This window comes from Buteo buteo, chromosome 16, assembly GCF_964188355.1.
Source record: "Buteo buteo chromosome 16, bButBut1.hap1.1, whole genome shotgun sequence".
In the NCBI taxonomy this organism is placed as follows: domain Eukaryota; kingdom Metazoa; phylum Chordata; class Aves; order Accipitriformes; family Accipitridae; genus Buteo; species Buteo buteo.
In genome coordinates this window covers 17,180,454-17,308,579 of record NC_134186.1, presented here as the reverse complement: position 1 = coordinate 17,308,579, position 128,126 = coordinate 17,180,454, and the positions used below count along the sequence as shown (strand labels likewise).

The following is a 128,126-nucleotide window of genomic DNA, read 5'->3' as shown; positions in this document are numbered from 1 at the left end:
GGAAAACCTCCACTGTGGAGTTCGAAACCCCTTGACTTTGCTTGCCAAAACTCAACGTTAGCCGTTCTACTGGGGCTGAAACAGCGGTGGCGTTTTTGGAACGGCGGAAGATTTTTGGAACGGCGCTGACGTCAGGGGGGACTCACGTGCTGTCGCCGGCCTTCCCTCGGTGCTCTGGAGAACTCCCTCGGTGTTCCTCAGAGCCACGGGATGTGAGGGGAGCGGGGGGACGAGTGCGCCTTAGGTTAGGTGAAAACCTTAGCTACGGACAGGCGTACGTATGGATAAATTCAACCACACTGACTCTTTAAAAGTTGGTTAAACCCCCCCACTGCCAGTCTCACAAAAGCTACCTCTGGAACAGCTGTGAGAACTCCTTCACCGCGTCGACGCTTTGTGCATAGATGCACACAGACACTCGGAAACGTACTGTTAGGTTAGTACTGGTCATCAACGTTAGGTTTGTCCCGGTTCCCCCCTCACTCAGTTTGTTCTGCTCCGAGGCAAACCCTGTTGCTGTGGAGAAAAGGGCATCTCTGCGGAGCGGACGTGTGGCGCCCATCTCGTGTAGGTGTCGAGCGTGCAAACGGGACCTCCTGCCCCAGGAGGCCACGGAGTCCCATCCTGCCTGGCCTAAAACCGCGAGAAGAAGGCTTTAAAGCTGCATTTCGGCCGTTGCCCTTTTCTCACAAGCCTGCGGTTTATGAAGTGGTGTGCTTCCCAAAGCTGCAGTTAAGTTTTCATACAGTGTCCAGGCTAACAAAGCTTATGAGCTTAAGCACTTCAGGGTGAAAACACAAATGAAGGCAGTTTGGTAGGAGTAAAACAACAGCCACTGTTAATCAGATGTAGCAGACTGGAAATCCTCTTACATTTCTCTGTTGGAAAAAAAGGGTACAGGAAGTCTCTGAAATCATATAAAGCTAAATGAGAAGCACTATTACAAATTATATTAGAAAAAATATTACTGTGTCTTCCTTAATTACAGCTAAGATGCGATTAGATTTCTAAATGGGTCTTTTTGCTCTCAAAGATAAAAAACTACAAGTGCTTAACAAAAATTAATTGCTTACTGGAGCTTTTATTTTGGACAATGTAAAATATTTTTATATAGTTGTAACTGAAAAGTGAGTTAAAAATTACTATGAGAACTCCTCTGTAGGATCGCATGACTCAAGCATTAAGACAAGAGAATCACTTAATACTGTATTCATATGTTTTATTTTTTTTAAACAAGTATCCAGCTGCTGAAGTCACAGTCATTAAAGTCAAACTAGTATTCTATCACCTTCTGATTACTGCAGGACCAATGACACATTTCTTCTACCACTGGAGAATTTTCTCTTTTTCCCTGGAGAGGGCTACAGTGTTGTTGGGGGGGCTAAACAGACTGATCTAAATTATCTAACTTGTTTTGTTATTTTCAAGCTTTCTGATTAATGAAAACTCATTTGATCTGAAGTAACTTCCTTTCTTCAACATTGTTTGTTGTGCAGTGAAACAGGATATATAAACATTTTATTAAGTGAGCTGAACAGCTTTCAAGTTTCACTGAACTTTCAGTAAATATTCCCGTAGTCTCTGTTATAATGTCCTTCTGTAATAACTTCCTACAGCAATAAGGGAATCCCTGAAGATCTGTTTACTCCACCTACACTAACAGAACAATAGACAGATATTTCCTCTCTTTTGGCAAAAGCGTGTTAGTTTTGATAGAATGCTAAGCTATGCCAAGACTCTCTATTGTTCTGTATACATGGAGCAAGTAATGTTAGGAACCACGATATTAGTGATAAAAAGGCAGGATCTGTAAAACTTCACATAGAAAATTGATAAAAGCTCTATAACTGAAAAGCTTTTGGAAGCTATATGAACTATTGTATAGGTCTATTAAATAACAACTTAAGTATTTTCCTGAGTAATCTTTTTTCCTTCATTACATGGATAGAAAAATATATTCAAACCCAAACTAACCAGATGTCCAGCTATTAAAAATTTATTCTAAAACAAACTGATTCACGTCATGTGAGAGCAGGAAAGGTGGCATGGAATGGAGTTCCAGCTGCTCTCCAGTGCTCCAGGCAGCACAACTGTTACCGTATTCCCAAGGCAGCAGCACAAGAGGATGTCAGAGGCAGGAATAATCTCTAGAAAGGGGAAACGCTTACCGTGGAAGGAAGTCATTCACTTCCCTGTGGATGCTCCTTTTGCCCTTCAGGCTCAGTATGAGCCCTCTATAGGCAGGGCTTAAAGCCAGTGGGTTTGTAATCTATTTCTGATTACATCTCAGTGTGTTGGTGTTAAAAAGCACCCAACCTATTCCCCATTGACATATTTGAACCGAGAGTGTAATACTTAGATACAAAATGAGAGAAAGGAATGAACGAGGCAAAATCAAATAGCTCTTTTTCAGATAACAAAGGCATCAATCAGAAAGGAAACATTTTACATAATATTTTGCCCAAATATGGTAGTTACTGAAATTAGTGAGGTTAGTGGTTTGTCAGTCATCCAAAGTTGCTCCAAAATTTGAATGAAGGCCTTAAAAAAGAGTTTCGCTAAAATATAAGTGATGCATAAGCATTATGTTGACCTCTGCACCTGAAAAAATGTCACCCTCACTATATTTAATGGTGGTACAGTGGCCTGCATGAAGTGATCTGACAGTTTTAGACAGCTTCATAGGAGATAAAAATCCACATGACAAAAGGCTACGGTAACACAGACGTAGTTGATAGACACAGCAGAAAAAACAGTGCTGAGTGACCAAGATGGTTAAACTGCTGTTTTCTCCAAGCCATGTTATAAGACACATTGATGAGGCAACATGGGACACAACTTCACATTGATTTTGCCACTGCTGTATCTGATCCATTATTAAATATCTCCAAAACTATCCCAATTATCCGTATCACAGGTGTTAATTTTATAATACTAAAAGCTACAGGAAAGTGCATCAAACATTTTCTTTGGTAGCAGTCCTAACACCAGTATTAAGATATGCTTGCATGGGTCTATAGAAGGTTTGAATTAATAGAAAAAAAGGATTAAAGACATACAAATTTAATTGTAGAGAAAAAAGTGAATGACAAGCAGCAATCACCATATTACATCAAGAAATCACAATATAAAAGACTACAGGACTGAAAAGTAAAACTGAACCTATCCTCACATTTAAATAATCTACTTATAAAACATCTACGTTAGGAGAAAATAGTATTTTCTTACTTTTAGTTTCACTGTTGGCAACCTGATAATCAAGATCACTTCAGAGAAACGAATACACAATTGATAGCGCTATGAAAACATGTCCAATGCCCAGTAACGGCCAAATTAAATGTTAGGAATTATTAGGAAGGAGAACAAAACATGAAGCATTACTATGCCACTGTATAAATCCATACTGCATCTGACACCATTACTGGCTGTGATTCCTGTTTCCCACCTTAAAATGATGTGGCAGTACTGAAGGCACTGGGAAAAGTGGAAAGAATGATTCAAATTATGGAATAGCTTCCTATAAAGAATGACAGTAAAAAGTAGAAGTCTCCAGTCTAAATAACAGATAAACAAGGAAAGGTGATGAATGCTCGTCATATCACAACTGGCACAGAGATGCTGAATAGATATGATGCTTCTCTCCATCCTCCAACACTGGTATTGGGTGTCATTAAAAGCAGCAGGTTCAAGCAAAGACAAGGCGGTACTTCCTGAGACATGTCATACCTGTGCTGTGGAAACCTTTGCACCTGAACACAGAGTGGTCTTTTGGTCATGTGTTGAGAGAGCAACTGGACAAATTCACGGACAAAACAACTTTTCAAGCCACCTTACAATACTGCCAATACAATGTTTGAACTAAGTGCAGCAGTGAAAAAATAGCTAACCTAAAACATGCATATACAGTCTCAGGAGAAATTAATGATACTATTTTGTTTTATGTTATGTTTCCAGCATAGTTATAAGCAGCATCTGACATCTGAGCAATGACAGGCATTGCTCTGCAGAGATTGATACACAAGAACTAAAAGGTAAGGCCATTATGCCTCCTCTTCTGCTGATTCACTAGAGGAAGCAACATTCCACCAAGTCCCCTTTTGGGACACCACTCACCGTCAATCCACATTAACCACTGTGATGCTGTGTACTACACTCCTGTAGTTGTATGGAGTTTTTCTGGTAAAAGATTGGCTCCACTGGGGTCAGTGGTAACACTCCAGGGACTGCATGTTTTGTGCTACCTAGGCACAGCAGATTGCAAAAGAAGAAGAAAGAAAACTCTGGTGTGCCAGAGTAAGAGATGGACTGAATGAAGGCAGTGTCTCCATCTCCTTGGAGAAGGGGAAGGACAGGTCCCAGGGAGATCTCGGAGCCACTCCTGTCAGATGGACAAGTGGTTACTTGCAAATAGCAGCGCTGTTACTGTTGAGCAAGTAGGAATGGGTATATTACTGTAACATTCAAATACCTTTCATTTCTTTGGCTTGTATTTCATGACTCATGCAGTATAGCTTCCTGCAATAAGTAGCTGTTTATGTGTAAGAATAAAAGTATTATCAATCAATCTCCATCTTCCTCAAATAAAAAAAAAAAATCCATTGCTTAGTATCTAGCAATTGTTGGGAGTTTGACTGTTACTATTGGGAGAAAGAAGTGCTCAATATTAGCCTCAGGAGACTTGAAGGTACTATTTGTGCTAAAGAGGAAGGATGAAGGAAAGCTCACCAGCTAAGGAAAAGTCAGACTGCTCCTAGAATAGGTGGCATAGGCGAGAACATGTGGTAACAAAAAGTGAGCTGCATTAGGTAAGTAACTGTAGCGTTCGCTACATATCAAGGTGCCACGCTTAGATCACTGGTCGCCCCGGACCAGGGAAAGAGACAGATAACACACACAGCGTGAGCGCCAACTTCTGCCTTTTATTGCGCAGTTAATTCCTTTTATACTAACAAGGGGAGGTGGGGTTACAGGTACATCACAAGGCTGCGACTAACCCTCTAACTTTCCGTGCCATCGTGAGATCTTCCAAACGCCGACCCCTACAAGTAACCCTGAAAGGTTTTATAACAATGCTATCCCTATTGAAATGAAATGGGGGACACTGTAAGAAACTAAGGACAGCAAAAGCCTGAGGCAGAAAGAATTTAAATTGTACAGTTAGCTCCCCTTTTTTTATTGTATGGTGAATATCCATTTGATGATCAATCATCTAGGCCAACATGAGAGGGGGTAGGTACCTTCTTCTGGAACAGAGTACAAGACTCTCTTAAAAATTATAATCAGGAAAATGAACTACAAAAGAGAAACCTTAGAACAGTGGTGTTCTTCCTTCCCCTCTTAAAACAAACAAACAAAACCCCCAAACACCACAAAATTGTTTTCTTGTCCACTGTAGTCCACGAATACTGGAGGGCAGAAATGGCAATCAATCACATTTGTTTCAGAAGACCCTTCAATTTGATATGCTTTATTTACTTGGACTACATTTACACCTAATTTAGTCTCAAGTCACCATGGCTGATAATCACTTCACATTAAGTGCCTCTTACACTTCTCAAGCCACTGATTTGTGTCTTTTGATTTTAATGCCACAAACCTGGATCTTAATCTCTAAAATAAAACTGGGTTTAATTAATGGCCCAAACACCCTTATTCCACACTGACATACACACAAACATTTCAGCTTTGTGTACATGGGTTGGTTTCATCAAAGTAAGATTACTTACGATTAATTAAATTGGATATTGTCATAATACCTTCAGGACTGAACATTTTGACTAAGATTTTTTGATAATGTGAACAATCTATATTTGGCTTTAATGCAGGTAATAAATTTACTTCGTTAATGGATATTTTATAAGGTGAAAAGATTACTGAATTGTACACATTTGTGTACAACACTGGTCGCATTTGATAACATTTTCATCAACTAGGTTAAGACTGAGGGCAAAAATTTGACGGCTGCTATAAACATACGTACTTGGCTGTAGAATCATTTAAAGATGATCTCAGAAGTGCTCACAAGAAAAAAAAAATCTATTGTTTTGTATTTAGTACTCTAAATAGGAAAAAATAACTTGTCTATAAATGACGCCAAATTCCTTTCCTATTCTTTTCCAAGTTCTCAGTAGAGGCGCAGACATTTCTTTCTCTATGACAGCCCTGCTTTCATGTTGCCAAAGGCATTTTTTAACATTTTTTAAACTACTGACCAATTTAAAACACTGGAATATTTTTTCATGAAAAATGTTAACTACAAAAATTTTTAAAATCTATTCCTAATTTTTTTAAATCCATAGCTTTTGTGAACTGACATAATTTGTCCTTTTCGGGACAGGCCTTTGGGGCAACGAACCTTGTTTGATCATCAAAGCTGGCTGGGAAAGACCAGGGCACGCTGAAAGCAAGCTAAAATAATCCCTGTGGACAGAGCACTGCAGAAAAGAGTCTGCCTCTTTCTGTCCTGTCTTGGAGCAAACAAGGGGCACAAGGTTCAACACAGTAGAGCTGTTGTAGCATATCCTGGTCATGGAAATAGTTTATATTTCTAAGAAAACAAAAATACGTTTAGAGAGAAATTCACATGGACATGATTGCTAGTTATTTCTCGCACCTGAAATTTATTTCTTTGTTCTGAGTGATGAAGAGTTTCTGTATAATATACATTAATTGTACAAGAAAAATATATTTTGAGTTGTAAATCGCTTGCTAGCCTAGAAGTTATGATTTAAACAGTGTACATAGTATTGTCTGAGTCATCAACAGATAACTGAAGAACTATAATCATAATTTATGGGAGTATTATGAAATATATTATTGGAGTTTTATGAAAATCTGTTAAGCTTTTTATTTCAGTGAAAAAGAGTGGCAGTTATTATTTTAAGGTTCTGAGGAAAAGATCAATTTCAGTCTGCATATAGCTGCATAAACTCTTTCAAATACATTAATTACTACTGTTGATTCATATTGTTGGAATTATTTTTGACTGAGTATACCTGAATCAAAACCAAAGCGTCATCAAACATTCAGCAGTGGATATATAACATTTTGAGACAGACATCTATGAATGATGCACAAGTTCATGAATGAATACTGTATCGGTTATATTAGTGATAAAATTTTTCAAAATTTCTACCTATGAAAGAATTAAGTATAATTGTCAGCACAGATTGGAAATAAGAGATAGAGTGATACAGAAATAAAACCTTTGTAATCCATGAGACCACTAATGGATCTCATTTCCTTACAACAGACATTATTGTCATATTAAATTAATGGCTAGACAAAGTATTACCTTCTTAGTTATGCATTTATATTCCATAAATATTTTATAATGAGTACTTATATGTAGATCACACAATAAAATGTTCAATGTTTTTGCCACATCTATTATTGCCAAAAATTTCTGCTTGAAAAATGGAAATACATTCACATACAGAAATATATTTGTCAGGGGCTATTAAACAAAGTACTTAAAAAAAAAAACCAAACCCACCAAAAAAAAAAACAACCCAGAAAGAGAGAAGACCCTAGGAATGGCTTACTATGCCTGGCAAGACATTGAGGATTTCTGTAACACCTCTCTTTACAGGCATTTTCAAGTGCTATGGGAGTGTTAAACTTATTGTAATAGTCAGTTACTATTTAGGCAACAATTCCAGTATTTGGGACCACACTTTTCTAAAAGTCACTCAGTCCATTCTTAGCATAGATTCAGTTTTTGATTAAAAGACTACAATACAGAATTAATATGCAGGAAAAAATAGATGTTCAAGTAAGCTTTAGTCTTAAAAAGTCTTGCTGTCATCAGCCAGGTTTTTTTTACTGCTTGCCAAGCTCCTAATTTTGCTAAATGGATTTTAACAGCTTTGCTGTCATGCATATCCCTGTTTTCATGGTACAAATTTTATTTGACACTGCTGTATTTATTGCATATATTCCTAAACTAACAACGCAAGCAGAAATCTAAGACTGTCCTGACAAATGTAAGAGAGCTTCTGGCGGCGTAATGTCCATTGTCTGCAATCGTTCTGACAGATCACTGAGCTCAGTGTATCATACATGCTTAAATTATGAACAAACTCCAATGGTGTAAGGATAATTCTAAATCCAGAGTATTTGGCACAACCCTTGGCTTCTAAGCCTGGTCCATGGAAGGATTCAGTGATGGGCCTGAAGGGCTCTAAATTAATTCCAGACCACCTCGATATAACCCTGCCTTGAAACTAGCTAGTCAGTATCTAAAAATCTCTGCAGTAGTTATTAGCATATCACTATAGTCAACACATCTGCACATCTGTTTTTTATTTTAAGAAGTATATATCAAATAAATTTGTGACTACAGATGTCTCATTCACAACTGATTCTGTGGCACCAAAATATCTTTAAGCTGTGTTTATCACATCATTAAATGAACAGGAATAATAATTCTTCAGACCAAAGGTATTACCAAATGGAAGATTTCATACTTGGAATGGGGCAGGGCAGGGGGAAGACCAGAGACAGCATGAAATCAGAAGACTATCTTGTATTTGTATAGACCCTTTCAACTGTGCTATAATAATTAATAAAAACAGGAAGATATTTTCCAGGTTGGAAATTGAAGATGTACCTCAGGATTTTGAAAAGTGACCAGTGATAGAAGCTGTCAATTTTTTGTTATGCAACTTGAAATGCATTAAGGCAATACAATTACCAGAAAGCCCTGGGTACCTCCTTGTTTCATAGCGAGCAGCAAATATGAATGGATTTGTATTTCTTTTTAAGATTGTGCAAAATCATGTAGGTGAAAGTTACAAAATAAGCTACTCTCAAACTGAATGCTCCTTTTATTAAATTCTCACTATTAACTTTACACAATACTCAGCACACATTATTTAGATGAGTTTCAGACAAAAATAGTCTTCTTGCCACTAAAGCAAAACATGAAGTTAATTTGTTCAGGATCTTACGCAAAACCCACTTACACAATGTAATTTGACATATGCCCTGATACTGCTTCCTTATCAATAATTACCAATCTTCACCCAGGTATATGGCTTGCCCTTTTATAATGTAGCTTTCTACTGAAGTGATATCAATATGTATTTCTAATGCAAATCAGACTCATTAAACTTTTCTTCAGAATACATTCAACCTGAGTTTTAAAATCGAGTTTCTGTGTTACAATCTTCACATCATCATCAATGATTTTTTCACTGACTTCAGTATAGCCACAGTTTTACTTAGATCTTGAACATGTAGTTGGTACTGTCAAATTTAAATCAAATTAAGAAAGTATATAAAACATAGTTTATTTCTGCTTTTATTGAAAACCGGTGGGTATGTGTGTATATCTCCAAAGTTCATATCGTACCATTTGCCTTGCAAATTTAAAGGACTAATCTAGATACTGCGTGTCAGCCTGCACCAACATACTTGTGAATGGTCTTCTGGGTTTTGGCCCAAATCTGATTAGCCACAGGGAAGGAAAGAAATTATAAAATGTAACAGGAAATGACAGAGCAACAACTTTATTATGCACATTTGTATTTTTACAAAATGTTTTAATAATACAGCATTGTGCAACTGTAGCATACAAGTAAAATGACAGCACTACTTCATTGCTTATGAGTGGTTTACCTCTCCTTCAAGAGACTTTTGAGCATTGGTATCAAATTGGCCAACTCACTCTGGTTTCCAGCCAGGGCTGAACTCATTATACAATCACTTCTACAAAGTGAAGTGAGCGTGAATTTCACAGAATGTTTCTCAGCTCAGGAAATGTCATTTCTTAAGTTGCACTGCTGCGCATATGCATATCACCATTTTAAGGTCTTTTTTTTTAAATAGCTGGTAACAGTTTTAATATGTATCTATCTTTGCATGTGATCTTCTTCCACACTTTTTCTTTCTTAATGCATACCTCTTTCCAAGATTAGTGTAAGTTATGAAGGACCTGTGATGAACATTCACAAGCACTTCAAAGCTCAAGTACCATTTCTGACCACTCAAAAAGTGTTCATAAACAGAGGAAACAACTATGATATTCAGATCCTACTTGAAAACTAGTACATAAAAGAGAAGAAAATATTAACAAACCCTTCAAGATACAATTACTATAGTATCAACAAAAACAAAGAAGCCACCAGCCTGGTAGTGCAGTGCTGAAACAGCTGTCAAATAGATTGAGCTGAGAGAGGAACCCAGCGCCATCCAGGAAATAGAGCAGAATTCCAGACAACGAGTCCAAGGAAAGGAAAATTGGCTTTTCTGTGTATCACATAGCAAATTAAGTCTACTTGGCCAAATAAATTAATTATTTATCTATTAATAAGCGTATTTTTCTGAAAGGAAAAAAATTCTCTAGGCATTTAAAAAAAAAGGACTTCAGGAATGAAGTTGAACAGAGAAGTTCAACAGAAAAGTTGAAATGATGTCAGATCTGCCATCTGTTCATCTTTAGCTATCAGAATGATCATCATTATCCTATTTATCTTTCAAAACAACTCTGAAGGTTAGAAAACACATGCATAGTTGACATGCATGCATCTGTCTCCTTTAACAGTTGATTACAAAAGGGTCTGGAAGACACTGGAGTAAAAAGGATGGCATTTCCTATTCAGGTCCATGGGAAGAATAGGTCTTTGTTAACCACATTCTTGTAGAAAAGTCTCCAAAACATTGTCATGGACCTTCTGCTTGTGATATGGATGCTTGAAATGACCTAATCTGTTTTCCAGCTCATTCAAGAACCTAGGCAGATTGCTAGCAGAAACATCTGATACCTGATATACTATACTTCTGGGGACGACAGCATACCTCCTTCTGATCTCAAGTCACCCAAGGACAACTTCTAGCCAAGAAAGCAAGCATCTGTTACAAAGACCTGGAAGAGTGGGTAATTACAAGAACATTCTAATAGTAAAGTTGCTCAGACTCAGCAACAAAAAGTCTATACTTTAAAAAAAGGGGCAAACTTCACTAAACAACCAGTACAGGAGTAATCTATTTCCTACCACTTCTGCTTGCTTCTGGTATGATGTTCCAGCTCACACCCCTTGTGGTCTGTAATGCTCCTTTGGAATGGATGCTAAAGAATCTCTTTCTTTATAATTGTTTTATTCTCCCAGGAAACACAGAAGCCAAGAAAATTGCCTAAGAAATAAGGAGGAGGTGAAAGCACAGACTGCTGTCCCTGCTGTGTCAAGTGAGGCTTGCAGGATTGTTCTAGATGACATATGACCCTCAATAATTGGAGTGTCAAACTTCTGGCAAAAATCTTCGGGCAGTAATCTGATAAAGGTCACCAGATGGCCAAAGATCTTGTGGCTATAGTTTGAGAAGCACACAAGGTAGTTCCAAATATGGAATTGAAGCGAGGCTGAAGAGTCCACTCTTCTATGGACCACAAGTAACTCAGGAGTTCTTTGAAAAGTAGCCTTGGAAAGTACTTCTGAAGCACTGAGTGGAAGTCAAGATCTAGACCACAGTGAGATCTTTTCCTTAAGACCATGAGAATATGACAATAGCCTGTGTTAGGCCTCTCTGGAAAACAGGTAAGGTGATGCTGCAAGTCTGACAAGCTTCTCCAATTGCCACAATGGTCATGGAGCTGACCCAGTACTAAGGTCTTGCTTGGGAATCAGAGGGTCCCATGTATGGGGTTTTGTCTTTGGAGTACAGCTCTTTCCCATCCTGACTGAAACACGGTGTTCCAAAGCAATTCTCGAGTTGTGTTGAAGGGATAATAAGCTATTTTGATGCTACTTGGTTCTGAAGAACCCACAAACCTAATTAACAAATGCTCCCAAAGCTAGTGCTAATGATCTTAGTGGGCAAAAAGACAAAGTTGCCCAGGAATATGGGCTATCAAAGCAATGGGAATGATTACCTGAGATTAAGAAACAATTACCAAGATCAATGCACCTCTCAAAACCCCAAAGCAGAACCTAAACAAAGTAGAATAAAAATACCAGCAGCAGCTAAAACTCTCTTAGCTGTAAAAATACTGAAAAAGTTTCAAAGTTGGGAGTCAGCTTTCCACACACCACAGGTACTGTATCAAATGAGGAATCATTTTGATTCAGTAGACATTTAAGAGCAACTGAGTAGAAAGAGGGTTGTGCTTATCATCACACTGACATTATGCAGGGGGTTGATACTTGTGCATGCTCCTCCTGCTATCAGTAAGATTATCTGACCTATAGCACTAGGTACATATATTTTCTCAGTGTGAACGTAAACACAGGTCAGCTGATAAAGAGAATATTGAATCCTTGCCTAATTCAAACAAAGTATGTTTAGCTTACTATTAATCATCAAGGAAGCTATTTAAGAAAGCTAGCCCTTAGAGAGTCCCGTAGCCTGTCTATATGGAAAAAAGGACGGGGAAAATGGTGGAAAAGGAAAAAGAAGGGGAGAAAAGGGGAAAAAAAATGTGGAGAAGGAGGAAAAACAGATGACAGATCTCTTATCAGAATAAACAGCTTTCAACTCTTGGAACATACTGTTTGCATTCCGTGTCTAAAAAATTTACATTTGCATTTGTGAACTATGTTCAGTGATTAAGTAATTAACAATACATGGAAAGTACCTGATTCTATTGGTTAAGGCTCATGCAAGTTAAATTTCTGCAAGTCATTTTGTCATTTAAGACTAACTTTCCAAGTAACTGGGAAAGCACAGCCTGACTTCACAAACATCTTATAAAATGTCATGTCCATTTATCAAAATAGTTTAAATATGTTTCAGATTAACACAAACAGAAAAGAATTATGCTTGTGCATACTGCTCTGGCAACTGGAATCTTATTACCTTACATATAGGAAAATAAACTATTATATACTCATTTTGTTTATGTCCCAAGTCAATATATTTCTATATCTGCTATAAAAACAAAGGCTTTTAGCTAGACCTCTCAGAAGCATGATCCTGTTTATAGATCATTATTGCCTAAAGCCTCAGTATAAAAAAACATATACTAAAGCAGCATTCCTGCTATCCTCTCAAAGGCTTTTTTATTTTGCTGGGCAGTGTACAGGATTGTGCCTCTCAACTCAAAACCTGACAATTCCTTAGTTATTTTAATTTAATGCCAGATAAATATATTTTACAGCATTCCATTGTTTTTCTATTCAGAAATATGTTAATTGCACCATAAGATTTGGTACAGACCTATTTGTTTAGGAGACCTGGCTGGGGAGGTAACTAAATAGGACACATCCCAGGATTTCAGTTAACACCACAACTGCCCCATGTACATTTTAACAATTCCTAAACTACAAAGTATATAAATTGGGTCTGGAAAATGGTTATCTTTTTTCTGTAATATATCAGAAAGCATTGAAAGTTTAACTAAACATTTCCTTAAAACTGGAATGCTGTTTTCCTTCTTCCCTCCACCCCTTTCAGAACTTTCATGAAAAATATATCAATTGTGGGAAGGGGACGTGTCAATAAATAAAAGCAAAACTAAATTTATCTGTAAAGGATAGATTCCTCACTTTCAGCACTAAAGAAAGCAAACATGCCAAGTACGTAATATTTTAACAAATAGGGCTATTTAAGAAACTTCACAGTAAGTAATCAAGGCCAAAACTGAAGAACATAAAATCTTGTTTAAATCCAACCTTTAATAATACTACCTAACATCTGATGTTCACTTTTTAATATAAAAGTGCCTCAGAATTAACAGCAGCAATTTGAATACATGATATAAGCAACTTCAGTTAAAGTATGTCACTCAGCTTCTTTGGTATTTGGCTAAAGCCCTGGTACATAGCTTTTCTGTAATTTTTATATATCAGATAATGAAAGCAGTGTGTAGTGTTTTAAATCCCAAAGGTTGCATGCATCCAGGAGACCTACATTTAGGAAACTACTACATTGCAATAAGCCTTATAATAATCATGTATTAAAAAAAAAAGTGGCCAGGAATCACAAACTTTCAAACCATTATCAAGCACACATTGGTACTAAGCAGTAATTATTATGAATTTTAGAGTCTTTGTAATTAGCAGCAGTCACAGCGAAACAGATTATAAATCAGCAAATTTTACAAATCAGCAAGTATATAAACAATAATAAAGGGTAATATAGGTACATGTTCACTTCTTTTACTAATTGTACTGTTTGTTCACTATGCTTTTTTCTCTAGCAATATATTGGCATAATATTCACATCTAATAAACATTCTAATTCTAGTAAAGAAGACATTTTGAATATAGCAATACAAGTAATCAAGTAAACAGCACTGCAGTTTGTTGTAGATCAGTGCTAGTAAATACTGTATTAGTGAATTTTATTATGTGATATCTACTCTTGAAAAAAAAAATTTGAATGCTAAGTAAATAAAAAACTCTGTAACTCAGTTCATGGTCAAAGTTACGCTAATAGTTATAACAAAGTAAGATACATGTGTTTCATGTAACTTGCAATTGATACAACATTTTTTCCAAATGTAATTAAAATTCCATCAAGGTTGAACTAGACAGATTTTTAGCTCTCAAAAAACCCTCAAGATTTTTTTCCATGCTTCCATGAACTCTTACATAATTTAAACAATCACAACAGGAGCCATTATGGAATGGTATAGATGATATTGCAAGTACATGATCAATAAGAGATCAGTTAATGATGTAAACTTAGATGTAGTTCTTCACTGATACAGTATTTGAGTTTGTTATATTAAGCATCAGTCATTGCTACCCAGTTATTACTAATTGAGCATAAAGGCAAAGATATCATAATATAAACTTCTGGGTTTCATTAATCAGCTCTGGTAAAACCTATTTCTGTGTCCAGTTCACTCTCTTTTAAGGTCCTTTCCTCTCAGGTTGTTGTTAATTCAAACACAAAAACTCTAAAGCAACGGAAGAACCCTTCTAAATGTGTTGCTTTTGTTATTGCGGGTCAATTACTATTCTTTCATTGCAAGAAAGATCCAACAGGTGCAACTGGCTGATTCTTTCTACATCATTAGTTTGTACCCCAGTGTGCTGGATACATTTTAGCTCTAAATAAGCACATAAAATTTAATCAACTTAAGTTAACACACTTGCATTATCTAGATTCAGAATTTGTAAAATTTCCATAGCATTTTTGCTTATGGAGTCAATTCAGATATGCTGTTAACAATAGGGGAGAAAGGCTTTTTATGATGGACTAGTTTTTCCTGCTTGGGTAAACCCCACAGAGATTAGCAGTATTTTCTAAAAGATCCTATTTATTCTTACTCATAAAGAATATCACCTGACAAAAAAGAACATCTTGGAAATATTTAAATACATTTTCATATCCAACTGTTCTTCCTCCTCTTAGTTTAACATTATGCCTAAAGGTAGTAAGCGCTAGTTTTGAGCACAAAAATAGCTGAGTTAAATGATCAAGCCACTTACCTGTTACTCGATTTTGTGAAACTGCTGTCTGCTTTACCTACATTTGTTTGCCTTTGATAACTAAATACAATCCCTCTATGTTTGTAAATAATCACGATATATCATTATACCATACAGAGGAGACAAAACCAGCAACCCATTAGAGTTACAAAAACATTTCAAGTCTTTAGTTAGTGTGCAGTTTCTGATGTGGTAAATTCAGACTTTGAGTTGTCTTAAGCCCAAAGCATGCAATGGGTACCGCTTGCAATACACTGTGAATGGTGAAAGGGAGCGGGACCTTCAACTAAGATGCTAAGAGTAGGCTGGAAAACTACTGCAATTGTATGCAGTATTGATTATGAATGCTAAACAGTCCTATTGCATTATATGAGGAAGAAAAGCAACTTTTGGCTAAATAAGTAGACTTAAATAGGAAAGATTACCGAGACAAGTTGTTTGAAATTGGAACACTTTCACTGCATGTCATGACTTCCTGGACAACACAGAAGGCTCCCGTTATGTATGATGAACAACTTGGTCTTAACAATTAATAAAAATAAAATTAACTTAAGAAATGCTGGTGCCTCGCTTAGGTTTCAGAGGACAGACATAAACCACATAAATTTATCATTTTAAAACTAGACAATTTCTGTCTCCTACCACAATTTATTCCTGTCTGCTTTTTTACTCAGATGAATTCCTTCTGTGGTTAGAATGACAAAATACTTCCACATTAATGAACTAATTAGCTTAATTGCATAATTTTGCTATTTTTTTAATCTCCTGTTGACTCTCCAGAAGAAATAGTTACTAAGTCACAATTACAGAATTCTGTTACATTTCTCCTTTTGTAGTGGGGTGGGGAGTGGAGGGAAAGTTACATTTACATGTTTTGTTTTGGAGATTTGCTAACATAGACTGTCTTATTAGACCATCATTACTCTGAATGCTAAAACCAAGTTAATCTCCAAACATTTTAGAAGTCAAGATAATGATATATATTAGTTTATAATAATCTTTGAATGCTTAATATTCCAGATAATTTCTTTTTATTCAAGAGGTAAGATATTGTACATATTTCCACATATTTTCTGTCAAAGCACTATTATTCAGACATCTGCAGCCTGATACTTCAAGTCAAAGGTTTCAGTTTTCTTTAATTATTAACAAAACAAATAGTGAGTATGTTAATACTATTTTCTTCTAGGTCCAAGCTTTTACAATACTTACCATAAGAAAGCATTAAGTGTGATGAACTTCTGAATACATTAAGGCCTATAAGGGTTTCATAGACATAACTGAATGAAATAATACAACCAGAGGTCGAGATTATACTCAGGTTGAGGTTATACTCAAATTGAGATTTACTCAAGCATGTGACTTGAGACTATACTCAAGCATGTGCTGAAACACAGGCCAGACCCTGAAGAGGTATAACTCAGCACAATTTCTTTACTGGGTTGTTTTATGCCTGCTGACAATATAATGTAATTTTAGCAATTTAACAGAATTTAAATGAATGTTAATTAACAAGGACCTGTCTTAATGATTTAGGGTCAGTAAAATGGGTATCTGAAAGACATGGAAATGAGAGAAACTGACCGAATGATTCAGCTCACTTTTTTCTTCCTTCCCCCTTTCCCTCCCAATAAATCACTTGACTTGGACTGATTTTCATCTTTTTCAGAATATATTTATGCATCTGATACTCGTATGTTAAGTCAGACTTCTCTGAAAAACCAAACCAGCTCCCTAGTTAGATTTAATCTTTAGCACCATTAATAAGCAGAGTCCATAAAATGCCTCTATTTCAATTCAAGACAGAAATTTCAATTAGCAAGTTAAGGACTGAATTGCCATCGAAATATTAGCATGTATTCTTAAGTTTAATGCTATTTCACTGAAGGTGTAGATTTTATAATAAAACATGATTCAGCATAAAGCAAACTTTTTAGAGAGATGCTACATATGAAGAAAGTCACCTATTTTCTGTTTTATTATTAATCTTCAGTTTTGCGTACACCACAGGATAACAAATTGTACTTGAATAATCAGCTTTGAAAAAGTGAAATCTGGAAAAATTTCACATTTGACAAATTCCTGCATTTTTATTGTCAAAAAATTAAACTATCCCACTATTCTCCAAATAAGCTCATGTAAAAAAATCAGTACCATATATAATTACACAGTTCTCTAATAACTTAAAGCCAGAATTCTGACAGCTATTTGTTGAACTCGATAGCCTATTATCTTTATTTTTATTAGAAATAAGCATCCAAATTCATGGTACCTTGGGGAAAAAATTCATCCAAAGACATCCTCGTTCATTTAAATGGGTAATTTCTGAATGACTTCTCAAATACTTTTTTTTAAATTTATACATTATATATTGCATAAAAATGATATTTTTAAAAGTTATGCAATTCTATTAAAACTTTCCATAAAGCTAATATGAAGTGTTAGGCTATTAATGTTATTTGAAGGAATATGCAGAGTATACGTGGCCTGGCTATTGAAATCACATCAGCATCAATAGATTCTGCTTGTAAAACATGAAAAATCATTGTCTATTGACAATTTCACCTTTAAAGTGAGAGTTAGGGTACGATCAAAATACATTTCAGCTTTAGAGGTGCACATCATTACATGCTTATCTGGAGATGCACATGTTGGTCCATTCCAGAAGAGTCCAAGTTTGTTCAGATGAGGCCAATTGCTTAGATTCAAAAAACAGAGTAGTAGAAGCATCTGGATACAGTACCAGAAGCCAGTATACTGCTGCTTTTTTTCATAAAAACAAAAATATGGGCACCAGAAAAAACTTGAGAGACCAGATAAAGATCTGTGTCCTTCCAGTTTCGAAAGAGTTAGTGTTTAATTAGGTTGATACAATATTTCTGCTACTGATTGTTTGTCAAAGTTTGTTGTTGCTGAGCTACAGCTTGCATCATTGCACCAATACTTTCCTTCGCCAGAAATGGGAAAGCTCATCTAACAATGGCATATCATAGCAGCTCCATCTTTATAGTGCTATTGCCTATACTTTTTAAACTGACAAGTGCTATATCCACTAGAGACATCTTACCATTCAAGGAACAACTTTTTCCCACTACTCCATTCCAGTTTTCTTTGCCATGTGCCTGTTTTTGACAAATTAAACTAAAAGATGTAACTTGTAGTAACTTGATTTTTGCTGCCACATGATGAAGACCAAAATGTTGTGACTTACCTTTGAAACGGACTGTTTTGCTTAATGTGGAATGCAACTGGATCTCTCTTTCCCACCCTTAGACATGACAAATACATTAACACCACCTTATTGCAAGTATACTGACATCATGCATAGTGAACAGGCTTGCACAAGAAGCCTCTTTTACCAGTATTTTTTAATTCCCTTAGTAACTACATCTCGGTATCCTTCAGTTGCTTGTTTCCATTATGTCTGGTTGCCTGTGAACCACCACAGATGTCTCTAGGCTTTTAGCGCTGAACACATACAAACATCTTAGCAGTTGATATCATAGCCTGCTTTTAAAGGATAGCACATTACACACAGATAAATATGAGATCATCCAAGCAGCTCTAGTTGCTAGCTGCAGCACATTTTTCTACAGTTTAGCAAACAGAGCAGCCACAGTGTTTGCTACAATATAAACTTAGAAAGATAACATATAATGCTGGTGTTTCTCGAAACATTCATTTAAGTTTGGTTAAGACTTTTGATTTCCCTAAGTGAACCACACTTGTATGGGTTTTCTGGAGATGTAATATTTCCTTTGTTTTTTTAGATTGTTTTGGGGTTTTTTTGCTAACTGATTATAGCTGTAATAATGCCATTTCTTTATTCAAGCATCTGATGTAAAACTCATAACAAAGTTGAGGTACACACAGACAGTTACTGCCTGCATCATCTTAACTGTCTGTATATTAATTTGCAAATTAATTTCTCAAACTGTAATATTCAAAGAAAAAATAATCCAAAACATGGTATTCAGACATCAACTTCCTCATAGATATGAATGAAAGAAAAGCAGCAAATGCAAGAACTTACTAACTCAGAGCTCCAACACATGATAAGTCCTCTATTTCCACCTTTTTTTTTTTTTTCCCACATACGCTCTGCACTACACCAGTATTCAGGTAGCAGAATATTGTACCCTGGACAAGGCATCAATTTACCCATTCTTCAATCATACACAAGAATTTCTATGCAAATGATCCCAGATTATGATTAGAAAGCCAAGCTATTTAAAACTACGTACCTGGTTTAATTTTATTTTGTTTTCAATTTCAAAGCATACTTTGTTTAAAGAACTTGATTAAATCTAAGTCCATTATTAAAAAGGAATCTCAAATAGAACAAATGCATTTTGGCCAAGATAAAGTTCAGTCCTCATGAAAGCCATCAACCATATCCAAGGCAATTTTGTCATAGAAATATACAAAAAGGAGAATCTAGAAAGCACTGATGTGTCTCATAATTCCCTGAAATATTGCCCTGTGAAAGTTTCAAAGTTAGGCACCATATTGTTAATCTCTTTCCCCATGTAAAAAGGGCAAGGATTACAGTCAGAGCACAATTACATACAATAATAAATAGATCTAATTATTATTACTTTGATGAATGTAGAATGGAAGGCTTGAAGAGAAACCTTAAAGAGGACTTCCTAGAATTTGATTAACCTTTCTGTGCTGATACATGAGAAAGCACAAAATGGTTTTCTGAAGCGGAGAGCTGGCCAACTGTGTCCAAAGTTATTAAACAGATGCAAAAGTTGTCCACATGGTGAGAAACTGATCAGAATCGCAGGACTAAATTAGGAAGGAATAATCAAATGTTTGTATTTGACGTGTCTGAAGAACAGGAGACAACAAAGGTACTTTGAGGTGAAAACCACGGCAATTTTGAAGAGAGCTGATCCCTGTGCATACCAAGATTACAGGGCACACAACAGCCAGGGAACTGACAATAAATAAATAAATAAATAAATTGGGCAGTGCAAACAGAAGGGAATGATTAAAACTTAGAAATATTCAAGTGGATGTGGTAAGATCTAGACATGTTCTGGATGTGTGGGTCAAAGGAGGGAAACAGGCTAAAGAAGATGCCAAGATTACAGCCTTGAGTGAAGAAAGTCATGGTTATATTCTCTGCTCTGTCTAGTTATTCTGTTTTGGAACAGAGGACAGACAATGAAAACAGTAACTCAGCACTTTGAAATATTATAGCCCAATTTACCAAATAGCAACTGAAGACATCTGTTTGTACGTTGAGACTATAGTATCAATAGCCACAGTTACATAGGTGCAGGTATTCTATCATATGGTACCTTAAGAACCAATCAAAATCACTAAACTACCTATCTTGTTAGTGAAACTGAAAGATGACAACAAAAATACATTACCCTGAAATTAACTTATTCATTCCAATTTAAATGAAGCACTTTATAGTTTTCTGTATTTGTTTAAGGAATAGTAAATTAAAAGATATTTCTTCGTTTAAAAATTATTCTATCACAAGAAGAAATTTAGTTAACGCTCTTCTAATTTATGATAGATGCTAAACTACTCAAACCAAGTTTTTCTTATTCTGAAATTGTTCATGATTAGATTGTAATCTCCTCAGGACAGGGGCCTGGAACATGCCAGGAAGAGTACTGTTAGGCAACAGAGATGCTACTAGAGAACAACTATATTCCCATTACATTTTGGAATGAATTGTGTATACATTTCTTCAGGGTGTTTTTGCACAGACATCCCACTGAAATAATAGCTAATTAATTCATTATAAATAATCTGAAAACAAAAAAATAGTAAGGTGGTGAAGTATGCTGCTGATACTGAGTTACTGATGGTAGTAAAATAGAGCTGGCTGAGGGAATCTGCAAACAGCCTCACAACACTGATTGCATAGGCAGGTGAAATTTAATGTAGATAACCATAATGTAAACACAGAAAATAAATCCTATCCTTACCTATAAAAGTATTTAATGGATGTAGATGTTAACAGTCAGAAAATAGACCCTGGGATCTATATAGTTAATGCTATGAAAACAATGGTCAATGTTTGTTCAGTGGCAAAGAGAACAACATTCAATAATGCTCAGTTTATCGGCTTTCTCACTTCCCTAACAAAGCAAAACAAATAAATGACAGGAATTATAAGGAAAGAACTAGATAATGACATGAAAACCATTATTTTGACTGCTCTTGTGACCTGAATACTGTGTGTAACTCCTGGTCTCCTCATCTCCAAAAGCATATAGTAGTGCTCAAAAAATAAAATAAAAAAAAAAAAGAGAGATTAATAGTAACATGTGAAAAAATCAAATAGACTAAAACTCTTCAGCTTGGAAAATACAGGACTGAGGAAAGATACAAAATCATGAGTTGAAGACAGAAGGTGACTAGAGAGCAACTGTTCATTGTTTCTACCAAAATGAGAAGAGTGTCAACTAGGACAGATAGGAAACTTTAAATAAACAAACCCACATTTCACACAATGCATAGTCAAGTTGCACTGAGCAAGGATCTCTTCCGGTTGTACACTGCAGATGCCAAAAGCCTATGTGGACTTAAAAAAAAAAAAATGATTGGGCAAATTTGTGGAATAGAAACCTACTGAAAACTGTTAAAAATAAGACACCACTTCTGATTCAGAAAGTGCTAAAGCCACAGATGGTTGCATTCGGGGTATTAAGGTATCATATGATGTCCTATCTCTGCACTCTTCCTTAGGCACTTTCTAGTGTCTGCCACTACAGACATATATACTCAAATATGATGTTTTAATGAAGACTACACTATTTATTTCTGGAATGTGTTTATTTCCTAGCTAAATTCAAGGGAATCGAAAAATAAAGGATATGCATAATAGCGAAATACATCTCAGCCTTGAAAACATTTACATATACACTTGATTGTGGTCCAATCAGTATCATTAACATACAAACAGAAGTAAATGTAAGAATACAATCCCCAAAAGAACTTCACATTTTCTCATTTGAAAACCTTTGAACACGGATTCTGTACCATCATATTGGTACTAAGTGTACCAAGTCAGGACAGAATTTTTTTCATTTTGGGGAAAGAGTGTAGGAGTATTTCTAACAGAGGAAGGTGTACTAGAGTATTAAAGTTCCATCAATTTGATCTGCCTTTTGAAAAATCATTACTTATTTCCATTTTCTTACGTACAGAAGTCACTCTGTTTGTCACTGCATATTGTATTTTCTGTCAGGAATCATGCTGGATGATTTCTGCATATTGTCAACTTCTAGGCCCGTATCCTGCAACAGCACTTCCTGCTACACCACAGCTTCCCCAAAGCAACTGCTTCTCGACTGCTATTCAAATGTAGCAAATCACAAGCAACGGCACCAAGTCATCTCAAGAATTCCTTCTTTCAATAAGCAAGCAAAAAGCGCAATCATCGACTTACCTGATTTGATTTCTAAACCGATTTAAACAAGCAGTACAGTATTACATAGAAACACGGATCAAAGGACATTTACTTTTAAGTAACGAGGTAACGATGCACAGTTATAATTTCAAAAGTGCTAAGCAGTTACCCTTCCAGAAACAAACAAACGGGATGAATGAGCAAAGGGATTACTCAAAATCCCATCAGCTGCCTATTTTCACTTGCAGCACTCTAAACACTTTTTAACAGTCTGGTCCAAAATGATTATTTTGATCCATTCCAAAGGGATTAGCCGTGCAAATAATCAAACCCGGTCGAGCAATGTGGTCTAATCTTTAACTTAGTTAAGAAAGACTGGGGAAAAAAAAGTGTAGAAAATTACTCTAATCCATACTTACTTTTCAGGTGTTAAAAAAAAAAAGAGGGATAGTCCTTAAAGGGAGAATACTTCGATACTCTGTGTGTGCTTTAAAGCCCGTCCTAGCAACTCCTCCGTGGTATCTCAAAACAAAAAGACAAGATAAAACAGAAAGTTAAACCAGCTCAGCTGCTTCTGTCCCTCGACCGCTTGACCAGACGTCCGGTCCCGAGGGCGGTGCGCGGCCGCCTGGGCTGGCAGGGCCCCGGCCCGCTCCCCACACGCTCCCCCGTGGGGGCGGCCGGCCGCCGCGCGGGGGATACACGGAATTTTTTTTTTTTTTTAAAAGATCTGTCTAACACACGCGGAGAGCGCGGTTCCCTGGGGCCCGGGCGCCGCGGGATTCCTCGGCCGGCTGCGGCGGGACCCGCGCCGGGGGCGACCGGGGCGCCGGGGGCGACCGGGCCGCCGGAGCCGCCGCGGCGGCCGCAGCCCCAGCGCCGCCTGTCACCTCTGGGCCGGCGGCCGCCGGGCACGGGGCGGCGGGAAGGAGCCGGCGGCTCGCGCCGGGCGTGGAGCGCGAGCAGCGCCTCCCCCGCCCCCCGCCCCCGCTACCGTGCGGCCGTTAGCGCGTGGCAGTTAGCGCGCAACCGCTCCCGGGGCGCGTGCCGCCGCAGGGGCTTCCGCGCGCGCCGTGTGCAGCGGCGTGAGGGAAGCCGGGCGGGCGGGGGCTGTTCCTCGCCTCGCTCCCACCCCCGCCGGGGCTTCGCCGGCGGCCGCCGCTGCTGCCGGCGAGCGCTGGGAGGCGACGGCGAGTCCCCGCCGCCGGATCCGTTCGGGGAAAGCGAGCGAGCGAGCTGAGCGAGACTTTTACCTTTTCTCTCTTTTCCCGTCTTCACCCACCATGCTGCGGACTCCGCTGCCCGCGCAGGAGAAGCGGCGGCTCAGCCCGGCGCCCTTCTCCTGAGGAGATGAGGGAGACGCGGCCGGGCCGGAGCTAGCGCGACCCGCGCCTCTCCCCCGTCCTCCCCTCTCCCGCGTCCCCGACCACCATGAGGGAAGAGAGAGAAGCCGCCGCGGCCGCCTCCCACCACGGACCCAGCAAAGCCCCGCAGCACTGCCAGCAGCCGGACGACGGCGGGGCGGCTGCCCCCCTGGCGCTCGCCGGCGGCGGCGGCAGCAACCCGGAGAGCCTGCGGAACGGCTACGTGAAGAGCTGCGCGACCCCCCTGAGGCAGGACCCCCCGAAGAGCTTCCTCTCTCTGCTGCTGTTCCCTGCCGCCGCCGCCGCCTCCTCCCGGGCTCTGCTCAGCCTGGGCGCCCTGGCCGCCCTTGTCCTCTCGCTTCTGGCCTTTCACGGCCGGGGCAGCGCCGGGGGCCAGCAGGACGGGAGCAGCTGGCGCAGCCCCCGGCCGTTGCACGCCTTGCTGTGCCTGTCCCGCTGCCTCAGCCCCCTCTTCAGCATCGCCTGTGCCTTCTTCTTCCTCACCTGCTACTTGGCCCGCGGCAGGCGCGGAGAGCACGGCGGCGGCACGACCCGCTGGTGGCTGCTGGCGCTTCCCGTGTGCTGCTACTCGGGGGACTTCGTGGCGCTGCAGTGGCTGCTGCCCGTGGAGGGGCACGGAGAGGAGCCCCAGCCCCCCGCCGAGCCGCAGATGGTCCTGGGCAGGCTCCTGACGGTGCTGGGCTCGGTGGCAGCGCTGACCCTGCTGCAGAGCTCCCTGAAGTTGCGCCGGAGCCTCCTCGTCTTGGTCTTCTCCAGCCTGGTGTGGCTGGTGTCGCTCACCAGCCTTCACTCGGTTCCCCCAGCCCTCAGACCGCTGCTGGCCGGCTCGGTCGGGGTGGCAGGCTGCCTGCTGGCACTCTGTGGCGGGGAGCACGGCATCTTTTCGGCTCAGAGCCGAGGAGCGCACCACCAGCATCATCACCACCCACGGCTCCCCAGCGTGGAGGAAAAAGTGCCTGTGATCAGACCCAGGAGGAGATCTAGCTGCGTATCCTTAGGGGAGACTTCGGCCAGCTACTATGGCAGCTGCAAAATGTTTAGGAGACCCTCGTTGCCTTGCATTTCCAGAGAGCAGGTAGGTTTCTCCGAAACTGGAGGGAGAAACTTTGAGGAATGAGCGCCACTCACTTTTCCTAACTGCTGTGTATGTCTGTGCGGGATGCCTGCTAACTGTCAAACTCCTGTTAGAGGAATGGAGGAAAATGTTGGTCCCTTAGTGGGTTTCTCAACTCGGTTCTGCAGAATCGATATAATCCTTTATGTCTGTATAGAAGCTGTTATAGGGCAGAAGGCTCGCTCGCTCTTTGTAGGATCTTAAATATTAATAAGTAGTTCTTATTGGTTAAAACAGAACCCCAAACCAAACATCTTCAGCTATCAGCTACCTTGTTATTTTGACTGTTTCTTTTCCAAAGACCAACAACTCCTCCGCTTCTGGCAGACTTTACGAGAGAAAGCAACCACAGCTTTCTAGCTCCTCGGCACTTCTGGTTCTTCCCGCTTTCTATCGACAAAATGATTGCCAAGTGCTAAAGAAATATCGGGGTTTGAGGGGTATTATTTATCAAATGTTGGCGTTGTTTGAGTGGCAGCTGTCCTTCTACCTTGCAGATTACTATCTCTTGTTTCTCTCTCTCCCACTCATCCTCTCTTCCTCGCTCCACGTAGGTTAACGTTAGCTTTGGGTTGATGTGATTTAAGAAACTCCTTTTTACTGAAGAGAGAGCTGTACAGGAGAGTCTGGAGGCATGCCTGAAACGCTCAGTTTTATTGAATGGAACTCTGTTGGTTTATACCTCTCGGAAAACTTTTCAATGAGTTTTGTTTTTTGTAGCATGACCCCCCGGGGGGTGGGGGGGGGAGTTTGTTTTTATTTGGGAACTTGCACGTGAGCTGCAGGAACATCGAGTTGAGTTGCCGGTGGAACTGACCCGAGGCTGCGGCAAGTGGATTATCAGCCCGTTACGGCGGGGGGAGGATAAGGGGAGTGTATTTAATAAACGTGCAAGTGAACAGTTTCTGGGAAGTGATTGTTGCTGCAGGTTCCCCCATCTACTACTGTTGTGCCTGAAAGTCACGGGTACCGAATGAAATTTTCTAATCTTGCTTTGACATGTATTCTGTAATGCACTTCTTGTGATTGACTGTGAAACAGGTCTGAGGAAATACGAGGTGAATCTGAAACGGTGGAGTAGTTTTCGAGCATTTCTTTCCCTGCTTTTGCACAACAGAATAGTACAGCGGTAATTGTTTTTGCATAAAAGGTTAAAATGCAAGTATGCTATAACAGGCTTCAGGAATAGTCATTCAATAAATTTCAAATTATCTAATGCATACTATGAAAGAAACATTAAAATATTGTACTAACAGTTAAGATATGTAGGGAATATTGTATAATAATTTACTTTCTCTGTTCCCTTCTGGATAGTAAATGCTCTCTGTTTCTGTCACATTTGTCTGCAGTACAGAAACCTCAGAAAATGTGGTTTCATTAACCTTTCTAGACGATAGAAGATATTTGTTCTTATGCAAGTTACTAAATGCTTCCTTTGATATTCGGCTCACTTCCTAAAGGCATGCGCATATTTCAAGTTAAGGCATTTATTATTCTTTAAGTAACATCATAAATGTCAACCATAACTAAATATGTAGAATTTATTGGCAGTACTTAAATCATACGTGTTCATAATAAAATGTAACTGTTTGGTAGACTTCCAGAATGTGATATCTTTGTTATCGCTGGAAGTGAACAGAAGCAACAGAGATCTGAAATTCTTTGTTTTCCTAATAGTCTATTACGCTTTACAATAAATATTTGTGCTTTACTAAGCACAGTTTAAATGGGATTCATAGATATATGTTCTGTGTAGTATTTTATATGTGATTTTTTTAAGGATAGTACAGGTTAAATCCTCTGATCTCCTGTCTGACTTGGAGAAAGACCAGACATTGCAGAGCTGATAAAACATCAATTGTTCTATAATGCTTCCTTGAAACAGAAGAAATGTATGCACTTAATGCTTTTCAGAGAGCATTTATTATGTGAATTTTCTTTAAGGACTGATCACATGTTTTGCAGATCTTTATAAAATATTACAATGATTCTTTTCCAATATTAATATTTTAAGCGTGAGTTTAATGAGCCTTGTTAAGGAAGATCAGTGGAGTACAAGGAATGTGCTGCAGGTCCACCATGACGGGGATACTTTGATGAATGAGAGCTAAGTTGCTATTATGATTCTATTAGAAGTATTTTGAATGATTGTTATGAACCTCTTGTATGTAGAGGTTTGTATGAACCTCTCCAAGCAGGGGCACATAAGAACAAAAAAGGCAGGTGTATTGAATCATAGAATCATAGAATACTAGGTTGGAAGGCACCTCAAGTATCATCTGGTCCAACCTTTCTTGGCAAAAGCATGCTCTAGACAAGATGGCTCAGCACCCTTTCCAGCTGAATCTTAAAGGTGTCCAATGTTGGGGAATCTACCACTTCCTGGGGGAGATTATTCCAATAGCTGATTGTTCTCATTGTGAAAAATTTTCCTCTTGTGTAGATTTTAGTTACTCTTTGAGGAAAATTGGGAATACTAGCACTGACCTTAAGTTTTCAGTTACTTGTTGATTTGAAGTTATGCCCGACTCTCTGTCTAGTTAAACACATGAGAAAATAATTATATTGAGTTGACTGTTTTTTTCATTAATAAGCTTAAGCCAGCAATTCTAAGGGGTCTGTGTGCATGGAGAGTGTGGGGGGGTAGAACAGGTATGTGCAACCAGTAGTGTGCGCACACTGGAATTGGATGGAGACTATCACTGTTTTATGGGGTAGAAGCGGAAAGAGGCCATGTGAGCACGATCCTGTAAATGCTTCCCAATTTGAGCAATCCTTGTGACAGATATTTAGATTATTGCTTTCTGTACTTGTACAGGTATGGCGACTATAATGCTGCAAGGTTGATAAAATTAGATTACCTCTATTCATACCTTTTATATGAGTATCTATGCTTACTTTAGCCACCAAAGTCTACCAATTCATGCTGTGTGTGGCTTTTCTGCAGTACATAATGGCTAGCAATGTAGTTTGAGGTGGGAGGAAAGAGTCTTGAAGAGATTATATCTGTTGAATTTTTATGTGAGTATACTTAAATGCCATTATCAAAATATATAGATACACATAGAAGGAAGCAATATGACTAAAATTAAGGCTAAAAATTAGGCAAATGCAATGTCTTTTCTGAACTCTACTATATTAACACTTCTTCTGCTCACAGAAATTCATATGATTTTAGCAGTAAACAGGCTTTTTATATTCTTACTTCAGTATTCATCTTGGACCTAGAGAGGAATTGCTTATTAGCAGTATGACTGCAGTATTGATTGGTATTACAAATTTTGTGTAGATGATGTTTTGATTGCATGTATTAATCGGATGCTAATCTGTTAGCTGTACCTACCACTATTGGTATCAAAGGGTTTATCTTCATTGACTGTTGCCTATTTAGCACTTAATTTTTTTTTATTTTATTATTTTTTTAATCATGGAAGCCAAATCAGAATTGGGCATCTAAAAGGTGCTTGTCAGTATTGCAGATCTTGTAAACACTCTATGTCCTGAAAAATATTGTAGTAAACCTTTTTTTTTTCTTTAACATGATGGTGAACATGTATATAAGAGCAAATAACTATGTGTAGGAACTCGGAACTCGTGCATAGGAACTTCTCAGAATCCAGAAAGAATATGTGATTTCTAAAATTAATGTTTTTCCTTAAGTAAAGAATAGGCCTTCCTAATTAAATACACAGAATATGTGTCCAAAACAGTCTGCAAACAGAGCTGATATTTTTCCTAGTTACCTGACTAGATTCAAACACGTGGGAAGGCTGGGATATTTCATGGATAAAGACTGCTTTCATGTTGCACTCTGTTAATTACAGGAAGAATTGTCTTGTGGTTAGGTTGTTGGATTGACTGCCACCTCTCCCCAGTTTCTGTTCCAAGCTACCTCGTACCTTTGATGCACTATTAGGAACATCAGGACTCAATTTCAAGAGTCTAAAATATTTATGTAACTTGAAATTAATGCAGTTCCTTATTTGCTTAGACAATTTGTATCTGTGTCTGTTACCTATTTGTGAAACAAGTTATACTTTGTCCTTAAGTACTCAGGGTACAAACTCAAGTGCAGAAGCTGTCTATTAATATGTATTTTACAGTCTTGAAATTGTTAAATAGATACTGTTTGCAGCCTAGAAATGTGAACCTTTACCTGTTGATTGCAGCCAACTCTTCTTGCTATGCATTTGACAAACTAGCTCTTTGAAATTTTAAGTTTTCCCCTAGTTATTACAATGACTGTTACCACAAGTGTACCTGCATGTCAAGATTTGTTTCTGTTGTTAACGGAATCTTCGTATCTCTTGGGTTTTTATTATTTGTCATGTGGGGAAAATCAAGATAGAAATGTGGGTGTGTTGAGCTGTGAATGTAATCAATTTCAGTGGGTTGTGACTGAATATGGGGAATATACAAAGAGAATGATTACATGGTGAAAGCAGCAGTCTTGGAAAACTGTTTTTGCAACTTTCAGATGAGTAGGATTATATTGTTTCTGTCTGGTGTTCTCTGACCTTGACAAAATGTTTTGCACTAGATGAAATGTGAAATAAGAAGAGTCTTGGTAAAAGTTGGATCCTTTTTTCTTCTTTTTTGTCCTTTCTTTTCATCCTGAAGTTATATTCTTGAAGTATTATACTGCACAGAAAGGATGATTTGAGCATGGTCTGCCCATAGAGACCTGTAGAGAGGTCAGAGTTTAAGATGGTATCCTCTGGTAAAGTGACCACCAGGACCATACAGTGGTTCACAGAGAATGACAAAGAATGCTGTTAGGGAGACTGAGTGCAGTTAAGAGCTCTTAGCTAAGTTTACCTTAAGCTGGTTTTTAGATATCCAAGACTTGGTGGCAGTTCATGTTCTGGACAGAAAAAATACACTAAAATCAGGGAAATGTCTGTAAGTTGTCAGTGTAGCAAAGGGGGTTGACTGTTTCTGCAGGTGTGGTTTCCCAGAAGGAAAATGTAAAAGGAGAAAGGAGGGAGATCAAAGACAACTGCTATGGAAACGCTGGAGAAATTTGGAGGAAAGTGAGGGTGGCATATTACAGGAGTGGCCAGCACGCCAGTAGGAAAGAAATGGAGGAAGCTGGGAGAGAAGGTTCCAAGAACTGCATGATTGACTGTGTCAAAGAAAACTAACAGGATAAATTGGATAAAGTACTAATTTTCAGCTTTGACTAGGAAGACATTTTAAACTTATGAAAGAAAATTGTAGAGCTGAGGAACAAAAGGTTCCCAGGAGAGTGTCTAGAATGGCAAAGAGGACAGCCTCCACACTGCGGTTTGTGAACAGTATATTCTGTGAGGTTAAATATGAAAGGGAAGAGAATTACAAGGATTCAGGTATGTTTTCCTGACGAAGATTCCTGTTTTGACACAATGTATGTGTGTGCATGTATATGCCTGCAAGTACCATCCTAATAGCTGAACTTGACCAACTGAACTGATTGAATACTATGGCCTTAGAAGTTTCAAAGACATAAAATTCCAGCAAGTTTTGTGAACAAAGGTGCATGGTAAGTGAAGACATGCTACGGAATATACCCCAACACAGGGCAAGTTTGCAGTGTGAGCTGAACTCCAAGAATCCATGTGAGAATGTCTCTCATGTCATGAGTGAATACCAGAACTGGGGGTCGGGAATTCTGTTAAAGCCTGAGCCTTATTTGACATTTGATAGGAAAGTTATATTTTAAAAAAGCTTTTTTCCTCCTGTTTTGGTTTTCTGATACCTAAAAATGAAAACTTCATGCAGCCTTGCCATCATTCAGAGAAATCACTGAACAAAGCCAACCGTAACTATCAGGTCTGGTGTTCAGAAACTAGTTGCTCAAAGATGGAAAAGAAGAAATCTTGTACTGTTGTCTGAAGATAAGGATTACGGACAGGGAAACTTGGGGATGTAGTCTGTTCTGTTGTTGATGCAAAAACTTATGGGAGAATACAGATGAGAACCTTCTGTCTGCCAAATGAGAAGAGAGGGCAGACCACGTGAGGCTACAGCCACAGAATATTTTGTTGGAATCTTACCCATTTTTCCAGGATAAAACTGTGTGGAAAGAGAGCTGAAAGAATAGTTTAAGATGAGAGTAAAGGGGAGTGAAAGGAGACATTGAATTTTAACATGACTTTTTCAGTGGGTAAAAACAGTACTTAGTAAGATGGAATGACACAACAAGTAAATTTTAATGGAAAAAAAATAATGGGACTTTTCTGCAACTCAATAGCAGGAATGAAAATTTAAGGTAAAAGTGAGGGCTTGGATTGGTCAGGGCAGACTGTGTAATTTGTGAGTGAATGTTAGTGAAGCATAAAAAGGATCAATAACTTTAAGCATCCAGTGGAAGTAAAAGAGCACTACAGCCTTCCAAACAGACAGGAACCATGGATGCTAATAAATTAGAGTTCACAGGGTAACAAGTAAACTGACAGATGGCGGTATTTTGGAAGGGGAAGTGTGACAGAAACAGATCGGAGAGATCTGTCCTTAAGGAAGACTTGTTAAGTGAATGGCCTTATTGGTGAGCGTGACAAAATGAAGTGTTCTAGGAACTAGAGACAGCATAACAATGAATGACTGCTGAAATAAAATAATAGTTCCTGGAGCAGCTTTATATTTGAAAATGGTTCATACAGCTTTGGGAAAGGATATAATCCATGTAAATACAGGCATCTGGTGACCAGGAGTAAGTTTTGATGTGTTGGGCCATCCCTATGTTTTCATAGCTTTTATATGTAGCATGTTCCTTTGAAACAAGTGCAAATTTACTGGGAGAAGGACAGAATAGAGCACAGATATCCAAGTAATTTTTTTATATCCCTCTGTTTGATAGTTCAATATTTGTGAAAACCAGTGCTGCTATGCAGAACATTCGTGACTATCAGCACTAACCTCACTTTGTACAGGAGGTGTGGAGAAAGCCGACGTATTTCCAATTAAATGACTGATTGAATGGTAATCCTGACAAGTTTTGTTACCCTGTGCTGAGTTGCCGGCCTTAATGTTCCTTTATGCAAACCCAAATACATTCACTAAGTTAAAGGCATATTTGCAGCAAGTGTTCCATTTGTTGTTCATATGATAAATTAAAGTTTGTTTTATGGAATGTTAAAATGATCTTTTTGCTATATAACTTACTATTTTTAAGCTATTCAGGATACCATGTGAAGCTGTGTTTGGGTGCTTTGGATTTGGTTTTGAGAGATCTTCCATCTTTTATGAGGAACATTCCAGGCTTTTTGGTATGAATTAGCAATACAGGTACATTGGCTTAGCTATATCCATGCTGGTAATAGTAATTGAGAAGTATACCTGGGGTTTAAATTGGGATGTGTACTTTCAGTATACCCAAAACACCCAGTGCTGCTCCCCTGCCACAGAGGAACTGTACCACTGTTAGGTGGTGGTACAGCAAGCCTGTGTCACACCTGCCTGTTTATATCTATTGTCCTTACAGTTTTATCAGCAAAGTTCATAATATAGAATAAACTCTTCTGTAAGTGTGTGAAACTTAAGGTTTGCAGAGGGAAGTTTTATCAGTTTTATTGAAATAACAGCTTAACTATGATTCCCTGCATAGACACAATGGTATTAGTGTGTCTTTCTTAACCTTCATTTTTGGTCATGTTACATTTTCTTTTTGATTAGATTAAACCCTTTTAACAGGATAGGAGCTAAACTAAAGGCTAAAAAAAGGCGTTCTTATACTAGGCTCACTGTCCGCATCTTTAGCATGGTTTTTGTTCTAATGTGACCTAAAATTAAAGGCCTACATTTATATTTAGGGTCTTTTTATTTTTCTTGGAGTTAGTTTAATATTACAGATTCATCATAATGTATTTTCTGTTTTTTTAAATTTTTTTTTTTTCTCCTAAGCATTGTTGTGCCACTTCAGGGATATAATTTTGTTCCTTCTATCTAGTAGATTCTCTTAAAGGAATTCTAAATTTCTAGGTACTCTTAAGTTACTAATACAAGATAAGAAGTACAGGGTTTTTTTAAGAACAGGTATCAGTGAGTTTTTCTAGTACTTTTGGCTCTCCAGAACAGTTTCCATCCTTTCACACAAATTGCTGATACACCTACTGTTTTTCAACATTTGATGACTGATAAACACTAATCCTCAGATATCTCATTATCTTCTGTGTGAGAGTTATATGGTGGCCAAGGAACCTTAGAGTGTGTATGACTTACAGAAGTGGATGACTTCTTAACTGGGCTTGTAACCTTGGAAGTGAACTGACTTTTTGTGAGCTTTCTGTGGGGCAGGGGTTGATCTCTATATTTATAGGACATCATTAGCAGTTAATAAAATTCAGTGTCATGCGTGTAGTTTAATGATGTTAACTTTAAAAATAAAAGGAATGTTTCTGAGAGAAGTCTTAAGTGATTACTGTCTTGATTAATGTCCACACTAGCCTTCATTTCGTTTGGTTTGCCACCTAGACAGTGTAATGTGTAAATGCACTTGCAGGCTTTTTGATACCCGCTCTTGCAATTCCATAGTATCCTACACATTCTCACTCCCTCGTTACGTAGTATGAAATTAAATTTCAATTAACTTAAGCTGCATTTTTGTAGATGCAAGCAGTTATGGTCTTATGTGTGGGTAGTAGCAGAGGGAGATTTGTGTTGAAACCTGAAGGTGTGATTAGCAGACTAAAAAAGTTTAGATCCTGCTGTGCCTGTGAAATGCCATCTGCTCTGGCACTGCCCTGAAGGAATTGGCTCAGAAGGGAAGAAGTAAAGGCACACTAGCACAGTTTTCCTCTTGACTAGCCGGATCTGCGAGAAGCAGGCTTTATTTTGCTTAGGAAAGATGAATGTTGATCTGGGTTATACTGTTTCCGTTGAGATTGTCTTTACAAAAGTGCACTGAAACACAGATGTACCTACTGTGTATTGTATTGCTGCTTATAAACTGAGGTAAATAAACACAAACTTTAGTGATGACAGGGGCTTGGTTCTTCCTAACACGTTAGTATAGGATAGAGCAGTATATTTCATATTTTTACTAGAAAACACAAACAAACTTGTGTTGTCCACCCTATACGTGTTCTTATTCTGTCCCAGTTTCAACTAACTGCATTTTCGGGGCAGCATAGTATCCATTTCAGGATCACTGAAGCATGCTTACAAAGCAGATTTCAAATGAAACTTGCAATGAGGGAATTTCAATTGATTATGCACAGAGATGTTTAACTAATCTTTTTTTTTTCTTTTTTTTTTTTTCTTTTTTTTTTGTGTGTGTGTGTGTAAAAAGTTGAGGAATGTTAGGATCTTTCCAATGATTAAAAAAATGTAGTATGTCTATCTGAAGTTAAAATGAATGATTACCATGATGTAAATAACAACTTTGTGCTGTTACGGCAAAGCGCAGTTGAAAGTATTTTGATTACAAGTATCTGTTAACTTATTTTTATGTAGTTATAGAAAAGCATTAATTATAATCTCTGTCAGAGTTTCTTGCTACTTTTTATTCACCATAACAGAATGTTTCCATGCCATGGTAATATAGAAAATCTAATTTTTATTTCTATTTGGAGTTTCTGGTTGAACAAGTTTGATTAAGAAAGAAGAGTTTGGAACAGCTTTTGTGTTAATGACCAGTCTTTTTTTGTCATTGTTTTTAATTAATTTATTTTTCATAACTGGCAGCCTGTTCGTTAGATGCCAAAGGATTTTTAAAGAAGCTTGAAAATAACAGATTTGCAAGTGATTTTCTATGATGTCAAGATGAAAATAAGAAAAAGGGAGTAGCTGAGCAGGGGCAGATGCTGGCTATTGCTTTTAAGGGTGGCCTATGTTTTCAAACCCTCTGAGACAATGAGCGTCATATTGGAGACATCCACAGAATGTTCTGAAGAAGAAAATAGTACTTCAGTCTATGTGTGAAGGATAACAATTTTTTATGAAGAGTAAAAATCAAAACTAGTTAAAAGACACTAAGCTTCAGGCAGTCTTATTAAAACTGAGTAATACTCTGTGCTTACATATGAAATTTGCATAACCCATTATTAAGATCATTAAGGATATAATTCCAGGACAAACTCATTTAGAAACTGATGTTACATCTGTAAATATGAAATTGATATCTTGTTCAGGAAAGTATCTTAACAACTTTAGAAAAGATTCAAACTGTGTTTCATATGATAAAGAGATGCTCTTTTGGGATTAACTATAAAAGTTGATACAGCTTCAATAATGGACCTATAAAGGTATATACTTAGTCTTATGTCATTTTTCTTGTATGAGACTAGTTACTGTTAAAATCTCATTGCTAAAGATGTGTAAGTCTTCTATACTTGCCTTAACAGTTATACTAGTAGAAACCTCCCTAGAGTCAGCAGAGCACATAGGAACCTCCCTAGAGTCAGCAGAGCACTTAAGCTTTCAAGTGGAAAAGAACATGTGTTTTACAGTGTTTAAGGATTGACATTATAGTCCTTACTTGTTTAAAAATTCACAGGGTTTAATGTAATTTATAGTTTTAACTCTCTAGTAGCAAGTGTTAACAATCTCAAATGAATACATTCTTAAAGCTATGTTCCTTTCACCTCTCTGGTGATGGACAGGATTGGTTTGACTTTAGAAGGCACATCTTTATTTTTAATTATTTGGGCCTTGAAAGTACGAGAAAAATAATTTCCCAGGAGATTAATGTTCAATAGTAAATTGCTTACTTGCTTGTTTTGTCTTTTTTGAAATGTCATTTTTCTTTCTCTTTCCCTGTCCTTATCTGTTCTTAATTTTACAATAATTTCAACTCCTCTTCCCACCAGCATGTTCTTTCTCTTTCTATGTGTTTACAAGATCAGTAATGTAATTTGGTCCAAAATTACAAGTATCTTTCAGCAAAGACATAAAAATTTTCTGACAGTTTTTACTTTTACATTTTACTTTTTTAGAAACCTAGCAATCAAATTATTCTTTCAAAAAAAAAGGGGAAACATTTGGTAACATATAATTTATAAAAAAGAAGAACTAAATATTTCTTTGCATTTACAGCATAAAAATGTTTCTAGAATCTCTTACTTCAGTACCATGTAAGTGTCCATTATTGAAGAATGATACATAAGTAGACTGCATTTGAAAAGGCGTGTACGTTTGTTTTGGTATACTCATACAGGCCTTATTCTTTACCTTAGTACTATACCATATTGTAAAGTTCTTTCTTTTTTCATTTTCTTCTTTTAGTTCTGCAAGTTAGATGCAAGGTGCTTACTCACCTGCTTCATTCTCCGTAAGCGTAACTGCAAATTCATTTGTAAGATCTGAGCTCTTAATATGTAGGCTTTTGTAGTTAGAAACTTTTTCTTTGCTGCCGAAAGAGAATCTGTATATCTTTGGTAGTTTCAAAGCTGAAAACAATCCTCTGTTTGTTTATTTCCTGGATAGAGGGGACAAAGGTTTTCTAGGTTGGTTGGGTTTTTTTCTTTTGTTCGGTTGGGGTTTGTTTTGTTTTGTTTTGTTTTGTTTTTTAGAAACCTAAGCCTTTAGCCATCTTGTTTATATTTTGCCTAACTCTTTCCTATTGTAAGCACGTGAGGAGGGAGAAATAGGAGTAGTATTGACTCAAGTGCTGCGGTTGTAGTGAGAGTAGCTGGCTGACAATGATAATGGGGAATGAACCGTGCCTCAAAAAATAAATACTGAACATATTACTCCCTTCGCTTCTCCTCCATTCAAAACAGAGGGAAAGAATTAGAGGATTTGTATTTATCAATGTATCTTCCTGCAATGTTTGAGAGCTGTAAGAAAGCTTTGCCTGATTTTTATAATACTGATGTTCATATATTCAAATTTAATTGAGGTATTTCATTCTGATTACAGCTTGGGTTGTAAGAGGGTCAGTAGGAGCAGAGGAATATGTTCTGTCCTGATGTCTTGAGCTTTATTTGCCTCCACAGGGCAAGCAAATTTAACTGGACTTTTGCAGAACTTTTTTTTTTTAAAGGAAATTTTGAACTTTATTTCCAATTTCTGAGTAATACTTTGGCTCAGCATGTCTGTTAGATTCCCAGCTGTGCCCCAGGTCTGTCTTTTTCTTCCCCTCAGCTCTGTTTCACTTTTTGAGATGTTCTGCAGTGGTCCCCCTGCAGACTTCAGGAAGAGGGGTAAGCCAAGAAAAGCCAGAGCCAAAAAAACCAGTGAGTTCCCTGCATCTGTCTTGTCATGAGTGTCATTTGGGAGGTTATCCAGTTTGGTGGACAGAGCTGTATTTTTCTTCTCATGTCCCAGTCAGAGTATAGCAGGAGGCAGAGCTGGAAAAAAACCTATGTATCGTGATGGTCGATTCTGTAGTTGGTGGATTGTTATAAGGCAGATAACAATTCTGAGTATTGCAAAAGTACTAAATTGTTAGTATTTGGATAGACTTCCAAGCCTCATAGAGGCTAGCCTTCTATGCAAAATGTTCTTGCTATATATCAGTTACATAACTGAAATGGTTAAGTCATTTGGTGCCTGTGTTCATATTTAGATACAAGTATTTTTAGTGCCCTCTGACAGAACTTTTATGTGGATGTTCCTCCACTTGGTTCTAATCCAGGCATATAAAAACTCATTTTATCAAAGATGTCCTCAGCAACCATTTTATGTTTTAGTTTTGGAGAACCTGTCTGAACCTTGAATCCCATAACCTAAAGCTGTCATGTCATTCATGATTTTTCTCAGGGCTCCCTGATCCATTGTTGAATGGAGTTGGGGTGGGAATCTTTTGTATCCCAGCATAACCCTGCAACAATAGTCTTGCTAGTCTGTGCTGGTTTTCTTCCCTCCCCTACAGTGATATTTGGGTTCTTCAACGTGCCTTGTGTCATCACAGGTTTTCTGCCTATCATTGCCTCTTCATCCCTGAAACTTCTTAATTTTTTTCTGGAATTTCCATAATCACATACCAGACTACTTTCTTTTTTTTCTGAGCTGCCTTTCTGTTCAATTGAAGAAAATTGTCTATCAGTGAAGAAAACATTTCTTTCTTTTTTTCTTCTGCCTTCCTACCTACTATGTGGGTACTGCAACATCAGAATGAAGAGGAATGCAGGTGTATGGGAAGGAGCTAGGAAGTGATGTAGAGGAAAACTATACTAATAGAGTAGAAAAGCCTGCTGACGGAAACATCTGCATTTAGAGAAAAAGATCACTGAGATGCTAACAAGTAGTTAATTGCTGACTAAGCCAGAGCATTGATCATATCATGTAAAAATGGTAGCTCTTTTTTGTTTCTTATTTTCTACATAGGTATAGTTGCCAGTGCATGCCTGTATACTGTTCTTCAGAGTTTTATTTCAGGCCACTTGTTTCTCTGTATCCCTGGGCTTTTTGGCCTAAAACTTTGTATTTTGTTTTTTGGAATATGGATAAGTTACATTACTAGATTTGAACAAGACGACTTCCCAAGAAACTAGAGAATCCGTGATGTATTTGAAAGAATGAGACTTCTAGTTATGGAAAATCAGGACTGTTTTAGATCTCCTTTTAGAGCAGTTCTAACTTGCTATGAACCTGGCCTCCTGAGTGAGTAAGCTTTTGTGAAAGAAATAGTGAAGAGTCCCTAACATCACCTCCTCCCTGCACCTTCACGTTTTTGATACCTAGTTCTCTTCAGTGGTCAGGAAGCTGCTGTGATAGGTTGTTCTGGCTGTCTGTCATCTGTCTTATTTCAGAATACTTTAGGGGATTTCCCCACTTAAAATTGCACTGGATAGATCAGTCAGTGAAGGTGGGAGACTTTTTTTCTGCAGTAAATTTCATGTGCATTTTGCCTTGGTGATGCATGCCCAGAATTTTTAACAAAAAAAAAATTACTTTTATCTTGTCTTTTTGCTTTCTTTGTGCTCCACAACTATTCCATAGTACAGAAAAACAGCTATGTTTTATACTGGGTAAGCACCGATGTCAGTACATAAAAGCTCTGTGCTGGAAATAGTTTGTTTCATATTTATTCATGTCCTGAAATGGCAAAATTCTAATTCACATTTAAAAATAAACTGTAAAATTATCTAACTGGGGTTTTTTTTGTGCAATATCTTGTCAGAAAGGCCAGCGTTTGTATTTTTCTTGATTATCATGTTTGATATTTTTTTATTTTGCTCTAGAATGTGCAGAGTCCCTGCAAGATAGCTCACTGATGAAATCCATGCTCTCTACACTTTTTTTTTTTTTTAGATCAAAATGTGATTTTTGTTTTCCTTGGTGTATACAGTAAGTGTTTTCTGATAAATTTTTAAAACATACTTCTGACTTACATATGAATACACATCTATTTGAAGTGAATGAGAAGTAGTTTGATACATCTTCCTGATGTTTGTATCTGATTTACTTTGGGTATAGTATAAAATCAGGAAAATTCTGGACCTACAAAGTTAAAATCAGAGATACAGATAATTCAACATTTTATGTAAAACTTGCAGGTGACTAACTTTTTTTGAACTTAACTTGTGGCAGAAACTTTCAGTAGTGCAAATGCAAATGAAAAGGTATCTGTTATGTATTTTTTTATTTTAGATGATGTTTTCTTTCTCATGTTTTCCTTCTCAATTTTAAAGAAAATGCAGTGTAGACAGCTACTGCAAAAGTGTGAGGAAAAACTAAAAATGCATGCACAAAACATCGCTGTAGAAGTTAATTTCTAGATAGGATAGGTTAACTGTAAAGATGTTAGTCAAGGGTTAAACTCAGTATGTTTCGCTGGCTGCTGAGTGAAACAGGATGCAGTGACTACATTGTCAGACTGCTGGTGTGAGTGCAAACAGATGAGGAAATGCTGGATCAGGCACTTCAGCAACTTGGGCTGTTACCTAGGAAACCGCTTGCGTCATACTTGCCAGCAATTAGCTTACAGTTCTTTTATTTTTGATAGTGTTGCAAGCTGAACTCGACTGTTACAAAGGAAAAGGACTGGCTTAATCTCAAACTGTTCGGTTGTGACTGCAGCTATGGTGCTCATGAGAATTTGCAAAGTGCTACTTCGGATAAATTGAAAAATTATTTAAACTCTCCAGCCTACTTCTCCAAAGAACATTGTAGTTGTGCTTGATTCTGAAAGATGTACAATCAAATTTTTGTGATCTGTATGAAAATGATCTTTCCTAGTTACCAAAATTAAGTACTATGCAAGTTTCACCAGTGTTTCGGATATCACCACCTTTTCTAGAAATTATACGGAAGTATTCTTGTGTGTTACATATTAAAACATAGTTTTCAAAATTAATGTTACCTGAGGTTAAACCTCTACAGCAAGGGATTCTTTTTCTAAATACTTTTTCCCTGCGTTGATTAAAATTCAGTAACTTCCAGTGGTTACCTAGCCACTAATATAAACCAGTTAGTGTTGAAAGCAGTGTGTGTTTTATCTCAGAAAATCATCATGTCTTCTGCATTTCACTTAAAAACTGTAAACAAATTCACAGTAACTGATTTAATATTGATGTATGTTGGTAGTATGGGTATTGCCTTATGGCTACCTCTGGCTAGTTAGTTTTTTAGGGAAAAATTCTGCAGTGACAAACAGGTTAAACTAAGAGTGTTTGTGTTTTTACTTTTTTGGTTTTGGGTCTGTTTGTTGGGTTTTTTTGTTGTTGTTACATAGGCAAACACATGAATAAACTTAGGTTTTAACAAACTAGTATCATAGTACATAGTTAAAGGCTAAACTTGTTAAAATATCAAGGACAATACAGAATACACTTGTGTTCCTGTGTTTGTGTGAAGCTTAAAATTTAATGTATTTTAAATGTTTGAATACTAGGATTTTCAAATTATTCTGGAAGAATTCTTCCATATAAACCCTCACATTTTCTTCCTTGTTACAAGAATAACTTTGAGGGATCATCAGCTAGAGCTGTGTTAGTATATATGCAGTCTATATATGAAGTCTATATGCAAAGCTCTTGGGGGGGAAAAAAAAAAAGCAACCATCCAAATCACCAAACCTCCCCCACCAACCCCACAAAACACCCCAAACAAAAAACCCCACCCAACAAAAAACCCACAACTCCAAGCCCAGCTCTTCATCCCCGCTCCCCTGAACCCTTGAATATAAGGCTTAGAAAGACTGAGTATCTCTGTTTCTGCACATTTATGATAGATTAACTTGTCTGTAAGAGTCTGGCAGATGATATTATTAGGACATTTTTCACACTGTAGGTCAGTGTCGTCTAAGGCTAGCTGGTCACTGGGGTTGCATTCCAAACGGTGATCATTGTCTACCTCGCCTGGGATCTTCGTACAGGATTCTCTTCAATTTTATTAGCAAAAAAAAAAAAAAAATTTTGTGTGTTGGTGGAGGTGGCTAAAGCACTGGGATGCCATTCTGAAGGAAGAGCAACTGTTTTTGCTGCTAGTTCAAAATTGTTTGACTGACTTGTCCAACCTCACTAACACATAGTTGCATGGGGCCACTGCTTGGTATGTGCTTTATTTGGTGTGTATTCATATTAGCTCAATTGCAAGTTATGAAGTTTTACCACTGAAGTCAATGAATGTTGGGATTTAAATCTATATGATTAATAAACAGCTAATATAGATGTTAACAAAGCAAGGTCTGGAAACCTCAATTTTGAATTGTGATTTTTGTCCTTAATATTCTTTATCCCTTCAGTTCTGGACAGTAAAACAGAGGCTATGGTGTCATCAGGTCACCGTTGGTTTCCATGAGTGTATGTCCAGTAACTTTGCCATTTATTTAGGGCAATGCCTGCAAGTTATGCAATACATCAAACGTACTGAATATTTTGTTTTATCCTCATTTAGTGTTTTACCCCTATAAGCTTTGTCAGTCTTCCTTCAATGAAGGAGGTGGGAGTTACATGGTCACATACTTATTTTTCTGCATAACTTTTAATATTGTTTGATTATCTGAATTTAATCTTCATTCTGGCACCTGTTAGCTGTTTTCAAAGTGCTTTTATGAGCTGACAGGATTGAGTTGTTGTTTTCTGAATGCGCTATTCTCAGCCAGACTGTTTAGTATACGTGCATGTTTCAAAAGATAAGTCTATAATAACAGATGGATGTGCAGCATAGTAGGACATTACCTGGCTATTTAATCTTTCAGATGTTACAGTAAGGGACTGCATTTTTTTCAGCAAAGTTTGTGAAGTTTTGTACGATTCCTGGGGAAGCATTTGGTTTATATCTTGTAGTCTCCTGACTCTGTTAGTCAACTTGTCTAATATTCTATGTTCTGTAACTTTTAGAACCAGATAGGTGGGTGCTATGAAAGAGAAAAGGGATTAAGGTCTCTTCCATCATCTTCTGATTGTGATTTTTACCGAGGAAAACAAATCAGTAAAATTTTTTTTGCAACTCTTATGCTATGAAGTATTTTGTAGAAAATTTCATTGAAAACATCAAGAAAGTGACTGACAGTCCATCATTTCTTTATGTATGTAGCTCAAATAGCCAGCAGTGGGATCACCTTGCATGGTTAGTTTTGTGCATCAGGAATATTTTCATGGTTTTCTGAGCAACACAAAGGGGTGTTTTTCTTTGTTTTGTTTTCTCATCATATGGTTATATTCTTAAATGATCATTAGAATTACCTAAAGTGGGCAGGCTTTTTAAAAATACTATTATTCACATTGTCTACTTTGAATAGCTTTCTTCCAGGTCCTTTTATTTTCAAACCATCTTTGAGAGTAACAGGGTTTTGTTTCCATGTAAGATCAACAGAGGAAATGATGTAGACTTACTTCTGTTCACCAGCCCCTCTCTCCTGATATGAAAATCTCCCTCTCTCTTCTGAATAGGAAGATTCTCTACAGCTCCATCCTAGGACATCATATCTTCCGCCTGCAATAAGCCTGTCATTGGGTTTCTTTCTTTCTTTCTTTTGGATTTTCAGAAGATAAAAGCTAGGGGGAATTACAGAGAGGCATGTCTTAGCCATCCCTAAATTTTCCTGGCTCATCACAAGTTTTCATTTACTATTTTGTGATTTTCACCATGTATTTATTGTCTGTGTACACGTAACTTGTTTCCAGTTTCTTCATTGTCAGGCTTTCTCTCAATGTGTTTGGTACCACACAGAATTTGAGTCCTTAATCAATAGAATGTAGCAGTTCCCTAAAATCTTGTGGAATAGAGAGATCATGCCTCCTTTTCATTGCCTTAGTTCACAGTTGCAGGTGATTTTTCTCAGTCTTCATATCCCACTACAGTTTTCTTCTGGGATAGTAATTTAATAAACATTTCTGACTTAAAACCTTGTCCTCTGTATACTGTAGCTATTTAGAGGAAATGTTTTTGCTAAGATGCACGTTGGAGGCCAACACTTCAATGGCTTTTAAAGTGATATAGTGATATCACTAAGTTTTCTATGCCCCCCCCCCTTTTTTTTTTAATTTTGGAATGCTGAACTCTTGTCTTTGTCTCTGATATTTTCCATCATTTTTTTCCACAGGCTTCCTCATTGTTCCTTCACATTTTGGTGTTTTTTGGTTTGGGGATTTTTTGCCTCTTTTTTTTTTTCTGCAGCAGAACTAACTAAAATGCATGGTACAACAGCAGCTTTTGTTGGCTGGGAGGTACAATTGCAGTGCAAGTCTTGATTAAAATTTTGAGTTCTAAGATCAGAGCATGATAATTTTCTGATGTGAAGAACTATGTCCAATATAGATTAATTTTTATGTAGTCACAAAAAGGGAATTTTTTTTTTTTTTTAACCTTTGGACATATTCTTTCTAATCTGAACACCTCTACTCAAATATTCCAATTCCCTGAACACTTTGTGGCACTTCCACTGAAAGGAGTGGTACTTCCCAGCACTGTCTGCTCATTCCTGCCCTGGCACCATCCCCCTTTGTGCTGACACAAGCATTCATGAGACTATACAGTGAACTAAATTGGGGAACTAATCCATGTTAAAAGTAATCAGTTCTTTTTGTAGTTCCTTGCCACGTGTCTGCATGAATGCTTTTGCTGCATAAGGGAGGGACTGACACAGGGATGGGAATGAGCAGCTGAGGGAGGCAGGACTGCTCCTTTATTGTGGCAATGCCAAGTTGTGCTGATTTAAGAGAACTAATGGCACTGCAGTGTAAAGAATGGATGTGTTAGAACTTCCCAATAAATCAGTCAAAATAGCATCCCCTGACACCCAAAAGCCTCTATAGTTTTTCTATGTCTTGAATGAACTGTATACTCTGCATTTGTCTACTTGAAGTAAAAGGAACAGAACCTTGAATGGAAAGGTGCAATTTAGATATCTAAGTTAGACTTGTACAGTAAATGGGGCAGAGGGTTCTTTTGAAAAACAACGTAAGATTGTGTGGTAACAGACAGAATCATACCACATTCATGTGCGAGAACAGAATGAACTGGTAAAGGACACATGTGAATCAGATTCTTCCTAATACCTGAGTATTTGGCACTCATTTAAAACAGTGCTTTAATATTGTTGTGTTTATGTGAAAATTATTCATTATTTTCAGAGTGAAGTAAAATGAAAGCATTATAAAATTGTAACAACACTTCTGTGAGTCACATTATGAGTCTTGGACCCTCATCAATCCATCATGCTTCCATCTACAGGACTAAATATGTAATATGGTAGTGGAGAAAAGCTATTATCTTAGAATGTAGAAGTGGAAGTCCTCCCATGCTGAGTCAGCAAGTATGTCTGTCCCTCTTTGATGCTTCTAGGTATTATGATGTTTTTTCTGTCCACTTTTGTGGGTACCTGAAGTTTCCGATAAAATAAGTTGCTACAGTAGGGAAGCTTCAATTCAGCTCTTTGCAGTAACTGTCCTTGGCTCTTAATTTTCATGTTGCCAAAAATTCACATATGTGACAGCAAGAAAAAAGAAAATGTGATCAAAATGACAGTTTTTTATTAATAGTTCAAGCCTAGACTCAGCTTCATGGGACAAATAGGTTCCATGACTTTATTCCTGCCAGCTTCAGAGTTCTATCAGGTTTACAATTTTCTATAATATGGAATTGTGCAATCCAATCATGCATCACTTATTTCTTTCATAATAACTCTTAGTCTGTGGTATGTTCATTTTATAGAGGTGTTTTCTTATATGTTCTGTCCATCATCCCAGTAGAATCACGAGTGTAAAAGGTATTAGCCACAATGATCATTTTTTGCAGAAGGGGTTGGGAGCGGAGAAATGGAAGCAGGCACACAACATGTCTCATTTCAACTTTTGAATAAATTCATCTGTTGAGGAGTACGCACAAATGATTTCAGGTATCTGTTTCTGTTGTGAACTTTTTGAGTTTTCTTCTACCATATGCTGGAGGTTTGTGATCAAAGACAAAATCCTGTGAAAATACCTGCAGTCCTGCTGCTTTGAGTTGTTAGCTCTACCCCTTTATGAAATCTGAAATATTAGATCTTGCATAGTGCAACTAATAATGCTTTCCTAATACAAGGACAGTTTCTCATCACCTAATTAATTTTTTTTTAAAATAATGTTCACAAAGATAAAGCAGAAATTTGCCCTTGATTAAGTTCACATTTTTTAAACCGAAACATTAACAAAAATGATTATATAGATGCTTGGCAAAGATTAAACTTAAACCCAGGAGAAGTGAGAAGGAAGAGAAAGGAATTATAAACTGGAGAGAAAACTTTAATCACATAAAGAAGAAACAAGACTACAGAAGCATAAAGTTTGTAAGTAAAGCCTGATGTCAAGCTGAATTCACTTGATAATTTTTTGATCTTCCATACCAATTATTCCTAGCCAGAAGATGGAGTTAGAACACTTTTTTTTTTTATTATGTCAAAATAAGGATTTAGCAATTCTTAGGGCTTTATCTATTTGCTAGTGATTGTACAAGATAATCTGTTCTAGACAATGCTGTGTGAACTATGAAAGGTGTGCAGGGTCCTCTGTCACTGGAATTCCCAGAATATGGTCTGTAAGATCTTCAATAAGTATGGCTAGTTGGCAGAAATATACTGAAGAGCTAAAAGAGTACAAAGACTTTTCAGCTGAAAACATTATTAGAAATATATTGTAAGAAATAGTTGCAGGGAATTATTCATTGACTGAGACAGTTTGGCAAGCACTTCTGAAGAATGTAAGAGTGACCCTTAGCAGTCATCCACTATAACGACTGCAAAAAAGTATAATGACCCTACAACATCTCAAGAAAAGGGATACAGTGACTGCTGTTTGTGATGGCTTTAGAAGAGCTATATCTAATGTTGCTAACAGTACAGATGAGACAATTTGCAGCATACTGTGAAACCTACTTAGGAAATGGGGTGAACATGGCTGGATATTTCGTGTTTAATTCCATTCTACCATTAATCTTTTTGATTAATTGAACATTTGGAAAAGTAGCCCACAAGGCTTAAATATTTTGCCAAAACTCCTTGTTGGGGCTGATGAACTGTCAAAAGTTGAATGTTCTGTGAAATTTAGCCAATGTTTTCTGTAAATGTTCAATGCTGAGAAGGATACGACCCAAGGCCAGACTAGGCAATTCTAATCTGATTTCCCTGCCTTATTTTCTATGCCGCACTATCTGGGGGCCTCCAGTCAAAAACTTATTTTTCTTGTATGTTGAAGGCTTTCTTCTTAATGCAAATGTACTGTGTGCTGACTTAATTAATTAGCTTGGTTACAGTTCTCTGTATGGGTTGAGGAAAATTAAAGATCACCCTTTTATCTATTTGTCAGAAACATGCATCAAACAGAAGTGATTTCAGAATCTCTTAGGGGTTTGATTGTATTGGTATTTAATATAGCTTGATCCACAATAAGATTACAGATTTTGTTGCTATGTTAAAATGCTAAAAAAGTTATAATGCATTTGTATTTATTAGATTTCATTATATAAAATAAAGCTTTATTCTCTCTTTTCTTGGAACACTTATAAAGCAAAGGATTCTTATTCTGCCAAAATGCTTAAAGATAGTACTTTTGGAAGATAATATTTTGTCAGAAAATTTCAACAAAGTGTTCAAAATGTTTCAAATTTTCAATATGAAAACTAGGAGTCTTGAGATTATCATGGATACTGTTTAGTGAACTGATGTGGATTTTTTTTTTTTTTTCTGTGCATTCCATAACTTCTTATAAGTGCTTTGTGTACCTTTATTGGTTTTATTTAATTGAAGGATTGCTGCATTCTGCTGTACTGGTTACTTAGTAATGATTGTTACAACATTTACTTCAATGTTAAACCCCCCCCCCCCAAAACAGCAAATCCATGTATCCCAAAATTCTAAAATTGTATAAAAGAAGAAGAGAAAAATTGAATGCCTTTCACAAAAGATATGTATTTTTCCCACCCCTTTTTCAGATCTGTGTATTTAATGACTGACTTGTTACGATGTGTCTAAATATTGTAAAGTGCCCTGTATGTTTAGACTAAAATCTTGTAACTTCAAAGCAGCTACACAACTTTTTTTATATTGGCAAAATTGTCAATGACAAAAATATCATCAAAAAACTTTGAAATTAAATTACAACTTTTGCATTTTGACATTTAAAACATGTTGCTTAGTATTCTGACTAGTTGCATAACCTATATGAACTGTACAGTATGCTTTTGTTTAAGCACTTGTAGTCATTTTTAGTAATCATTTATACATACTGAGAAACTGCATTTTCTAGTTTGCAAAGTAGTTGCTCATTTTCTGTGTCCTGAGGCAATTAATTAAAACTGTTTAAGTGTGATAGTGAGAGTTAACATTGTTTAAACATAATAGTGTGAGTCAGTCTTATGGTGTTTGTAATAACAAGTTTCCACATCACTGGGTTTTTTTTAAGCACCAGTATGAATTTTTTTTTCATCAAAGAGTAAATCAATTGAACTGTTCCATTCTGCAAATGAATCAGCATTTCTTTTATAAGTTGCTTTTTCTAGTCTTAACCAATTCATTTTTGTGGACTCGAAGTTGAGTTTCCTCTAAACATCTTTCATCATTAAAGCTTTAGTCCTGAACTTGCACTACTTCTTGAAATCATAGACCTTACAAGAAGCTAAAGCATCTTTTAGCTCTGTAAATGTATCCCTAAAGTTTACGTTACAAGGCAAAAAGTGTTTAAGAAATAATTCCCTGTCTCCTATTTCATCTTCCAGTTAAATACTAATAAAATACACTGTCTTGTGCTGTCAAATATCTGGACTTGGTGAGGAATTTTTGTTCTCTTACCACAGATGCCCATTTTCCAGGTCACATCTAAAGTGGCTATTCTGACCTTCTTTTTGGGTGAACTTCTGTAAGTTAATGTATTGGCAGTATAACCCTGTATTAATTTATGAACTTAACATTTTGTAAATGTATACAAGTCTAGGTGTGTGCACATACATGTCTATGTGTGCACACATCATAGTTTAATTCAAGTACCTTTTTGTCATTCAATCATCCATCCCTAGTATCTTTGAATTCATTGGCTTTTTTCAGTTAAATTTGACAGAGGATAATCATCCTGAATAATAAATTTCCTGTAAATTTCATGACAATCAGTAGCCAGCAAGAGAAGAAAGCCTACTAGCACCCTTGTTATGAAAAAGACTGAAGAAGCCACAAAAGGCAGATGGAATGAGTACTCTCAATACAGGAAAATGGGGCGTTTAGAACTTGCAACTCCAAGTTGCCAGGTAATGATATTCCTTGTTGAGGTGTTTTATTTAAGCTTTGGGAAGATAGTCTTAAATGTAGTGAAACATGACAGTTTATTTCCTGTCGTGTTATAGGACTTAATTTACTGTTCTGCAGTCTTTACCAGTTACAGAAACAAGCTGTCTAGCAATGACAGCTCCAAGATAAATGAAATGCTGTCTCATTTATTGGCTGATTTATTTATGCTCTGAGCCTTTCCCGCAATAGACTATAACTTTTTTTGTTTGTAACAGACTACTAGATGGGAATGGCAATGGCCATTCTTTGAAGGAGGCATTTGAACAGGTTTTGACTTAGCATAAGACAAGCTTTACTGCCGTTGCTGGAATGTGAAAGCAAGTTGTCTCACTGGTATTTTATTTTGTGTTGTACCAATTCAGAAGTGGAAGAATAGGTCACAGTCTCTTCCTGTGGAGCCCTGCATAGTAAAATGGACAGCAGATAGAAGGATGTAGCAGAGAAGCTTGCTTTTCAGGGAAAAGATGAATTTTCATAGAATTTCTTTTCTGAGAATGACCAGAAAGCCTAAAGGATTATTAACATAGATTCCCGCTCATTTTCCTCACAGTGTTTTCTAATGCTCCAAGTTACTTTTCTTAAAGGAAAAAAAAATAACTTATGTGTGAGTGAAGTATGTTTCTCATTGTATCTCCAAGTTCACATTTTGTTTGCAGATAAGGTGGTTTGTATGTTTATCATTATTATACTGTTTATGTATTGTCTATTTCAGCAGAGGTGATTTTTTTTTTTTTTTAAATAACTAGCTACCATTTATGAGGGAGAGGGTGAAGAAGGAAAAAAGACACTTACTTAAAACTTGGCCGTTTCCCAGACCAGTTATTAGAATAACAACAAAATCGATCTCCCCATAAGTCTTACCTCTTTATGGGATACAAAGCTGGCATTGTAGGAGCATAATTCTAAGTAGAATTCTGCAAGTGTGCGCTTAGTGCATTGGCTGCATTTTTGGTAACAACTGGACATTTGCTTCTGGGTCTTTGCTTCCTATCACAAGTTACATTTAAAAGATTATTCAGGTGGTTTCTGAATGTCTCTGTATGGGAGGTTTATCAGCAGTGAGCCTGGACAACAGAGTCTCCTGCTGGTGCTGTCCATTGAAGCACAGTTGAACTGTGTTCTAGCCCCTAAAAAACTCTCAAAGTAGAGCATTTAGAACAGCTAGTTGTTCCCTTTGGCACCTTGATTGTTTCCAGATACAGCAGTGGAAAAATGATGCTTTGTTTCCCAAGGGTATTAGAAAACTGGCAACTTGGTTCTCAGCTGTCATGGTAGGAGGTGTGATGGGAAGTAAATTCAGAATCCTGGAAAAGTTGACTTAGAGTCCGTGTACAGGAATATAAATCAGAAAGCAAGATGAAGCAATTTCTGAACTATAACAGAGACAACAAGGAAGGCTTTGCTGACTTCAGTAGAGCCAGTTTTTTCTTCAGATCTCTCTGCTTGACTTCCAGATAAACTACTTAGACTGTTGGCTGGTGTTGGAATGTTTCAGTTTGGGATCAAATAGCTATTCTTGGCCCAAATTACTTCTGGACATTGTCCAGAGACAATATTCTTTACGGGTGCGTTGAAATCACAGAAACAGCTTTTTCCCACTCCCAGTAGCAGACCAAAAAAATACTATGAGATGAATGAAACCATGCATAATCTGCTTCAGATCAAATTGATGTTACTTGCTTCTTTTCCTTGTCTTGGTTTTAGAGAATTTAGGGATGAATTGTATAAAACTGTTTGCATGTCAAGAAGTTAATATTTTTAAAAAAAGAGGATTATCCCTATTTACTGTCTTTTATATAGTTTTTCCACTTTGCATATGGATAGTGGGTTTCTTTTGGTGGGGTGAAGGGTAAATGTTCCTGATTTTGATCACTTCCATTTGATATAACGTGTTCCAGTTAGACTTCCCAAATTTGTAGTAATTCTTATGTTATCTTAAAGGAAGAGGCAGATTGTGTTCTCTTTCCATGCAGTTTTTTGATTGGAGATGTGTACAGCAAAAAAATGTGATAAATGCATAAACAGCTTCTTGTGTCTGAGTAACTAATTATAGTTCAGGGCTTGAAAGTGACTGTTGAACGTGAGGTTTCATATTGGAAATACATCAAAAGAATATGAAAATAAGCATTCTGGGTTTTGTAATATTGACTCATATTATTGAGTTTTCTTCTCTGCAATGTCCTTTTTTTGGCCATTCTAGTTTTAGCTTCTTCCTTCATGTTTTCTCAGAGCCAGCAGGAGGAATGTGAGCACACAAGGTACAGACTCTCTCTGTTATGCTGTCTAACATTACAGTGCATTCCTATTAGGCCCAGCTCTAATGAGAAAACTGCTTAATTTCCATAGCCTGAAGCTGGAGAATGCCTGCTAGAGGTGTAATACATAAATCTAGCACTTAACTTTAAATAACATTTTTTGAACTTGTGCAAACTATTCAACTTTTTCTTCTTCAGTAGATTGCCAAAAGTGTAACAAGTGGTTAGAAACTTTATAATATGTTGTTATAGAATGGAAGGTATCAGGCTACTCAAAATCTGGGCTTTACTTGTAAATTACTCTGGACCAATAAATAAACCTGTACATACAGTTTTCACACACATTCTTGCTAAACTAAAATTCTGTAACTGTAAAATTAAGTTTATTTGGGAAGCTGTCACAAACAGCTTTGCAGCTGTATAGTTTTATGTTTTTTATTCTTGAAGGTCTTCAGAATAATTTTTGTATTGAATTATTTAAAGTAGAGCACTTCTAAGTTCCTTAAATGCTAGACTTCCTAAACACTTGACTATTTAGAAAATAGTGATGGGATGATTATTTCTACTGGTGCACGTTGTTTTGTGAGATCTTTTGTTTTCCTGCTGTGGGAACAACAGGGCTTTGTCCCTGTAAACAGTTACCCAATGAAGTTGTTACTGGATTTGAATTTTTGTTTACAGATTAAACAGAAGTGAAAGAAGCTCAAAGCTTGCATTCCAAAACTGATGACTTCTTTTTTTTTTTTTTTTTTTTTTTGGGGGGGGGGCGGGGTAGAAATTGTATCATTTAAACTATAGAAATATAAATCTATTACTCTTAGTATTCACTGCAAGATACTTAAGCAGATAAACATTCTTTGAAAATCCCATGAATCCCTTTTAGAAAAGATCTCTTGTAGTTTTTATTTATAAATTTGTATCTCTTTTCCTGAAGCTATGGTAAGCCCTGCGTACTGTCATTCTTTTTCAATTGTAAACATAGTTTCAGTACTACCACTTTTGCACCAAATGCTGTTCCTAAGCGACTGCTGACGTCAGTTGGTGCAGCACAAGAAGGTTTGTGTGTTTATCTGCTGTGGGCAGACTCTTAGAAAAGACGAAAGTATGTAACTAGATTAGGCCAAAGAGATTGCTCCTTTAAATAAGCATACATACTGTTTGCAATGTCATACTTTATTTTTTCTGTATTTTATTTTGATTAGCAGTTGTATCTTCTGTTGCATATGCCACAGTATCTAGTTTGCAGGAGACGATAAGGAGGGGTATATATTCCCTTTGGTATTGCTTTAAAGAAAGAGGTAGCCTTTTTTCTTCTTTCCTATAGCATAGTTAGAATGAGAATTTAAAAGGAGTATGTGTCAGAGTGTAAAGTTTTCACACACCTGATCTCAACATTAGAAATAGGGCTATTAGAAATGAAAGCAGGCATACAATTTCCAGTTCAAGCGAAACATGTTTACTTAGAGATTTTTGGCCAGAGTCTATACATTTGGAAAAACTGGAATGATACTCTTGGAATATTTTACTGCATGCCTTTGTGTCAAACAGAGTTGGAGTGGAGCTGGCTTAATGACCTTTGTTTATTTTTTTTGTCCTTGATTATACTTGCAACACACCCACACTGAATAAAAATTACCTGTAGCAAAAACTCTTTGTATGAAAATCCTTTCATGAAAATAAAGGAAATAGTAGTGGGACTGCAGTCATGGCAGGCCAAAGAGTGAAGCTAAAAAGTTTATAGGAAGTACTAATACTGGATGATTTAATAAGGCAGGAAGAAAAATGACAAGCATAGAATCTCTCCTTCATGTTGAAGAACAGAAGCAGCAACTTTCAGAACTAAATAAAAGCTGAGAACAATTGCTCCAAATTAATTTAAATTAGATTAAGGTTAAAAAAAATGCCTGTGGGACATAGGAAGACATTAGCAACCATGAAGGTGAAAAGGTCAAGCTAAATAAGGTCCACTTTGAATGTAGTAGTTGGGATGGTCTTACTGGTCTTGAAGTCCGCAATGATCTTTTAAAGTTTCCTGTACTGTTATATTGTGCTATCCAGTCTGGCCTTGAAAACCTTCAAGGATGGAGACTGCATTGCCTCTCTGGGTACTCTGCTTCACCTTGTCCCACTGCTTGTGTGTCCTCATAGTGAGAAACTTTTTCCTCATGTCTAGTCTGAGTTCTCCTGTTTCAACACTGCCTCTCATCTTCCCACTACACACCACTGGATACAGCCTGGCTTTGTTGTCTTTGATGGCCTCCTAGACAATGGCAGACTGCCGTTAGGTCCCCCCAAAAGCCATCACTTCTCCAGACTGGACAAGCCCAGCTCCTCCAGCCTCTCCTCACAGGGTAGGTTCTCCAGTCCTGTAGTCATCTTGGTGTTCCTCTGCTGAACTTGCTCCAGGTTATTGATAGCTTTCTTGTATTGGGGAGCCCAAAACTGGATGTACTGTTCCGGGTATGGTCTCACAAGAGCTGAGCAGAGGGGACAATCACTTCCCTTGGTCTGATGGCTGTGCTCCTGTGAATATAGGCCAGCATACTTTTGGCCACCTTTGCTGCCAGGGCACACTGCATGCTCATGTTGAGCTCTTCATCCTTTTCAGAAGAGCAGTTCTCAGCCTGTATCATTGCAGAGGACTCTTCCTTCCCAGGTGCAGTGCTTTGTGTATGTCACTGTTGAATTTCATAAGACTCCTGTTCACTCATTCTTCCAGCTTGTCTAGGTCCCTCTGGATGGCAGCCATGCCCCTGCATGTATTGTCTGGTTCCCCCAGTTTGGTATCATCCGTAAGCATGTCTTGTAAACTTCAAGTGTTCAGAAAAACATAGTGGGTTTTAATTCAGGTTAATAAAAGTTAAGTAGCTGCAGATACTATTACTCATTTGCTCTTACTGCTTCTTCTTCTAGGTCTTTATTGAATTTTAATTCCCTTTAACCATATTTTCTTATTATAAGAATCTTTTCTCCAGCTTTCAATAGCAAAGGTAGAGTTAGGAAATGACATTAAACTCAGTAAACTGTTCTTAAACAAATGGTGAAGTTACTTGTGAGTTTAATTTGTATAAAAGCATAAAAATGGCTCAGATTAAGAGTATGTTTACCTTAATATTCTGTTGCTAATTGCTGATCTTTGTCTAAGGTCAAGTTTAACATCTGTTCTTATCAGTTAAATATCTTTTACACCCTTGACTTGAAGATGTCATATTAAACAGATTCTTGGGACCAAAAGATGGGTTAGAACTTTTTCTATCTGTCCTGTGCATCTGCCTGTTATTGCAGTGTCTCCAGAAGCAGCACACCAAGGGAAAAAAAATCAATAAAAGCAGTAATCAAAAGTTGCTGTTTATCATCTTCCCATCCATTACAAGGGCTAATGTGCAATTAAATGCATTAAAGATCATGGGGGGGGGGGGGGGAGAACGTAGCCATAATCAGAGGCTGATGGAAGGATAAAAATATGATAACATATGATACTTCCCCCCCCCCCCCACCTTCCTACACTCTCCCAACTTCCACCTGTTTTCAGCTCAGGGGACTTCCTAATGTGGTTTAGCTATTTAGTTACAAGTGCCTGTTCAGTCTCCCGTTCAACTTATGGGCACTTTCTCCTTTGCCCACTTTCCCCTTGAACTTTTTTAAACTTCTTGCATCCACAACTTCCTTTAATAAGGCAGGTTACTTACTACCTGTTACTGAAGAACTGCCTCTTTTTGTTTTGGACCTGGCTTGTCCTAGCTCTTTCTAATGGTTTCTGGTTCCTGTGCTGTAAAAAAGTAGTCTATGGAGTTTAACCATCTACTGACCAGTTCCTTGGGCAGAATTTGCAACAATCATGAGTTCAGTGTAGCAATATACATGACATCTAGCAGTGACAATAAATTTGTTTAAAAATTATTTTAAGGTGATTTTAGAGACCAGCTTGATATGTCAAAGTTAATGACTTTGTATGTTCTTAGAACAAATACATTGCAGTAACATGTAGTTTGGCTGTTTTCTGGAGGTGATAACTGTCTGCCATTAGGATTTTTTGTTGCAGGATGATGCCACTCAAAGTTCTGCCCAACCATAGCAGATTCTTGTGCAAAACACCTGGAGACAAATGAACAGCAGAAAAATCAGCTCACTAAGAAATGATACCATGCTATTACATTCATTGCCTTTTGCAGGGGAAAGTTGTTGATTCTGTTATGTAAGATCAGTTGGAATTACTATAACTGTCTTGGCATACTTACAGAGAAATGGCTGCATCTTGGACATATGGTTTGGGTTTTTACAAGTATTCTGCAGATTCTGCTCTTGTTCACAGGGAACAAACTTCGTCGTTTTTGTAAATAAATGGATTATTCAAAAATTAAAGATTATCCTTTCAGTGTCACTGACTTCAAAAGGCAGCCACAGCAGGGACCCCAAAGTACAGTTTTATAGACAGAGAAAAGGTTGCTCTTTCCTTGCTAGGTCATGTGTTAACAGTAAAAATAATAATTAAATTATTTTTTAAGAAGTAATTAATTGTTTATGACTTAGGATCTTACAACAATCCTATTTCAAATTTTAAAAGTTGTTGCTCTGGGATACTATACAAAAAACATTGAATTTCTATAATGCTTTTTTAAAAAATGAACCTGTTTAATTTGTTGAACAGTTTAAACAGTTACTATAATATCTCCTTGAATTAAGGATATAAAATATTAAAATGAAATTTTCAAGAACACCTGTGGATTAACCACAATTACCTTAAATTGAGACAAAGCAACAGGCTTTTATTACATTTCCTAATTGCAGTACAACCTACAGCAACCATTCTTGTCTCAGGTTTCTTAGTTACCATCCTGTATGTTCTATTAGTTTGCAAGACTGTAACTGGGCTCTGATCCAAAAACTTCTTTCTGTAAATTTATAATAGACAAACTGAGAAGCATTTCTCTTTAGACTTGCAAGGAATACCCATGCTGGTTCTTTATAAGTTTTTGATAAGTTATTTGCTGGATTATTTTTAGCAGTCCAATTGTTACTTTTCAAAAAGTTACATTTTCAGTGTAGTATCACAATATATTAAAGCTGCATTACTTATCATCTAGGCTTTTTTCGTAGGTTCTCAATACATCTTAAACTGGCAACCACAATTTTAAAATTGTGGAACACAATGTAGAGTCAACAGAACTTTTCAGAACTCTTCTGCTCACTTACATAGAAAAAATTAAGTTTTAATAGGGAAACGGAATAAATTGGGAAGATGTGTGATGTTAGTATGAGATGCTGGAAATGGAATAATCTTTCACTGGTAATTGGCTAACAGTAAGATTTGCTTGTTTTGCTCGTTGTTTATACAAAGACTATGAAAATACAAATTTAATCTAACTTTGATGCTATAAATTTATTTTCCTACTTTTCATTTGACTCTTGCTTTTATTCCAGATATGAAGTTAAACAAGTATAAAGCTAATGTCTTCAGAAATATCCTGAAAGGCTAGGAGACTTCAAAATATATAGCTTGATTTTGGTTAGCTTGTATTATACAGCAATTAATAGGAAAGTTGGCTGATAAGGTGCACTTATAAAGTTACAAATCAAATATATTTGTACATAAGCAGTGAAGATGCTTTTTGTCTCTGTAGCCCAGAATAAACACTTCTATGAGGGATAGTTCACATATGGCTGCCAAAAAAGGGAAAGTTTTGTAGATAAAGTAGGCGTGATGTGTGAAAGAATTAGTTTCAACTCAAATATGGTAATGCCTAATGTAGTCTTTGGAGGCAGTTTAGACACATAGGTTTTATTTTGTGATTTCCTTTTGAGTTGTTCTTTTTTGGAGGCAGCCACTTTAACGTGTTGTTCCTAGAGTGGATTCATAGCATATTTTGTGAAATATTAGTTATTCTCTTTCTGCTCTTGGTAGCTTGGCCTCATGGCCTTATTTCAGAAACTGACCATTATTTTGGCTGAATAATTGGTTCTCTTACATGTTGTACAGCAGTGGTCCCCAAACTACTTGGGATGGCTAATGGTTACCATCCCATTTTGGGTCACAGCAGTTGCAAGGGGAATTCCATCTGTGATGTAAAAACTTAACTGCTTGTTAATATTTGGAGTTCTAACCCTAGCAGAAATAAGGTTTGAAATGGAAATTATCACAAGGGAATTAAAATTGGCAACTACTCCTTCTGGTATAAAGGTAAGATGGGGATACGGGATAACATTTATTCCTTCATAGAAAACATCTACTATTGGTGTATTATGACTCTAAGACCTCTTGAGGTTCCTTTCAAATGGAATTATCCTAGAAGACTATGTACCTGTTAGTGTGAAATTTTGTGTAGATATAGCTAACTAGTTCAGGTACTGCTGAGGGCATGTTTGCAGTAGCACATAATTCTTCTCGGGCTGTGAATCCTGGGAAAGGAGCTGAGCAAATATTTAAGTACTGAGTCAATGTTGAACTCCAGCCACTGTGGCTACTGAGCTAGTACTACCGAAGTTTTTTAGCTTGTAGTTCTCTAGGAGTTTTCTAACATACTCCTTGCTAGCTTGTATGAATGAACTAGAAACATCTCAGTACCTTTGACTACTACTCATAACACTTCTGTCATTGTAGAAATAGGCTATACAACTTTATATGCCCCACCTTTCCTTTCTTGGGATTTAAACTTGCAAAAAACTAGAGATATCCTCATTACTTTAACCAGTACCTCAAACAGTCTGTTAGCTTACTGTGTTAATGTAAACTTATCAGCATGTATTGAATCTACGTTTCAAAAGGTGGTTGGGAGCAGACTAAAAGTTTAGTGTTCTGAAACGTGCATTAGACAGCTGTAGTATGTTCTCACTGTATAGCACAGCAGTCATAGCAACTGTGTGTTCGCATCATGTTATGCCTTTAAATATCATTGAAACCTGAAAAATTCTGTGAACATGATATAAATCTTAACTTGTACTCATGTTTAACTTTGCATTTTAGTTAAATCTTGTGAATTCTGGAGGAAAATGTTCATATGCTTTACCAAAACATTGCAATGTTCTCTGACTGCAGCATTAGTTGCCTTTAATATCGGTGACCAAACTCTTCACAAGTTAAAACCTCTTTTTGATATTTTTAATTAAGTTCTCTTGTCCCCACATGGCTATGAAACCTTTGTTGATTTTGGATGCTGCTGTTTAATGCTGCTGAAGTAATTCATGATAGAATGGGCTATAAAGTATATTTTGCTTAAAAGCATAAGTCTGTATCTTCCTTTAAAGAAGTGTGTTCTGTGTGGGCAAATTATCAGAAATTTGCACCTCTTAAACAGGGGAAAGAAGGGATACCATAAGATTCATGTCCTTCATTAGATTACATCAGCAAAGTATATAATATATAATGAATAAACTATATACATGATTCACATTAGAATTTTTAAACTGTTTTACTCTGTAAGCACAAAATCTATATTAAAATTCTCAGTTTGTGAATCATATCAAATTTTGTTGTCTTTCATAAACAGATTACAGGTAGATTTTGAACCCACTGATCTTTAGTTTAACTGCTAGTACTTGAGCTAAAGAAATAATTCTGAAATCCCTCTGTAGACCTGTTCCTGAAGAAAGATTTGATAAATGTTTACCCAATTAATTAGTGAATCTTGAGGGTTTTTGTGAGAGAACAAACATGCAGCAGAGGAACCCTTGAGTAGGAAAGGTGCTGGATCACACAGCAAGCTAAGATTTCAGTGCTTAAAACAGGTTTGCATCTGGTAAGGCTCTGGTAGATGTCACTCTCCTCCATTAGATCGAGGTGCTACAGTCTCTTTTGAGACTGATTTCCTGAAGCTTGTTAATAGCTTCATTAACTGTTATAAGGGTTGAAGCAGCTGTTTGATGGACTGGACCACTAAGAAATCATTATTAAACATACTGTAAAAGAAAAATGTGCTTCTAAGGTCTACAAGAATTCCTCATTGCATCAGTAGTATACTGGATTTATGTTATAGGACTTGCAAAATTGGGTAGTCCCTTACACCAGGCTTTATCAAGAAAGTTAGAAATTAATAGTGGTATTATGGGTAGAAAAAACTCAGTAGAAAAGTTTGCAAAAACTATCTTACAAACCAGTCTGAACAAAAGAAAGAACAGTATTGCTTTTTTTTACAAGTTGTCATCCATGTATTTAAGATTAGTGAAAATCTCACAAGTCTAAAGAATCCAGATAATTTTAAGTTGTTGGGTATTGAGTGAGTTGGAGTTAATATCGATATTAATTTTAATTCCTAGGTAAAGAATGAGTTACATATCATGACGGTTAAAAAAAAAACCATCTTGGAAGCTAGAATGAGTATCTCTTCATGAAGCTGTACTGTGCAATGTCAATCCTGTCAAGAGCCATTACCGTGTATTGAAGTAGATGGTTTGTGTGAGTTAAAACAATAAATGTTTTGTGCAGATAATGTGAATATGTCTTCAACTGAGTATACATATGAATAATTATGGATACTCTTGCAAGCACTTGTCTGGTCCTCTGCTGTCAGCTAAGAAATCAGATAAATAGCTAAGAATTTTTAGAATGTTTCAACAAGACTTTGTCTCCCTTCAGAGATCTTGCTTTTTGTGGCACCATAAGAATTTTAAAACTACAGTAATGAAATATATCTTTATGTAGATTGTTTAGATTTTGCATGAGGATGGAGTGCTCAGATTAAATCTTTAGATACCATCAATGATTGTTTATTGAACAATAAGAGAAACCGGAAGAGGAAAAGCAACTGTTAACTTCTTCCTGAGGAATATTTAGGATCTGCTTCAAAATAACAATCAGAGAGCATATCTGTAATGATGATTGCAATGTCAGCAATCATTCAAAATTCATATTGGAGCAATGGAAACCAGAAGACCCGTTACACTTGTGCTCAGAAAAATTGTTAAAGTAAAAGGGGAAAGTAAATAAATTAGAATCCCTGCAGGTGGCATAGAGACGATTCAAAGACATCATACTGGAAACTTGAGACAAATGCATGTCATTTTTCAAAACAAGGTGCAAGGACAAAAAGAAAAATGCTGTGATTAAACTGGATGGTAAAAAAGGCTCATAGGAAAAAGTAAGCATTCTTGAAAAAAGTTGAGCTTGTATCTAGAATAGACAGCTTAAATGTAATAGTCCAAGGCAGATAAAAAATAATCTGAAGAGTGACTTGTAGAAAATTATAAAAAATTATTAATAATATTTGTACAAATGCATAAGAAACTTGAAGCCTCCCAGAATGCCTGTAGGACTAGTACATTCTCAGAAAGAGAAAGAGCGTTCATTTAAGGTGAGGCCACAGCAGGAAAAGAAAAGATTCTTTTTGATAACGTTCGCTGTGGGAGAACTTGGAGAAAATTCCTATGCTGGAAATTACAGGCAATGTTTCAGAGGGTTTAAGACAAATTTAAGTGTTGTAAAAGAAATTTGTTAAAGGAAAAACAGCAAAATGTCAGGACCAAATAATGCATGCCCAAGGCTCCCAAGAAACTTGAGGGTGAAACAACCAAATTGCTGAATGTAATATGCAGATTTTTACTTAAAATTGATTAGGTCCCAGCTGACTGAAAGTTGGCTGGTGTCATGTCACTTTATTAAAGTTCCCAGGAGACCTCTAAAGGACTGTTGGCCAATAATAATGACTTTCACAGCAGGCAATTTGGTAGACATCTGTCCTGGTTTCTTCCAGTTAAGTGTTCTCAGAAATTGATTCTGAATATTTATACTGTTTGTGCATGTTACACTTTGTCACCTGAATTACCAGTTATTAGGAGTTTGAGGAACTGGAAGAATCTTATTTGATTGGAATGCCAAAGGCAGGGGCAGCTGGTGAATGTGACGGCAAGTATTGATACAGGAGTTGCTTTAATTTGATGTATTTTGTTAACATGAATGCGTGGAGTCCCTCTTAAGAAATTCAAATTACAAGTACGTAAAGTTCATTTTTATATAATGCTATAGGTCATGAAAATATAAAACATGGACTGAATATAGATATATTTGAGTAGAATTTGTATGGTTTATTTTTTTAGCTCTGCACATAGGAGGAGAGCATCTGTTAGGTTAGATATAGGGTTCTGAAGTGAAGTCAAACTTTTGTTAAGCCTTTCTAGCCAAAACTGGTTAGTAAATTGATTTCCAAATTATGATTTATCTTGTCTTTGCCTCCCTTTTGCAAAATGAAAACTACTAATTTGACACAAACTAAACTTACCTTATTCTTTCTTTCCTTTTTCTTTCATTGGTTTAAGACCAATGTTGTCTCAAACTCCTCTGTTGTAGGACAAGACTGGAAATTGAAGAGAAATGGCCTTTATGGCAAGGATGTGTGTATTGTTATCCTTGTGGAAAATCTGCTCTCAGATCAGCTATATTTTTTTAAAATTGTATTTGGCATATGCTCAATAAAACTTCTTTTATCTTTATAGCACAGTACCTGAAGATTCCACCATAATGTGTATGATCCTATCTGAAGTGGTCTTGGCCTATAGTTTCAGGTCTGAGCTTGGCCTGTGCCCCAAAACTGAACAGAAGGATGGTTTCTTCTGTGCTTTGTCTCTCCCTTGCCTTGTCTTGCCCAATTTGATTGCAGTAGAGATAAGAACTGGATGTGGGTGTAGGGAAGAAAATAAGTTAAAATGTTTTGGTAGGCAGAAGGGAAGAAGTTGGGGCTGAAGGAGAGGAGGTTCAAATGGTGGTTTGAACTTGAATGAGAATGGGATAATTTTATGTCTGGAGTAATGAGACTAACATGCTAGACAAGGAGGTTTTGATGAGAAGCCTGAGAAGTAAACATAGCTGGAGATACCTGAAGAATGAAACTGGAGTAAGGAGGTAAGGGATGGGTCTGGATTCATGCTGGAAGGGACAGGGATGTAAATCTTGTATTCAAGAAGACAAACAGAAGTTTGTGCCTGCTGAGGAACATTGCAATCAGGAGCCTGAATGACACCATCTCCCTCTGCTGCAAGCAAGCACCTAAGAAAGGCTCTCAGTGCTTTCTGATACTCATCTGAATAAAAGATACTAACCTGACTTCTACCATTGCTTGCTCCAATGGATTGATCTTCTGGTGGCTTGTCACTCCATCAGGGTGATGACTTATGATGGAATTTGGGAGTTTTGCTTTGCCTTCTTGAGAACAAGCTAAATGGGCTGTGTTTCTGAAGGAATTAAAAAATTAAATAATTCTGGAAATAGAAGTGCCTATGATTTTGCAAGTTCTAATTATACAATTCCATACACCTCTCCTGTTTCCCTCTGCCCCCCAAATCCTGAAATTTGTGGTGCATCACAGTGAATAATGAGAGATTTTTTTGTTTTGTTTTCTCACTGTAGTTCCCAGTTCTCCGTGCCCCCAAATAAGTGTAAAGAATGAGTCAGAGGTCAGAAAAAAAGAAGAGATAGGCTTAGTCTTGAGGCACTTAGTCTTGAACATTACATTGGAGAACTGAATTTTATTCTGACTGTCATTGATCTTTCTTTGTGTGTGTGAGATCCTTTGTGAGTCACTAAAATCTAGCTTTTCCCAAGTGGTTACTAATTGTGTGTGTGTTTTTTGGGGTGGGGTTTTTTGTTTTGGTTTTTTTGTTTGTTTGTTTGTTTTTTGAGACTATGGATCTGATTTGCTGTAATGGTAACACTCTTTGCTGTAGCCAAAGACAATCAACCATGCTTTGAACACCTAAAATCTATGTAAGTGGTGAAAGAAATTGAACATTCAGTTAGACATCCAAATTTAGCAAGATTATTTTTAATTATTTTTGAGTTACTAATCAGTACAGTTCTCCAATATTTTATATGCATTTTGTAACTAATTTTGTAAGAATGTTTGTGAATATTCAGGTGTTATCACGGTAAGCACTATACCCAAGCCAGAGGAAGTAAAAAAACACCTGTTCAGTGGTTTTGGACTGCATTCAGCAAGTACGGGGCCATACATAGAAAAACAAAGCAGCAGAGTACTGTGCTCTTTCTGTGGACCTGATCCATAGTGTTTGAAATTTTAAAAGCATTTTAAAAATGCTTCCCATTCGCTTGAATAAGTGATGACGAACTACTTACACGCATCACCAAAAAGGAATGTGACAGCTAATTAATTGTTCTGCTGCAATAGAACAAGTTCTGTCAGTCATGAATTGAAATTTTTGTTTATAATACAGCAGCACGTGGCAGTGGTACTGTGATCCTAAAACATTAACTGTAACGTTTTTAATGTCTAGAACACTGTAAGTGCTGCTTATATAATATACAACTCTATTACAAATATATATGTATATATGTGTATATTATACTATGCATTACTGTATAGCAGATTTTTATATTTTTCAATTCAAATATTGGAGTTTTATGTACAATAAAGCACTGTGATGCTTTTAAGAAACCTGCATTTATGCTTTGCAGTTTTGCTTGAAATGTTACAATACTAATAGCCCTCAATTCTGTGGTATGTGATTATGATAAAGCCTTTCCTTTTCCAGCAATCATTTATCCTCTCTTCAGGTACAGGTTGAATGTGTTCAGAGAAAATAATCAGTGTAGATAATTAGAGATATGCAATGAATTCTACAGTTGATAAGACTTTTAAAGAGCTCTGCCTTGTTTTGTTTCAGGTTGAAAGTATGATGAAAAAGGATCATTTTGTGGTTGTAATAGCTGAATGACAAAGAATCACTGTCTGATACAGTGTTGTTATGCTAATAACCAGTCTATTTCAATTGTCTTTCTGTCTTGGTCTGTCTTTAAAATATTTATCATAATGCTTTCATCTGCCTTGGAGGACATGGAGAAGGTTGGTTGTTTTTTTCTAAATAACATTATAGAAAACTCATTAGAAAATTAATTTGTATTCTATTCACAGTTTGGAAGGTTTATGGTAAAGAACATATGAGGTCACACTAAATGCATGGAATAAAAAGAAATACTGAATTGTTTCCTTACTTAGAACGGTCTAAGTTAACCTTTTATACCATAGTCATTTAGACGCGTGGGTGGTTATGTTACTATGGTTTGGCTAGTTTGTGATACATCAGCTGTTCTGCAGTAATTGCCGACGGATTTGCTTTTATTTCCAGTGTAGTAATACATTCCCAGTGTATTTTCTCTGAGGGGTGATAACTTAAAGTATTTTGTTTTTTAAAAACAGTAAGAGGCTTCAGATGGAACAGCTGAAAAGTAGCAGCTTGCACCACACTAATTGCCTAATGGATGGTATGAGAGGGCCTAATGGTTAGAAAAATGTCGCGCTTCACTGGGGTAGATTCAAGTCTACGTGAAACCACAGCAATTCTGATCTTGAGTCATGCATTATCAACCTATTTCTACCAGTTGAGAAACCAGGTAATTCACATTTCCTGGAGTTAAGAGATGTATGTATTGAATGCTTCGGATTTATCAGATTGCTTCAAAAGATTATAATAATTTTAGTGCTTTTATTACTTTATTTATAACTTCCAAGAGTTTACTTTGCACTTTCTTTACAATACTACAAACAAATTTGGGCTACCACTTGCACAGCATATGTAAGAATGTTAAATGGTTTGTTTTAATTTATTACAACAATAATATTAGAAATCTCAGCATTTATCTTTGGTTTGACTTCAGGTTCAGTTAACAATTTCTATCCCCTTGGTTTGACTCAATAGTTTCATGTGCTGACTGACAGTTTTAAACTGATGATAAAATTCTCTTGAGCTGTTTTTTTCATCGGAATATTTCACCATTTTACATATATTCTGAAGATTTAGGTTTAAATTGAAGTCCAACAAATATCTAGTTGGAGAGCTGTCTCCACTGCTGTGGCAGGCAACTTCTGTCATTTACTCCAGTGGCATCCAAGCTTTTCTAAATTGTGAGTGAAAAACAGTCTCCCAGCCTTTCACTGCCTATATTGGTGTAAATGTGCTGTTGAGAATGACATATTTTTATCTGCTCACTATGTAGTATGCTGATTTCTCAGCGGTTTAACTTTTCCTTTCCCATAAGCCTGTAGCAATTTGGTTCAAGCATTTGCATGTTAATAGTACCAAAAAAGTCAAATTTGCATCTTTTACTACCAGTAATCGTTTTCTATACAGACTGATGATACAGTAATGAACCAGTTATGAGAGGGCAACTCATGAATATAAATAGTCCCATTTTACAAGTATTTTGCCAAGGTCAGTGGGAGAGAGGAGGGAGGTCAGAAGTAGCTCCTTAGTCACAATCACATCTGGAGCTGAAACAAACTCTTTGTTTGTCTGTAGATATTTGGCAGTGTTTTAGGGTTGCCAGAGTTTAGATGTTAAAATGCGGGACAATGGCAAAGAACTAAACTATGCATACATAGATCAACTGTGCATGGAAAGTACAATTTATCTGCATAATAACCACTTCTTCTGGATGCCCCCTAGCCTTGATTTCTGCATGTTTGGAGAAACAACTGTTACCACAGAAATACAGGAAAAGCCATACGCTATATGCTTTTCATAAGGCATTGGATTTGACCACTAGAACATAACGTCTTAATTATACAGGACATCTGGCAATCCTATGAGGTTCAGTCTGCATTTTTCCCTCATCACAGTAGAAATATTAATGCATCAGCAAAAGCATTCTTTGGATACAGTGATTATTGTTCAAGATAGCATTACTGGCACTTGGTTTTGACCTCTAAACTTGTTTCTGCTTGGCAGTGGCTGTTGGTATTGTCCAAGTGCAGACTGGTGTCTTCTCAAAGAAAAAATATTTTTTTTCTCTTATCTGTCAATCTATCCACTTATGTAGTCTCTGTCATCATAATATTATAAAATGCGACTCACAAATTGCCTCTGAGTGGAAAAAAAAAAGCATGTCTGCAAGTTCCAAAAAGGGTGGTGCTTATGTGATTCTTTTTGCAGTTTCTCAGCTTAATACTGGATTTTAAGGAAACTGTCTTGGGAATGTAAGCTCTTCAGGGAAAGAGGGCACAGGTTGTCTTTTAAAAGACTTAGCAACTCAAGAGTACAAAAATTTATATTATTGCCGCAAAGAACACCACTGCCAAGGGACACGGTGGTAGATGCTTTCTAGAAAGTATTTTCCAGCCAAAATAGTCTCTTTTTTTTTACGTATACAGCAGTTATTTTTCCTTCCATATCCAACATGTCAAACTGATGGAGTACATAAACCTTTTCTATAATACCAACCCATCTAGTTTCACTGAACAAATATTTTATACTTGACAGTCATTATATGCAATCAGTGTAGAATAATGCCATAAAGAGGAATCACTGAATATATGCTTGAGGAGTGAGATCACTGGCCCTTAGCTATCAGCTGATGTATAAACCAGGCATTGTGTCCTCATGCCCCGTGAAATATTCCCACAGGTTTGAAGTACTGTTTCGATATGGGACTTACCACTTTCCAAATTCAAGGCCTTTCATGTTACAACTCAGCAAAAAACTGGGGAGCCATATAGATTTGGGAAACTTGAAGTACTTTTAAATTACCTAATGGCCATGATGATATATGTCTGAAATGTCAGAGTTGGGGTAAAAGGTTTTAAATGTGTTTAGTTTTTTCTGCAGCAGCAGATGAGGAATGGTCATAATCTGCTGTTATCTGAGCTGGAGTGAAGGCAGGAGAAGCATTAGCTTCCTGTGGGCATCATCTGCCCTGTGCAGTAGCCTTAGCACATTACTGATGAGTCCAGAGAGAGCATCAAGCTACTTGAGTTATTTCATTTCTGGTATCTCAGATAATTTGTCAGAATGGTAGCTTGAAAATAGGATACATCCTTAGACCGTTAGAAGTTTCAAATGATAATGCTGTTTGGATTTAGTGTTCAGTAGTTGCATATAAGGTTATGACCAGCATGGATATTACAGCATGGCGCTAGCCTCAGTAATATCAGAAGCTCTGACCATTTTGAAGTAGGAAAGCTTTTCAGGAACTTCTTTGGGAAGGGCATTATTAGCCTGCTTCCAAAAACGTTCATGCAATGATGAGAAAGCCATAGCGTGAACCATGTGGATCTAATAACTATAAGCCATCAAGTAATTTTTTTAAAAAACTATTTTGGATCAAAGCAACAAACAGTAGAAGAGGAATGGTAGAAGTAGGTTTTGAATTTTTAATTAAAATTTAGAAATTGATGATGGAGAAAATGGCCTATAGGCTTTTTCTGTATATTTTCATACCACTGGAAATATCTATTGGTTGCATTTCTTTTGTGTTTTAATAGTGAGTATTTATATACTCCCTTTTTATTTCCAAATGTAATGCCTGGTATAGAAAAGCAAACAAGGCAAAAAGCTCCTATTCAAGCAATGTGTGTGTGTGTGTGTGTGTGTATATATATATATGTATACACACACATATCAGTGGTGTGACCTCTTAAGTGGTGTTTCACTATCCCCCCCAAAAGATCATAACTAAGAAATCAATTTCTATCCTAATTCTAACATTACTCAACGTGTTCAGGTGTCAACATACAAGCAATTATTATAACTTTTTCAAAAAATGATATGATGAAGGGAAAAAATATTGGAACTTGCTCAAAATTTTAAAAATCTGTTTGATCTCATCTAGGACTACAGACTTGTGTGCCAATCTTAATTGTGCATTTCATAGAATCACACAATGGTTGAGGTTGGATGGGATCTCTGGAAGCCATCCGCTCCAACTACCCTGCTCAAGCAAGCACCAGTTGCCTGGGACCATGTCCAGATAGCAAATCATGGCCTGAATTGAATGTAGCTTTTTGTCTGGGAAAAATAATAATAGGAACGCCATTCTTGTTGTGGATTTTTCTATAATAGACTAAAGATTTTGTTCTGTTCATTATTTCTTATGAAGATCAAACATAACATAGCTAGAAAAAACTAGCAGAATTACTAAATATTTTCCATCTTTATTTTAAGAATTAATTTTTTTGTTTTTGTTGCTCTATTTTAGCAATATTGTGCAACTCAAAACATACAAAAATATAGCTAAACTTCTAGATTTTTTGAAATATATTGACTATTAAATTGAAAAACTAACTGATAAAATTTATTCAGCTGGTTTCTATTGAAATGTGATGGGCTTAAAATGTGTCATTGTAGAATAAAGTTCATTTCTGACATAATACTTTTGACCTCCCTCAGTTTGTAGCACTTCGATTTTCCTGCAAATGTCTTTCTTTGTCATTGTTTTAACTTCTTTAAATACACAAGTACTCGGGGGGGTGGGGTTAAAAGTAAAAATAAAAAAAAAGGAGGTTGGCATTATTGTAGACAAAAAATATTGGAAAATAATTCTTTAGTCATTTTATACACTTAAGTTGTATTGTTACTTGTGAATCATGTAACTTTCTTTTCACTTTTCAAGTTAAACTTGATCCTTGCTCAAATGGACTTCATTACAAAAACTGAAATCTTACTCTTTTTACAGATTATACAAACCACATTTATATTGCATAAAAGTGTATTTTCTTAAGTTATGAAACAAAATGGTTATTTATGGGTTTAAACTGCCCATAAAATCAGAAGTACTGTGAAGTGGAATGGAAAATTTCATAACTGTGCCCTGATATGGCTGACTAAAAATGTTCATATGGCCCTTCAAGTACTTGTAGTATGTTAGTGTCTGACAAATGGCTTCTTGTCTGTTAGATGGTCTAAAATGGTCACTCCCTAGCTTATACTTCATGATTCCATTACTGCTATTACTTTGTTAAGTAAATGGCAGGCCTCAATATATGCATTTCTGTCTTGTCGCGTTCACTTGCCATTCCTGGCAAGTGTTTATACTAGCTATATAAAAAATGAAGTAATAGTATGCCTATAGAAGGTTTTTCTGAAGTCAGTTATTAGTTGGGTAAATCTTGTGTCATAAAATTTTGTAGAGTTAGTATCTATCTAAATATTTTTTAAAGGTTTTTATTGTTTTTCTTTCATTAAGGTGGCAAGTGCATTTGTGAGGATTGACAGTGCACCTTGTATCAAAACATATTAAGACATACAAAGCTAAATTTAGGATGGTACAAGTAATAAAACTGTACTTTGGCTGAGGTCAGAGATAGCTCTTTTTCTTAACTGAATCTGAGGGGTAAGTGCACGGCCTCAGCATTTCTGTGTGATATGGGAATAGAAAGATGGTGCGCTGACAGGAGAGAGACTGCAGCTCCTTTACATCCCTTAAACGTTCCTGGGGAGGTTGCCTCACACTTTACCATGTCATTCACAATTTTGACATTCTTGGTTCATACAATAGATAGATTTAAACTGTTATATTTCATTTTTTAGAAATTAGTAGAGCAGAAAGAACAATTCCTGTAGAGGAAGAAGTATGTTTATTCAGTAAATAGTATTGGAGGTATAATACGTATTTTAGTTCAGTTTCCAAAGGATGTGAAGCTTATATGATTCTGCCTTGCAGGCAGGAAGGTGCAGGAGAGTGTTTGTGCTATTTGTATTTGCCTGTATATCTGCCCCCTCTTGCCTGCTTGCTTTTGGACCTGTTGCATCATTTAAAAACAAATTAATAGAGGAGTAGTTATTTTACTCATGATCCAGTTCCTTTAAGTTTTGGGACTGTAGGTATTAAGAATTTCATTGTAAGCTTCTGTGTGAGCTCTACTACTTGATAGAGGTTACCTGTGGGAGAAAGACCTCACAAACATTTTAAGTGCATGGCAATTTCAGTTTCAATTTAAATTTTTGGTGTATTTTTTTGACTGTTCCCTTTTGCTTTTGCTTTTTTTACCATACAATATTTCATTAAATGAATTTTGGGGCATTCATATTGGATTTTTGTTTTTTAACTTTCTCACTTTAATAGCCCTTTCCGAAAGATTTGCTAAAATTATGAGGAACAGAGTTCCTCTCTGTAAATCTTTAACTACATTGCAGGTACCAGGTAATCAAGAGGAGTTTTCCTTCTGCCTTGTTATCCTGAGGATTCTAAAGATGTGGAGTTCTTTATGGTTCTGTCTTACTCCAGCTGCTCCTTGTCTATTCTATACGTGTCTTGTTGAATCAAGTAGCTTGTTTGAGTAGGTGTATGACTGTTATGTACCTCTTTGAAGTTGTTTACATTGTTGGAATTGAAATTTAGCAAACTAATTTTGATCTTATGATTGCCAATATGCCACTTTATTAAACATAGTTATAATGAATCTTTTTTATTGCTACAAGTGTGAACAAATTACTAGCCTTTATGAATAATTGTATCTATTTTGGGGGGAGGGAGAAAGTAAGGAGCTAGATGACTGGTTTAGGCGTCTCCTCAGTTTTTCTAGTTTTGAAACTAAAATGTAACTTTATACACTTATTTGGGGAAGTAATGTTGAGATAGGACTTGTAACAGAGGTATAGTTGCATTCTTTGTTGTAGAATATCTTCTACTGGACTGACAGTTGCCGAACAGTGACACTGTAATAGTATTTTGGCAAACAACTATTCCTGCTGTGTTAGGAAACAAAACAGAAAACCACCACCAAATAAGGCATATCTATATGTTTAATAATGCTTTTGTTTTGATTTTTCTATTATACATTTGGATTAATGTGTGTTCTCTTTATAAACCTGGAGATAGTCTCCTAATACACAGTTCCTCCAGTTAATCTGTCAAAATACAAAGTGTGGACTAATGTTTTTACCTCTAACATAAGATGACTTTCCGGTGAAGAGAAGGCCCCCCAGAAATTGAAACATGTGCAGACCGTAATTTTCATATATTTTGACAATTAGTGAAAACTTGCTGTGAACAAAAGAGCATTGAAAAAATTAATTTGATATGATATAACTGTCAAAACTCATTCAGATGTGTTCAGCTTGAATCTTGCTTACTACCTGCCAAAAAAATAACGTTGGCTGCTTTTCAGTTCACGGCTGGAGAGGATTTCTTTATTACATTTTTAAATTATTATTTTTTTTAAAGAACAAAATATATGAAACTCAGATGGTGATATGTGGAAGAAGACAATAGAAATAATGTTTGTTTTAATTCCCTCACATAAGTAGCGTAAAATAATGTCACTTATGTAAATAATTATTGACACTTTTTTCTTGAATAAGTACCCTGTGCTTTTTGAATGAAAGGTAGCATTGCATGAGTCTTGGGATTTAAGCAATTATTGACGATATCTTCCTGCAATTTAAATATTGTCATTTGGTTTCATGTTTTTAAAAAAGCTTGCTAACTTTTAGGTGAAATTTAATTTCCCACTTTATCGTCTGTAAAAGCTGGTAAGAAGGAAAGATCAGGGTGTGCTGCAGCATCCATACTCTGTAGTTGAATGCTGAGAGTTCCTTCAGGCTGTCTCATACTCTCTCAGCCCTGTTCTGAGCCCCAAGATTCAAAAATGCTTGCATAATTGGGTACTGTTTTGTGACTTATTAATTGCTCTCTTGGGTATATAGTTGCATGTGAGCCAGATTGGCTACTTTCCCAGCTTGCATCACTGGCAGCTGTTTTGCTTGAGGCAGATGGCTTGTAAGAGAAGCACCCATAAATTAAGGCATTGCTGCTTTTTTCAAACCATTCTTTGAGAGAGAACCTGGTGAGATGATGTTTCAAAGTGGTTTTGTACATCCTGCTACACTTCTTTGTAAGTGTCTAAATAGCACATTTTACAGTCATCCCTATTTCTTTAAAAGAATTTTAGGGCAGTACAGTCACTACAATGTAGTCAGCATGAAAATGTGAAATTATATTAAGAACCATTGGTGATGTTTTCTATATTAAAGAAGGTTCTAAAAAAAAGGAATTCCTATCAGAAAGAGGAAAGAGCCTTAATAACCTTTATATAATGAGAGTAAGAGCATTTTTAAGGGCAGTAACTAGAGAGGAAATGGAATAGTGTATGATAGGAAAACTTCAATGTTCTACTCAAGTGTTTTAGACATATTTGCGTGTAACATTTTTCTTCTGGACTTCGTGCTTACAGTTCCCATGTAGAAGTTGAATAGCTAGACTTCTAGAAAACTACTTCTAAGGAGTAGTATGAGACTTGTGCAATTTCCTTGTAGTTAAGTATTCTATTATTGTGCTTCTCCATCCATATGTTCATTCTGTAGGTGTACACATACTACTGCTTTGGAGACTGGAAAATTTCTTGCAGGAGCAGGATCCATTGACACACACACACAAACCTTGCCTTTCCATGTGTCTCCACAGCAGAATAAACCAAAAATCTCATCCTAGAATTGTCTTAAAACTACATAGTAATTTTAAGCCAGAGCAGTTTTCTACTTTTGCTGTCTGTTCATTATTTTGTTCCTGTACTGCTGTATTTTGTTAAGTCAAATTACTCTTGTTCTTTTCTAGTTTGTGCCTCAAAGATTCTTCTTTACTGTTGACCATGTCTGTGATCTTCAGTGGATTTTAAGAACCACCTTTACTATAGAGACTGCTTCTGAAATTCATGTCTCTGTGTACATCTTTGCAATAAGGCATGCATTTGAGAAATGTAATATTTGGTTTGGACTCATACCCCAGGAAAAAAAGGATTATTAGAGGAAACACCAATAATTTCCTCCAGTGAAATCCTAAGCTTTCATGCTCTGGTGGTAAGTTAGGAAGGTTTCTAAATCTAACTCAGGCCCAGTTAGGACATGCTATGAAGGAGGGAAAAATAGGCTCTGAAAAGGAATTGGTCTCTAACCAAATTTAGCTTGGAGAAAATAGTTTTTCCTCCTTCCCTGGGGAAACAAACCTCTTCAGTTGAGCTCTGTCAGAGCTTTTGATGTACAATATTGGTCCAAGCTGCCTTCCTACATGGAATACTGTTAAATCTCTGTGTTTCATTGCCTTCTTGCCTTACTGTGAAGAAGTACTTGGGAGCAGCTCTGGCCACAGAACCAAAGTCTGTCTGTCTTTATCATACTGTTATTCATAAATTTATAATTTGCCTGTTGTTAAAACATTTAGAGAGTTTAGCTTTTGTGGTTGACAGGTGTCTGTTGATTCCTACCCCCCAATATTTTTAATTTTCTTGAAATGCCAGATTTGTTCATTTTACTACTGAGAGGAAATGCTGAAATCTAACAGTGGTCTTCCTGCTCTGCTAGACTTGTCATATAATTCCTCTCTGTATGTGCAAAAGAACTGTAAGTATGTGCATATTCTTTTCAAGGAGAGAAGGAAGTTGGAATCTGAAGATAGATAAGAACTATCTCTTGCTGTAAGTGTTCAAATCAGAATTATTTTTTAAAATAACATTAATTTTGGGGGGATGGGTTTTCTGTGCTCCCACATAGTCCATAGAGATGAGGTAATTTAGAGCCCTCCTAGTTAGGCTATATATGACATATTCTAGAGCAGATATTTAAAACATTCATTCACACATACTCTCTTTCAACTAGAATTAGCTTCTGTGAAAAGACCCAGACATTCTCATAAAAAATAAGCTCTAGAGTAAACCAGTTGGTAGTTATGGGATGGGTGCAGAAATTACTACAGTCTGTTCTGCCCTATGTAAGTGAAGGACAAAAATAATCCCATTGGGCCTAACATTTCATAACTTTGACTGTGTGTATCCTGTTTTATCTTCTGCTGTTAAAGCTTAACTTGGCTACTCTTAATTCTTCAGTGTTAAAATATACTTTCAGCAATAGGTGACATAATTGAAGCACAGGGAACACAGGCAACTGCCATCACAGAACTCCAAAGTAAGAAGAGTATCCTCCCTGTTTGTATTAACCTGGAGTTAGTAATAGGTCTTTAATGAGCATTACCATTTCTGACTGATACCTGTGTAACTGTCTTCACTGACCAAGAAAGCACCACTGCATAGGTAGACCTGGCAAGAATCAAATCATAATGCTGTGAAGCAGAGAGGGGGTTGAAATAAAAGCAAACTGTTGTGTGGGGTTTTTGTTGTGGTGTGTTTTTTTTTTTTTTCTTGTAAACATGTGAAAGCAGGAAAAAAGAAACAGCAAAGGCTGTTGGCAATTTTCAGGTGAGTTGGGTTTGTTTATTTTTGTTTTTAAAGTCTGTCTTCCTCAAAATTTGAGAGAGATTTTTTGTTTGTTTGTTTGGTTTTCCTGCCATCTACTTCCTACTGACTGATGTCTGGGTCAGAATCCCTAGTAATATGTATTGGCAATTAGCCTATGTCTTGCTGATCTAATTGCCCTTATAGGCCAGCTGACTGTCCTCAGCAGAAACAAATACAAAAAAATTTGTATGAACAGATGGATCGAAAAGAGAGGGTTGAAAAAAAAAAAAGGGAAAGGCAAAAAAGGTAACATGGAAGAAATCATTCCTTCTTTCCATATATTTCAGGCAAGGTTCTGTCAATCTATTTTTGCATTTCTGAGTTTATGGCTGCCTAACTGTAATCTTTTGTTTGAAACATTTGATCTGTAAAGTATCTTTATTTTCAATAGCACCTATGATATGTAAACTTACATGTCAGTGATTTTCTTCCCAATTCCACTAGAATAGAACTTTTTCTGTATAAAATTTGTTTATTTCTGTCTTAAATACAGATTATTTGCTATGATATAGTTGGAGTGAAGAAACAAATACTCTGTATCTATGTACTACTACTTTTCAGGGGAATAAGATACTGGTTGCTTTCATTATCCTTACTTCAAAATATTCCCACTTGAATATGGGAATTAAAGTAGTTTAACCTTACATTATGCTATTTGCAGTTGGGCAAAGGTAATGCTGTAGTGATAGACACGAAGAAATCTGTCATGGTTCAAAAGAATAAACACCCTTCACCTGAAGATTTGCTGTTCTCCACTTTCCCTATCATATGACCATCTTTATTTAAACTTATGTTCTAAAACTGTTCTTTCAGGTTAGGTGATCCAGTACAGTGGAATGCGCTCATATGATCATCAGCCATCACCTTCAAATTAAAAAATAAGCAATTATATAGATAGAACAGATCATGGACCTTTGTATGACAGTCTGAGCAGTCTGGAAAATGCATTTAAAGTATGAAATAATCCTTTTGAAAGAAAATAGCAAGTTAAGGAATGGTGTTACCAAAATCTGCAATAAAACTCCTTAACACCAATGTGAAGTTAAGAAGCAGGCACTTTGTTTATTGCAGCACTGGGGACATGGGGGATCGCTCCTCCAAAGGCGTGTCCAACTTAGTATCAAAATCCATCAGTTTTTATAGACTTTTTCTGTCAGGTCATTGTTACATAAGCTCTTTACATAAAAATGCAGACTATGCTCGCTCTTATATTTAACCTTTATAGTGATTGGTCCTTTGATTATATAACCTTATCAATATTCTTATTTCAAAACAATCATTGGTCAATTTCACTTAGCTCTACTGATTGGAATCTTCAATACTCAAATCGAGATGGGAAGCGTAAGGGGTTTCCAAGCAGCATAACTGGTGTCCATGATGGTTTCCTTAGTTTCTTGAAACAAAACATAGAAAACCCAGTAACTTCCTGGTGAGGTTTCTATGGTTAGCTATTTCAAACTTTAACAATATTAAGGTTCCTATAGTCACACATAACACAGTTCCTAAAGTTTTTATGGCTACATTTCAAACTTAACAATCCTATACATTATCTTTCGCAATTTTACTTCTTAATCAAACCTAACTCTTCTATGTGATTAAATTTTGGTTTCTTTATCAGAATATTTGCAACAATGATAATTTAGAATCTCACCAGATTATTAGTCCTTCCTTATTTCTCTTTCCCCCTCTGTCAATCTGCTGCTCATCTAGTTTCTCTCCAAGCAGTAATAGTAAAATAATTGGAGGATAAAGAATGGGGAAAGAACTGAACTTGTTTTCATTTAGGACTATAATTAGTAATAAACACTTTTTAATTTAAAATTTCAAATACAGCTTCTGAAGGTCACTAGCTAGTTGTAAGGAAAGTGCTAATCTCCTCAATACATCTTTTCTGAATTTGGGTTCTTTTAAGCTATACAGTGATATAATGTTCAGTTTAGAGGCGTATACCTTTTGCATTTTAAAGCAGGTATAGCCTAGGGTTGTGATAGTGCCTGTCATCTTCAGATTAGACTTGCAATTCACTCTGAGCTTCAAAAAGTAGGTTCTAATTGGATGTGCTGATAATAGATTCATCAATATGTTTGTTTAGTTAAGTATAATTGTAAGCAAGTTCTCAGCTTCATTGGCTTGCTATCTGCAGCTTGGTTCAGTTCTGTGTTTATTCTAATATTTGGTGTTGCATTCTATTACTTGGAGATTTGTGCTGCTGGAAGTGCTGCTCTTCTTATTTGTCACTATTAAACCTTACTGATTATTTTTAGTCATGTCATGGTTTAAGCCTAGCTGGCAACTAAGCATCACGGGGCTGCTCACTCACTCTTCAGCCCCACCACTGTGGGATGGGGAGGAGAATCGGAAGAAAAAGGTAAAACCTCTTGGGTTGAGATAAGGACAGTTTAACAGGACAACACAAGGAGAGAAGAAGCCATAATAACAATAATACCAGTAAAAGAATGTATGAAGTGAGTGATGCACAATGTAATTGCTCACCACCCAAAATCCAATACTCAGCTGTGATACCACCTCCCCCAGCCAGTTCTCTGTCATATACTGAGCATGATGTCATATGGTGTCGAATGTCCCCTTGGCTAGTTTGGGTCAGCAGTCCTGGCTGTGCACCCTCCCAGCTTCTTGTGAAAATTAACTCTACCCCAACCGAACCCAAGACAAGTTACCAGCCTGATACTCAGATTTTGAAAGTGTAAAGAGAAATAAAGTTGAGATGCATTAAATGAAAAAGCAAAAGTTCTGTAGCTTAGTTTTTCAATGGATTTCCTGAGCATTATGCAAGATAGTGTTTTAGTGTGTTTCTTCATTTATTTTGTTGTGTTAGTTTGCTGATGCTTTCATATGACAGAGGTGATAATACTGTTAGTGCAATGATAGGTTTTAAGAAACTTTCATAATGAGATTAGGTACTTCATATACCCATTTCTGTAGAGCTTGTATGTATATACATACATATGTATATACATATATGTATATATAAAAAGTCTGAAAAGGGTATGTAATAGAGGTTTTCCAAGCTCTTTGATCTGTCTTATATTTAATTTTTGAAGAACATACATACTTACTTATTGGTGGACGAGGGCTAGATCATTAGTGTCAATTATTCTGCAAGAGGAACAAATAGATTAAGTCATATTTGAGCTGTAATATAAACAAATCTGGTGGATAGTTGTTTGTGGGGTTTTCTTGTTTTTTTTTTAAACTATGTTTATTTTAAAGGGAATGACTGGGTCATGTGGAACTCTGGAGGGAGTAGGACACTGCTGCTGCCCGTGGGAGCATATTGGGTGGGGGGAAGAGGAGAAGCTTCTAGACTACAAGAGTGGAAAAGATTGAGATTTACAGAAAGGAGCTGGAGACCTGTAGTTCAAAGACAGAGATGGATGAGAGGAGCAACTCCATAATCAGGCTTCAGAAGGAAACTTCCCAAGGATACAAAAGCATAGTACAGTTTGCTGCAACTAGGAAAATTGCTAAGATGGGTCCATTTTTATAATTACTCATTTTATGTTAATTGGAGATGATATCAAACTGATCTACCCGGCCCGGGCTTTTTATCTTTAATAATAATCAGTAGTAGCATTTGTTTCAGAAGTGGGTTTTTTTCTTCTCTGGGGTTGGTTCTGTCATGTTTTGTCAAATTACAATTTGGGCCATCCTTAGCTAGAGGATATGTCTGGGCTGTGGTAAGCAGCCCTGGATTGATCAATCTCCGAACATTTTAACATCTTCAGTTACATTTAGTTTCTGTAAAAACCTGCAGCAATGACTGCAATAATTTAATTATGTAGTGTGTGAGAAATACCTCCTTTGGCTTGTTTTAAGCGTGCTGCCAGATGATCTAATTACATGGTCCTCATTCATGTGCTTGTGAACAGTACTGACTAACTATTCTGTATTTACCCTCTTCATAATGTTGGTAACTACAGAGCGTTGTTTTAACCCTCTGTTTTCCTCACACTTGAGGGATCCCAGTCTGTGTAGCTCCACACAGTAGAAGCTGTTCCATATCTTTGATATCTTTTATAAGCCTGTCCTTTTTTATTTCTTCTATATTTCTGTATCTATGTGCAACACTCAGACTGTGGGTGTAGCATGGATTTATGCAGTGACGCTGCTTTTTCCGTATTATTTTATGTTCCTTTTCTAATATTTCATTTAACATCTTTGAGAACTGGGCTGATACAAATGGCTTCAAGAACTCTTTCCTGGTTGCCATTGATGTAATATGAGCCCAGCTTTCTCTATAGTTTAAAATTTGTTTTTGTTCTCCACATTTACTCATTAGTTAGTACTGAATTTCAGCAATGTCTTATTGCCTGTTTACTCACTATATTAAGATCTTTTGGTGCTTTTTCACAATCAGCTCTATTTCTGACTATCCTCAGGAATTTTGTGTCATCAGTGCATGTTGGCACTTCAGACTTGTATTGCCTTTTCAATTCATTTTGAGTGGGTTGATTAAGATAGATCCCAGCTTGAATCTTTAAGGAAGTCTCTATTAGCATTTTTTTTCTTTTTGTGAACTTTCTACTATAATTCTTTACTTTCTGTGTTCTAACAAATTGATAATCCAGAGGAGAGCCATCTCTTTCTTCCCATGTAAATGTGATTTCATCAGGAGCATTAAGGGGAGACCGTGTCAAAGTATTTTATTGGTGTTGGTTGGGGTTTTTTTGTTTGGTTGGTTTTTAAATCAAAGTACTCTGGTTGACTAGTTCACTTTTGTTGGTGTGTGCAGTCTGTTTCAGAGGGTCCAGTAGATTTGCTGGGCATAGTATCCATGTATGAAAATCCTACTGATTTTTATCAATGTTTCATTTAAATGGTGCATCTATAAATTAATTTTGTGGTTTGTTCATTGGGGTTTTTTCCCAGTTTTTGTCCCTTTCCTCTGACGGTTTCCTCACCTTCTGGATACCTTTAAAAGCTGATGTTATATCTGCTAGTTTCTAGTCCTGTGGTACAAGACACAACTTGTGATTGTTATACCACATCGTACAGATTTTACTCCTTTGAAGGTTACTATAATAAAATCTTATCTTTCATGTGTTGGATCAGGCATGATTAAATATTTGGTTATTTATTTTGGCCAGTCTATCTCCTAGTTTAGTTTGTATGTGCTTTACAAGGGTATTTGATTAATATATACATTTTGAATGTCATAAGTTAACTGATACATTAAAATTACTCAAATAGAGAAAAAATTCTTATTGCTACATTTCAATGTAAATATTGTAATTAAATGCTGTAGAAGATATCTGTTCTATGTATTAATTTTAGAATGAAATCTATAATTCCTGTAATGGAAAACCCCTTTGTTTTTAAAGCATAAGGTGTAGAGCTTTCAGTTTAAAAAAAAAAAAACAAAAAACAACTATACAACTATTTGCCTGTTTCATAAAGATTATGAGATTTGTTTTTTTAAATGGAATAGCCAATTACAATGATCTGATAGGTGTTGTAAAAGTTTTTCTGCTTGCCTCATTGAGACAGTATTTTTCTAGTCAGATATTGCTGGGTATCTTGGCATCCCATAGTTTTTCTATGGCTAGTTAGTTTTAAATTCTAGGTATTTTCCCCTTTTCTGCTTTAAAAAAAAAATCAAAACGTATACAAGTTCTAGAAGATGCTAGTTGAGAGTTGAATTTGTTGATAAGAACATAGCGTTAGTCACACATGAGTGTAGACTTGTTTTTGTTAGGTTCATCTCATTAACAGCTATTTTGAAAACATAGTCTGAAAGAGACTTCATAGCAAACTCATTAAAGGCTATTGGGGAAAAAAGCTGAGAAATGAAAAAATTAGTGGTGTTCCCCAAGGAGAAGTTACTTTGCACGCATTTATAATATTTGATTAATTTATTGGGCATGCTACACTGCAACTTTATTGTAAATAATACTTGTCCCAAATGGCAAATTATATTCTCACTGCCAATGTTGTTCTCTGTAGGCATTTATGTAACTTTCACTGTTGTGATGATTTTGCTAAAAATGTCTTGCAGTTTAAAAGAACTTCCCAATAGTTTTCTGCCTGTATAGAAAAGGGTGGTCAGCTATTCTTACTAGACTTCCAGTCACTGGAAGACACATGAGCCATCTTGACCTCCTTCTTTCATATTAGTTTCTCCATCTGAGTCATGCTACCAAAATGAAAGAAAAAAAAAGGTGTTGGGTCTGGGTATTTTTAAGGTCAACTCAACCTGATATATCACAAGGTTTGATTTTTTTATTTTTTTTTTTTTAGGAGGGGGGTATCAATTTCACTCCTCAAAATTGCAGGAAAACCTAGTATAGAAACAAAAGATGGTAGGTTACTTAGAATAAGGAATAAGTCAACTTTACTATTTTTCACAATTCTTTTTTGTGCTAGAATTTCATATGCTGTATTCAGAAACAATTGCAATAAGAATGTTGCATATAACTGTAACTTGTGCTCTATGAACAGGGTAGCAAAGTGGCTTAGAGAGTAAGTCAAAACACTGGAGTGAAAACAGGCTTTTGGATACAATTTTCCATGACCTTTGCATATAGTAGGTTATACAGTTATGTCTTCAAGTGTGGGAGAGTCCTGTGATAGTTTGAAGAGCAGAATGGAACGTAATTTTTGAAAAGGCCAATGAAGAAAGGAAACTGTAGTTTTGGAGATGTTGATTGTGGGACAAAGATGATTTTTCTTTCCTGGAAGCGTACCTTTAGCTACTGTATTAACAGAGTGTGAAATTCAGCTTACATCTACATAAATTGAATCAATTTCAGGAGGATATGCTATTAAACGTTACAAAAAACCCATAGCATTTCACAATGACTTCTGGAGTTTTAGAGTGTTGGGGATTCTTTTTCCCTCTTTGAAATCTGAGCTTGTTCATCACTCAGTCTTTTCTTAGAGAACTTTTTCACAACAAGATTAGTAACTGGTAACAACTACCACAGGTGTCTGTCTGCATACTCTCTTCCTACATGGATGAGTTTATCGTGAGGCAAGGTGGAACTGTCTATGTGGCCCTCCCCATACTGCTAGTGGCGATTCCTTTGTTCACTTTGCACATGCATGATAAGCATGACATAAACTGCTATCTATGCAAGACTTGCCATTTGGGGGACAAAGTGGATCTCCCCAAGTAGTTTCATTTAATCTGGTCATCAACTAATGTTACAACAAGTGGGAAGGCATCATTGTTCGTTCTTCTTCATTTAAAGCAGCATCACAACATGACTACATGGAAAAAAAACTTTCAGTGTTCTTTAAAATCTGCTGCCATTTGATTTTTTTCTCAACTGCTTACGAAGATGCCAACTAAAGTACTACTTAACATGAATACATTAGAGAAAAATAAATTGGCACTTTCTGTAGAATGCAGCAATTTGCATTCCCTTCTTCTCTGTTTCTGACAGCAATCTGTGTTACATTCCTCAGAGTTTCAATATTTTTTCCCCCGAGAGAATTTATCTTGCATTTCCTGGCACTTCAACCAGAAACTGGTCCATTAAGATATTTTTTTTTAATATCGATTTAACTTTCGCTAACACAATTGCTCTTGTAATCAGACTCATAATTATACTCCCTCATCTGTTTTTAAATTATTGCTTTTAATTCTTTAGCTGGAGCAACTGAGAATTTAGTTAGTTCAATCCCCGTGTAAAACTTCCAACCACAGCACTGCAGCGATATTTGCATTCCTTTATGACATAATAACTTCTTTGGCTTCTTGACCATTTTCTTTCAGCTTACTTCCCTAACTTCAGTCCCTGTAATGTTTCTTCTTGGGCCATCATCAAGTTATTGAAAGAAAACAACACTGATTTATGTAAAGCTTGTACCTTGTGGCAATTTTGTAAATAAAAGTCCTTAAGACAACAATTAATGCAATCAAATAAAAAAGTGGCAGTGTTTAGTGCATTAGAGGTTTTGTTACTCTGAAGGTGTTGTGTCTCTGATTGAAATAACCTGGGGGATTTGAAAATACAGCCTCATAGTCTGAAAAAAATTGTCTTGTGCCTGAAGTTAGCTGGAGAACAACTATAAGCTTTTGCAAAAACAAATGGTTCAGTGGGTAGACTGCATGAAAGTGTTGCTGATTGTTTGCTTCCTCACTGTATGAATTCAGCGTTGACAGATTCAGAATGAAAGGGAACTTTGCATAATCTGTATTTAACTTGTGAAATGCCTTTGTGTATGATATTGGGTCTGTCAGAAGTTTATGTGGATTCTGAAAAGATGATCAGAGAAATGCAAAGGTGAAGAATCTATTGACCTTTGTAATATACAAAGGCATGCAATGTATGGCTCCTTGAGCTGTGTTGCTGAGGCTGAAAGAATATTCTGAGAATTAGCACTGCTTACTTAAGAATATTCTTATTTCGAGGTGGCTGCTGTTGTAAGTGGCAAGATACTGGACTAGATCATTTGGTCTAATTACTTTGATGTAAACCATTCTCATATTCATGTTAATTTTTGGCTAAGAGTTGTACAGCTTAATTTTGTGCTGCTCGTTTTAGAGGGGCACTTGGGTAGAGAGGACAAATGTAAGTATTTTTATGAGATTTTAAAGAGAAAGTTGTGATAAAAATCTTTGTGAAAAATTCAGTATCTCTTTTTCTTCAGCTCAGTGCTGAAAAAACAGCTTGTGGTCTTATGAAATAGTTTCTCTTTGCTGAAAAGAAAAAGATCTGAGATTCATTCCTGTATCTCTAGTGTAATAGGTAGAAAAAACCACTTGATTAAAAAATTTAAGTCAATAGAGGGGGAAATCTGTTCATCTCTAGTAAGTGTTTTTAGTTACTGCATTAAGAAGATATTAGCATAAGATTCAGCATAAGATTTGTGCACATCCTTCTATTGCAGAAAGATAAAATTTAAGGTTGCTCTCTCATCTGTTCCAACACGATACATTTACAGTGTGTCAACACAGCAGTAAAGACTTTTACTATGTACAATTGTAAAATAATGCCAATAGGTAAATGTGAAAAGGATGTTTTGGGAGCAATTTCTAGATTTTGCTTTTTGTAAAATAAACACAACTTTAAGAAATGGTTTTAGGTTTTGGATGACAGTAAAAGAAGTACAGAATGCCAGAACACCGAAGCAACTGTACGGGATCAGAGCAGTAATCTACCTAGCACTATTTCTTTTCTTTGATGGTGATTAGAACCACATGCTCTAAAGGAAAATGCTTATAATGGGCAATTAAAGGATCTGCACATAGCAGGCTTTTTTCCTCTGCCCGCCCTCCCCCAGTTGCCATAAATTACTCGTTGGCCTTTACTCTGACGTGCAAGCCTGACAAAACCTAGAAGGAACAGGAAATGACCTAAGTGTGGTTTTAGCCAGTTTTTTTCATTACCTACATAAGAAGAAAAAAACCCTCTACTTTCCCTTGATAGACAAAACACCTTTTAGAACCTTTCTGAAACATTTGAATATCTTAAAAAATATTACAAGGAAGATCAGAGCAAACATAATAAGCAATAAGAGAATGAAAAACTTTCTACAGCAAAGTAGAAGCTGACCTGCTGATATTCCTGGTTACAAAAGCAGAAGTAGCATGTCTTTTTAAAAACAAACAAAGGAAACAAACACATAAAAAAGAAACAAAAACCCAACCCCCCAAAAAAATTTTCCACTTGCAGGGAGTAATACTAACTGTAAGAATAAGCCTGCTGAAGGCTTATTTGAAACTTCAGCATAACAGTGGAGCTTTTTTGCTGTTTTTGTATCTGTGCTGAGGACCAAGTTACTGAAAACAGTAACTAAATGTGTGAAGACTCTAAAGTGACTTGTTGAAGTTTACTTAGGTGCAGCTCTTGTTGAAGATTTGTGTTTGTAGGGAAGATCAGAATACCGTGGAGTCTGGTGAAAACATTGTGGTGGCCAGAAACCTGTATGTTCCAGTGTTGTTCTTACATGTCCAGCCAAGTACGTTGCAGGTACTATTTAATGTACAGAATAGTATTTACTAAGGCAATTAAGTAGAAGAAAGTCTCTTGCCATTGAAGGAAGATTTTAGACTTCTTAAAAAAGTGATGATAATGCCTTTTATGAAGGAGTTCAGCAGAGTCAACAACAGAGTCTAGGTAGGATAGGGGATATGACAGTTTCCTTCAGTACATGTATTCAAACCTCAGAACCATGAAAGGACACTCAGTTTCTGTTCAAAGATTGTGGCTATCTGCAGACTTCACAAACTATTAGCCATTTTACAACCTTGGATAAATAAATTGTATAGAGTCAGGAAGTGGTAAGTATTAGGATTCCAAAAATATCCTAGTCTTTTCCTGTCCCATTTATTTTCATGGGAAGGTTTAGTGGGTGGAGAAATATCATCATGACTCTAAATGCCTTAAGTATCATATTGAATGCTTTCCCGAGTGCTGTATTTTGTCTTGATTACAATAACCTACTCAAGTGGATGGTGTTTTGGCTTGCAAGATTTCACAACAGAATGTTGTCTGTGTTATCTAAATAATGCTACCTCTGCTTTGACAGAGTCATTCTTTGGTTGCATCACTTTTACTGTCATACTGAATATGACTTAACTACTTAATAACATATTGTTTTTCAAAATCTACCTTTTCTGCACGGGGGTGGGGGGGATTCTAATAAATAAATAAATAAATAAAACAAGAATTCTAGGTCGTGTACTGCTGTGTTTGGTTTTGTATCATTAAATTACACGGGTTTAAAAATTTAACTGATTGTAAGCGGTTACAAAAGACTTATTTATAAATAAAAGCCATGAATCTAGCATCAATCTTATTTGAAAGGCAGTCATGAAAAGAAATGCATGTGTAATGTAACTTTTTTCATATTTTACAATAAATTAGTTTTTCATCTGGTTGTAGAATTTTGCTTTTGAATGAGCTGATTTTTTTCAGAGTTGATTTCTGAATCAAGTTGCTATGGTGTTGGTTTCATTGTTTAGTTAATTCTATGCTTGGTTGCTATGGAAATACTTATTTACGGAGTTAATGCCTAATGGTGTCAAACAGATGCTACTAGCAACTAGGAGTCTTTTATATGTGATCAATGAAAGACTCGGTCAGGAGTAGAAACTCATTTTTGTACTCATTTTTTCTCCATTAAAATTTTGGACTGTGGAATGTGAATAGGTGGTGTCAAATAGGACAAGTTTTCTTAACAAGTATTAAAGCATACGCTGAATCTCCTGAATAGTATCGTCACTGAAACTAAAACTTCCCACTTACCTGGTTTAGGGAATCAAACAGCAATGTTACAAGTCTTAACGTTGTGTATGGCCTTAGATGGTGTGCACATTTCAACTTAGGGTATGGAGCATATGGATTAGTTATATTCTAGTTTTAAAATGGATTTTTAGATTTCTAAGCTCTGAAACATTTGTTTGTAGCCATCTATTTTAAATCTCTGCATGACTATTGTCCTTAATATAACTTTGCACAAACACAAGTAATTCTCAAGTAGCTAAAATGATATGATTTTGTATTTTATAAGTTAAATTATTCTGAAAATATCATTACTTAGTTATTTAGCCAAATATAGTTTGAGCTGAGCATTAAAGTTTTTTAAAAAATGTTTAAAAATGCTTACTGTACTTTTATAGTAATTTTAGTGGTTTCTAAGTTGAGAAAAGTAAAACCTATAGGCTTTTATTGCACTTAAACCTTTAGAAGTTTAAAATACTCCTCAAACATGACTTTAGCCAAATGGAGCTGTGGCGCTCATGCAAAGAAGATCCAAAGGAACTCCACCCTCCGTGGCATCACCTTGCTTCTGAAAGACACATCTGTTACAGGCCCTGGAAACACTGGCTGCGCTGTGATAGGAAAGATAACTGTCTGTATAGAAAAATCATTAAAAACAAAACAAAAAACCCTGAAGCTCTGCTGGGTTTCATTGACTGTCTTCTCCCATTTCTCATCTGTTTTTAGTTTATTTAGACTATAAGCTTCTCAGAGGAGCACTTCTTCCCATTTTCTTTGTAAAAATTAATACTGCTTGTTCCTGTTGCTGTTTGAACTATAAGCTGTATTAGGGAAGGCCGCTATTACTGTTACCTTGTGTATGTTTTTTCACAAATGTTTCTGATGTTGCTGACAGTGTGTGCTTTGCAAAAGTGCCATCCTTACGTTTTGGTAATTCTGGTTGGTAATTCTTACCAAAGTAATTTGGTAATTTGGGTTGTGATATTCAACAATCTGGGCCTTTGCCCTCCCCGCACCTCCCCACCCCCGCAGTGAACAGGGGGTTTACAAATAGTGTCAGGTAAGTTGATTCTAAAATTCTTGTGTTCAAATTGCATGGCAATTCCTCTGGAGTATGTGGAAATACAGTTTTCATTTTTGAGAAAATATAAACAAAGGGTAATAGCTGATGCCTACCGTCAATTTTCCTTTGTATTTCCAGTAAGTGATATGTATTTAAAATCTCCTTAAATTTGACTAAACTTCCATAGAACTGAATATAGTATTCATTCTTCAGAAGAGCAACTCTGTGGAGAATCTGTTGAGCTTTAGCCTTTAAAAAAATGTATTTCCACTGATGTAAATTCCCTCTGTTAATACTCTTAGCCTGTTTTGAGTGACATGTTTCGGTTTGACCTAAGCCCATCACTGGCTGATGGCGACCATTGGAAAAGGTCACTTCTACTTAAAGGGTTTTTGTAAGCTGGCTTGTCTTCTTTTAACTGCATTGAAATTTATTTCATAGGCTAAATAGATTCCATTATTATAGTTAAATATAATACAGTCCTTGACTGTTAAAGAACAAGGCATGGTACTGTGTTATGTGTGGGTTTTTGTTTTGGTTTTTATTAACTGTCTTTCAAAAACCTGATCAGCTTGACAAGCAATTATATAAAACCAGGAAAGTGTGCTCACCGCTCTTTGGATGGTCTGGGAGACTCTGGGCTTAAAGGCTGATATGAGAACTTCTCTTCCAAGCTGACCGGTAATTTGGTAAACATGGTTATGGGGGGAGGGCTATACATTTCTCACCTTTCAGCAGTTCATCTGCAATATCAGAGCCCACTTCAGTTTTATTTTCAGAGGAGCTCCCAGATGTGTGATTGTTGTGATGTTGGCACTGACAATAGATGCTCAAAAGCCAAAGTGTGTGAGTTGCTAAGCAGAGGTTTAAGCTGTAGCTTGGAACTTTTATGACTCAAGTCCCTCCTAGACCAGGTGTTTCTTGTTGGAGGAGGTGAGGAAGAATGTTATGTGCAATGGATTACAAAATCCTAGTATTACAGAGTACAGATCTTTCTGCAACAAGTCTTATGGTTGCAAAATCAAAAATTGCTGAGGCTCTGCCTAAGACCTATTTTAAGGTCTGTTCACATTAAGTCAAACTAAACTGTATCCTTCTTACTCCTGTTGTAAGACTAATGCAACTCTGGGAATACTTTGTAACTTTTGTTGATGATCCACAGTAATTAATTAAAGCTTTGACTGCCAAACTCTCAAGAAAAATAGTGCCAAAAATGCTGCTTTTTTAGTATTCCAAATTTAACTTGCAAGGCATGGAGATAGGCTAATTAAACTGAGTCTGGTAGGTAGTAAGAAACAAAGTACGGTTTCCTTACAGGTAGTTTCTGAATAGAATGGTAAGGAGTAAATTCTTTTAAACATAGAAGTTTTTGTACAGAAGCAGAATTTATCAGCTCTTAACCTTTAAAACTGTCACACACACACACCCCTCCCTTGTCCCTCAAATCATTTCAATTCTACAGAAGGTCTGTTAAGAAATATGCTGCTGGTTTCTGTTCCTTTCTCCCGAAATGCTCTTTGTGGGTGAGGCTCTCTGGATTTGAGTGCCATCATGTGGTGTGTAAAAGGTAATAACCCCCCTTTCATTATTAACCTCTAAGGATTCGATTAGTGTAGAGGTGTACCAAGTTGTATTTACCATAGAAAAATATTCATTGTATAGTGATCTGCATTTTTTCCATTGTGCTTAGTAGAAGAGATTGCTACTTTGTGCCCAAAATTTTAATCAGCTCATTTGTGGCACGTGGAATGAGCCCTGAAAATTTTACAGCTAATATAGACTGTGGTAACCTGCTAGCTGTGTTAATATACTATACCTGTCTTCTCTCAGGAGATATGACTTCTAATTAATGGTGATGTATAGTGCATTAAAAAAATAATCTGTTGGCAACATACAGGTAAACTTGTTCTGTTTATTTCAAAACTGTTTTAATTTCTTTGCTGTAAGATTAGTGTCCATGGGGAAGCTTAAATCTTCTGGTTTAAAGGACAACAGAAAACTTTCAATCATGAATCCAAGCTGTGAATTTTTTTCATTTAAAAAATATTGTGTATAAATTGGTGCCCTGCCATTTAAAATATCAAACCATTATTTGCATTGGAAGTAGATTTTGCATGAGCTGTGCACATTATTTTACCTTGTGTGTACTGGGTGAGTATGGGACACAGGATATAGCAGTAACACTTTCCAATGAATATTTTCTGCCTCTACAACTCTGAGTCTATTTCTTTACTATAGCAGGGCTAAAGCTAAAAGGAAGGTTTTGAACTTTTTTAGTTGTATAGATTGACCCCCAAAATTATATCAGTATAGCTTATGTGAGTGCACATGTGTGTACATACAAGTACACAAAAGCTCCCGATTTCTTAAAGGATAAATAAAGGAGGTTGCATCAGTAAAAGCAGTTGCAGTTAAAGGTTTGGTACAGAAATGTTCTGGAGTTAACAAGAGCATAGGTATTTTATTTAAGATCTCATTTATGACAAATAAATAAGATTAGCTAACATACCACATATTTAAAAGAAAAATAAAATATTAGAAGAGCTGGGGGAAGGGAAATCTCTTTTGTGTCCCCTAATGGAGGCTGCAAGATTGTAAGCAAGCTGATGTAAATTTGTGGACCATTAGTATCAAATGTTGTTCATACAACTAACAACTCATGCAGACATCTAATCTTTGTTGCTGGTTGAGTCAAAATTCAGTGAGGCAGATTAATGCAGTCTCTGTGCCCGAGCTTAGGAGGACAAAATGAAACCAAAAGAGTTACCTATGTTTGATACAGTAAATGAATGTCAACCAGGAACGAGAAACCTGAGAATGAAGAAAAACAAAAAAAAACAACCTGCCCAGACAGACTACTCATTCTAGTTTGTTATGGAAGAAAAACCCCTTCATCTTTGCAATGATCATGCTAAAACCAAATGCATCATACAAAATGGATATGGCCAGATAATGTTGGTCATTATCTTAATGCTTTTCACTGACAGGCTAACAGTCACCTCATATGCTTAGCTTTGTTTTGTTTTGGTTTGTTTTTTTTTTTTAAAGGAGATGGTAGCTAGATTAATCACTTAAAAACCTCAAAACCTCAAATTTTTAAATTTTTAATTCTTGATTTAGATCTGCTTGCTTTACACAATATGACTTTCTAATACAGCATAACTTACTCCCAGTTCAAGCACATGCTTAAGGATAGATCTCTTCACTTTTGATAGCAAGTGGATGTCATAACTATTACCTTTAAACATGGTTTAATGGTATCTCTATGAAGATAACAGAAGAGAAAAAGAACCTTTAAGTGCCGCCCTTACCTGGGTACTGCTAACATGTCAGCCTGTGTTTCTTTATTGACACTTTCTGCACCTTCTGCTGGGCAAGTGCCAGCCTGGAACATTGTGTTTTCTCCATGAAAGAGCTGTTGGACTTAGAGGAACAAAACCAAACATAGTTGTCACCTATAAAAATAAGTAGAAAAAGCTTACAGGACTGCAGAATATGAACTACCAAGTGGGGTACTGGCACTTGATTTGTGCTCTGTAGCTATGGAGAAGAGGAAAAAAAGGCTTATCTTTATATTTAATTTGTGAATGCATGTTGTGCAAATGAATTCATTTATCAGAGAATAATTAGAACCTGTCAAGAAGTCACGAAGACTGAACACTTTTGAAACCAGACAGACATCTGAATTTCATTTCTTGTATGTTGTTTTTATTTTTTGTCAGTATAGAAGAAAAATTAAGTGAGTGCTGTTGACATACTTGAAGCTGATAGTATCTTCAGATTGTGTTGCTGACGTTCTTTTGTGGGTTTGGTGGGTTTTGTGAAGTTATTCAGAACACGTAGATTGTAACCATATTCAAGTAAAACCTAACAAAAACTCCTGCAAAAAAATGCTTTTAAAATTAGCGATTTTTAACATGAGATATTGGGGAGCTTTTTGCCTTTTTAAAAAATAAATTATGTTAACGTAGTGCTTTCTGCACTGTATTTACAAAATTGCTACTGTTTGAATGGTTCTGGAAAGAAAGAAATTATAAAATATATTGGAGGTTTAAGGATAGATTTACTTTTATAGGTTGAAGTGAGTAGAAGCAGGAAAACACTGTCACCACCTAATTTAGTGTACATGTTAATTGATTCATAAAATCCAGAAATATTGAAATAAGACCATGTAATTGTTCTGTCGTCAAGATATCTCTGTTGTATGCAATTTCTTTGAACTCTTCTTTAGGACTTTTACTGGGGTAGCATTAACTGAGAAAATGGTCTGTTACATATAAAAAGATGAAGGGAGAAGCTTTTTATATTACATGACATAATCAAGATTTATTCCATTGTTGTTTTTCAGTATTAGCATATCACCTATTACTCATTTATTATTTTTTTTTTTACAGATGATACTTTGGGATTGGGATTTGAAGCAATGGTACAAGCCCTATTACCAGGTCAGTGTATTATGAATCTAATTATTCTTTTGTGAGATGTGATTGAGTAAAGAGTTTACTGTAAACTGTCAGATTTCATTTTTTCTGTTGATGTTTTATTTACCTAAGTTGTCCTAGTACATTCTAGCTCTATGCGGCAGATGCTTGGTGTTTAGCTGTTCTGACCAAGCTGACACGGATCTACTTTCTGTGGTGTATACGAGAACAGTCTCAAACCTAGCTAAGATGGCAGTGGGTTTTTTTAAATATCCAGTAGCATAAGGTTAGGGAGTGATTCCCCAGCAATGTCACCAAACTCAGGTCTACCAGGTTGTCATGGTTTAATCCCAGCCAGCAACTAAGCACCATGCAGCTGTTCACTCACTCTCCCCCCACCCAGTGGGATGGAGGAGAAAATCGGGAAATGAAGTAAAACTTGTGGGTTGAGATAAGAATGGTTTAATAGAACAGAAAAGAAGAAACTAATAATAATAATGATAACACTAATAAAATGACAACAGCAATAATAAAAGGATTGGACTGTACAAATGATGCGCAGGGCAGTTGCTCACCACCCACCAATCGACACCCAGTTAGTCCCCAAGTGGCGATCCCCCCCCCCCAGTTTATATACTGGATGTGACGTCACACGGTATGGAATACCCTGTTGGCCAGTTTGGGTCAGCTGCCCTGGCTGTGTCCTGTGCCAACTTCCTGTGCCCCTCCAGCTTTCTCGCTGGCTGGGCATGAGAAGCTGAAAAATCCTTGACTTTAGACTAAACACTACTTAGCAACAACTGAAAACGTCAGTGTGTTATCAACATTCTTCTCATACTGAACTCAAAACATAGCACTGTACCAGCTACTAGGAAGACAATTAACTCTATCCCAGCTGAAACCAGGACACAGGTTCTCACCTTTTTTCTTGATTGTTTGTTTCTCCCCCTTTCTCTTGTATCAGCAGTGGTATCTAATCAGCTATTGCTGATTAGATGTTCCTGTTCCGAGAATTATGCTGAATAAAAACTAATAACTTTTTTGACAGAATTGTTAGGATTTGGTTCAGTAGAATCAGGGTTAATAAAAGCAATGAGGCTGTGGAAATTGCACCTCTAAAAGGGGCTTGTAACAGTTTGGCCACCAAAATTTCTGTTGATGTTATTGGAAGAGGTAGAATACTAAGTTTAATTCTGAGACAAAGTAATGAAAAACTGAGACAAAAAAATAGGCATGACATCTTTATTTTAAATAGAGAAAAATAAACTGAAAGCTAATGTTGAATTCTGAAATATTTTTTATTGTGTGAAAAAAACAGCAAAAATTGGTGTCCGAACATTTTGACATGTTAATAGTTTGCAACATTTCCATCTATTCTAGAATGCTGGCAGTGGAAATGGAGTTGATCTCTCAGTACTAAATGAGGCTCGGAGCATGCTAACAGACCTCCTGACTGACCCATCCCTTCCACCACAAGTGATTTCTTCCCTTCGAAGCATTAATAGTTTGATTGGTGCTTTCTCAGGCACATGCAGGCCAAAGGCTAGTCCGTTCACACCATTTCCTGGTTTCTTCTCCCATCCTGAAGTAGAGGATCCTGCTGAAAAAGGAGATCGAAAACTGCTCAAGGTCAAATGACTTTAATTTTCATTCATGTGTGTGTTGCAATTTAAAAAAAAAATTATCAAGGAAAATTCATCTGGAAAGAATGCTCCTGTATGGATAGTGGCTTCCTTACTGAGTACCTGTGAACTATGTTTAAGGTCAAAAGAGAGCAGCTGTGAAAACATACTGAATGAAATGTAGATATGTACCAAAATGCAAATTGAAGTGGTTGATGGATAGACAGGTAAAAGCACTGGTCTGCACTCTGAACACATGATTCCTTGAAATAAATGCAGGATTAAAAAACTAAAAGCAAATATAAAATGAAGGTGTTATATTCTCATGATATGGCACAAACAGGGCTGTTCTTGATTCTCCCACATTCTTGATCTAATAATTACTGTTAGTGTGGCTTTTTCATTGACTTTTTTTCCCAAAGAAATTTTCTCTTGTGAACTTCAAACTAGCCATCAGACAGAAGCAAATCAGCTATGTAAAAGGAAAAAATCTCTTCCTTCTATGCAGCACATCACGTTGTGGGACCAGTGTGTAAATCTACCATCACTTCTCCGTTATGTAGGGTAAATAAGTGAAAGCAACAATGTTGTTGTGATATGGCATGTTAAGGAACGTGGTGGAAAAACATTCAAATATAGAAACTCAGCTGCAGTGCACCAGAGCTAATAATTTTAGGGCAGCCCAGTATTGACAGCTTGAGGCTATTTATTGTGGAGGCTGGCCTGGGACATCCCTGCCCTGCAGTTGCTTCCATATCCAGGCAGTGGGCAGCTTGGCCCAAATAGATCAATTTGTTGGCTTAGTATTTTGGAGCCAGATAAACTGTCTTGAGCCAGATTCAGCCTGTGAAATGTCTGCTGGGATGTCAAGACAAGTGCTTTTGGGGAAGACCTCAGTGTCTGCAGATTACTCTGTGGAAGATCCTGCAGGATCATTGCAGTATGAAATCCCTTGGAATGTCACATGGATATCTGCAGAAATCAGTTGGGTAGGGATCATAATCATTCAGCGTATATTTTTCTTTGCGCATTTTTTTGAAAACGGCTAAGGATTGGTATACCAATGTGAAAAATGTAATTTATGTGAACTTGAAAATGTAACTTAGTCAGAATTGTTTGAAATGAAAAATATTCATTGCTTAAGACTGGTTATCAAGATTATGTAAAATTGAAAGATTATGGGTTTTTTTCACAGCTATTCTCATTTTCTCCTTCTTAAAAGTAACTCTTCCTGTAAGTTCGGGTTTTTTCTGTGTATTAATTTACCCGGTGGATAAAATAGTGCTTATCACTATCATTCAATGAATGTTTGACTTTGGTATATGTTTAGGGGTAAACCAAAAGATCTACCACTATGTATGTTACTGTAAGAAAGAAAATGATATATCTTTCTTTCAAAAAACAGGAAAGTCAGCACAAACTCCAGATTATAACACACCAAAGAAAATCATAAGAAAGTATTTCTTCAAAATGCGATCTTGCAGATTATATTGAAAGGTTCTCTTCTCTCTTTCCCTGACTTGGAACATGAAAGGTCTCCTCTGTATATCAAACAAGTTGTTTCGTTCCTGAGGATTATGTACATCTTTATTTCTCTTCCCTGACTGGCTTCCAAAGTACATTCAGTTATATTTTTTTTCACTTCTGATGGGGAACTGCCTGTTCTCTTTGGTAGAAAAACAGAAAACAAACAAACAAAAAAACAAGGAAAAGAAAGAAGCTGAAACTGGGCTTCAGACCTTGGGCTAGCAATAACTGGTTATCTAATACTAACTCTTCACTCTGAGTTTCTTGGTAGTCGACAGCTTGGAAGGTGTAAACTGCCCAGTTACTGATCAGTCTCTTTAAATTCCTAAAAAAGAAAAAGGAAATCTTAGACAAAAAATATCTCAGGGCTGCTCTGCAATAGAAAGACTTTTCACTCCATCATGACAGAACTGTCCCCAGATTTCCTAGCGTATGATAGTAGACTGCTTGCCAGATTGGTGGATTTCTGGTGTTATCAACAGTCATGATTTTAACAGTTTTCACACTTCAGGCAAATAAAAGTTGTCTAGGCAAGTGCTTAAGTACCCACATCCCTTGTCTTCTGGCCTTGTTATTGCTGGTAACTGAAAGTCTTTTCATAATAACTTTGATTTCTGGCATGGTCTAAATTGTTTCCAGAGCAACTTTTCCCCTTTGTATAGTGATTACCAGTGACTTTGCTAGCATAGGGTGATCTGGAGTTCCTTAGTCCTTTGCTACCCATGTTTTGTTTATTCTCTACTTCTTTATCTAGCAGGGGAGAGTTCTGGAGATTTGTCATATTCCCAGTGTTCCCTTGTTCTTAGAGTAGCCAGGAAGAAGAAAAAGTAAGTGCAGTAGCTGGGGCTTTCTTTCCATACTGTGCTAGCAATTCATTTGTTTCACTGAGTGGACCTTTCTCCTCCGGTGTTGGGGATTTTCAGCTGTGCTCCCCATGTTGCAGAGAGCATGCAAGTTAGATTGATGTGGTCCACTGACAGAGAAGTCCATTCTAGCCTGAGAGCACTACCCCTGTATGATTGCACACAGAATATGCTCCTCCAGTTCTATTTCTGGTAGGGCTGGTTAAGGACTGCTGCATGTTTCTGTGGGTGATGTGGTGGTCTTATTCTGCCTGTCCAGTTCCACCTTTCTGGCTGTGACTACCGCTTTGCAGCAAAGCAAACAGAGTCAAGGTATATCCCATATCAAGGACTCAAAGCAGTCTGATTTTTCAGTGTAAGAGATTATACTCTTTTGTGTCAATGCTGTTTCATTTTTTTTAAATATGTAATAGCTTTGTGAGTTAAATATGATCTTTGACCACCTGATAAAGCTTAAAATTGCAAAGTCATTATTTCTGCCAGACTTTGGAAGTGGTAGCATCCAGGGGTCACCTGGCCTCATACATGACCCTGCAGACCTTACTCAATACTGCAAATACTGCTTTGGATTTTTTGTTTTAAACATTTTTTCCTGGCATCCTTTTTTACTTTGCAAGGTCTGATTACACACATCTGTATTATGCAGAAGAATCTTCACTCCCCACCCACCCCCTCCCTCCACTGAATGGCTGAATCTAGGGATGAGTTAACAAGTGGATTGTGGACTGAATGCAGAGAGAGATATTTTTATTTTTAATTTGTTTAAAATACAGTGTATAGGTTATCCATTCAATGGATGCAGATATGCCAGAGCTGGCTTTGCAGTTTTGGTTCAGTGATCCTATCCTTTCTATTAGTTAGGTTCTACTAGCTGCTGTGTAAACATGGATACACTTTCCGGGGGTATTTCAGTAAGGCAGAGCTAATAAGTCCTGAGTTATTTCCATACAGGTCTGTTTGAGTGCTGTTGCCCTGCTTTGTGGAGGGCTTTGCGTTCAAGTACAATGGTGATTCCCAGGGTTTGGGCTGCAGCATGCCTAAATTAACACGGCTTCCAGGCTGGGAGTGGTGAAGTGCCCAGGAGCTTCCCGGGTGCTGTGGGGCTGGTATGGAAGCAGAGAGGGAGTCTTGACGGACCAGAACTGACCTGTGCATTATGCATCACCCGTTCCATATGTTTCACAATACTCACACTGTCAATATTTAGCATCTGAATTACCGAAATCTCAGGCTATTCTGAGAGCTGGAGAGCTGATAGTGTAGTTGTATGATTGGGCTGTGCAGGAAAAGAGTCCATAATCCTACAGCAACTGACTGTCTCTAAAAGATCTCAATTTTTAAAAGCTCTGAAGAGTAATTGTTGGACCACATGGATTTCAGAGTACAGGTATCTTTACAAATTTTAATTTGGGGAAAGAAAAGAAGAGATGTGAAAAATAATTATTCCTGGTAAGCAAAATAATTTGATTGCATCTTTTTTATTTTCTTGAGCAATAAGAGTGAATATAAGATGCCATACTTATTATTTCACTATAAAAAATTAACAATAAATAGTCTTCACAAACAATAAATAAAATTCGAATGTCTGTTTTTAATTATATAGACTGTAACCATGGTTAAATTACTCAACAGGGATTAAATAGCAGGAATAGCCTGCCAACACCACAGCTGAGACGATCTTCAGGAGTTTCTGGCATTCCACCTATAGAATCAACATCTTCTAGATGGGAACGGAGTAACAGCAAGAGATCTCATCAGGAATATAACACATCAAGGTAAGCACTTAACCACATTTTAAGTGTAATAATAAATGTAGCCTTTCTAAAATGTTCATGTCTGTAATTTTGGAACTTGGCAGCAGAAGTATTTAATGTAAAATCTTGGGAATTAAGTCTCCAAATTCTGCCAGTATAAACTGGAAAATGTTTCAAGTTAATTATATACTATACTTTGTAACTCTGTGTGATCTCAAGTAGAAATCAGGTCATTCTGAGGTTGAATGGCATGCTCTGTCATAATAAGTAGGCCTGCATATCAGTTTTAGTAGGAAATGAAAAAAAAAAAAAAAAGTCCAACATACATGATTGCAAAACAAACTAGTTTAACCTCTAAACCTTTACTGACTTCCTCCTTCTCCTTATTGCTTAAAATATATATCACTTTCCAACTTCCACATACCCCAAAATTTGTTTTCTAATTAAAAAGATGATATAACTTTCTTGCATTTGATAGCCACTGTTGTGTGTATTGTAACATTTATTATCCCTATGGTCATCAAGTAAGCAGTAAGGTAGATTAAGAAAGTCATCTCTTTACCTGTTAGTCAATATGGAGCAAATGAAGCTTTTATTTCCAGAATTAAGATTACATTTTGAATTAGGATTAAAATAAATGTACTTTTTTTTCTTTTTGTTTAACGTTGTATATGAGTGAAACTTCACACATGTACTTTTATTTAAATGTGTAGAAGTGTATGGCTTTGCTCAATAACTTGTAAGAAAAGTACAACAGATGTTTGAAATTGTGTTGCAGCTTCAATCCCTAAAAATGTGTGTGATTTTGCGCCCTTTTTTTTTTTTTTTTTTTTAATACTTGGTATCTCTTAAGATTTTAATGGGTTTATATAGGTCATAAGGAAAGTATGATAGATGCATTCTTTTTAAAGAAAACATGAGTTATGCTTATAACTGATAATTACTAGCGGTGGATGAAAGTTTATATACACATATCCAAGAATTTATTTATCAATATTACATTTAATTTTAAAGTGAACCATTTAAATAATTTGGTTTTCCCCTCAAATAAAATATGCTTTTCAAGTTTTTGCATAGCAAAACCTAATTGTGGTTTGGGTATAAAATATAATTGAAGATGCTAGTAGTGGCAGTAGTAATAGTTTAAAGATTGTATTTTCATGCTGATTTGGTTATCAGCGTTTGAAAGAATCTCCCCAGTTATATCCACCAGCAATAACCAAAGACCAGAGAACTTGCTTTAAACTTACAAATCGTGGGACTTATGTTTGAAGCTCAGCACTTCTGGTGCAGACACAGTGTACATTTACAGAGGGTTTCCTTACAGCTCCTACCAACCAAAGAACCTACTGAAGCTCACCCAATTAAAAGTAGCGATACAGAAAATGCTTTTGCTCATACTCCATCACTTTTAAATTATCTCTTGACCCCGATGACTAGCACTCCTAGTTAGTCAAGTTCCCCTGCCCTGCTCCTGTCCACCCCCATACAGCCCTAGAATATGTGTTCACTTTTTTGTGGTTTGTGTCCTGGCCTTCAGAGTTCTTGCCAACACTTACACTGTCCCCATCTCCTTACATCTTCCAGTGATCGTTCTTATCAGTTTCCCTTTAACTTCTAACACATAATCATCTCAAAATCCCCCGTGGGTGCTTACTTTACAGATAAGGTTAGATGACGTAGCTGAACTGGCATAGCTGTTCCTGCTGCCAAAAGAGGCAGTCCTGCATTCCTAGAGTACTTTGTGCCATTGGCTCTGGCTCTTGAGTCAGCCCCTTAACTTGTCAGAAAAATAACAGCAATAAAAAAAGACAGTTTTTCCTGCCTTGGGGAGCTGATTCAGCCCAATGAAAGACCCAGTGAATATTAGAAGAGAAGAAGGAGGAGCAGGCTAATAGTAAAAAAGGAGAGTGAAACAGCAAACTATTTGCTAGGAGGAAAGCTTATCAAAAATCAAAATATTATTTTACATACAATGACTGCTTTCAACTGGATTCTATCTGAGTTGAGAAAGATAAGATATTACATAGTGGTGTAATAAATTAATATTGCTACAAAATTTGATTTAATGCTCCAGAATTTTTTTCTATCCGTCCAGACAGTGTTCAAAAGCAACTCTTGAGAGCTGCTGTTCTATTTGCGTGCAAATTCTTAATTTGGTTTTTCAGACAAACACGAGTTCAAGATGAACTGACTTTGCTTAATATATAGTCTTCCTACACTAAATACTGTTGCAGTGTTTTTATGTGCTTTAAAAGAATACATGTAAGCTATGATAGCTAAACAGTGTACAAATAGTGAAAAGTTCAATCTATCCTAGTTGTCAACCCAAACATTTTTTAAAGTTGATTAACATGTCAGCATCAGACTTCAGAAGAATAAATCCGTGTTTATTCTTTAACTCATTTTTTATATTTATATATTTAAACAAACTATGGGAGATCAAGTATTATTTCTGTATTTGACTTTTGGTTGAAATCTGATTAAACAAGATTAAATCTGTTTTGGTAAATACTGTTTTCCCATACTGAAATGAAATAATTACTTTTACATAAAATATTTTTACTTTAAAGTACATGTATAGAGTTATTTCTAATCACATATCGCATTTTTGTTTACTAAAGGAAATATGTAATTGGAATTTTGGCATGCAGTTTCATACCTAGAACAGCAGATGGCATAATTCAACAATCGAGTTTAATGATTTAGCTACTGAAGTACAATATGACTTTGTCAAAAACAGCTTTAGTTTTAAGATGATAATAAATAAAATTATTAATTAAATATGCAAAAATTGATTTGAAAAGCAAGCCATGGCTGCGTAAGATTGTCATGGTATTTCCAAAGTAGCCAATCTTTTAAATGTTCTCAGATCTGTTAGAAAACAGCCTGCTTTGTTAAAACCTTAAAGAAAAGTAAATAACATGTTAGAAAGTAAAACCTATGGCATGTGGCCTGAATATGCTTATTGTGTCATTTTAGGACTACATAAAGTTTTCTGTTGCTTTCACCTAGTACCCAGCATTTTTTATTCCATATAATTGACACATAGTGTCCACCTGATCTTGAATTAGACTTCTTTTTAGTACTCTCTTTTTCTTCAATGGTAGTAGACCTGTAGCAGATCAGTCTGGCCATTTTATAAGCATTTTATTTAATAAAAATAGAAGACAAGGTAGGAAAGAAAAAAAATTCTTACTGTTTTATTTTCAGCCAAGGATCTCATTCAAATGGGTCTTTTGGTGCAAACTTGCTGACAATACCAAAACAAAGATCATCTTCTATGACATTGACTCATCATATAGGTCCCAGACGAGCAGGTAAGATCGTGCAATTTGTATAGCTTAGTGGCAGGATGTCAAGGTAGTAGTTAGTACATCAATTTTTTTTTTTTCATGTATATGTAGTACTAAAATAATATCAGCATGTTGCATATATTTAAATTATTTTTTTTTTAATCTGCTTCTAAGAATACTCAAAATTACAGTTAACATCAACTTTGTAGAAAACTCAACTATTTACCTAATGCTACGTAGCTGCAAAATGTTATAATGTTCAGTATGGCTGGTACGTGTTGAAAATTGCAACATTCATATACATTAATAAGGGACTTTTTTTTTTAGTAATTATGCTTTTCGTAATGGAACAGTGTCACTTAGAAATTCCTAAATACCTGATAGCCATCTGAGATGAATGTTTAAACAAATTTTGGAGGGAGTTGGAGTAGATTTTATTCTAACACTGTCAGTGTAATAAGCTAGTAGATACTGTAACAGCAGTGCTGAAATACTGTGTATATAAGTATTTCAGAGATTATAACTGGTCTGTTTGCCCATATTAAGTGAAAACTTGAAAACTACTTCTTTTGAAATTTCTGTCTATTCATTTTAGCATGATTTAAAAGTAACAACCTGTCTAATAGTTTTGTTTTATAAAAGGTTAAATATGTGGGTTGGATTGAGAGAGATGAATGCACTTTTTAATTTATTTTTAAAAAACCCAACAAACAAAACCCAAAACAAACTCACCAGTTCTCTCTGTATTACTGATGGCTTGATTGTTTCTCTTTTACTCTTCTAAACACAAGGAACATGCAAACTCAGGCCAGATTTGCATGTAAACACATTGTTGCACATTCTCAATGGTTCTGTCTTCATAAAAAGCTGGGCTGCCTTCTGCACTTTTCTACTTTGAATCTTGCAGAAGATACAGAGTGCAATGATATACATTAAAAACTGTTGAATGTGTACATGTAAAAAGGATGAAATTAAGTAACCAACATTAGAGTATTCATTTGTTTTAGTTCTAGAGGGGAGTTTACAAATTGCTTCTCAACTTTCCAGATCTTTCTTTGCAGCAGTGAAGTGACATTTGCTTTCTAAAACTTCTATCTCTGCACCTAGCAATGTGGACTTTGAAAAATCTTGTCTTTTACTTTAACAAAATGTATTTACATACTACTTTTTGGGTGTGTGAGTCAAGTCAGTGTAGCCTGTGACACTGTTGGAAGTGTGTAATCTATGCATTCCTTATTTAAGGGCAATACTGTATATTCTCTTAGTAATTTGTTATCAGGCACTGTATAGTCATAAAACTTATGGTGGAATTTTTGCTTCATAGTTTGCAGCAGAATAAGTGATTCAGCTTTGGAAAGTCCACAGAATACCTCATTATTTTGCTCATGGGCACTTTATTCTTTTGTAAAAATATGTTTACAATGGCTATAACTTACTTCAGGCACTTATAGAAAACCTGCCTTTTGTATATTTTCACAAAAGAAATAAATGATGCTTTGGTTTAATGCAAAATTTTGTTGTAAACTCAGGTTAGGCACAGAGTAGCCAAAGTCTGGATTTCCCAGATTGCTTTCCTAGATTTCACAGACAGAAACCTGAAGTAAACCCTAGCTTACTGTTGGAACAGGAATGGAGAACTTCATGGACCTAAGGAAGATCGAGTTTTGTTGTCTGTTTTTTATCTCTAATTACCCATGAGCAGACTTTAGATTCCCCCCCCCCAATGGCTTATTAGACAGATTTAGATAGATTATCATGCCAATTAAAAAAAGGTACATCACTGTCAAAAAAGGCCAGTATTTGCCCACTTCAATCCCTCACTTCAAAAAAATTATTACAACATTTTGGTTTTTTACTTTGTTTTTAAAAATGTCTCAAGCATATTTTTTCTTTATTGCAAAACAATGAGGTAAAACATTTTTATCTAGGTCAGCTACCAATGCTGAATTGTTTTTGATGATTTTTTTTTTCTGGGAAATTTAAAAAGCAATTCTGAATCAGAAAGGAATATGAAAAGTTTCAGCTACTGTTTAAATTTTGCCAAAGCTAAAAACCAACCCAAACCTTTGAAAGCCAGATGTTATAAGACATTACATAGTTTGCCCATTCATGTGTGTAGCCTAGACTGCTGCAGAGTTGTAGATCTCAAAACCTGGAATAGATCTAGCTACTTCATATGTGTTTAACAATGTGAATTATACACCGTGTTTTGAAAACTTGCACATTCTTTACAATTTATAAAGGTTCTTGTAGTTTAATTTCAGTCTTTCTAAACAGTAATGGTTTTATTGTAATCTGAACCCCATGTAATGTTTGTTTTGGAAGGTGCTTCTCCTGGCCTGAGTCCTGTGGGTTCACCTAATCATGGATCTGTCTCCAGTGGGGCTTTCAGCAGCTGGTCACCTGTAGAATTTCCTGATACTGCTGATTTTCTTACAAAACCAAGCATTAATATACATAAGCCTCCAGGATACACATTTAGTTCTCCAGACTTTCAGCAGCAAGTTAAAACATCTGTAGGTTATATGTGTAGCAGGTACTGTAAACTCTGTTACGTTTTTAGTATGCGCTGAATATGCATTGAAAAGAATATAATTAAAATGAAAAAATATAACAAGACCTGTACATCTACTAGTATTGAAAAAAAGGCATAGGATCTCATAATAATCTGTAACTATATTATCCAGGAGAGACTAAAGAATGCTGTATGTATGCCATTGATCTGAAATGGCTCATCCTTGAAAGCAGCAGTTACTGTAGAGTAATGATATTTTACAGATTTTTAGAAAAGGAGGACTTCCTACCTGGGAATTGAATTCTGTATTTCTGAATAGTTTCTAAATAATGAGCTCTACTTTAGTAATTCATAGAGGTGAGTCCAGGGGAGATGATGGTTGGTTATTTTCTAAGTACGGACTAAATCTCTGTGTGCCAAATTTAGGAGAAAATACTAAGGTCCTTGGTGGAGGAACCTTCAAAAGCATGCCTTTTTAAGAAAAGTAATTTGCAGATATTTTTCAGTACAACACAGCAGTAGCAAAAGAAGAAAATTACTTAATGTTGTAAATATTTTTCATGTATTCTGTAAGCTGTGGACATCAGATACTCAAGCCTGTTCCAACACCAGAACCAGAATTTGCAGAATATAAAGACAGAAAATCAGGTGGGATTTCAAAATAGATTAATATTTGATATAAACATCCTTTTTTTTTTTAAAGCCAATTAAATTAAAATTTTTATATTTTTACATGAAATTTTTCCTATACTTTAAGTAACTCGTATGCATATATTTTATTTTAGCTTGTGACTTAGGATAATCAAGATAAACTAAAATATTGCCTGCCTCAGAGTAAGGATTTTATAATAGGCTTCCACTGATAGCTTTATAGTTCTGTACTCCATATATCAAACAAGTTCTCTGCCATCTCAGCTAAACTAATCACTGAACTGATTTTTGCAAGTAAAAAGTTACGCTTCTAGCTTTTCTCAATCTTGAAAGAGGTTTTGTCTAATAAATTTTGTCCTTTACAACCTTTTTGTTGTTAAATTCTTAAATAAAAATGGTTTAGAAACAAGCTGTTACTTATATTTCTGTGAAGAATCTGTATGATCAGTTTGAGAATTATTAGACAGCAGTAATTTACAAATAAATTATTGATATGGTATTTATGTATGTATTTTCTTTAAGGTGAAATTGGAAGTGCTAGTGTTTCAAAAGAATCTTTCCACCATACAGAGAAGAAAAAAGATGAAAGGAAGGAAATGATCAATCAAACACAAAATAATCTGCCTGTAAGCATGTAATTGAAAAAAAACTTGCAATAACTTTTATCAATACAGTATTTCTTTATCATTTCTAACATGCTGTAAAGAGGTCTGCATTGCTAAGAATTGTAATTTCTGAAGGGAAATGTTGCATCAGTGGAATTCAAATTTTCATTTAACAATTGTGTATTTCCAACTTGCATAAATTTCACTAGCAAATGACAAGAAAGATGGTGATTGTATTAATTTTTTTGTTGACCAAAATTAATTTGTGTAGTTTTAATGTTGATAGTATGCTCCAACAGTTTGACTAGTATTTTTTCTTGGCAGTTTATGACAGATGTGGCAGTCTCACTGAGACTTACAAATGAATGTTCATACAGTGCAATGTATTGGAAGTGCAGGGAGACAAATGGTTTAAGCTTTACTAACATTTTGGGTTTATACATCAATTTTTTTAAAGCTTGCTTGATTAATGAACTGTTAAAGGCCAGTAAATATTTTGTTAGCCTATGCATATTTTTGCGTTGTTTTATTAACTCATCTTGTTTCAAAAGAAATAAGAATGAAAATTTAGCACCATCTCAGAAAGCCCTGGAATCTGCTGCCCCAAAATATGAAAAGTCAAGCCCTTAACTGTGCTATTTGTACTATGGATTTATGATTATCTCATAGCCATAGTTACATCACCATTCAATAAGTTCAATAATGATTTATCATTTTCTTGGCTTTTTTTGCCAATACAACTGACAAATTAGTTTTCATTGTTATTTTAGAGATGATAAAGTATCTTACTCTCATACAGGTAGAGCAGAGTCCTACATTAGAAACAATGTTATTAGACCATGATTCACTAATGGAGAAGATGAACAATTGGAATTTCCAAATTTTTGACCTTGTACAAGAAATGGGAGATCAGTCTGGAAGGATCCTTAGCCAGGTTTGTCGTCTTTTATTATATGAGGGAGGGTGTGTAAAGCTGTTGTGCTTTATATATTTTATTTAAACTGCGAAGAAGTTTTGCAGTCAACATATTTATGAATGCTAACTTGAAATGTAGAAATATCATTTCTCATGTACTCCATTTCATTGTAAACCATAAAAAGTGATCGATCTATGGACAACTTGCTCCAAATTTTATCATTTTTATTCTCAATGTAAAAATAGGTTAGATTCACACTTACTGGGTTTCATAGTAATATGTCATTTCCTATGAAAAATTGTCTCCTGCTTTCAGAATTAACTGCCTTGTTTGTCAACCATTTCTTTTTTCTTTATTTCAGTAAAATATTTCTGCCAGAGCTACACCTGTGGGGGAAGAGAAGTGATCTTTTAGGCAGTCTTTTGCCTCTTGATCCTACAAACAATGGGATTTTTTTTCCATGCTGCTTTCTGCATGTAGTATCCCTTTTATCTCTTTCTGACTTATTACTAAGCTCTTTTGTGCAGTTTTATGTTGTGCTGAAGCCAATCTACTGGCAGGTGCAAAAGTATGATCCTGTTTGCTCTTCCCCAGCCTCTCCCATTCATCAGTGTCATCTGGAAGCTTCTGTTTCTTTCTTTATACTGGATTTAGCAATCATGGAGCTATAGTATGAGCTGGATTTGCTTCTGATCTGACCTCAAAATATTTTTATTGCCAGTACCTTAGCTTCCTACCCTGGAGTAGAATGCATGTTACTCTTGTTCACGGGTAGTGTCAGGAGCAATCAGCTGGAGGGAAGGAAACAGGTTAGAAGTACTCAGGTGCAGTTGGAACCATAGGCCTGCACGTATACTGAAGACAGGAAAAAACAATGGGGATAATTTCATTTCTGTCATTACACACGGCCTTTTCTTTCATAATACACAGTACCCTGGGTATGGTTTTAAATCTTCCATTAGTCTTGTTTGATTAAATGTTTTCAGGTCTTTTGTCACCTCAGTTAGCAACAACTGTTAAGTACAGACTGGAATGCCATAATCCACTTCTGAGTGGTGTTTTTACTGTAGTATACTAGTACTCTGTGATTCACATTAGCTTGCAGTTCATTTGTGTGCAGTCTAGGGGATAGTTCAAACCTTTAAGTACTTAAGTGTGCAGGTTTTTACTTAACTCTACCAGAATTTCTGTATCAGTTCTTCCTGATATTGTATGTATGTGTACTACTTGTCCTTCTCCTCCTCCCACCCCAGTCATTTTGTCTGTTGTGCCGTAAGCATCCGATACATACTTCAGAGTCAATTAAAAACTGTATTTTACCATCATAAGTTGTAAGGTTCTCAGATTGGGTATGTGTAAGGGGAATGGTTGGGGTAGGTAGAAGGAGGGATGTCCCCTCATTTTGCTCTCATATTCCTTTGAGCACCTCCCACATTTTAGAATGTGTTCTTTCTCGCAAGTGTCTGGGAAAGAAGTGACAAAAATGAGTAGCAGTGACTTTTTTTGAAAAGCTTTCTTAATATTTTCAGTCTTGGGTGTATTAGGTCTTTGTAGTCACTAAGCTCTACTTGTAAAACGTAATATATTTGCACAGTATATACATGTGTGGGTGTTCTGAGTACATTTTTGAAATATTTTTTCATTTACCAGCTAGCTTTGTTAAAAATAGCCAAGATAAGTCATAATGAATAAAAGAAATAGTATGTCTTCGCCAGAGTCCCCAAAATAGTATTTTTTTTATATTAATGGCTCTGCTACTATAGTTAAGTAATTTGAAATTTTGAATAACAAGTAAGAATATAGATTTCTTCTTTTTAGGTCATTAATGGAATAAAGCATGAGTTCTTTAACATTATGAAAATTTTGGAGAATATTATTAAAAAAATCAGTTGTGCATAGAATTTATCAGTAAAGAAATAAAAGCTTTTATTATTCTGTATTTTAGAGGATGGTAAAAATCCACATTTTTGTGCTAAAAAATCATTAAACATATCTCTGACCATAGCTTTCAGATAATCTCTAATGGAATTTCAGTAACTTCCATCTCCATCAGCAAGCAAAATTTTAAAAACAGGAATATTTTTAAAGTTGAAAAAGAATATGCTTAGGTATACTAAAATTCATTTTAATATGTATTTAGGTAACTTATACCTTATTTCAAGACACTGGTTTGTTTGAAATTTTTAAAATCCCAACTCAAGAATTCATGAATTACTTCTGTGCACTAGAAAATGGCTACCGAGATATTCCCTGTAAGTACTATCCAATTACATAAGTTTTTCTTTTGTATTAGTGTATCTCCTTTAGTGTGTGTATTAGTTTAATGTTTAATACAGAGGTAGACAATGTCTGAACTTAGTATATTTTTAATTAATACATTTGTCAGAATTTAGAACTCATTTAATGAATTGCAGCTAAAAATTGGTGGACTCCAAAACTGAATTTGTTAATATGTAGGTTGAATATAATCTTAAAGAATTTGAAGGAGTAATTGAATCAAACATACTGAAGTCAATGGAAGAATATTTGCTGATTTAACAAAAATTTGGTTTAGGCCTGTAATAGAATAATAAGAAACGATAGAATTTTGACAGTAATTATTCATCTTGCTGTTTAGGGCAGACAAATTTTTTGGAAAACAAAAGAAAACAAAAAAATGACCCTTGTGTCGTCCCCATCCTCCCTCCCACCTATCCTGTGTCACAGATGTTTGAACCAACCCAGGTGCTTGTAGGTATCAGATTGGAAGCAAGGCTAGTGGCTCACCATTGCTGATTTAAAAGGCTATTTAATCCCTTCCTGACTCTCAGCTAGGATGAAGTATGCTTAGAGGATGTTTGTTCCTTTTGATTATATTTCAGATAATATTTTTAATTATATTTTGTTAATTTTCAGATCACAATCGTATACATGCCACAGATGTTCTTCATGCAGTATGGTATCTGACAACACGGCCCATTCCTGGATTTCAGCAAATTCATAACGAGCATATAATGGAAAGTGATATGGGTATGGATTCACACAGGTTATTTTTTACTTTTGCTGTAAGAAAGTTTTAATGAAACTATATTAGGTAAAACAAATTACTCTGGAAGAAAATATCTAATTATTCTTATCACTCAAATATTTTTTTTGTATTTTAATATAAGCCAGTAGGAATACCACAATGTTAGTACACACCATTAAGAAATATGCAGTAGATTTTTAGAAAAAATATTAGATGAATAGTGTTTAGTTTGTTAGCCAAGAATACAGGTTCACTTAATAAATTTTCTATGCTGAATGAAACCTCTGTATACTGCTACAGTCAACGTATTTTTAGCATTTGAAATACATTAGACTAATATTTCTTAACTTTATTGGGAAATTAAATAGAACAAAAAAAAAAAAGCGAAGTAAAAGTATTTAACTTAATTGAAGTTCTCCTTAATGGTTTTAGTGTAAAGATTAGTATTTCAGGATTTTGTACTAGATATCACATGCAGACATTCAGGCATTGAAGTGACTACCCTAACAATAACTGCATAAGAGCATCCCTGGAAGAGAAATAAAGACTTCAAATTCAAATTTTGTATGACGTTAGTTCTAATGAAGCTTGGTTTTGTGTTGTCTGTGACTTAATGGAATTAACTTTTAAATTTGTCGTTTTTACTAAAATACACGCTGTAAGTAAAGTATAATTTTTCTAAATATAAACCTTTATACTAAAATATATGTATCTAAGAAAAATAAAATGGGGAAATCAAGCACTCTTTAAGAACTCTGTCTTAGATGTGCAGTAAAACAAGACAAGATGCAAGTTGTGGCTTTTAAAGGGCTGTAATTTTAAGAAGCAATTTGTTCTGTACAGTTCACATCATACAGTATATGTTATTTCTTCCTTACTAATTAGCCCCTCTGCTGGCACCTTTCTCTTTTACCAAGTTTGTCCACATCCACTGATTATACCCTATTGCATTTTCTTTCTCTAAGTGTTAAAAGAGTTGGGACTGGAGACTTGACTGGAGGAAAGAAAAATGATAAAAATCCTTTTGTTTCCCTTTACAAAAAAAGTAAAATTAAAATAAAAATAAGAAATTTTAGTTTTATTGCTTTGGAATTGGAACTCTTCCAGTATAAAAGTTACTAGGAATTTTAATCCCCGCTTATTCTATTAGGGCAAAAGAGCCCCTTTTTATTAAGCAATGATGAAATAAGTACTATTGGGGTTTTTTTGTGTTTGTTTTTTTTTTTTTTTTTTTTAAAGTAGTGACTTTGTCCAGGGGAAAGAGGAGAATAAAACTGTGAATCTCCTCATCATGCAAGTATTTCTAACTTAATGGTTTAGTTCCTTTTGCAGTAGTTTCCACCGTCCCCTGAGCTTTTCCTATAGGCCTGCAAGTCCAAGAAATGGGCCACGTATAGAATTACTAAGGGGGATGCTGATTGATCCTTTCTTGGCCTTATTGAGGTTGGAGAGAAACTGTAGAATGCTCTTTTAGTACTGTCATTTTAAGAAGGGAATGAAGTTCCAGGTCTGCATAACAGCAGGAGATCTTTAGCAGCATGACAGTAAGGGGAAGGCATAAGAAGTGACAGGGGCCTTAACAGTAATGTGTAACCATCGGTATCCATGTGGATTTTCCAAGATCTGTAGTTTGGACTCTGAGATGTACATTTTTGCTAGTTTTTCTCCTTCTCTTCATTCCCTCCCATGGAACAAATACCTAAAAGTGCATTTTAAGAATTAAAAGCTTAGATTGTTATGGTTGCTTTCTAATCTAAATGGCAACTCTACTGCAATCAAGAGACATAAACTAGATGGCCGGTGTCCCTTGTTCCCCTAGATTGCCTTCTGTGCTTGCTGAAACATTCCTCTGAACAGCCTTCTGCAGCACAAGTGAACTGTAGCTGCAAAGAGATGACTTCCTCTGTTTTGTGTCTTCTAAGGCACCATACAGTTTCAAGGACCAACGCAAATCTTTTATTCCTTCCTCCCCTCTTCTGATGAGGGCAGCAAGTGTGGATATCTGCCCCATACACATTGCCAAAAGCGTAAAGTCTACATTTCTTTTTCTAAAATTGCATGGCAAGAGTGAGCTCTGATTGTGGTGAATTAAAAATACTTCTTTTTCTTGATTATGACTGTTCAAAGTTCTGAAAGTCTCCTTTATTTGTGTGAATGGTAGTTACCCCTCAGCATTATAATGGGAAATCTTGTCTGAAAAAATGGATCCTGAGGTATATCTGCATGTAGTACTAGGGAAAGGATTGGTTTTAGAACAGGAACATTCAGCTTTCCAGTTTTGGCACACTTCTTGCAGGCTCCACAATGTCCTGTAGGATTTTGCCCTCCTTGTGTAATGCCATTAAACAGTTGAAACTTTTAATGTATTTGTAAGCCTACATGTACCCTTCTGGACAACCTGTGTGGCCATGATGAATTTATGACTTCCTGGCATTTCAACTTTTCTTCAAAATTGCTGGTTTATCTATAAACAATAGTATGACTTTTTTTAAAAAGTGTAAGTCTTTCTTTGCCAATTATTCAGCTCCACAACTACAAGGATAATTATATTAAGATTATTTTCACAATAGTATATGGCTGAGTCATTTAAAATGTATTAAAAATATGAATGAAATAATGTTCTGAAAAAATATTTTATGTTTGTATTTTCAATTTTCTTAGATGAAGCCAGTCGTATTGCCCCTGTTAGAGTCAGCTATATTTCTTCAAAAAGTTGTTCTATTGCTGATGACAGTTATGGTTGTCTGGCATCAAACATTCCTGCTTTGGAATTGATGGCTTTATATGTAGCAGCTGCCATGCACGATTATGATCATCCTGGTCGTACAAATGCTTTTCTAGTGGCTACAAATGCACCTCAGGTAAGAAATTCTTTAACCAGAAAATTGTCTGTATCTGAAATCAGAATAATGAAAAATTTTCTCTTCTATACCCCTACTGTAGCCAGTTTAGGATCATTTGCCCAATTTAAGAAACAGGGAAATTAATTTATACTTAACGTGTGTAATACTTTTTTTCTTTCTGATAAATTCCAATGTGTGTTGTATGTATTGGTTGTGTATGTGTGTAAAAATAATTTTCAATTTACAAAATTGAAAATAATAACATAAATCAATTCAGGTAAAAGATTATTTCATACAGAGCTGGCCCTAGGACTGTCTAAGCAGCTAGTTCATGGATATCTTACATTTTGGGAGACCTCTGAAATCATAGTGGTATCAGCAATTACCATAAAAACACATGTTTCTCTAATAGTCCAATTAACTGCATCGCCTAGTCTTTGTATTTCTAATTAGTCCTGTATGGTAAATAGCCATTACCTTTAAGGGAGTATGAGTAAAATAAGAAGAAATTGGTAAGGTATCCTTGCTTTTATGTCCCATATTCAACTTTGTTGTTAGAACAGAGAGTAGAAAGAAAGGAGATGCTATGCTCTTCAGGGTCTAAAAGGCTAAGACAAAATAGGTAAAGGAGAATAAAGCTAAACAAAATAGCAGATAGGAAAAAAAAAAAGATGGGGCAGGGAAGAATTGGAAGGAAAAGCATGGAAGAAAAGATGCCTAAACTGCACGGTGAAATAGTTTTATCTGAAGAGTGGAATATTATCTGGGGAAGAATATTTATGATGGCTATTTGGATCGCTCTTAATAAGTTAGAGACAAGAAACTTAAATAACAACAACAACATCAACAACAACAATAATAATAGTAAGTCAGAAACCAATACAGCTTGTCAGGAGATGGATACTTTAAAAGTGAACTTTCCAGTCTTCAACAATTCCTTGTTGCAAAAAAAGTTTAGGATGTAGGCAGTTATGTATTTCTGCTGAAAGCAGTATACAAGGAAGAATAAAAACAAACAACACAGACATTCATCTCCAATTTTCAAAAATACACATGTTCATTTTGTTAATGATCTTTTCCTTTCCTCAAAACATAAAGATTATTTTTGTTGTTTTCCAAATAGTTTTTTCAGGTCCTATTTATTCTATATTCAATTATTTTCTAGGATGTTTTGTATAAACACGGAAGTTGTGAGTAAAATCTACTACTGTTTTAATATTTCAATTAACTCATTTGCAGTTAAAATGTATTCATCAGCATTAAACATAGCACATTGAAAACTAGTGATAGTCCACACCATTTTGCGTTAACCACAGTTCTCATATGCTTTGGAGTTCTTTTCGTGTTTTTTTTAAACAATACTGGAATTAAAAGCATATACATAGATCTGGGGTGTGGTTTGGTTTGTTTGGTTGGGTTTTTTATGTCAGTGTGTGGGCTCCACACATACTTGCCAAGGGTCTGAAGTCTACGTTTTAGGTGGTTTGTGTATGTGTGCCTACAGTGTGAATGTAGATGTCAGTAAGACATCATTAAGGATTTTCAAGGAAAGGAAAAGCTTTGCTAATTGTTTGGGTTTTTTTTCTCATCTGCCATTTTTGTTTCACTTTAACCTTCAAAACTAGAAGGCAAAGCATCATTTCCAACGGTTGGGTTTTTTTTGTTTTGTTTTGTTTTTTGTTTTTTTTTATTAAGTCTTGTTTCTGACTAGCCCTTAAGCTTCAGAATATTTAATTATAATTTTAAATCTTTGCTCTGACATTTATGATTCTCTCTCTCTTTTTTTTTTTTTTTTTTTTTGTAGGCTGTTCTCTACAATGACAGATCGGTCTTAGAAAATCACCATGCTGCTTCTGCCTGGAATCTTTTCTTATCACAACCAGAATACAACTTTTTATCAAATCTTGATCATGTAGAATTCAAGCGTTTTCGTTTCTTAGTGATTGAAGCAATCCTTGCCACAGATCTCAAGAAGCATTTTGATTTCCTTGCAGAATTTAATGCCAAGGTTTGTTACATTTTAGTTTCTGCACTAAGCTTGTCTTGATATACTGATGTTAATGTTGCTACCCAGTAGTTGTTAGTATTAATAACTTGCATCTAAAGTTTTATGTTATTTAAATTTAGGTTACAAAAAAAAGCACATAGAGTGTTTCCTTTGTACAAACCAATTGTAGATTGTTTTGTAGATTGCCTAATAAGCCTAGCAGATGTTACTCAGGGACCCACAGGAGAACACGATCATATGTCACATATACATCTTCTGAGAGATAGTAAATGACTTTTTTTTACTATATAAAACAAAAAAAGATATAGAAAAATTAATGCAAGTGTCTGTTGTGCAAAGCCTGAAAAAAACCAACCCCATTGATGAGTTTTAACTTAATTTTTAAAAATGTACATGCTCAATCCAGGTCAATGATATCAACAATCATGGTATAGAATGGAGCAATGAAAATGATCGCCTACTGGCCTGTCAAATATGCATCAAACTGGCAGATATTAATGGCCCAGCAAAAGTTAGAGAGCTGCATCTGAAATGGACAGAAGGCATTGTTAATGAATTTTATGAACAGGTGGGTACAGAAAGTGTAATTTACTCTTTTTTTTTTAATGACAGGCAGATGATCAGTTCTTTGCATTAGCAAATGTATAACTAAATTAAACATTATTCCTTGTGTTAAATCTTCAAGTAAGGTATTTCCATCTTCTCTTTCTGAATACTGAAAAATTATTTTCATAGGTAGGATACTAACATAATTTCTTACTTTTTATCAATTGTGTTAGAAGCTTGAAAACAAGCTCCCTGCCAATGTTGTCCATTTGTCAGATATTAGTTTATTTTCTTTTGGTTTTTTTTTTCATAGGATGAAGCTGATTAAACCAAATTAACTTCTTCCACTTTGGGAAGTTAAGTTCACTGGTATGTTTCCAGGTCAAAGAATATGTATAGAATCCACAAGACTGGAAATGCATATTCAGCTAACTCTTAGTGCAAAGACAGAAGATATTTCAAAACTTTCAAAATTAAATATTAAAAATACACAGTAGTAACTAACAGTATTAAAATGGAAATAAGATTTTTACGGTGGAACCTTGATAAATAATCCTATCAAGAGTAACTGGAAAAAAGCCTGAAAATTTGTGGCCTATGTTTACATTTACAACTTCTGTAAGACCCCAAAATATATTCTACATTTCTACTCTGTTATTTTTCTGTAGTCAGCCTTCTGAGGAGTTAACTATTTATGAGGCAACAACCAAGGATTGAAAAAATACTTTTCAAGCTAGGAAGATAAAAGTAAACAACAAAATCACTTGGGAGATTTAAGCAATAGCAATAATAATCTGAAGTGCTTACACTTACTGTAAGACCTTAGTATTCTAAGTTGCTGCTTTAGGAAAAACTTTTTTGTAAAACTATCAGTTCCACAGAAGTGCTGAGACAAGTGATTATAACTCAGAGTTCTGCAGGAGCAACTGTTCCATTTTTTCTTCTCCAATTTATAAAATAGGAAAAAAACCCAAACTACTTTGTTCTGGTTGTTATAGTTCATTTCATTTTTCTATGACTTTGGGGTGAAGCCGTTTACCAGAATGCCTTACTCTAGCTGATTACTTTCCCATTTTCTCTGTTCATCAGCTCAGCATTTGAAGTCAAAACTTTGCCTACCCTGAAGCCTGTAAAGGCCTGCCTGTAAAGGCCAAGGAATAGCAGCTACAGTAGAACTAGGTCTGCATCCATGCACAAGGGTATCTCGCAGCAAAGCTGAAGGGAGGATTATGGGCTATGCAAGTCTGAGCTATAATGTGTCTTTATTTTAAATTGGCCTAATTACATTTTCATTCACTTAGTCTATACTATTATTGCCTCTAGTAAAAAGATACAACGCATGTGATGTTTACTTGGTTCCTTAAAAGTAATCTTTAAAATAAAAAATTAAACTTAACTTTGTGAGTTCTGATAATTTTTTTTTTCATTTCTTTTTCAGGGTGATGAAGAAGCAAGTCTTGGATTACCTATAAGCCCTTTCATGGATCGTTCTTCTCCACAGCTTGCAAAACTGCAAGAATCTTTCATCACTCACATAGTTGGCCCCCTTTGTAATTCCTATAATGCAGCTGGGTTGCTTCCAGGGCAATGGGTTGATGAAGAGGAGGAGGATGCAGAAAGTACTGAAGATGATGATGGAGCACAATTAGAGAGTGATGATGATGAAATGGAAGATGATCTTATTTTAAGTAAGTTTCTGTATTTCAGTCAGCGCATATGGTTGTCATTTAATAGATTCAGACATAGCAATGAGGGTTGAAATTGTATAGTATGAATATTGTAGATTTTGCGATTATGCTACTTCATAAATTTTACTCTTTTAATAAAATTTTTGTTAATACCAGGAGACTTGCAATTTGAAACAGAAACTCATTATTATCCTTTGCCATGTCAGTATTTAAATATTCTGAATAAGCGTCCATGGTTTTTGCTCAAATTTGCATCTCTCTTACAACGTGCCATTGGTTTTATATGTGTAAAATACAATTACTTTGAATCTCAAACAATCAAATATGCTTATAATTTTACAGAAGCTCAAAGAAAAAAAGGTAGACGAGTATTTTGCCAGCTAATACACCATCTCAGTGAAAATCACAAAATATGGAAGAAAATGATTGAAGAGGAGGAAAAAAATAAAGCTGAAGGAGCTAAACTGCTGACTGAGATCTCATCTTTACCTCAGGCGGATGAAATTCAGGTTATTGAGGAAGCAGATGAAGAAGATGAGCGACAACTAGGAGAAGACAAGACATGCTAAGAAAACTTCAGTGGTGTCCAACATGATAATAGCCTATTTTTTTTTTCCACTGTGCTGACTTTAGCCTGACACAGTTCACATAAAATTGAAAGGCCTTAATACTGTGAGAGGATTCTTTCTACTCTAGTGGAATCCCACTCCTATGCACTTTTGCCACACAAAATATGAAACTTTATTGAAATATTGAGTATTATATACCCTGATGCAAAGTTCTTTATGCCTTAGTTGGTATAAAATATCCTGATATAATGCTGCCTTGCTGAATATGGAACTCTTATTTTCCTTGAGGTACCTGAAATTTTTAAAAACATTCAGTGACTTCAATTACCAAAGTGGCAAGAACTTTATGCTAACAAGGAAATGTGGGATGGATCCTAATATTGTCTTGAGTTGTTTATTTCATGTTGTTTTGAACATGAATGAGAAAAAGTCTGTGCCTATATGAAAACTATGTTACTGTTGCAGTGCAAGCCTGTTGTGGGGTGTCTACTTAGTGCAGTAGTGTGCTTAATGTAGTCATCTCAGAGCAACTATTCAAGGACTGTGACATAAATGCTGAATTCTGATATTTGTGGTTTAAAAAAGAAAAAAATCCAGGTGCATCTATTTCTGATGCTTTTTATTATTGTGCATAATCTGATGTTTTATTTTTGCAGAAAATATTCAGGTTTGCAGTGGGTGTTTATGATAATTCATTGAATACAGGGCCATTATCATCTGTTGCCTTGCTGTTTTGTGGTAGAACATTAAAAACATGTTCAGCTACTTAAATTATTAATGGATTTTATTCTTTTAGTCATAATGCTATATTTCCTGCCCTTACTCAGGTTCCTGTTTAAAAACAAGTCAACCACATAAAAGATTTTTATCTTGCACCAATTTCCAGTATTAAATTTTAAGAAAATATGATCGTTTTTCATTTATTCTTTGTATGTAAAACTTTAGGAGAATTAAAGAATTTTTTTTTTAATAGACATAAACTACTGTTTCAAAATGGCTGGTGTATTTTTATGTGCCCCACGTCTTTTTTCCACCATCACAAACATAGCTTATGTTGCCTTCAAGTTTGATGTACATCCTGAAATATATATATATGGAAAGCAGAATGTGAAAACTTTGTGTAAAGCCTAATAGTAAGATAAACATCACTGTACTATATTCCCTTTTAGATTGTTGAGTTTTTAAATAAGAAACTTAGACATTCCACACAAATGTATTTTTAGGAACACTACCATTGTAGGTCTAATTTAAAAAAAAAAGAAAAAAGAAAAAAAGGCATAAATTAGGCTACAAGTATGTAAGCAAGCCACAAATAAAGCTAGATTTAAAAGTGCACCTTTTAGTACTAAACATTTATATCCTGGGCAGTTGAATTGAATAAAAACAATAGCACACGTGCAAGTTGCTAAATGTATCTTAGCATATTTGTGTTTACATTTACATCAGTTGACTTGAAAAAAAAAAAGTAACATTCCAAAGATAACCTTGTGTAAATTGTATTGCACTATTTTACACAAATTTTTATTCTGCTCTTTGATTGGCCAGTTTAAATAACTGAAAGGAATTTTTTTTATTTTCCACTAATAAGCTTTTTGTTGATCCATTTAGAAGACCACTGAAATGTGCTTTTGATATTTTATATATTCAGTGCCAAATGCCCCTTTGCTGCCATTATTACTATCACTGCATTTTTTGTAACACAAGCAGTGTTAAAACCAGATATTTCTGTCATTAATAAAATGTTGCACTATTGAAGCTGGCACTTATTGATCATTCACTTGTATTTTACATTTGTTCATATATTTTCCTAACGTAATTTGAAGACTACAGAAATCATGCTCGTTTCAGTATGCTGTTTTCTCAGCATTTATGTTTGTATATAAAAAAATCACTTTAATACTGTTTAGTTTCATTTTGCTTTGACTGAAAAAAGATGCAAATGAGCTTGTCTAAATTTAGTTATATTATTTTACATGACAGTTTTCCATTTAGTTGCCTGTTAAAAAATTATTATTAAAAACTAATATAAAAAAGAATAAGAAGGTAAAAATAATACTTTATCATTTACTAAAGCATTGGCAGCATTTATATCTGGTGACAACTTTGCCAGCAACTTCAAATCTCAGGTTTCCCTTAAACTCTTTAGAAATACTGAAGCAATTTTAAAATTCAGAAGTAAGTATCAAACCTCAGTGCTTAATAAACTGTAATGCTGATATGTATTTCCAACTAGATATTTTCAAGTTACAATAGCTTGTTTCAAAGATATGTTGAATTATGAATGTATTTAAAATCCCCTTTAAAATGTCTGTTATTTATGTATACATAATATGTGACTAATTGTTACTCTAAGAGCAAGGGGAAAAGAATGTACAAATATCATCAAAGGTTCGTTCAGGGCATGTTTGCAGAAGTGGATGTAACTGTAACTGAAGATGTCTTAATCTTTCAAATGGTAATGGAGGGTCATTTGAATGTTGATTGAGCTGTTGTCAAGAGTAATATATCTCCATATAAGGTATATCACTCTTATGCTGTTAACAACCCACTGAGAAATTACAACCAATTTAAATCTGTGATCACACTTCAATTCACAGCTACCAAGGGATGCTAAGGAGCACAGAAAAGCACACAAAGAACACAAAATACTTTCTAAAGCAAAACTCACCACTTTTTTTTTTTTTCCCCAAGTAGGCCAAATTAGCTTACATAGAATTAATGCTGCTACCAGTAGATATACCTTTTATGGATAATATTCTCAGGTTTAAGTAAAGTCTTCAGCCCCTTTCCTATCAAGAGCCTCCCATGTCCTTATTGCCTTCTTTTACAATGTATGTTGGATTACTTGCTCCTGTGCATACAGAACTAGATTACAAAGTTTTCTGGAAGGACCCAATTCCCTCCATGCCTCTGCAGACCTCTGGATGTTATGGTGGTGCTAAACTAATCAAAATGAACTACTTGGATCCTCTTCCCATGAGTTCTTCCTCCATGGCAAAGCTAGACGGTGTGTCTAATAATATTCAAAATGAAAGGACTAGTGTAACATTACTTGAGGTAAGTCCAAATTAACAAAGTTTGCCCAAGACCTGATTTGCTCTGTACATAGAATTATTTCTTCTCTGTACTTCTTGCATTCAATTTGAACTACAACCGGTGGCAGGTGAATCAACAAAAGGAGTTAGCAAAATTCAAGAGCACACTTACAGCTTTGGTGCTTTCTCCTGGGCAGGCATAGTTGAGGCTGGGCTTCTTGTTCCTCTAAAAGTATACACAGAATTTGAGGTAATCCGGTATGTGGCACTAACATTCACAGGGCAGTACCTTCCCTTTTGTCCAAAAAACATTTGAGAAGGTGTGAGAGGTGCAGAACTGGAAGTGTCTCATACGCTGGTGAGTGTGAGATCAGGAATCCCAGTCTGAGAGACATGTTTTGGAGTAAAAGAATGGAATTAGCTTAGGTGATGAGAATTAGAAAGGAGACATGAGGGCATACCCACACACATAAAAGATATATTCTTATTCAGAAGAGACACTGTTTATTGTTTCACACCAGTTCATTGTCTTTAAAAGAATATGGAAACAGGATATCTTTGGTAAGTCAGAATATTTGGATTGTTAGAAATGAAATGAAAATAGAAATGAAAATTAAAGTATACCACTACTAAGGATACAACTATCATAACTTAAATTGTGATGCAAGTTTAAGAAAATGGATTTTTCTGTGGCTAATAAAGATTAGATAAGAGAAAATAAATACACAAAATTGATTAAATGAGGTACAAAAAGTACGATCAAGGCAGTGTTTTATTTTGCCTTTTTCTCCTCCAGCTTTTCTCAGAATTGTGTTTCTGGACAACGTGCTTCTTCATATCTGTGTTAAGGCAAATGAGGTAATGAATTGCTTTCATTTTTGCAATGAAGAATTTTCCTTTCCATATCTTCTGAAGTAAGCCTTTAACCTGCTATAAGAATCACACTGTAGATTCTCAGAGATGAAGCTGGCAAAAGGACATAACTGTTAACTGGTCCCTACCTGATGTTAATATAATAGGGCCATAAGCAATTAGTACTTTTGTTCTTTGCTAAATGAGAAAGAATAATGTCTTGTATTTCAGAGGAAAGAAAGGTCATGGACTAAGCTGCTCTAGGATAAACATTCCAGTGCACTTCAGTTTCTAGTTGGCAGTGACCCTCTTGTCGTGGTGTACATCCCCCACATCCTTATGAATCCAGCTAATAGATATCTAACTCTTAACTGAGCAATCTGTCTCCATGGCTGTTTTGTCCATTTGTTACTCTAATTTCTCTAAAACATTTCTGGCTTAGACTTGAAATACTACTTCTGGTTAGTCTCATTTCTGTTATCTGCAATACTCTAAAAAAAAAAAAAAAAGTAGAGTAACTAGCAATTGCTTGTTTTGTTAATAATAGCATTAAGCTATAGAAAGTGGTTCTGGTAAAGAAGAAACTGCTTTCTTTTGGTAGTGAGATTGAAACATCTGTCCAGAAATTGGCTGACTTTAAATACTGCTGTTGTGATACGGTCAGGATACTGAATAATGGATGCTTAATGTATTAAGTGTTTGACACTTATTCGGTTCTGTGTGACACTACAGACACCCTTTAAAAAGGGCACAACACAATCCAAAATGTTTGACTGGAAGGTTTCTTTGGGGATCTGTACACCGTGAGTCATCTTTTGACTTCTGTACTTCAGGAGATCACAGGTGACAGCAACTAGTATCTATGATAGGTTCTACTACGCAGGCTGTATTAGCTGGCAGAATGTTACTATCTATGAAATCTAAGTAAAGAGAATAAAAATCTTACGCAGAGGAGAAACCTTCTGCCTTCTGGTTTATCTGTGAGGTTTCAGAAAAATAGAAAAGTCTAATATTAAACCAATAGAGCCTTTAAATAACAGTGAGAGAGCATAGTGTTTCAAATGATTCCTACCATTCACCTTGTGATTTGTCCATGTTCTAAATATCTTGCCAAAAAACAGGTGATGAGTCACTTCTGACTCATCTCTCCAGATCAGCAGAACCCTTTGCACCTTGAATAAGATGAAAGTCTTTTCATTTTACTTGCATATAAAACAAAGACTAATGCTTAGCTTAAAATGTGTTGTGTCAAAAATCCAAAGGGTAAGCTTGACATTAGTTATTGCACATGGGGAGCAGATTGCAGACTTCATCACCTGTGCCAGTTAGATGTGAAAACTTGTTCCTATATGTGGTCATTCAAATGGACTTAGTATGTCCTTCTTTCTTTTCTCATGATATTCATCCTACTAGAATTTATTAATCTCTGCAGTATTGCCAATTTATCTGACTCATATTAACTAAGCTTTCTCTTAGTCAGAGAAGTGAATGAAGAAGCCCTCCTATTTATCTTTGAGAATGGGTTTGTAATAATTTTGTTCTATTCATCATAAATAAGGTATTACCAAAATATTGTTTCTGATTTCAGATGTCACACCCCAGGAAAAATATCTGTCCATTAGACAGATCGCAGAAATCCAGTACAGACCAGTGAGACTAACCAGAAATATGGAAGACATGGCCTAAAGAGAAGGAGAAAGATAAAATTGATTCAAGAGATTTTTCTGAGTCTAGAGAAAATGAGACAAGTGAGATATTCTAAGGTTTTGAATACTTAATAAGGCTGCTTCGAAGAGCAAAGTAATCAGAATAATGCTTTCAATGTTCATAGTGTTTAGGACAAGAAGTAACAGCTTTAGATTGCAAGAAGGAAGATTCAGGCTCAACATGGCTAATTGTCTAAGGATTGAGAGGGCTGTGACTCACTGAAATAGATTGCCTTGAACTATTAAGGAGGCCTTTGGAAAAAAAAAAAGGTCTGAAAAATGGCTTTCAGAAAAACATATTACTAGGTCAGATGAGTGATCTGCATAACTTACTGAGGTCCTTTCTGGACCTATGTTTTAAATACTAGGACTAGAGATGAGATCTGATATGGATCACTTTAAATACTAGTAAGAAAATGTGCACAATGATAGAAAATAGTTAAATAATAACATTCAAACAACAGGAAATAGATGTGTAGCTGACTATCTATTTCAGTGAATATTAAAAGCTTTTCACTTACTGAGTATTTAACTGGTAGTGCATCTCCCACCAGAAATAGTCTTTTTATTTGTTGAGGGAGAGAGCTAGAATCCTTTTGAAAAAAACAGACAAGGTTGAGGCTCAGCCAGAGTTAAGTTTCTGTCTAGTTGTCAACTTATGAATAAATAGAAACGCAGTAGGAAAAAAATAAAAAAAAGTCTAAAGTTAGTTTGCTAAAGCTTATTATATTTTAAATATTTGTCAGCTATCTGGTCCTCTCAGATCTTAAGAAAGTGTATATTTAAGACATTGGAGGTGCTGGATGCTTTTGAAGATGATGTCATTAATACACTTACAGAGAGGATTAGTTTAAGCAAGTAGGGATTTTTAGATAAATTTTAGCCCTTAGCACTGAGTTTTATTGCAATCAACAATGAATTACTCTTACAGTCTCTTTTCAAAAATATAATCATGACATTCATTATGACACAAAGAACTTGAATATTTTGTAGACTATATCTACAATTAGTGATGAAGTAAATGTGATACTAAGGTACATTGCATTTTCCTCCATACTGCATCAGTTTAGACTGTACATTCTTTGAGAGAGAAACAGCATGTCTTTATATAATGTAAGATACAATGGAACAAGATCTGAAGCTGCCGTGAAGGGGCTTTAAAAAGCAACTATTAGGCTTCCAAAAAAGAGCAATTAAATTAACTTCTTAACATATATAGGCACAAGAAGGGTCCTAAGTACCTATGTTTTTCCTGGAAAAATTAGGCTATAAAATTTTGCTGTGGTGCATGTTCACCAGCATTATTGTTTTAACTGAGCTTATTGTGCAAGTTGAAGAGAACCAAAAGGGCATTTGGACTACTTAAACAGGGATGTGTGTGGAGAAAGGAAACTTAATTACCTGAGAATAACTGGAATTCTTTAAGATGTTTTATCCATAGTGATTCTATTACTTAACTTTCATTCCTTATTGGTATGAAATCCTACCTGAATTACCTATATTAGTGAAGGACCTGAACAACAACAGAGCCATCCTTTATTCCCTCATTTTAGTGAGGGTGTAAGGGTGCCCATGGGGCATACAGCATGGACCCTGTTGTCTAGATTCTAATGGTGGAACTGATGTGGTTAAGCATTCTAACAAATAAACTATAATGTAAAAAGCTGATTGTTTTCTATATGTAATATTTTTTTCATGCTTCTGATAAGTCACAGTTTATACAAATTAAAAATATTTCTTTTAAGACTTTTAGTATGAGCGTAGAAAAGGAAGTCATCACTTGAAAACAGCAAGGGAATAAATAGTAAGTTTATTCTGTTTTCTGGTATACTACTAAAGGCTGGTATATATCACATGGAGAATTTTAGGCAAGCAGCCATCTGCTGCGGTAATAGTAAGCTATTGGATTAGATTGCACATTCCTGATATGCTCCATTATTTTAATGGATTTAATCTATTTGGAATGTTACTTATTCAGAAGAATGTAACAAACGTAATGTCTCCTGAAGTCTGGCAGTGTTCCTAAGAAATGAGCACTCTGAGTATGGGTTCTGCCTAATTCTAATCACATCAACATTGAGATAGTTGACAGCCTTCAAAATATCTAAAGGGATAATCTAGAAATGGAAGAATCTGCTGATCCTCAAATTGTATTGTATGAAAGGACAGAATAAGGCATAATATTTCCAGAACAGAAGTTTAATTTGATCTTGGTTGGACAAAGGGTTTGAATTATGAGGCCCAATGCCAAAAAACCCACCTCTGACATCTAGCTACTATGAAAATGCATGTCGGTACCTTCACAGACCAATTTATACTGAGAGTTTACCTTTTAAACTTTTATTGAATAGTCCACTGTACTTGGCTGTGTTATTTTGTGTTTTCATCATTCCATCTATCTCACCTAAAGATAAATTCGGATCTGGCATCTTCACCATTATGACTTTTTTTTTTCCCCTGTTTATCTAGAAACCTTATATTTTTCCCATTCAATGCATTGTTGCAAAATTTACATAAGCTTATTTTCACCCATTTTTCAAAGTGATTTGACTATCTTTTATTGTGTTCTCTCTGAACTTGCTAGTTTTCAGGTGAATGTGCTTTCTTAATAACAACGTAATCTACCTGATTTACTTCCTAGCCCTTGTACAAACCATTAGGCTCAATTCAGGCCAAAAAAAAATGCAGATTAATAGTTTATTTTCACTACAGCCTGAATCACAATTAGGGAGAACAACATACTCTATCAAGAAAAGACCTGCTTGCTATGTGAGATCAGGCTGCTTTAATGGTTGAATAGCCAGCAGAGCTTTGGAGTTCAGAGAGAACAGTAAATTTTATAAGCTGATGACTGCGACAGAAGGGACTACTATAAACTTATGTAGTTTATTTCTCATGCTGAAGACAGTGCAAATTAGAACCAGAGCACAGAAGAAAGGTCTGATAACTAATTTTAAAATTTCTGTAACAATCCACGAGTAACTATCCTCACTGCTAGTTACAGAACTGATTCTTCATCTAAAGTTGTTCAAAGTATTCACCTGGTTCCTAGTTTAAAGATATTTCACCTTGACTTCTATTTATATTCTTGTCTACTTACTGAAAGGATCTTTTATCAACTTTTTGTTCTCTGTTTAGATAGCTGTAGACTGTAATCAAGTCACTTAATAATGTGTTTGTTAAACCAAGCGAATGTCTTGAAAGTGTCACTAGCCAGTATGTTCTACAGTGTATTTCTGTGGTGTATATGCTGGAGACTTGCTTGAACCTCCAACTTATCCAAAAACTTTCTAACAGTGCCAGTGTGTCACCAAGTCGGAAATAATAAATCATTCTGAAATGGAAGCGCATTAGCTTGGGCATGGTGCTGCCCTGATATGATCACATACTATTTTGTCACCTCACAAATCAGAAGTACCTTGCAGCAATCCAGAATATATAGCATAAACATATTCTTAGTCCTTTTTACAGCTTTATAGGAACAGTATCAATTTTTTTAAATGCCCCTTCAGTGATAGACAACAGAACAGGACACATTATTCAAGGAATGCTTGTGCCAGCACCAAATACATATATAGCTTCTGTATCTGTTAACAGTTGGACTCAATGATCTTAAAGGTCTTTTCCAACCTAAATGATTCTATGATTCTGTGATTCTATGCTCACTCAATAGTCTGTCAACACAAGATCTTTTGGCTGCACAGTTCAAGTTCATGTTTAACTAACAACCCACTTTGAATCCCAAGCTCTTTCAGAATTACAGCTTTTCAATATAGATTTCCCTCATCCTGTGCCTGTTTTCTGTGTCATTGGCTCATAGACATCTGAGTTTATATTTGGACACATTCAAAAAGGCCAGAGTCCAGAAGGAAAGACCTTCCTTCTATTGATATTGGATCTGGCCCACAGGAGGTCAAAAACGTACTCTGTGAAATGAATAGATTGTAGTGTGAGTGTATGAAATGAATGTAAATCAACTGAACTCTTTTCAGAATTACAATTTTATAACTTATACAACATTAATAGAAAATAGAGTGATCTTGTCTTGGAAACTTACCTGCATGATGATGCTTAAGGAGGGATCACAAGAACAAATGCAGAAAGATCCATAACTTCATCTCAAGCTCTGGTCAAATCTAGTTACGGGCAAGGAACATTTGGAGAGAGATGATGAATACCACTGAATAGAGACTATGCTAAATTCCCATAGCATAAAGTCAGTGCTCGTCAGATCATCCTGTGCAGCACTGTAATACTAGTTATCAGCAGTGCCTACATTGTGGATGCAGAATTATTCTCCTACTTGGAGTACATCAAAGCTTCCTTTGCAAGAAAACTTGGTGTGGAGGAAAGGAAGATGTGCGCATCTGTTCAGCAGTATTAGGATTCAGCAAATATTCATGCCAGTAGGAAGAAGAAAGGGGAATGAGTCCACAGGCGTGCAGAATGGTTGTTAAGAGTAGGTTGGGTTAATAAGCAGAGAAACTGCATTAGTATGATGGCCATTATATAGCAGGTACCAATTAGGCTTCTCTTCCCTTGCAGTCTAATCTGTGCAGTTCTGCAAAAGCCTGTACATCTCTAAAGCTAACCCCAGTATCTCACCTTGGACACTACTAGGAGCTGATCTGATATCATACCTAGACCATTTGCTTCAACAATCCTTGTTGAACGTGATCTGCAAAGAAATGAGCTCACCTTAAGCATCTTCATGCTTAATTCTGTACAGAATTAAAAATTACCACAGTTCTATGATACACTTAGTTTAAGGATGAAAGAGGCAGTCTCTTTGTAAATTCCAGTCTAAAATAGCACTTTAGCTGCTACAGATACAGTGATTTCTGGTAATTAGTCTGAAAAATTCTGCCAATTCAATCCAGAAATGTCATCAAAAGAACTGTAATTATTTTTCCAGATAAACCAGTCATGCTTCATAATGATTTGTAAATAATTGCAAAAATTAGAACACATTGTCTTTTTGCTTTCAGTCTACTCTTTTCTTCCCTATTTGTAATTTTTCTCTTTATTTGCCTTTCTCTCATTTTCCAGATGATATGACCAATTCTCTGGACAGTTATTACACACTTGACAGTGTGTACGTAGCATGCTATATTATAAACACTAGCTATAATATTCTCCTTTTCCTGTTTCTATTTTATCATTCTCTTATTTAGAGAAATTGAGATCTAAGACATGAGAGATTGTTCACTGAAAAAAAGATGTAGCTACATCCTGGTATGTAGTCTAAGTTAGCTGAACTATTTCTAGTACATACTGGCAAGCTAACAAAAAAAAGCATTATTATGATTCTCTAGGTCTTTCTCTCACAACATATTCTGGATATATATAAAGACTATATAACAATAAATTCAAACTATTTACTTTCAGAGAAGCAGTAGTGTTTCTTGACCTTTTATGAAGACATAAATTAATGAACCTTCCTGCATTTATTAGATTCACACTAAGCTTATGATGTTCACCAAATCACAGAAACTGGTGGAAGTTGAGGAAATTAAGTGCCAAAGAGTAAGATTTTGTTTCAGTGTCATATATGACATGCTTATAGTGTTCCCTTTTCAGTTTCTAGGGATGCTGGCACAGCCAAGGTTAACCCAAAAACTAAGGATAGCGTTTTAAAAAGGAAGATTTAAGATACTATGGTGGTACTGACTGCAGCACTGATGCATCAGTGTTAAGAAGGGAATCTCCTGCTGGATAGCAAGATGCATTGCCCTGGGCCTGGACTTAAGCCTAGGAGTAGATATAGGAATAGACTGTGTCTGAGAAATAGGCCAGAAAGCACCCATTCTCATGGTACAGAAATGGCAAGAAAGAGCAAAGACACTGAACCACTTCTAGAGTTTCTGGTTTAAGGCAAGTATACAAAACCAGAGCCAAGATGAAGAAAATAGATCTAACAGAAACATACAGCAGCTCATAATCTTCCTACTGGTATTACACTGTAGTTGGCTGTGGAGTCCTTTGAATGGGATATAGTTAAACTAATACAATGGTGAGTTGGCTATATTCTCCTCCAATTAGCAGAATTTCTGTGATAATACTCAGAAAAGATAACTAGTTATTGCTCAAGAAGAAATTAAAATAATTAAGTAAAGAGTATAAAATCAGGTCTTAATCCTAAAATTCTTATTCCTTAAGACTGGTGAATCTAGTCTGCATTTAGAAATACTGAACAAGACTGAAAAACAGTGCAAAGAACATTGCAATAATCTCACAGGAAGGGAAAAAAGCTGAAGTGGATTTTTTCCTGAACAAAGTAGAAAAAACTGTACAGGGAATGAGAGCAGCAAAGTCAAGCTGAGTATGCGTTTTTAGCTACATTTACACCAAGTCATTCACTGCCTTTGGGAATGGCAGTAAAGTTACAGAGCAGGTGTATCAAAGTTTCTTCTTGTGGTTGTGATACACCTGTATGTGGAAACAATTCTTCCAATTCAAAACTATCATCATGAATTCAAAGAGCTGACTCTGCAAAAGACAAAAATGAGAAGACTATAAATACTGGAGGGAATAAAACTTAGGAAAATGGTGAAACCAAGAGTGCAATAAATGGCATTAATATACAGAAATAGAGAGGTTACAACTTAAAGAAATCTTTCCATCGGTATCTGGACACATTGTTTTAATCCAAAACATTAGAACATTTAAAGCCAGATAGGAAAAACCCCTGCAAATGGAAACAATCTTACTTTGACACATTACTTTTAATGTCTTTTTTTATCCTTAAATTCTACAACCAGACAAGATCTACTGGTTAATATATCAACCTTTAACCCCAAAACAATGTTAAATATCAGGCAGCTATGCTAGGTATTTCAGCTGTAGAAAACTTTCACCAGGAAATTCTGAACATCTGGCTGGCTACTGATGTTCATTACTAATCAATCTTGATACAATGCAGAAATTCCAGAGGACTGGAAAAAATTATGTCAGTATTTCAAATTGTTAAATTGAATCATTAGGATAACTTTAAGTCAGAAGGAAAATAATGAAAAAGTTGATACAGAGTAAAGCATGTAAATATAACTAATACTGATACAGATTTATAGAAAAGCCAGTTTGTCAAATGTATTTGATTGCTTAAATGAGACCGTAAGTTGGCAGATAATGGTAAAAGTTTGGATTGATATTCTGAGGCTTTTATAAGGCGTTTTGATTTAGAAACCAGAATGACATATAATCAATATAGTTCTCATTAAATGGATTAAAGACTAGTCAGGAGTTAAGATCTCAAAATACCTCAGTAAAAGGGAATAATCACTGGCCAGCTGCATTCTGAGTGTAGCCCCCACAAGAACTGTTTCTTGACTTTTTTAATCCTCCCCTCACTTCAATTAGGATTATTTCAATC

General features: G+C 36.0%; 1 protein-coding gene and 1 non-coding gene across 3 annotated transcripts; both read left to right on the top strand.

Annotated features, from left to right (window-relative positions):
• The first annotated feature begins 23,921 nt into the window (after positions 1–23,921).
• On the top strand, positions 23,922–116,921 carry PDE3B (phosphodiesterase 3B). Of its 2 annotated transcripts, none has more exons than XM_075048019.1 (16): positions 23,922–25,221; positions 90,725–90,775; positions 92,132–92,380; positions 96,396–96,538; positions 99,731–99,837; positions 102,139–102,349; positions 102,903–102,976; positions 103,502–103,605; positions 104,384–104,518; positions 106,641–106,752; positions 107,396–107,509; positions 110,169–110,368; positions 112,155–112,358; positions 112,765–112,926; positions 114,343–114,592; positions 114,935–116,921. In XM_075048019.1, exons 1-16 carry the CDS (start codon positions 24,193–24,195, stop codon positions 115,159–115,161), a joined length of 3,372 nt encoding a protein of 1,123 aa, XP_074904120.1. In that variant the 5' UTR covers positions 23,922–24,192; the 3' UTR covers positions 115,162–116,921. The 2 variants fall into 2 exon arrangements, with proteins under 2 accessions (XP_074904120.1, XP_074904121.1); XM_075048020.1 differs by lacking the exon at positions 114,935–116,921 and adding an exon at positions 113,218–113,273 and having other exon boundaries at positions 114,343–114,545.
• Positions 54,261–54,443, top strand: LOC142040660 (U2 spliceosomal RNA). Its single transcript, XR_012653256.1, has one exon. It is a non-coding gene; the product is annotated as a U2 spliceosomal RNA (small nuclear RNA).
• Positions 116,922–128,126: the final 11,205 nt, after the last annotated feature.

Excerpts from the sequence above, each read along its gene's own strand:
- PDE3B (XM_075048019.1), top strand. The coding sequence starts at position 24,193 with ATGAGGGAAGAGAGAGAAGCCGCCGCGGCCGCCTCCCACCACGGACCC. Across the intron at positions 103,606-104,383 it reads AAACACAAAATAATCTGCCT|GTAGAGCAGAGTCCTACATT; the intron begins GTAAGCATGTAA and ends ACTCTCATACAG. Across the intron at positions 106,753-107,395 it reads TGGCTACCGAGATATTCCCT|ATCACAATCGTATACATGCC; the intron begins GTAAGTACTATC and ends GTTAATTTTCAG.